The 144179-nt window shown below is 38.9% G+C and overlaps 4 protein-coding genes across 17 annotated transcripts; 2 read left to right on the top strand and 2 right to left on the bottom strand.

Annotated features, from left to right (window-relative positions):
- Positions 1-635: 635 nt before the first annotated feature.
- On the bottom strand, positions 636-18701 carry ABHD17B (abhydrolase domain containing 17B, depalmitoylase). 6 transcript variants are annotated; one of them, XM_085566560.1, is made up of 5 exons: positions 18515-18701; positions 17952-18092; positions 12448-12922; positions 2597-2776; positions 636-2145 (listed from the first exon to the last, which is right to left on the bottom strand). In XM_085566560.1, exons 3-5 carry the CDS (start codon positions 12912-12914, stop codon positions 1926-1928), a joined length of 867 nt encoding a protein of 288 aa, XP_085422686.1. In that variant the 5' UTR covers positions 12915-12922; positions 17952-18092; positions 18515-18701; the 3' UTR covers positions 636-1925. The 6 variants fall into 6 exon arrangements, with proteins under 6 accessions (XP_085422686.1, XP_085422685.1, XP_021397185.1 ...); XM_085566559.1 differs by having other exon boundaries at positions 636-2166; positions 13754-18092; XM_021541510.4 differs by lacking the exon at positions 17952-18092.
- A 107-nt stretch (positions 18702-18808) lies between these two features.
- On the top strand, positions 18809-38714 carry CZH9orf85 (chromosome Z C9orf85 homolog). Of its 8 annotated transcripts, none has more exons than XM_085566562.1 (7): positions 18809-18928; positions 21757-21790; positions 22311-22522; positions 26483-26912; positions 29232-29338; positions 31480-31593; positions 32362-33088. In XM_085566562.1, exons 4-7 carry the CDS (start codon positions 26910-26912, stop codon positions 32537-32539), a joined length of 402 nt encoding a protein of 133 aa, XP_085422688.1. In that variant the 5' UTR covers positions 18809-18928; positions 21757-21790; positions 22311-22522; positions 26483-26909; the 3' UTR covers positions 32540-33088. The 8 variants fall into 8 exon arrangements, with proteins under 8 accessions (XP_085422688.1, XP_085422689.1, XP_085422687.1 ...); XM_085566563.1 differs by having other exon boundaries at positions 22388-22522; XM_085566561.1 differs by lacking the exon at positions 21757-21790.
- A 24904-nt stretch (positions 38715-63618) lies between these two features.
- On the top strand, positions 63619-94382 carry GDA (guanine deaminase). The gene is made up of 14 exons (XM_021541516.4): positions 63619-63861; positions 68824-68912; positions 70600-70771; positions 73231-73318; positions 74564-74669; positions 77449-77476; positions 79554-79661; positions 80141-80248; positions 82322-82419; positions 82917-82984; positions 83464-83610; positions 86191-86309; positions 87142-87169; positions 87903-94382. Exons 1-14 carry the CDS (start codon positions 63634-63636, stop codon positions 87971-87973), a joined length of 1458 nt encoding a protein of 485 aa, XP_021397191.2. The 5' UTR covers positions 63619-63633; the 3' UTR covers positions 87974-94382.
- Positions 94383-108731: 14349 nt separating this feature from the next.
- On the bottom strand, positions 108732-123531 carry ZFAND5 (zinc finger AN1-type containing 5). 2 transcript variants are annotated; one of them, XM_021541519.4, is made up of 7 exons: positions 123318-123531; positions 122159-122506; positions 120660-120817; positions 120133-120244; positions 119682-119779; positions 110740-110865; positions 108732-110486 (listed from the first exon to the last, which is right to left on the bottom strand). In XM_021541519.4, the coding sequence occupies exons 3-7, from the start codon at positions 120808-120810 to the stop codon at positions 110338-110340; spliced, it is 636 nt and encodes a 211-aa protein (XP_021397194.1). In that variant the 5' UTR covers positions 120811-120817; positions 122159-122506; positions 123318-123531; the 3' UTR covers positions 108732-110337. The 2 variants fall into 2 exon arrangements, with proteins under 2 accessions (XP_021397194.1, XP_021397193.1); XM_021541518.4 differs by lacking the exon at positions 122159-122506.
- Positions 123532-144179: the final 20648 nt, after the last annotated feature.

Consider the following 144179-nt stretch of genomic DNA (forward strand, 5'->3'; position numbering starts at 1 on the left):
TGAATCTCAAAACAGGCTTCATTCATCACATTTAAGAAAGCACTTAAGAAAGCACTTAAACATTTAATGGTAATGATTTCCATTGGAGATAGTGGCTAGAAGGTAGTATGAAAAGGAAATCAAACTATGTATTAAATACGATGTAATAAAGCTGAGTTACACACCCGTATCCAAAAGCCTTGAACTAGGATGAAAATTCTTAAGTCTAATGTTGTTGCTTTTGAATATAGTCTGAATTTCAGAACTCACTGAAACATCCTTGATCAAAAAATCAGGCAGGAACCTAGCTGCTTAAGAATAAACTTCTTTCTACTCAATTAACTTAAAGTGCAGAAGTTAATAATTCATTTTAATTTCAAAGAAGGAAATAGTAGAATTCATTACAGAAAAAAAGTTTACAAGCAACTTTGCAGCAGAAAGCCTGTGTGCTGAATGGCAAATTGTAGTAAGGTGAGGCATGGGGGAAAGGAGGGTGATCAAAACAGCTGCTGATAAAAAAAATGTGCTGGCAATTCAGAACAATGAATTATTGCTTTTGATGTCAGATTTCCTTGAATAAATGAAGAGTTGCTATTTTAATACTGCAAGCAACTGCTGCTTTACTTTGAATAAAAAGAAAAAGGAAGAACTGCAAGTTTGTGGAATAATGTTTACTGCTAATCAACACATCTTAACCAAAGTTTTCACAATACTCAAAGCTACACATTTAAGTATACAATAGTCTCAATTGCAAAAAACAAGTAGAACAATTAAACTACATAAGGCCTTAAAAGTACAGTGTGTATTGTTGGAATATTATTTTGTTCACAATTAGGCTACATATAATTAAGTATATTTTTCATAGTTTTATTCACGTAAAATGCAGGGAAAGGTAACTTAAGTTTATTTCATGATAAGTTAATAGAAAAATGTCGATATTATCGTCTTGCCAATCCTCCCACCTCTCCCAGGCCCGATTAGTAAAATTTCCATACAATACTCAAAAACCAGTAAGTTTTTACATGAAACATCCAAAATTAAACCTGATCAGACCAGTGCTAATTTGCAAACTCTTATTACAATGTTGGATAAACTTCAAGCTTCTTCTTAATGACACATTGTGGCTCTAGAAAATCAGTGTTTAAAACTACATGGTTCAAGAAGTCTTCAAGACTTTAAGTCTGGTTTCAAAGAGGTATTTTATGGCCTCAGTAGCAATCATGTGAATGATACTTCCGTTATAACAGTGATAACTTGTGGAATTATTTAGGCAAGATTAGGACTCCTGAGAACATGAGTGGATATATTTTATTATCCTGAAAGCTAAGAGACAATATGAGTACAAAATAAGTAAAGGGAAACTAAGCAAAAAATAAATGAAAAATATGGGAAAAGATATCTATTTTGCCCCCTCTTCCTGTAAAAGGGCATAAGTAATTTCCAGTGACTGTTTATTCTCATTACATACATTAGTATTTGCTCAAATTTCATGGCTATTACATTTTTACAGAACAACAGCTTAGAAGTCAGTTTTTTAATTACACCTGTGCAACAGAGTAAGTCACAGTACACTTTGAGATGTTTAAAAAATATAAGCTTGGTTTTGATATGCTAAAGCACTTGGCAACACTTTTACAGCATTTGGTTTTATATAATTCAATTTTCTTACAGTACTCCTTGTGATTTTTTTTCTTTACATCTAAGGAGAAAAAACCTCACACAAAGAAATATGAACTGCCAAGTCTGACTGCATGATCATGTAATTCCAGTTTATAACGCTGACATTAAAACCTTCATTAATTATGTTGACAAATCATTACCTGTAGATTTAATGAAGGCAACCAAGATGATTTGAAAATACAAGATTCAGGCTTTAAGTTACATATTTATCAAAGTGTGCAGTTCTGCAGTGAAATGAAAAAAAACCTGTAAATACACAATGAAAGTTACAAGTTCACCAGTTCCTGTGACACAAACTGTTTTAATCTTTCAAGGTACTGTCCATAGAGTTCCACATCATTATGGCCCGCTCCTTCTACCCACAGTGGTTCTACAGGTCTCTGGCAACGCTCAAATAATGCTAGGCCATGTGAAAAGTCAATTACTTCATCTTCAGTTCCATGGATTATTAAGACAGGAGATGTTATTTTAGAAATTTTGTCAATGCTGTAAAGAAAAAGATTACATCTATGAAAACAATGGCATAGTTCTGAAATACATGACAGGAATTTTCTTAAGTTCTACTTCGTTTTTCAGCCTTACAGAAACATATTGCAAAGGACTCTGTTCACAGTTATCCAGACTAACAATTCACTGGATAGAGTTACTTGCTAAAACTAGGAATTTATATGTTATGTATAGGAAAATTAATTACTTCTTTACAGATATCCACTAAAATGATTAGAGATGCGAAGTGCCTAGAAGGTTTACAAAGTTTAGTAAACTTCTTCAAATCAAATGTTCCTCTTTGATGTTATTCACTGATTTTTCTCCAATTCTTTTATTAAATCTTTGAAAAAACTTTCAGAGAACATGCCAGACTACTTGTTTCTCTAGTTGAAAACTTCTGTTATAAAGAAAATGCATGCTGAATAAAAAAAAAAATCCTACAACTTACTTTGGGAATGCATCAAAGCAGTACGTCTTCTTTGTATCAGGAAAAGCTACTCGCATTCCTGAGGTCAGTGGAGAATGAAGAATTACAGCAGCACTTTCATACCTAGCAGCAAGATCCACAGATGGTACTGTTCCTATACTCTGGCCATATATAATCACATTTTCAGGGCGAATTCCATACCTAGAAAATTAGACATGTTTAAAAGGTGGCATATAAAGTGAAACAGACAAGACCTACAGAGCAAGGCAAAAAAAGCATTTCTGAAGATGAAAATTTTCAGAAGGGTATCAACTATGAAACAGGACTGGTAGAAGAACAAGCAAGAATGTTCTATAACATTCCTGACTAAACTACACAATTATTTATATACTCTCTATTTCCAGTATTTTTTTTTCCTTATGCCTGTAGGATATTGAAATAATGATTTAATTTTTTAAAATATGGATTGTTAAAAGTCTTTACTATTAGCTTCAGTGGACCTACAACAGAAAACTGATTAGAGCCTTAATAGCTCTTTGGTTATCATCACATAAAGCATAATTCGGGCCTGCAAAAATTTAGTCAGCTTTACTCTTCTGATACTTGACAAAGCCTGCAGGCTGGTAACATTGTTTTTAAATTTAGTGACACTTAAAGCATGCCCATACTGAGAGTGATGTAATAACCAAGAAGCTTGTTCTTATCAACTTAATCCACAAGCAATTGCTACCCAAGTTACATGGGAAAAGCCTCTGAAGAGAACAGTAATGTGGCCAAGAACAGTGCCTGAAAAAGAAGTGAACTGTTGATCCACTGCCCTGTACAAACCAGGTGCTCTTAGGACAGGTCAGACTGCAGCAGTGTATCTGAACTTGGGAAAGGAAATACCTTGAATAGGAAAGGATACTATATTGCAATAATAACAAATCCAAGAAAACCCCATACACAACAAAAACCCAAAACCAACAACAACCAAATCATGGTTCTCATGAATTATTAAAAACTTGTTCAACTTCTTAAGTAAGAACAGCCCAGTGTAATATCACTGTGGAACAGCATGAGGTAGGTTTCCACTTTAACTCTAAAAGTAATGAAAATCAAGTTTAGGAAAGTGCACCTGTTACCTTGTCTACAATAAAGGCATGCATATTTTCTGTCAACATTATATAACAACACCCATAGCCACAAAGAAGTCATCAAATTAGTATATTTTGCATCTCTCCAGTAAAGTCAGGGAAGTAGAAGTACCAAAGAAATTCACAAACATTAGGAAAAAAGGTGTTTAATGTGTGTATTACATTCAACACATTCAAATTACTAACCAACAAAACAGCTCTCCCCAAATCTACAAGTACTTCTTAACAAGCCAGAAAAAATACCCTCTAAGTTGCATCCATATATAATATACAGTTAATAAAAAAATACGTATCTAGGAAGATTACATACTACGTACCAGTAGCAGAACTCATCAGGCATGCCAATAACTTGGTAAATTTGGTAAACTGTTCACATCTAACATTGTCTATTTAATATTCATCTGTTTATTTAGATTAGGTTCTGATAGAGTGAAATGTGAAAGTTTTTAAAGTATTAGCACAGAGGCAGACTCTGCCTGACACAGGAATCTTGCTGCATTATGACTTAATCACTATCAGTGTTTCCTAGAAAGAGTTTTTAGTCATAATGAGATCATTATCAAATTAAGACTTCTAAAACTCTTAAGTCTTCACCATCAGCCTAGAACTACTAGCAGGCCCTTCATATCACAACAATTCTCAAAGAAAAAGCAATTTCAAGCATTAACAAGATTTTCTGAAAATTCCAACACACATAAATAAAATAAATTAAAGTTTTGAAATAAAAGACAAATCTAAGCTCTCTACTATTTCTGAAACTCTTCTGAAACACCTGAGAACATAGCACTTATCCTTTCACAATTCATCTCCCAAGCCACATCACATTTATCCACTATGAAAGTACAGTACAACCTTCCCTCCTTCCAACATAATCTGAACAAAATTTGCATTAGTATGTTGCATCACTAGTATGGCATGAAGCAGCACATTATGATAAAACAGTTTTCAAATAATAAACCTTGCCAACTTCCATTTCCTTGGGTGTTGAGTTTTGCAAGATACAGGCCATTACACAGGAATTTAAAGCACAACTTAAAACCTGTATCTGAAAACATATATTCTCCTCTTTCTCATTATTCTTTCCCCTATTTTTTGATCAAATTCCTTCAGCCTGAAAATAGATAAATGACAGCTACAAAAAAATAAGAAAAGCATTTACAGTATCTGGACTAAAATAATCCTTACTCCATCACAGTCAAAAAGATTGCCTCACAGTGCCCACCAGAAAAGACATGTTTTGCAATCTATAAACTAAAGTAAAGAAGTCAATAACCCAAAGTGGTGGTCCAAAGTACACTTCTGAATATTCCGGCTTGAATAGGATGAACACCTAAATAATCAACCCCCACCTCCCAGATAACAATATCCAAGCAGCTTGGAAAACAGATTACATCCGCTCATTCCAGTCTTCCCTTTTCTCTTGAAAAAGTTTAGTGGGCTAATCCTGGCTAGTGCCAGGCACCCACCAAAGCAGCTCTCACTCCGCTCCACAGCTGGACAGGGGAGAGAAAATTTAATGAAGGCCTCATGGGCTGAGATAAGGACTGGGAGAGATTGCTTATCAAATACCATCATGGTCAAGACCAGCTAGAAGTAATTGAATTTATTACTAACAAAATTATTATTAAATTGAATGATTGTAAATTAAATTATTGTTATTAATTATTTATTATAATTATTAATATTAATAATTGAATTTATTACTAACAAAATCAGAACAGGATAAACACCATCCCCTCATTCCAGCTCTACCGCTCTCCCCCAGAGGTGCAGGGAGACAGGGAATGGGGGTTATGGTCAGTTCATCACATGTTGTTTCTCTTGCTGCTCAGGCAAGGAGTCCTTCAGGGACACTTCTCCATGACCTTCTCTGATGTGAGTCTGTCCCACAGCAACAGTCCCCCTCAAACTGCTGCAGGGTCGGTCATTCTTCCATGAGGTGCAGCTCTTCAAGGACAGGCTGCTCCAGTGTGGGCTCCTCTCTCCACAGGTCTCCCATGGGGTCACAGCCTCCCTTCAGGCATCCCCCTGCCCTGGTGTGGGGTTCCTCTGATGCCTGGAGCACCTCCTGCCCCTCCTTCTCCACTGACCCTGGTGTCTGTAGTGCTGTTCCCATCACATGTTCTCCTTTCACGCTTTTCTGTCTGAAATTACAACTGCACAATTGTAATTTTTTTCCTCTTCTTCTTAAATATGTTATCCCAGAGGCACTACCATAATTTCTAATTGGCCTAGCCTTGGCCAGAGGCACATCCATCTTTGGAGCTGACAGAGATTAGAGAAAGCCTCTGGCAGCTTCACACAGAAGGCACCCTTGTAGCTCTGGCCACCAAAGCTTGGCCATGCAAGCCCAATATAATAGGCTCCTCAAATATTTTGAAAAAAGGAAGAGCCCAACTGCCCCTCTCAAAAGTACCACTAGTACTGCTATCTCTCGAAAGTACCACTTTACAATCTAAAACAGAAAAACTATTGAAATGGTAACTGGTTTTAAATTCCCTATTCATAAAAGTTGTTTACTTCTTTTGACAGACTGATAGCCTGTTAAACTCCAAGAAGTTTTGTGGCAAATTATCAGATGACCAATACCTGGTCTCCCTATGGAGGAATGTCAGATCAAGAGAAAAAGTCGCAGCAACATTATTCTCTTAATCAGTGCCTTTTAAGTACAGGCCATTCTGAGGAAGGGGAACATGACATTTACAGAGCCATATCCTTCAAGTAGCTCCTCTGGTTACAAGAGGTCAAAGACATACTGTAAAGACAGTTGCTATCTTTGAAAGCTCATTATGTTGATAATAGGACTAATGTAAACACTGTTCTCCACTCAAGTAATCTTAGGCAACCTGTGTCAGCACAGACAGGCCTAAAATGTGGGGCTGAAGGTAATGGAGGGTATTTTTAGGTTGGGGGATTTTTTTTTTCTTAAGCCATAATCAACAAAATGGACCTTACAAGAAAACCTTAAAAGTAGCTATGTACAGATGTACCAATGTGCTGATTTTGCAAAGAAAGCACTATTCCTCATGGACAAGGTATTCTGGGCAGAATCTGATACAAAACTTGATTGATAATTTCTGCAGTTTAAAGGCTGACTGCAGCATCTTTCCCAGAACAACTGAGATTTCAATTCCTTTCAACACCCAATTCATTCTTTATGTTCACACACTTAAAGGTTACCTGTCTGGAAAGCAGATGAAATCTAAAGAGCAGTTTTGACATAGAACCTGTGTTCATGTAAGCTTCCTGACAGAATTTCTACTTCATCACCATACTAAAGGCACAGGTTAATGTCACTACAAAGCTAAGCTATTGCTGAACAGAAAAGAACCACTTTCCTGTTTGCAGCTTCAGCCATGTGTTCCCCCTCATTAGGCTTTAACAGTTATGAAAGGAACTAAATAAATCTTGTCTGGGAGTAGTGAAGCAATTGCTTTAGCACTCCTTTGTGCTGTGTTCAGGGACAGGCAGGAAACAGCATGCCACTGCCAGGTGAGGAAGGAGCAAGCCAGTAAGGTGTTGTAACTGTCCCAACTGTTCAAATGCCTGGAACCTGGGCCCAACATAACATTAATGAAGCCAGTATTCTTTTCTGCGTCCCTACATATGCTGACCAGATATAGACGGTCTCCTGTAAAAGAGGCAGATCCTGGCCTGATCTTTTCAGCTTCTGGCAGGAAAAGAACTGCTACACAGAAATGTTCTTTTTTCCCCTTGGTGATGAACTTCATGCGATTTAGCAGAAACTCATTCACTATTTCCTTGATATTTCTGTCTTTGTAGCAAGATCTTTTCTGCACTCTACTAAACACTTTTCTTACTGGTGGCCTACCTTTTCTCCTCCCCTCCATTCTCTTTTTTCTCTTCATGGAATCATAGAACAGTTTAGGTTGGAATGTAATATAGTCCAGTCCCCTGCCATAGTGAGGTAGTATTTCACTGAATCAAGTTGCTCTAAGTGCTTTCTGACCCTTCCTTGAACACTTTAATTGGATGTACACCACTTACATTGGATATTTACCTTATTTGATATTTTCACTGGATATGTATCACATTACCATAATGTGCAATAAGCAAACTACAAAATGTATACCTGGCTCTGACAAGGTAGGTAGAGTTTTTTTGTTTCTTTGGGTTTTTTTGTTTGTTTCTGGTTTTTAACTTCAGTTATTTTTAAGAAGCAAATACCAGCAGAAATTACTATGCTACACTGTCAGGCTCTTAAAAATACCTGCCATTTTGATCTGGATATACATAAGGGAGACAAAGTAATTTATATTTACTTATGAACTATTGCTCTTAATCTATAAGACGTGATCACTTTACAATAATGAAATAAAGTACTGATAAGATCAAGCTTAGAAGTGCACCTTCTCCATAGTACTTCCTTAGGCTTACACTACATGCTCTGGAGAAGCTACAGTTTGTGAAGATATTGCAACACAGACATTTAGAAAACTGACACAGCACTTGCGGCACATGGAAGAAGGAGGAACACACAGAGGGAATTTTCAATGCACATTCAGAATCTTTTGTCATCATGAACAGACATAACACATGAAATTACAGCTGCAATTTGCAGAACATGAAGGGCATGAACCTTATCCACCCTATAACTCTCAACATGACAGGCCACAAATAACATTCAGGAGCATACAGCTCTTCTTCAACTGATATGCCCATTCCCTGTCTCGTGCCTAAAAGATTTTACATTGGGAATAGAAAAAAGGAACTATGTTTTATGACAGGCAAACCCATTGTTCACATTGTAATCAACAAACTGCACCTTCTCTTTCTGTTTGGCTTTTTCTAAACTTTAAAATGCTGCCAATACACTTGTTCTATTGTCAAGATTTCAATTCCATGATAATTGAGCTTCTTTTCCCTATCAATTTAAAGAAAACCTCAATTTCTCTCCAAATGTACAAAGTTACGGTACCTCAACTTCTAGCTGAACTCCCCCTCTTCTAGTTCTGACTGAAAAAAAAAAAAAAGTAGTAGTTTGTGAATTGCCAAACTAACAATTTTGGCCAACATCTGAAGTGACTCAGTATTATTCCTATACCTTGCTGTTAAATTTATTGACATTCTGTCCACTTTGACACATCGTCAATTTTTCAATTATTATGCAGCCCATGATAAGCAACAATGAAAGGGCTGGTTTGCTTCTTACGCGTAAATCTGGTCATGAGGCAACTCTGGCACATCTTCAGAGGCTTCTGAATGAACACCACTTGCCCTGCATTTGCCTGAGGCTGGTTAAACCTTTCCACCCTTGCTAGGGTGTCATCAAAGGCCTTCAGAGACCAGAACAGCAGAAAACAGGCGTATCCCAAAATGACTCCTGGCATTTCAACACTTGCTAGTTATGACAGCTGGAAAAAGAATGTCCTCACTTGTGGCTTTTATATAGACCCATGTACATGAATATGCAACAATGTACAACTTTTCCAAACCTGATGAAGGCAGTGAATCACACCACCTTCTTTCATGGCCATCATTCACATAGGTAGCTACTGCTTCCTATTAACATCCTCAAAGAAGGTAAAGAATGGGGACACAACTCAGCATCTACATCTGCTCTTAACCTGTTCTGATAGGCTGTCAAACTAGTTTTCTGTATTCACTTTCATGAATATTAATATTCACAGCAAAATCTCATCCTCAGTATGACTTCCAGACTATTTCACACCAGATGTCCAGTCCCCACTGGACAGCTGTACTGATTTACAGGTGAGTAACTCTTGTGAGTTTTTGTGCCTTTCCAAGACACAAAACTTAAGATGCTAGCAAGTCTTTACCACAAGCAGTTTTGTTAATTGTAGAATTAAATCCTCATCAGCATTTCAATTACCCTAGAAACACCTTTTAGTGCTGAAATCTACAATTTCATTTTTCAGAACAGGGAATGCAGGGAGCTATGGCTGTGATCAATCTCCAGAGGTAACTTCTCCATTCTTTTCTTCATCACATCACAAACTGAGAGCCAGAGTTTAAAAGTCTTGGGTCCCTTTCTTACCTCATCAACAAGAATTTCCAAGGAGTTACAGCTACACTCACATTTTTTCTGCAAACAATCCATTGAATTACTTTGTTTTTGCAGAATCAGTCATAAATGTTAAAGATGATGCCAGTGTGAAGCTGACAGAACGGGTTATGCAATGAAAATGAATCAAGGCTGCAGCAAATGCTCAAAGGCTCTGTTCTGGTCCAGATATTCATTGAGTATTTTAACACAGCTGAGCTCAAGAGAATATCATAGCTGGAAAACCAAACTGTGAGCCAGTATATCCAAAGTCAAGTGCTGAACTTCCCCTGATACATCCAGCATTCAGATACAAGGATAAGACCAGGTCAGACAATTGGAAAGCTGTTCTAAGTACTACAGGTGTAACTGGTAACACCAACCTCTTTTTCAACAGCAGACAAAATTCAGGTGACGTGTGAAATTCCAAATTGGGCAGACGAATGTACATTTTATACACTCTACAGAATTACCTAATTTCGATAGGAGGTGAAATAATAATAATGAAAAAGGCAGACAAGTAAAAAGGGACTAAGGTCTTGACCATAAGACTATCTTATATATTTAAAGGTCTTCCCAACAATGTCTGCTCATGAAAGAGCACACTTATATGGGATTACAATCATAGAATAGTTTGGGTTGGAATGGACATTTAACAACCCTGTAATTCTACCTTCCCTGCCATGGGCAGGTATACTTTCCACTAGATCAATCTGCTGAAAGTTCCACTCAGCGTGGTCTTGAACACTTCCAGGGATGGGGAAGTTACCCACAATTTCTCTGGACAACCGGTTCTTCTCTTGGCAACCTGTTCCAGTGCTTTATCACCCTCACAGAAAATAAATTCTTTCTTATATCTCAATGTCAATTTACCATCTTTCAGTTTAAAGCCATTAGTCTCTGTCCTACCAATTACAAACAGTCTTATTTGTCTAGAGAAAGTACACTTCATTGCTTAAGAATCGTGGTGAGAATTCAAATTGCAATCCCATTTCCTTGTAGGCTTTATATTCAGACATTTACTATGAGGAAGAAGAAACAATAATTACAGATTAATTTATAAAACAGAGCCTGTAAACTTACAAAGTATTATGTTTCACCATCTAGTTCTCTTCCATTTTCTGTTACATTTAAATAGCTCAGACTGTCTTCCAAATTGTTCACAAACCACATCATGTTTTTGGTAAATGTTACAGGGTATTTCACTGAGTAGCTAATGTCCAGATCACCTACCAGCTACCAACCATAGTCAACATTGCACCTGTTGCAGCTCTTGGCTTATGGAACAGTCATATCTCAACTTTCCACTGTAATAAAAATAAATGCCAAAAGCTAATCTAACGACCGAGTATGAATATTTTTGAATAGATGAAGCTGAAAACCTGTCCCCTGCAGTTGAGTGAGGTTTATGATAGTAAGATTTTCCTCTATTTAATACATGGATAACATATGTTTATTTGAAAAGAAGTATCATACTGTTGTTGTAATGTAAAAGGACTGCCATGTAAAAAGACTAAATGTGTATTTAAAACACTCAGAAGGGGTAATCTGCTCATTAGTATTACACTGATGAAGCTCTAAACTCACTGTGACAATTATCAGGATCCAGGATTTAAAGTCCACATGCCCTTACACTAAGTCATATCCTTGATACTATAATTATTAAACAGGATGCTCAGGTTGCAATGACTGAGCCATAACAACACACTTCAGATTTTTATATCATTTTGGTTTAAAATGCACACTGAGCTAGGATTTTTTGGTGAGCACACTTATGATTGAATACTATTTTAAAAAATAGTTTTTATAATCTAGGTATTTGTAATATGAGAAGACTATTGAGCTAAATGGAAAAAATTATGGTGAAAATTGCTCTCAAATTAGAGAAGCTGCACTTGATGCAGGATTCTCTAGGATTCTCACCTATATCAAGTGAAAGCATTCAGAGTCTTTCACCTTGCTATTTTATGTCCCACAAAACCAGAGGCTTAGGACACAGAAATTGCTGAAATAACATCTTTCCATTTACATTTTTTCTTGTCAACTTTTATTCTGCTTGAATTAACAGTACTGCTCCAAATTCCTCTTGTTTAGTTCCCAGCATAAGGTATTTACACAGATCCATTACAACCTCTCCCACACATTATATTTTGTGAAGATAGCTTTCTATATAAAGCAAAAATATGTTTTCTCTCTTTGGAGATACTGTAGCTGCTAGTCAGAATTCTGAAACAAAGGTGATCTCAACACCATACAGAAATAAGAGTCTCACCAAGTTCTCTTGTACCAGCTTTCACTCTGCCCTTCCTATAAAAAAAGTAGGTGATGGAAATTATCTGAAGAAACAACCTGCATTTTCTCACATCCACGTCACAACAGTGGGTTAATTACTGAGGTATCAATTACTATGGATTTTTCCCAACTTTTTAATTTTTGCAGCTGAGAAGATTTCAAACTATAAGGAAGATCCTCTATTTTTCCAAGACTTAAACCACAACTTATTAAATTTAATTCCACTTCAATTTTTCCAGTATGTAAGCCATATACACTGATCCTGCTTCATACTGACAATGCCTTCAGCACGAGGCACCACCAGTCAGCTTGGATATGAATCCACTAATGCTAAATCACAGCATTGCTGTTTCAACTCCTGATAAATAAAACTGTTTGACAAAAATGCTGTAAAAGAAAAATGGCAGCTAATGTCTTACCTTGTTCTAAGAGCCACCCAAGCGGCATCAATGTCAGCATACAGATTCTTCTCTGTAGGCTTCCCTGAACTTGCACCATATCCAGAATAATCATAGGAGAATATGTTGCAATTAATCCGTGAACCCAGTCCTATATAAAAGCTGCTCATCTGACCCAGGTCAACAGCATTTCCGTGTGAGAAGAGCAAAGTGTACTTGGCGTTAGGTGAGCAACGCACAAACATACAGGCAATCCTGTTGCCTTTACAGGTTCTAGTCATGAAGCACTCAATGGCATCTTTTTCTCTAGAAGAATATTGCCAGTCTGCTCGCTCTGAGAGATGCAAGGTCCAGCGACTACCACTCTCATCACACATCAGTGTGTATGTGGGATCAGGAGGTAAGAATGCCAGCTTAGAGGCAATTTTCCCTGGGCATGGTGGACAACAGAACAGGCAACACAGTTCACTAAAGGAAAGATTATTCATCTTCTAGTCTGAAATGGGAAGAGAGAATAGTATCAGTTTCCAGGTACAATCTGACATTAAAAAAACACAACTTACAAAAAAAAAGAACATAACATCTCTAGAAAATAATGCATAACTTCTGAACATTTAAGAAAACAAATACTTAAATACATATATGTACATTTCCATATAATATTTAATTTTATATTATTAGTTATTTCACAATGAGTATATTATTAAAGAGGAGTGACAACTCTACCAACCATCAAAAGTAAAGCATGATTACCCAGGGAAAGAACAAGCATGAGTTTTGGAATTTCTTTGGAAGAAATTAAGTTCCTCATCTTAAAACATTAAGAAAAGTGTTCTTCCCATTCACAAATACATAAGTGATAACAGTTGAAACATGTTGCAAAGTTGCAGCTGACTAAGGTATGCAGATTTCTGCAGCTAAAAATCACTACAGCATCTCCTAAATACAAAGATTGTATATTGCAATCACAAGGTATGGGCTTCTGCAAGCACTATCAGAAGTATGAAGGGTGCATGAAGGTCAAAACTTAAGACATAACAAGATGATGCTTCTGGATTAGCGAACACTCTAGACCTCTGGTACATGAAAATGTACCCATAAACTTATCTTCTCTCCTTATACTTGCTGACATAAATGTTTTGAAAACCTTCAAAGATGTTTGTAGCTGTATTGCCCATAGGAATTTGGATTGTATAAATTACACAATTGTTTTGTTTTTTTACACATCCCATACTAAAAGCTCTACAGCAATATAATCTATAGGACTAATTCAAAGCATTGGTTTCTACAGTGGTGAGGAGGGGAGAAAAAAAATAAACACACCTACCTAAAGCAAGACAGGTATAGATACAGTTGCCCTTAAAACAGACATTGTGTTCTCTTAATTTAGAGCAGTGAGAAGGGAGTGGGGAAAAATCCTCTGTTGTGGCAATTTTTTCTCAGAGATAAGAAGAGAAATGGAATTTGACAAGTACCATGCTGGAAACCAGCACACCAAAGATAAGCTTTTACTCTACTTTCTGTGTGTTAAGGCATCTGACATTTCATTTTACACAACTTTTTCATACCAAATCTATCCACAGGTCTCAAGTTCATCTCCTGACAATTCCCTGTGAACATAAACACAGTTTCACATACGGACTTTGACTCAAGCTACAAAACAAGCAGATTTCAGTTGTCTACAGTACCATGCTGTTCCAGAACTATTTGGGTCACCCAACAATAAAATCTTACTGCTAACTATGACACCTAGCAGTATTTAGCCATTTCAAATTTTGTCCTTAAATTTGTACAGAAACATAGTTTTCATGTCTAAATTTCTTTTTAACGAAGCTTCCAGGACAGTGCTGCAAAAACACTTTAACATGCATCACAGAACAACTATCTGTATTTTTGGATGTGTGAATGGTCTCTTCCTGGTGATACAGTATGAAAGCATACTGCAAACAATGTTACATGGAGCATACTTTTAGAGCAGCAAAAACAGGCTCAGTGAGACAGTCTGACAAACACATGAGCATTCATGGACTACCACAAAAAAAGAGGCTGCTGCAGCTAAGGGTTTCACCCCAGGTCTCTAGCTTTCTTCAAAACACAGGGAAACCACAGAGGCTTAGACATGGGAGAACACTTCAAAATATAGAGGATATGGTGGGAAGTACTGATCGGCTCCCATAAGAAGGTACTTTAGGCTCTTAAAGAAGATAAAGGACCATATTTCTGCATGCCAAAGTAACAATAATATTGTGTTTCAGCACAATTAGTCTCACAAATTTGGAATAACTCATCCCCATCAGATGAAATTATGTGAGCATCAAATTTCAGTTATACCCACAAGTCAGGATAAATGGAAGGAGTCTATGGAGAAAGTCTATTAGCAAAAGGTTTATATTGTCTTATGTAAAGTGAAAATCCTATTGTTTTGGGGGCAGTGGTGTGTGTTTGTTCCTTCTTCACTTCTCTTGTAAATATGAACACCAAAGAAGCAACTTTTTTCAGCTGCACTTAATGAGTTCATCTTCACAGTCCAGAGAAACTCCTGTGATGCCTCAACATGCTTTTTTCCCAAGCACTTATGACACAATACTCAAAATTACTTCAATTTCTATCAGAAACTATTAAATGGATCTGTTACAAGTGAGTTTTTCTACCTTTACAGAAGCGTTAAAGGTGAAGTTAGATATTATACTTTATTCTAAGGGGGTGATTATTATTTATTTGTGAAAAATTTAAAAGAATTTGCACCTCCAAAAGTGAGATATAAATAGTTTGTTTTGCCCAGGAACAGTGGATTGCACTCTATGCCAGCACACAATGAGAACTACAGAATTCCTTATTTCTTCCAAATCAACTTGTCAGAATAATTAGAACAGGAGTTTACATTACTTGTAAGTATAAACAGCCCATGAACACTACAAATATTATCTCACACAGAAAATATTTGCTATTTGCCAAAGTAATTTTAGAAGACTGGAAACTAGCCTGCAGGATTCACAGAAAGGGCAGTACTGCATTAAACCATAGTGAATTAGCAGACGTGGTGGTACTGTCCTGCAAGATAGCTCAAATGTGCTAAAAAAGGGCTGTCACCACATATGGCAAATAACATGCTGAAGACAACAGATGAAGTATTATTCCTCCCCTGTGCTAGACTAATGCAGGATTTATGTATTGATCTTTTAATCCAATGGAAAATATGCCTACTGAAACAAAATATTCTGATTTCAGAGTAACTCTCCAGCTAATCATGGCTAATCATGGCTAATAATAACTCTCTTTACAACAAACACCTGCTACTTTCTTCCCTTAGAAGACCCAAGACAACCAGCAGGTCACTAACTGAACCAATCTGACACAAAACACCCACTGAACTTCCACAGAAGGATAGCTCCAACTAAATGAAAACAGTGTTTCTATTATACTGGAACTGGTTTGTCATTCACTGTGATGGATTGTATTCATATGAGAGTGCGAATAAGCTGGAGGTGTGCTTTATCTGGATTCTTAAGGAAGCCAAGGCAAAAACAACTCTGACTAGATTACTTTAAGCATATGGTTCCACAAGTACAGATGAGTAACTTTAATGGGACTCGTTTGACGAAGATATGTTGTGAATACCTAAGTTATAGTCTAACACCTTCTGAGTATGCATGATGTAAATCTCTGTGCTCATTACAGCATCATCAGATTCTGAGATCAACACATCCCAACTACACAACTATCTCACCTTCTACTTGACATTTCAGTAGTGATAAAAATGCCAATGCTGTTCTGCAGACACAATTCCTACAGCTGGTAAAATATACTAACAACAAAAAGAATACAGTAAAGAAATATACATCCCCTTTAAAATTATACTGCATTTTTCATAGTAATTAAGTATAAAAATTCAGTGGAAGAAACTGCAGAAAATCTTCTATTGCAGCAATAGAGGCTAAAAATAAAACACACCCAAGCTGTACTACTTACCCCTTCTGAGATAGCTTTTAAAAGGAAAGCCAGAGCATTTTATCAGTTTTATCTCTTTAACTCTCTTATGAATAAAGACCTAATATATAAAATTACAAATATAAAACTGCCCACAGGCAGTAATTTCAATTAATTCTGTGGCAATTAGCCTTCTCATAAAGGCTGACAGAAGGGGGAAAATGTCTATTTAATCTTAAAGAACACCTGAAGTACTCATCTTGCACTTCCTAGAATAACACAAATGTAATTGTTTCATATAAGTAATTATTTCTGTCCTCCTATCTCTGTACATGATAACAACACAGTGGAACCTATTAGTCACATCTTTGAATACTTCACTATGTATCAGTTTCAAAACCAGCAAAACCTTGCAAACACTTATCTAGAAATCTTGTATTTACATTCAATATAAATTATTCTAATTGTTTATTTAAACTAAATTGCCTATTTCATGGGAACTATTCACAGGAACAAAGTCAAATTCATAAATATAACTGCTGGTTTGGAACTTTAAGTGTTGTTCAAACCACAACGGGAACGATATTAAAATTGGTGGGTTTTTTTGTTTTGGTTGCTATTTGTGTGTATTTTGGTTGTGGGTTTGATGTTTGTTTAGGGTTTTCTTTCATCTTTACTGTTCATTGTCTACTGCTAAAAGAAGAAATTCTAAAGTATTTTTCTACCACTTTCATTGAAGACAATATAATGAGAACTTGAGTGCAAGCCACTACTGAAGTACCGATGTGTACTCCAACACCTGTGTAATGTTAAAAATGGAACAGAATGGTATGAACATCCTTTAACTAGTCCAACAGTTAAAACAACAAAATGTTCAGAGAAAAAGAATTAGTGTCTGATTAAGTACCACATAAAAACATTAAGAGACTATTAAGAAAGAATACACAGTAAGTCCAGAAAACAACACAAAGGAAGTATATTCGATTATAAAAACCCTATATTAAGAAATACTGTGAAGTAAATATTTAAGGTAGTTTTCAAGGGACAAAGTAGGTTACATGAAAACAGAGAAGCCTGATGGAACCAAAACTTTACTTTGGTTAATTTGATTCTAAACAAAAAACCACCCCTTCTTGTCTTAGAAACTCTAGCTATTTTAACACATACATAGAGACATTATTTATCCTCTGCTGGTTACTTTGTATATATCAAAACCTAACGGCATAGTCGAAATAAGACAGGGAATACAGGAAACATTAACTAAAAATCCGGCCATTCTTTATCACCCGAAGAACAAATTAAACCTCTAAGGGCTCCAGATACACAGCTGTGGAATTAAGGCGATTACCTAATGCCTCGCATGCTCCAAGCCAAACTCTGCCCCCGGAGCTGCCTGCTGAAGCCACCCGTCCGCCGGCTGCGGCGCGGGAGCCCCGCCGTGCCCCCGCGCGGGGTCTCGGCGCAGCCGGCCGGCCACAGCGCGGAGCTCCGCCCTTAGCACCGCTCTGCCCCAGCTGCTCCCACTGCCATTTCCGCAGCCAGCACCTTTCCAGCTGATTACTGACCAAATACTTTAAATGCTTTTATATAAATAATACCTGAGAGCAGCGTCACTCCCACCCTCAATTGCAGAAGCTGAAGGAATGGACTTAAGCGGGCTGGCGGGAACTAAATTAACTCCTCAGATGTCCGCATCTGAAAAGGGTCCTGCCGAAGTCCTTAGCAGCGACTCAAAGGCACTGTTTGGAGCCGCGAAAAACCAGACTTTAACAATCGTGTCAGCAACCAGTGCGCCTGTTTCCAACAAAGGAGTCTAGGGCAAGACCACGGAGACGGGAGCACCGGGACAGGGCGCCCACAGCAGCTGAGCACCCCGAGGCAGGCGGCACCCCGGAGGCCCCCGAGCCCCGCGACACAGGGACGCGGACAGGAGCGCGGCGGGCCCGGCAGCTCTGCCGCCGGCCCGTGCCGCCCGCCTCTCCGAGGAGACGCCGCCGCGGGCCGCCGCTCCAGGGCCGCCGCACGCCTGCGCCGAGCGGCGCGGGCAGGCCGCGGGGCCGAGCGGGGGAAGCGACCCGGACGGACCCGCCAGGAGGAGACAGCTCGCCCACACGCGGCGGCGGGCACCCGGGCCGCCGCGCCGGGGGAGGACGGCCCCTACCTGCACCTGGCGCTCCGCCCGGCGGCCGCGCTCTGCCGGCCCGGCGGCGCCTGGGGACGCCGGCCGTGCTGAGTAACGGCGCGGCGGGAGGCGCCGTCCGCGCCGGAGAACGCGCGGCCCTGGCAGCGCCGAGCCCGCCCCGCGCAGCCTCCCGAGCGGAGCCGGCCTCGCCTCGCCCGCCGACTGCACCGCGGCGGGGCCGGACGGGGCGGGGCCCGCGGGCCGCAGCGCCAATGGGGCGCAGCCGCGGCGGCGCCGCCCGGCGCGGGCGGGCCCGTGGAGCGGTTCCGGGGCAGGCGGCGCCGGCCCGCGATGAGCTCGGAGCGGGGGAACGTGTCGCGCACGCGGCCGCAGCGCCACCAGAACGCGCGCGCCTTCAGGAACGACAAGTACGACACCAGCGCCCGGCGCAAGGTAGGCGGCGGCGAGCCCCGGGCGGCCCGGGGCACGCGGGGCTGCCCCGGCGCCAGAAGCCGCCTCTGCCGGCCATGCGCCGCCTGGGGCCGGAGCGGCGGGAAGGGTTTCTTGCCGAAAGCGTGGGCAGGTCCCCCTACGGTCTCTGGAGCCGTACCCTGTCCCTGTGAGGTCTGGTGCCAGGTCCGGATAGGCTTCGGAATCACAAAGGAAGTCACGCGACAGTGGATGCCGAGGGACCGGTTTAGGGATGGAGATAGCTCTGGCCCGGGTCCACCCACAGCAGGCACAGTGCTGCTAAGATAGAATCGCAACGAGACATTTCACACAGCTGTCACTGTAAGCAAATGTGTAGTGTGAGATTTATCACATGAAACGACCTAGTTAAGCCAAAGAATTATAAGAGGAAGACTGAAATAAAGCGCTTACATTTGTGCAGTGAGTGCAGCAATTCAATGTTCAATGGCGCATTATCCACATGTTATAAACGAGAGTTTATTTTAGCCAGATTAAAAAATAAAAATAATTTTATTAGCGGTCAAATTCTATCTAGCCAGCCACACAGAAAGGACAGAGCCGAGCCCGGGGTCGACCCTGGGTGTGCAACAAGGAGTCAGCCTCAGCAGAGGTTTTCCCCTATGCCCACACACCTCCATCCTGGCACAGGCGGTTTTTATAGGGAAAATTCTGCCTGAGGCCAAGGTTTTAGCAATCAGTCCTTTCTTCTATTTGGAGTCCATATGTTAGTAAGGATTTCTTTTTGGTGATGAGTAGAAAAATTCAATGTTGGGTGTTTACGGGAAGGCTTCATTCACATGGATCTGTCTGAGTATTTCCATGATATCCATCTTGGACGATCAGCACAGACGATCAGCAAGCAGACAATGGCCCATCTCCCGGCCGAGCCACATCTGTTTACTTGTAAATCAGTTTCCAGTATACACTCAAGTCTCACCTACAAAAAGGGGGAGGAGGGGGGGAGAAACTAATACAACGGGCATGATTTAACACGCATCCAATATTACATATTTCATACAAGGAATGGCGCGAATTATATTTACTATACATAACACACATGACTTGAATGGTGTTCGCTCTTCTCAAGGTTTGTGACTGTGGTCGTAACTCAGAAATCTTGATGTTTTGAGAGCTTCGTTTAAACAACTTTGCCCCATCACATGTAAATACCTAGCTTCAGTCGGCATACTTTTGAGATAACTTTCATGTGTACTTCAATTTCTTTTTTAAAAAAAGGGGCTCTTCTGGTCAGTTAGATAGAAAGGTGTGTTCAGCTAGTGTTTTCAACACTTTTGCTACAAAAGTTATCATCTTCACTCTGTTGTTCCAGAAGACTGTTTTGTCTTTTTTTGTTCTAAGCAGGGAAGGGGAAATGGTCTACAACATATTCTTGAAACAGGCTCTGTGCTTTTAGTTTTGGTAATGTAATATGCAGAAGGGGCTGAAGAACACGCGGTAACACCACCAAAGTAGGGTTTTTCATCTTACAGGCTAAACCAAGAAGGTGACTAGACAGAAACAGAGGATGAATAATCTAGGAGAGTTTATCTGGTGCTATGGCTATCACATCAATGTCCCTTTTTACTGAACCTGCCCGGGTTGTCAAAAAGAGCTGGAGGAGTGGAACAAAGTAGTAAATTAAAGCCTTGATGCCAAAGAGGGAGGTTTGTTTTTTGTGGGCTTGTTTTGATTATTTTTTGAGATTTTTTTTAGGACTGGTTCTGCAAGTTGAACAGGCTGCTTTCCTGGGATTCTAAGCAGTGACAGTATTATCTGTTGTGTGAGTCACTGCATGACCTCTGATAGGAGAATATTTTTCGCTGGGTACAAACATGCACAGAAAAAATGTCATAGAGAGCTGGTCTATTGAAAAGTTTTTAAAGAGAAACTGAATTCTAGTATCAGTTTTGTAACTGAAATAATCACTTCAATACCCACATGACTGTTTTTCTGTTTTTCTTCCCTTTAAAAATAATTGCTATCCTATAGAACTGGCTACACAATGTCATGCACTCACGAATTTTTTTTTTTTTTTTTATGTGGCTGAGGTTTGCTCTGGACATCAACTTGTCTCTTTTTTCTTTCCATTTCAAGCAAATGATTTCTTTTCTCTTTGTGTCTGCTAGTTTATGGAGAGGGCTGACTATGTGGAAGTAGCATCCTATTCTGGGGTTAGATAATGTTTAGTAAGGGGAAAGGATGCATTCCTTTTTCTTAAGGCATCCATCCTGTCAGGTACAAATTCAAGTCCTAAGGTACTGCCGTGTTTTAGGAATTATATTCCCCAGCTTAGTGTTCCAACTGAAACACTCTAAACCATGCACCACTTACTCACTCACTCTTCCCTTTACCTCTCTCCCTGCATAGCCCTGGATAAGAGAATTTGAGGCACAAAAGGCAAAGATCACATGTTCAAATAAGAATAATTTACTGAAAAGAGCAAATGAAATAAGAAAACAGTCACAGCAATAGTGTAGAAGAGATGATTCACATACAAGCATTCACTATGTGGGGACCCCTGGCAGTACCAGACCACACCATACTATGTGACCTGGAAGGGACTGCACCCCCCCCATTCCTGCAAAATGATGTGAGGTGGTACAGAATAGCCTTAGTGTCCTAGCCTGGAAAAATTAACCCAGGATTAGCCAGAAACCGGACAGGGATACACAGGAGTCATTATAATGATGCTAGCCCCATTTTGGTGTTTTAAAGAAGTTAGACTAGCAAAGATGAAGTGGCAATTAATGTCATCATTTAGATATGGACTATGCTGAATGATGACAGTTTTGCATCTTTGTCTTTTGCAGTCCTGGATGATCAGATATGTCATGGATGTTCAAGGTATGATGAGGAAAAGGAAGAAATCGTAGAAATTCTATCACAGGGACTGATAAAGGAGTGGGGCATACTCCTTTCTATCTCTCATTAGCTCAATAGATCAAAAGAATGCTTAAAGCTCCACAAAGAGAATGGATCTCCTGTAATTCACTGTTAAACATGGGGGGGGGGGGGGTTTGTATGTGGCCTGTCTACTGTTGTACACTGTCCAATGCGGTGCTAACTTGAAAAACTGCAAAGTGCTTATCAGCTTAAAATTTGGATCCTGCTGCAATTGTGCACTGCATTAGCAATGTTGAATACTTACTACAATAGCTTCAGGTCCAGTGGGTGGAGTTGAGGTAGTTAATTATTACCGTGTTATGCTATTTCTCATAGTGAAGCAGTATCTGCAGAGGAAATTGATCTAATAATATTTTGACTTTTCTCTGCTGGCAGTCATTATCCAGTTGGTTTTTGGTTTTTTTAAATGTTTTGTGCCCTTTATCTGACAATGACTTTGTCATCCATTTTCTAATCTTAGAGGCTACAGACATGATTACTTGAGAACATGATAGAAGATCCGTCTGTCTTTCCTCTAATGATCAGTCTTTACTACAGCATTGCTCTTGGGACTTGTTGAGGTGAAACATCCTTGCAACAATGTACACTGCCTCTCTATTTGGGAAACAGCCACTACAGTGCTCGAAAAGTTTGTGTCTTAGGATGACCTGAAGAAGCAGTAGCCAGGACAGGGTAAGACACTGTCTTGTTAGTTATTGAATTATGTAAAGTATATTTCATAAGTTATCATGCAAACTGCAGTAGCTCTAGAAATGAAAGCAAATATCATTTAATGAGAACATTTAGAATGCCACTGTAGTAAGATGGTAAACCACAAAGTGATTCATATTTACACTCAAATGCCTGATTTGTTTCTTCATTTCTTTCCTTTCATTAAGATGATAATCCACATTTCCCTAAATTTCAGGGGTTATTACTTCTGAACCTCAGCTTTACCACAGTGTTACTGTCAGTTATTTTTTCAGCCAGGTGCATGGATAAGTCACTTGTTTTAGTGGAAACACTGTTTTAGACTGTGGGAAAGCACTAGGAAGAGAACAGCTGAATGTAAAGCTTAAATGCTGAGTCATTAATCATATTTTGAAACACAGAAGGGAGATAGAGATAAACCAGTGGCCAACTGGAACTGTTAGATAACCATAGTGCAGTTTTTTTAGATAACTTTCTTGCTGCAACGTAGACTGGTTGGTAGACTGAAGTCTTGTCTGGCTTGGTAGACTGAAGTCTACTCTCTAGCCACTCCTGTTACTCTGGGTTCAGAAATACATTCAGTCTTGAGTTGTAGCCTTTCATGTAGGGAGAATAAGAGCAAGTATAACAACTGGTCTGGACTCTAACTCTAACTCTGGAGGTGGGGCAGAGAGTAAGAGAGAGAATATGTGGGTACATGTAGGAGGTGTGTCTGGTGTGTGTGTGTTTATGTGTCTTTGTGTATTTTCCATTCTTTCTGGGGGAGATGGTGAGAATCCTTCCAGTGCTCTCTTCAATGCTATATGCATGTGTTGCTTAAATTTTGAAATACACTTGATGAGAAAATATCTGTAGAAAAAAGAATTTTATGCAATGCTGGTAGAATATATGAGCAAGTGAAGCTGTGTGGGGGACAGTTTCAGCCTGTGTAATGTGCATTGGAACCTGAAGTCTGGCATCTGGTATCTCAGTTTCACCTTTATCAGTCTGCTGCTTTAACTGCTTAGTAGTCATGTGCTGGAGGTCCGGTGGAGTTTTATTTTTTTGAGAAGTTCAGTTGTTCAGAAATACTGCATTCATCCTTGTGTTACATTTGGCCTTGCTGACTGAAGCAGTGCCACCTGTGTTTCTCGCAAGGAAGTTTATGGGTGGTATTAACAATACACTCAGTTACAGCAGAATATACCACTGATATGTGCTCAGTAGAAGGAATCTGCTTTCAGTAGAGGAAATCAAAATACCCATAGGTTTCACACATAATTAGAAGCTTACAAACAGATGTTGAAGCTTCTTTGAAGCCCTGTCATTACATCCTACCTGTGAGCGCTTTAATGGTAGTTTTAGCTGGGGATTATTTTGTGCCACGTTAGTAGGTGCAGGTGCATTTGTTTACTTTAGTACATTCTGAACTGCTTTTGGCAAGTTGTTAGGTGATTTAATATTAGGTTATGTGAGCAGAGGATGTTGATTCGTTAATGTACAACTGAATGTGCTTATAGTGTGCACATGGAATATTTTGTGGCATCATAACTTAAGGCTGCTTAGGTATGTCTGTATTGCATAACTGTAATTTCCCTGGAGAATGTATAGACATACTGTACGCACTGAAGGAGTTGCACCTGTCCTTGGAGCAAAGTATGCTAAAGAAAAGAGAGAGCTATTGACTAAAACAGGGAAATGAGCATTAAGAAAACACCAGAGAAACTGCTGCATAATCTAACGTGTTGGAGTAGTTTTCACACCAAGAAATTAATTTCAAGCACTACCTCTTATTTGTGTGTGAGGCCCTGACTACCTGCATAAAAGCTGGGTAGAAAAGTTGGAAAAGAATAATGAAGTTTACAAGCCTTTTTCAGGGCTTTGTGTAGGCTGTTTGGTTTATTAATATCCTCAAGGCAAAGTGAGCTATTAAATGAGAAAAAGGAAGAAAATATGAATTTGTGAAAGTATACAAAATACACAAATATAATATACAAAATAGATTAAAAAGTAAATATTAATGGGAAAGTAAGCACCAGAGGATTTTATTTGATTTTACTAATGACTTCCCCATTTTGACTGGGAACTCAGAAACAAAAAAAATTGTCTTCAGATTTATTATGGGAACTTCTCTCACATGCTTTTTTAGCATTTTCAAAAATCTGAAAAAACAGACTACTCAAATCTTTCATTAGGGACAGCTTTCTTTACTTCTTCAAGTTTGCATTTCTTTTAAAAGTGGTGTGTTATGGATTATTTTGGTTAGAGGAGATGCTGAATTAAGTGTAAAAACTCACAGTAAATTAACAATTTGTTTTAGTAATGGTAGCATTTAAATATCATGTCTTTTTTTTCTCAGCAGAGTAAATTTAAAAGACAAACACAAGTTAAACTCTCTAATCGCTTTCTTTACAATACAGCATTCTCTATTGACTTTCTAACCAACTGCGTGGTAGGATTGTAAAGTCTTGGTGGCTCTTGTATTCAGATATGCTGAGCCAATAATTAATTACAAAGCCCCATACTTGAGGCATCAAAACTGGGTAAAAAATACAGGAAAATGCTGAAGAGGGGGAAGATGCTCTATGTGTACCCCTTAGAAGGAGGAAGTTAGAACTTAAAGCTGTTGTCTTCCAGTTTGTGACCTTCTGAGCAGATGCAATGTAATTCCTTTATGAGTACCTGTGTAAGATTTATGGTCTTACATGTTGAAAAGTCCAGGCATCTTTATGCCAGTGTCGGGATACTTAAAGTGATTTTTAGCACACATAAATGTGATGATGGAATCATATCATGGTTTGGGTTGAAAGAGACCCTAAAGATTAACTAGTTCCAAACCCACTGTCATGAACAGAGACACCTTCCTCTAGACCAGGTTGCTCAGGGTCCCATCCAGCCTGGCCAAGTGTGAGGCATCCACAGCTTCAGTGGGGGAATCTTTTCCAGTGCCTCACCACTCTCACAATAAAGAATTTTTTCCTAAGATCTGATCCAAACCTACAATCTTTCAGTTTGAAGCCATTCCCCCTTGGCCTGTGACTATATTGTAAAAGTCCTTCTCCAGCCCTCTTGTAGCCCCCTTCTGGTACTGGGAGGTGCTCTAAGGTCTTCCCAGTGCCTTGTCCAGGCTGAACAACCCCAACTCTCAGCCTGCCTTCATATGAGAGGTGCTCTAGTCCTGTGGTCTACTTAGTGGCCCTCCCTTGGACTTGTTCTGACAAGTCCATGTCTTTCTTGTCCCAGATCTGAATGCTTATGTGGTATCTCACAAGAGCAACATAAAAAGGCAGAATCCCCTCCCTTACACTGCTGGCCAGATTTATGGGCTGCAAGTGCATGTTGCCAGCTCATGTTGAGCTTCTCATCCACCAACACCCACAAAGTCCTTTTCCTCAGAGTACTCTTTGTCCATTCTCCACCCACCTTGTATTGGGATTGTGTTTGGGATTGCCACAGTCTGGGTGCAGGACCTTGCACTTGGCCTTCCTGAACGTCGTAAGATTTGTACAGGTTCACGTCTCAGACCTGTCCAGGTCCCTCTATATGGCATCCCTTCCCTCCAGTGTGTTAATCACATCATACAGGTTAGTGTCATTGGCAAACTTGCTGAGGGTACACTCAATCCCACTGACATGCCTTCTCCATGTCCTGGGGAACCATGTCTTCTGTATCCTGTATCCCTTCTGAGAGGATCCACATTTTCCCAAGTCTGTCTTTGATCACTGACATACCTAAAGAATTATTTTTTCTTATCCTTGATTGTCTTTGCCAGATTTATTTCTGCCTGTACTTTAGCTTTTCTAACCATCTCCTTGGCTCATTGGATAATTTCTGTGTGTTCTTCCTCCCAGACTACTTTTCCCAGCTTACACCCTCTGTAAGCTAGCTGTTTAAGTTTCTCCAGGAGTTCTTTGTCCACCCATTCCGGTCTCTCAGTTTTCTTTCTTGATTTCCTCTTTGCAGGGATGCATTGCAATTGAACCTGAAGGATACAACTCTTCATTATCATCCAGCTCTCTTGGGCTGCTTTTCTGTCCATGGTTCTTTCCCATGGCACTCTACTAAGGAGATCCTTGGGGATGCCAAAGTCTGCTCTCTTGTAGTCCAGGGCAGTGACCTTCTTCCCACAGTCCTCACTGCCCTAAGGTCCTCAAAATCCACCAGTTCATGACCACTGCAGCCGAGGCCCACTGGTGCCCCTTCTTTTTGGTGAGAACATTCACTGGTGCCCCACCTTGTCGGTGAGAACAAGGTCCAGCACAGGACCTCTGCTTGTTGGTTCTTCTATCACTTGGAGAAGGCAATTGTCATCAGTGTATGCTGGGAGCCTCCTGGATTGCCTGTGCCCTGCTGTACTGACACTTCATTTTTGGCATCTTCAGCTTTTGGGATGGTCAGTGTTTCAGTTTGATTGGAAAAAGCAAAATAAGAAAAAAGAAATACATCCCTGTGTAATTGTTGTGTATTCTGGAGCCAGGTCGTATTGGGGTGAGGAAGAACTTTATAAAGCTCCATGAACAAATAACTATGCGTATTTTCTTGTTCCATAGCAAATATTTAGCAGAATTTGTAATAGACTGCCTGTTTGATGAACTTTGGATTTGCTTCAGATGAGAGGTTTCTGAAGTAGTTTCTGTTTTGTTCTTCAGGGCAATTCTGAGCACAGGCTCTTGGATTCCAGGAACTTTAGGCTTTGCTGAGCCTGCTCCTGAATCACTCCATGGCATGGCTCCTTACCCCAGCACCAGCCATGATCTGTTAAGGGAAAATAGATGTTTTCCATGCAGGAAGCTAACTGCTTCTTTGGAAGGATAGCCATCTCCCTTCAACTTAAGCTTCTGAAATTTTTTGACGTTCACTGGATTCTGCCTTAGCAAAACTAAAAATATCTGGTAACAATAAATGTATCCCTACCTGGAAAAACAAATTACAGTGTATCTTACTGCCTTCCTGCATTACCAATCAATGCAAGTCATGGGAGTGAGGGGGAGCATTGGGAAGTTCAGGCTAATTTGCAGGTTGTTGGGAGCTTTTGGGCTATAGTGCTTGGAGCCTTACTTTGTGATGGACAAGTGCTGAAAACAAGGCTTGTCTTTGAACTCCATGAATTTGAAAGACTGAACACAGGCACTGCTCACAGCAGTTTGAATTGCAAGATATTGAATTATGAGATATTAAATTGCCTTTAATTGTCTTTCTACTGGGAACTTACTGATAATTTTATTTTCTCAGAAATTTTGCACATTAAGCAGTTGTTGGTGTTTTTTTGAAAATATCTCCATAATGCAGCAGAACCACAGCTTTATGTAGTCAATATTCAGGAAGTATGCAAAACCTTGTTTGGTTGACTTCTTAATATGTCAAGTCTGTATTTGATCACTTAGAAAATAAGTTAATCACACCATAGGAAAACCCATATTGAATGTGTAAGTTTAATGAAAAGTAGACAATGTCTACAAAAAGTAGACACAAGTCCCAGAGTATAGTTTCACTTGAAAGTAGCATCTCTTCTGCGATATAGATTTTTTGGAATAGAATAAGACACTATGTTTTTAAAGCTTGGCTTGTTGTTTTGGTCTTTGTATTGAAGTAGAGCTTTGTGGAGTAAGAAAGTCTTGTGACTCACAAAAGCAGGAAATTACTTCAGAAGATGCTGTATTCAGAGAAATTTTTTTTCCAGTTTATTTCTGAAAGAATAAGATTAATTGTAATCTAGATTATTGGAGAATCACTCCTTTGACGTATGCTAAGAAGTAGATGTGTTTTAAACCATTTTAATAATGCAATGTTGATATGGTACCCATTTTTAAACTATCTTAAACAATAAATTTTTTTATTATATGCATTTTTAACTGTGAAATTTTTATTTCTGAATTACTATGAACACCCATAGGATAGACAACATTAGTGCTGCCATTCCTAAATAGAGAAAAAATAAAATTAGATTGAGTCTACAAGGACATAGCTTCTTATTTAGAGTGTGGTTTGGTACCATTTCCCATCTCAGAATAAGTTCTCTTGTGCAAATATTACTGATCAGTTGCCATTTTATATTTCTGAGAAAGCTAAACACAAAATATTGAGGGAGATATTAAGGTAAATTTTTTATTGTCTTGAAAATATACCATGATTTAAATTGCCATTTAAAAATTTTTATCTTAGGTGCAGAGAGCAAAAATGTTTTCCATGAAGGAAGGCTAGGATTAGAGAGAGATTGAATAATTTGACTGCAAATTCAACTTCATTGTTATCTAAGGAAAAATCCTGAGACTATTTAAACTATGTAGGACAGTGATAGCCTGAGCAAGTTAAGTGCTAAGTCTTGTCTTTTTTGGATGGACAAAAGCTGTGTATTTCAGGGCTTATTTATTCTTTAATTCATTTTGTAAAAATTCTAGAGATGGAAAGAATAAAATACCTACAGTAATCAATTCTCAGCAATATAATAACAAAAAGAAGTACCACTATTAAGATAATTAAAATAATAATAGTGATAATTATAATAATAACCATAATCTAGTCTTTAACCTCAAGGTACCCTTTCCATTCAAGAAAATCTTTGGACAAATTTATATGAAAGGCTTAATGTTAATATCAAGCAAACATGTTTATATTACTGTATCAATCATAAGATGGGTAAAAATGCTTTCTAAGCAAGATTTTACTCTTTACAGCAGGAAGTCATTAATTTTTTTTTTTTTTACTTATTCAGAAAATAAATGCTAAGCTTCATGATGGAGTGTGTCAGCATTGCAAAGGTATCTTGGAGTGGCGAGTAAAATTCAGGAAGTACAAACTACTGACAAAACCTAAAAAATGGTGAGTAAAGATATTTTTCGTTAATTGTCGATCATGTAGTTTGTGAGCTTTTGGAAAATATTCTGGCTTTGGAAACTCAGAATAAGAAGCTGCTATTATGCAACATTTTTAAAATGTGGAGTCTGCAATGACAGCATGTAGGCAATGTTAATTTTCTACTCATAGGTCTTTTATTATAAACTTCTGAAGACACAGAGGAAAAGCAACTGCTTACCTCTTTGCTATTAAAGCTGGTTTAATTGTGGACCTGTAGGTTTCCAAGACCATCAGTGTCCTCCTGAACAAAAAGTCTTTTCTGAATATAGTAACACAGTTTTCTAAGGTCTTGTTTTACATCTGTCTTAGAGCGATCTGCACATCCCTTGACTTGTGTACTTTGCTAACGTTTGCAATACATGCATTTCATTACCTCTTAGCATGTTTTCTCCTTTTCTGTAAGAAAGTATAATCCTATGTAGTAAATGTTGGCATTGTTTGCATAGAGTTCTGTATTGATTGTTTTTGTATAACTGTATAACAATGATGATCTATCACAAACATATAAATTATTTTTGTTTCCTGAAGGAGATGCTCTCTGCTTCCTTCTTATTTGCTCAGTTGCAGAGGTCCTTACCTCCTGTGGTAGCAGACACAGCCAGTGTTTCAGCAATGAAACACAGAACTCAGAGAAACCACAGCTGGGCTGTGGTGCACAATACAGCCAAGTTTGTCACAGTAGTGTGTATTTTGGTATTAGTAACCAGTTTCACTCTTTCATGTAAAAAATAAATGATTAGGTAGTAGGCTTGCTGAATAAAAAAATAAGCATTCTCTGTTCTGTGTACTACAGATGAAGTTGGGTTTTTCACTTTTTCTCAAATAACTTATATGCATCCTGGGTGGTTTTTTTTGTTTTTTTTTGTTTTTTTGTTTTTTTCCCGAAGGGAGGAAAGCAGGCAAAACCTTCATGTAAATCAGGGAAGTATTGGACATAGAAAAATTTTAGAACACCAGCTTATAACAGAATGCATGATATTCTCCCTCATATTTTTGAACAATGTAGTTGTGCCTCAGAGCACTCTAGCTTTACAGGTCATAATTTCTATGCCAGCAGTACAGTGGCTGAACCTTTGTTCTGGAAGGACAAGACTATGAAAATTTTCAGCAGGTGAAGCTTCTGGAAGAAGTAAAAGCGTAATAGACATTAAAAATGTGACAATAAAAAAAAAAAAATTAGTTCTTTATATTGCAAAAGATGGGGATGGAGGACTTCTCTATGCCTCAACTTATTTTTAGTTTTGCAACATCTTTAAAATTGTGAGTGTTAGTACAATCACGAGTATTCCCTACTTTACTTCTGAGTCTTTAATTATTATAACTTAAACTATTAAAAAAATATATATAAATCTGCCTTGCATTGGCAGTGCCTGTGTTTAGTATGACATGTTTGGGAAGAACTTTTGAGGGCACTAAAAATTACTGTCAGGAGATCAGCATTACATGGGGTATATTGTTCTGGTTATGTTCTCCAGATATCCAAGGCTTTTGAAATGTCAGCTGAATGGTAAGCCACAGAATTTTGGAAATTACAGAATCTGCAGAATATTAGCATATTTGAAAAAGAATAGCCCAAGCCCTCTACCTTATTAGGTTGGGTTTGTTGAAAGTACTGTTCCATGCAGGCTTGTGTTTATAGAAAACAAAGTCTAGCACTGACTCAGTTTATACTCTGAGGAGTTAAAGAGCAAGTCATTCAAGTGTTTCAATGGAAAGCTTTTTATTTGTAAAATTAATAAAGCATATGCTGCTTTTATAATTAAAACAGAAGTTATGCAATTTTAAAGTACAATTGCATAACTTCCTACTGAAATGAATGGAAATGTTTATTCTGTCAACTTAAATATAAAATTCTTTATTTAATGTTTCTTTTTCAGTACTTGTTTTAGTAATTTGTCCTGAAAAAAGTAAGGGAGCGGGGTGAACTGCAATGATTTTGATGGTGCTAATGGATAAAACACTGAGTGTTTAATTTGAAACCAGCCTAAAATGTGCTGTTCCTCTTTTGTGAGTGTTTGTTCCTTTTTTGTGTATAGTATTTGAATACTGAATGCTTCCTAAATGTCCACAATATTTTTTTAATCATATTTTCTTTCTCTTCACAGTGTGAAATGCCTCCAGAAGACTGTAAAAGATCCTTATCATATTATTTGTCGACAATGTGCTGGTAAACTAGAAATCTGTGCTAAGTGTGGGAAACAAGAAGAAATAGTGATTCCGTAAGTAGCTCATAGAGTACATAGTTTCAGTCCTGTATTGATAATTCCCCTTGTAATAAACCTTGTTTGGAAACTGACAAGAAACTGTTGTACTTTATCCCACATTCTCAATAATCCCAACATGAATCAGTAGGAGTAATTTTCCTCACTTTCTTCAGATGAAACTGAAGGTAAAATGCTCATTGACATTAGTGAGGATGAGACAAAAAAGTCCTACTTGGATAAGACATTTTAACACCTATGGGTAAATTGTATATCTTCTTAACAAAGCACTTCAAAATGGGTTTTGATGTAGAGCATCATAAAATATGTGCAAGCTACTTTACTGTTTGCATTTTATCTGCCACTTGATGGTTGAGTTGAATCATCAGAATTAACAGAAGAACTAAACAAAGACTGATATTGAGTACAATACATATTGTGCTCAATATCATATACAATATCACAGTACATTTAGTAGGCTTTTGGCTGTTTTACTGGTTGTTCTCTGTTGAGCATGATACATAAAACATTGATTTACTAGTTTGTGTTGACAGTCCAGCAGTTGCTTACTTGGTCAAGCTGTTCGAGTATTTATATGTGTGCACTTTTTTATCCTTCCTATTTAGTGTGAAGTAACTTTAGGGACTTTTATTACCCTTCTTCCCACCTCCTGCCATCTTCCATCCTATATTGGTATGGAATGCCAGGAGGATATTCTATCCTCCATTCCATTCTTGTTTAAATTTCAGAAGTGGGTGGTGATAATATCCCTCTTGCTTTCTACAGGATTGATAAAGGACAAGACAGAGCTGACAGTGACGCTTCTAAAAATGGCCGAGAGAGCAGTAAATTGAAGGATGAGCTGGATTTTGAAACAAATTTCAGTAGTGCAGATAGTGATGAAGGCTCTGATGTGCTTGAAGAACAATTTAAAACTATGAATTTTGAAACAACAGAGATCTAAAAGGTTGTGTTTCTGCAAGAGATTATATGCAATCAAATATGGTAAACCATGCTTGCCCTTAAACTGCTCCAACCTCTGATTAGACATCTAAGGTCCTTGTATGTTAATTTTGGCGTTGTGTATGATGATGCATATGGGGATTTTTATTAATACACATTTTTGTGTATTAAGAACAGAATTTCTCTGAAAATATTCAGAAATTCTATTTGTAAGCATAGTTAGTTAGTTATTTCATACACATAACAACTTCCTGTTTTTATGGAATAAAGCCTCTTTGTGTAATTGTCCAAAATTCAGCATTATGTGACCATTGGAAGTATTACTGCTACATGGAAATCTACCTGAAAGTCTAGAATCTACCTGAAAGTCCAGTCTTTAATAGTTTACTGAAAGAACTTGTAGCATTCTCTCAATGTGTTTCCAAAAGGGGTCTTACCCTTAAACCTGGTGGTTTTTGTTTGATTTTTTTCCCTGCAAAAAAGAACCAAGTGTGTAAATGCCATCACCCATACAGTTCATGAACAATTAAAGCTTATTTACTATGTGTAAGTGTGCATTACAGATTTGTGACCTTGTTGTAAATATTTTGTAAAGAAAAAAACTGCAAACTGTAGAAATTCTCATCACACTTTCTTTTCATTTTCAGAATTCAGAGATTCATCTGGATCTTTTGTGGTTTTCTCTGATACGAAAAGACATAGTGGAGTGATGCTTATAGAGTAACTCCCTTCTCAGTTTATCTTCCACTGTTTATTAATCTGTACAAAGAACGTAACTGAAGTTGCCGTAACTGTCTTTACAGGATTTAGGATGGTTTGATTTCTTTTGTACTGTCTTCTTGGTCTTTACATTTAACTAACAGTGTATATATGTACATTAACCTATGACAATATGCTGTGCCACATCTGCTTTGGTGCTTTGCCTGATTTGCAATAGTGAGCATAGAAAAACTTGATTATCAAACTACATTTTTCAAATGCTGTTTGAGGCAATTCAGCTCTGAGGTTGTTTCCCATCCCTGCCTTGGAATGAAGGAAATACACAAACTTAATCCTTTGGGTGCAGATAGGCGCCCAATGTCTGTCCTGTCAAGCTGGAAAACACCAAAAGTTCAGTGGCAGAAAATGAGGTTGTCAGGTATGTTCAGAAGTATTGGATCTGAAGGTTATCTGAAGGTTTCACTGGCAGATAAATCCTCCCAACAGGACAGTAATGACATCTGACTTAATGTCACATCTGTTGTCCTGCCAGTTGTTGTCAATAAGGGCAGAGTAAACAAGGAATATCCCATGCACACACTGCAGATGACCAGGTAGGAGGGTGCATAGAAGGAAGTTAATAAGTAATCTGGATTTAGCTTCAGAAAGGGTCTCTCTGAAGGGGGAACCAAAAGTGAACTTGGCTTTTGAAAGTGCCATACGTATGGGAAAAGTTCTTCCACTTGGAAAAAAATTTAATGGCCTTGTTCTTTGTTGAAAGGTGAGAGGAAATCCTGGAAGGACAGGAAAACATGTGATGGAACTGGTAAAAGCTGTATAATGAGAAAATAAGGGGAAGAATTCTCTTATAGTAGTAACACAACCTGTCAGTACCAGGAGTGAGCAGAGTGACAGCGATAAACAATGTGTTGCAACACAGTGCAAAAATGTTTGTACAAAGGGAAAGTCCTCTAAAGTCTTCACATCACACTCCTGGTGCTCTGTTCAGAGCTGGTACTGTAACGTGAGAGAGGGAGCGACAGGGAGAGAGACAGAGAGAGAGAGAGAGAGAGAGAGACAGAGAGAGAGAGAGAGAGAGTGGGAGCAGGAGAGGATGCCAAGAGCAAGTCTGGTCCCTGGGCACACCTGATCAGGGGCCTTCAGAATGGGCAGGGAATAAGACTTGGGCCAAAAGGACTTCAGATACCTGATGCTTCAGGGGAGGGTTACAGATGTGGGATAGACCATACATTTTATGGGGTGAGACAAAACATTCCATTTGACCCTTGGACCTGTCTGTAGGTAGAGGGCATTGTTCAGTCAAAGGGGTGATTGCCTTCAACTGGCTCTACTATTGTTTTCTAGTTGTTTAGTAACTAAGGTTTGGTATCTCAAATCTTGTTCTCATTTCAATCTCACTTATAGTTTCTGTATTTTCCAAATCTTTTGCCAGGCAATCATATTTATAAGGCTTTCCTATTTCATCTTCCCCAGCAGAAACCGTTTTGACAATTCTTTCACAAATATTAATGAACTTGTGTCTCAAAACAAGAGGAAATAAAAATACCACAGTGCCTGCAGGGTATTGACATGCAGTTTAAACAGTATGACTGATCGGAAGTTTCAGGATTTGTCTGAACCTTGCAGTGCCTCACCAAATACATTACTGAAGAAGGAAATGATAGATGTTAATTATTCATCTGAAGAATATTGGTGCATCACTGGTGATGTAGTGATGTCGCTGACAGTTGAGTTCCTATTACCAGGTTGCCCTTAGGAGTGTCATTTGGCATGACTCAACACTGAAGTAATTAATTAGGTAGTGGACTGCCAGTATGTGTGAGGCAGGCATGCCAGATGATTCTTACTCCACAAGGGGAAATGCTCATCATAGCTGGAGCTGCCAGAACTCGACATGCTTGACTTATACATTTCTGGGAATCAAATTCCTATGTCAAGGATTGCTTGAGACAACCTGGATTCATTGCAGTATGAGGAGAGCCTGATGTGGACACAGTGCTACCTCCTAGCATAATTCCTTTACAATCTTCTCTGTCAAAGTTCACAGGCATCTCTGAGACATCCTATCATCAAATGTTTTGAAGGATCAGGTAATGCAAAAAACATTGCCCCATTATTTACTTCCAGTTTTGCATGGGCTGTGCTCTTCTATTCTTCTTTTGGCTACTGATTAATGTGTATTCCTCCAAAATACTGTAGTAATACTAGCCTCTGAAGGTTTATAGAACTACCAGTTAATTAAGAAAAGTACAGCTTGCTTTCTCCCTATAATGGGCATGTGCTTGGATGTTGAGATGTAAATCATAGCATTAGCAAGGAAAATACAAGAAAATATAGCAGGTCATCAAATGTGAGCCATCTTGTAAACCTCTAGCTCTATAATTATGTATGTTTTCTTTGTTTAGGAGTTCTCATAAGTAAATGAATGCTGGTAGAAAATGCAAAACTAAGTGCTTATTGGAAGCATCACCCTGACTTGCAGAGTTAATGAGGAAAGCTTAGTAAGTGACATGGAGAGATGCTTTTCTTTATCAGATGTTTAGGGAGCTGCTCATGCAAACTACTGGCTCACTTAATTCTCCTGCCTACCTTTCATCTTAAAGCTAATACAATTCAAAACTCGTGGTGAAAAAGAAGGTATGAACTCTGCATACATACTCATCACATACAGTGAGTTTGTAAGTAGGATTCCTAATCTTTGAAACAGTTGAAGTGAAATCTTTCTGTAGCTTAACAATACATTTGTAGACAAATTACCTCTAACAGACTAGAAAGAAAATATTTTACTTATTTGAAGTAGCAGACTTTTCTGCTGGAGCCCCTAAAAATAGTTAAGATGAAATCACATTAAAATTATCTCTTTTTTTTTTTTTCTGAAGTCAATAAGAATATATATTTGTAGTAATAGGGGTAATACTTATAATTCAGTCACCAATAATAATTTGAGGACATGAAAACAGGAGCCAAAGGCATTAAGATTTTACCTGAAAAATCTCTCCTTGCATTTTTCCTCTGACATAACTTCAGAAACCCAAATTGAAAGGATCACATGAATTCTTATAAATGCTTTGAAAACACTACCAAATAGTTTAATAATTTGCTTTTAAACTGCAACAGAGAAGATCATGTTTTTATACAAAAACAAAACAAAAAAAGATTTATGCCTGTTACCGAATGGCAGCACTCACTTGAAATCTCTCTTTTAAGGACATCTTGCATTTTTGGGCCTCAAGATTGTAGTATCTCTTTTATTTGCCCTTGACTTGCAGTTTATCTAATCTTATATGTTTTGACACAATGTGACAAAACTATGAAAAGTATCCATAGTTTAATTATTTCTAAACATACCAACAGTGAAACTTGTAGCATTTTTTGAATTATATGTAGTGGCAAAGCTACGTGTGTAACAGATCTGTTTTTCTTTCTAGGATCTCCTGACTACTATGTTCCTTTTAGGGTTATTTCATATTCTCTTCTCTCAGCCCTTGCACTGTGGAAGTGCTATCTGGCAGGAGAGATGTACAGCCCCTGACTCTCAGCAACAATGTATTACTCCGGGTAATTCCCAGTAAGAAGGAACAGAATTTATGCCAGAACAGTAAAACAAAGTGCTCTGCTTTGTGGGTCCACCTTGGAGATGCACTGTGTGGGCTTCATCAGACACAGGGGAAGATGGTTAGATCAGCTTCTCAGAAAGACTAACCCTGTAGTACCCACACTACTCAAACCTTGCTGTGCAAACCCAATACAAAATACACTTGTGAGGGGTATGTGAAGTGAAATAAAGCAGTGGGTCTTGCCAGGAAAATATTAAAAGGCACTACAGTATTTTTTATAGTATTGGAAAAATGCAGAATAATCCCAAACCCTCCATATCCAAGGAAAAATAAGCCACATAAAACCAGACAACTTCTATTCTTTTAAGCAACATCAGATTTACTATTATTTACATGACAAATATTTTTAAAGTCTCTCTAGAAATGGCTAATATCTCATTCTCCAAAGAAAATAACTCTTCAGTAGCAGCTTAGTCTTTCTAACAATAACTTAGTGATGGAACCTTCCAAAGTGGAACAAGGTTTACCTGCATTACTTAGAGAAAAGTCATAATACAATCTTTATGCTATAAAACTAACCTTGTGTTTTAAAAAGATCACAAGGAATTTGCATAGAAAATACCTAGAGAGACTCAAGTTGTAATGCCATAATCTTCCCCTTCTAGGAAATGGTTACCTTAAGGTTTAAAGCATACCAAAACTATGCAGTGGCCAGAACCTCAGAGCTATGGTTTTCACTGTGTTTCAGCAGGAAGTTTTCCTTTATTTCCAGTTTTTGTACTATCCTGAGTTGCATTTGGATTTTAATAATTCTGACATTATGAACTATCCTTTCAAGAAAGAATTGCATTTTGGATCACTACACCTAACTAGTTGCTTCTTTCTCATTCTCATTACTGCACCTGAGGTCTACAGAGACCAAGTACAGGTACTGGCTATCTATGTTAATTCAAAAAATCACATTAGTAGCTGGCTGGTTTTAAACAATCCACCCCACCCCCCTCCCCCACAAAAGAACAAAACCAAACCAAAAAACCCACAAAAATAATTATACTCAAAAACAAAATGAAGAATCCAAACAAAAACAATAACAAACAAAACAATCACAACACTATCCCCCTCTCTCATCCTATAGCACTTACCCAGGACACTCAGAATGAGTCCTGTTGGGCATTCTTGTCCCTTGCCACTAACGTGTGCCATTAATGAGGACAGTGTGTGGTTCTAAAGGAAGGGTAATGCATATGCTTTAGTCTTTAAATGGAGAGAAGGGCCTCTGTCAAATACCTGATGGTGTCAAGCAGGGTTGTCCAGCCATGTTTGTCCAAAATGGCATTAAGAGGCAGAGGGTGGGGGGAAAGCGGGAAGAAAGGGAAGATGGTGTGGCAGGAAACAACTAGTGAGTATGGAAGTACAGAAGTTCATGTAGCCTGTACCTGCGTCTCTTAATCTCTGCGATCTTCAGCTGTCACTGTAGTGTGCATGGAAATAAGTCCAAATAATACACCTAAAGCTTTATTGCAATTAGCTGACAAGTTGCTGTTGTCTCGCAGCCTGTCAGCTGAGGTTTTTGCAGGTTTCAAGGAATGAAATACATTGTTACTGTTTGAGACAGCTTAACTTTTGTTGAAATCAAAGCCATTTAAAGGAGACATTACAAAGGACAGTAATTACTGTTTGGTACTTCTCCTGGGGCCTGAATGGAAATGATTCCGATTAAGAATCCCACTCATAGAACTGAAGCTAGACCTTCACAGTGACAAAGCACAGTTATCACTACTTTACCTTTGTAATTTGAGAAGCCTGTCAGTGAGATTTTGTTTGGTTTTTTGTTTGAGATTTTTTTGAAGGGTGTGGGGGTTGTTTGGTATTCTTAACATTAAAGCATTTTACCATTAGTGATCGTGTTGAGTGTAGATCTTTTCTTTAAAGAGCTACTGCTTAAATAGCTCTGAGTTTTGTTTGTCTGCAAATGGGGAATGTGTTATGACTCAGCTTGAGCCAGCAGTCAAGCCCCAGGTAGCTGCTTACTCACTGCCCTACCCACAGGACTGGGGAGAGAATCAAAAGGGGAAAAATTAGAGAACTCGCTCATGGGTTGAGATACAGGCAATTTGATAGGAAAGCAAAATTCACATACAGAAACAAAGTCAAGTAAGGAATTAATTGACTGCTCCCCACAAGCAGGCAGGCCTTCAGCCATCTCCAGGAGAGCAGAGCCTCATTACACATGATGGTGACTTGGAAGACAAATGCCATCACTCCAAGTGTCCCCCCTTTCTCCTTCTCTTCATTTTATATACTGAGGATGATGATCTGGAATATCCCTTTGGTCAGTTTGGGTCACCTGTTCTGACTGTTTCTTCCCAGTCCCCCACATACCCCTACCCTACCACTGCGGCTGCATGAAGAGTAGAAAGGGCTTTGGCTCTGTGTAACCTGTGCTCAGAAACAACAACCATCTCTATATAATGAATCTTCTGTTCAGCACAAGCACCATACAGCCCCATGACAGCCAGTGTAAAGAAAATTACCCCAGCTGAAATGAGGACAGAATGTTGTGCTCCTTGAAGGTAAGTGATGTTACAAGGAAGCTTGATTTACTGGCCTTGAGTAAACTATAGTGGTAGTTAAATATGTCTTCCCTAATTGATTTGACATCAAGATAGCCCTGTGGTCTTGATTTTTGACATACTTTAATGAAGAATTGGGTTAGAGTTTTTTCATTTATATTTAGATAACTGCTTTGCTGTCTCATTGTAGAGAAGGTTTCCAAATCTGTGAGACAGTTGTTGCTCCAGAGTACAAAGCGTATATAAATCATCTAGAGTAGATGCACAAAGTCACAGAGATTCCTTTTTTTTTTTTTTCCCCACTTAGTAAGTGTGGAATGAAGAAAGTGGAGCTGAAAAAACCCTGTGTTTACAAATTGGAATATTTGTTTGTCAGTGCCAAAGTACAAGCCTTTGTGTTGCTGCTTTTACCAACGTCCTCAGGTGTCTCTCTCGAAAAAGCTACTTTGCAACACCAGGTGTCACTGTAACAAAGTGAAAAGGTTTGCTTGCAAGTTAGCTTCGTGCTGCTCGGTGATACACCAGGCTGGGTATCTCTGGGGGCTTTGTTTTCATTCCTCAAAGCTAGCTGGCCAGCTTTTATCTCACAGGGATGCGGCTCCCCTTGATCTGTGCGCTGAGCTGTGACCCAGACCATCTACACTTCTAACAAGCTTCCAACGGGAGGAGGTCGGGATCAAGGGCAGACGCCTGAGCCGCAAATTCTGCTTTTAGTGTGAAGATTTTTAGTAGGGAAAGCTTAAAAGGCTGTACTTTCCAGCCTGGCTAACCCACCTGCAGCTGCAGTAGCACAAATAGACAAGTGCTGAGTTTCCAAAAGTCAGAGCATACCGACCTGTATGTTGGCCTCCTGTAATGTGAATATTTAATTAATTAGAACATACACATAAAAATAAAACCCAGACCAACCAACCAATCAAGTGAATGCTGCACAAACACAATAAGTTACACAAATAAAAGGATTACACATAATTAGATTTAGCTCGGCTCATTAATTTCCCCAGAAATCTTGGAGAACCTGGTGTAGAGTTGTTGAAAGAAGCCTGAAAATGAAAACGTACTGCCAGTAGATCACATTTAACCAAGAACTCTCAGTTTCCACAGAAGCTTCTCAGGAGCAGCCCTGAGTTGCTAGTTCAGAGGACATGGAGCTATGTGTCAGGACCAACATAATTTTTAGTTTACTATTAAGTTAGGAAAAAAAATTTTAAAAAAATTTAAAAAAAGGAGGAAAAAAGCGTAGGTAGAAACAAGTTAGTCTGCCTTCCTGTTATGAATTCCTTCTCAAAAATCACCTGCTTATTTACCATGGTGGGCCAGCCATAACTGAGAGCCAAATGCTCACACAACTCCTTCCTAGCTTGGTTCTCTGCAACATGGGAAAAGGTAGAAGAAATGAGAGGAGACTTGTGAGATAGTTACAGCTTAATAGAGATAGCAAATTGAGACCCAACCCTAACCCAATCCTGACTCTGAAAGTAAAATAGAAGTCAACAATGGAAGTTGGGGCAGTGCAAATCAAAAAGAGAAATTCACTTTCCACTTCCAAGACCTGTTTAGTTGTTAGCAGAAGAGCAGGGCTTTGCCATGAGTTACATTTGTGGGCTGCTGTGGAGAAAGTCAGCTCCATGTCAGCCAGACCCAATACTTTCATGTACTGAATGTGCTTTCTGAATTGTTTCAGTGTCACAGCAAACTCAGCTCTGAGTGCCAAAAATATAAATTATTGTAAAACTTTCAGTGCAGACCTTTGCTAACATACACTGAACAAATTTGTAAGAAACTATATCAGCATACGGCTGGGGATCCATATATACCAATCTAATTAAATGTTTGCCTCTCGTTAAAAGTATGTCCCTGTGTTCACTATGCATGATAAGCAGTTCTTTCCTTGAAAGAAATATTTAAACCTGTATTTTAAAAATAATTAATGTCTTATTCATTAGTCAGCAATTGGAAGACTGTCAACAAAAAATACAACAAATAATAAGGTGCTAAATATTTAGGACAGGGTTATTTGGAATAATTTGAGTTTGAAAGCAGCAGCAGCATTTGAGTTTGTAGTTTGTCTTTTTCTCTTTTGGAGGTTCCTCAATCCCTTTACTTCATGAATGTGTGTGTGTGTGTGTGTGTGTGTGTCTGTGTATCTGTGTGTGTTCTGGAGAACACTGAGTTTGAGTGGTCATGAGAGGGACAAAGTACAAGTGCTTAGGAATAGAGACCTGAAAACTATTTATGGGCCACTCCTCCTCAGAGGTTTTCAGAGCTCCTTCTTATTTCTTCCACAATTAATTTCAGACTTTGAGTGGTGATCTCTAGCAGATAATCATGTGCATAAGAGCATTCAAATCCATGCCAGCATGTTGTTTTATTTAGTATTAAAGGTCTGCATTACTATAGAGCAGCTTTACAGAACAGCACTGCATTTGGCTTTTCTGAAGAAATACTAAAGGACTTTCTGAGACATACCAAATTGTTAATTTATCTCAGGTATCCTATTATTTTGGCTGGATTAATGTTAGTTTTCTTCCTAGTAGTTGGTACAGTGCAGTGGTTTTGATATATGTTTTTGAAAGAAAGAAATGTTTAAAGGGTTTAACACCAACCAGCAACTAAGTTCTAAACAGCCACTGGCTCATTCTGGTCTTTCCACTTCTCCTCTTTCCTCCTCACTTTCTGGTGAGATAAGGGAGAAAATCAGAGTTAAAAAGAAAAAGCATGGGTAGAGATAAAGGCAGTGTAAAATGTACAGCAAAAGGTAAAGCAAAAGCCACACACACACACGCAAAGAAAAACAATGAATTACCAGCAATTCTTCTGTTTTTCTAGACTTTTCTCAGGTAGAGGTAAAGATTTCAAACATCCCTCCTCTGCTAACTTGTCTGTTTTTTGACTCTGAGGGTATTTTGTGCATTGAGAACAAAATAGATGAAATTTAACAGCATCTATTGAATCTTCCCTAGATTCCTCCATAATTTTTGTTGCAAACTTAAATGATTTCTATGGTAACAGCAGAAGAGTGTTTCTAAATTTATAACATCACATTGTGGGTGGGCATCAGTGCTCTTCTCTTCTAAAAGATATTTGCAATTGAACCATTATAGGTAAAGTCTAAGATTTGCTTAAAACAAACAATGTATTTTTATTGTTTTATTTTTTAGGGCTGATACAATAGGCAAAAAGTTTATTTTTCTTCACAATTCAGCTCATGAATCACTTGCTTTGGCTGCAGTAAATGTGGTGACTGGATTAGCTGCACCAGCAGAATTCAGGTGTCAAGAACTCTTACTTTATAACGTTAATCATAAAAGTGTCAAAATCAAATGTCTGGTCACAGTCATAATTGATGACTTCATCGTGGTTTACAATGTGAACATTTATAATTAAAGACCAAATCAAGAGCATGAAATGAAAACACATATCCCTAGTGCTTTTTGAAATGGATAAGATAGTGACTAGGTCTCTATTAAAAGTTGAAAGTAGTTTCTTTTTCTGGGGAATATTTTAATTCGATCCACAGTACTTCCTGAATTGCAAAAGACTCTGCAGTAAAAGGTAAAGGCCATCATGTCAGTAAATTGTATATGGAACAAAGTAAAGTGCATGGATATGGAACATAATATGTTTTTTAAAGAGATGCAATATAACATTTTAGGAGTTGGAGGTTACATTGAAAAATATCTTTCTGAAAGCTCTTCCTATTGTACATAAAGTAACATCAAAACATAGAATGATTTGGATTGGAAGGACCATAAAAATCATCTAGTTAAACCCTCCTAGCATGGGCAGGGACACCTTCCTCTCCCAGAACTACCAGCACTTTTCCCTCCTAATTAGGAGTGAGTGGATAAGAGTTTGAGCAAATGGACAAGAAGAGAGAAATCTTGACCTTTCTTTAGCCAGTAGATAGAAATTAATAAGCAAAAATACTGTTTTCAATAACATTTTCCTAATCATATTTTTTCAGACACTGCCTTCCTTACTAGCAATTTATTTCCTGATGCGAAAACAGCTACAAGGTCTAACACATCAATGCATAAGGCCTATAAAATATTCAATGTACCACAAAACACTTGCTTTAAGAGCTAAAATAATCCTCATGGCCTTGTGCTGGCAAACAACTGGAGTCTTAATTCACCTTCTGAAAAATATCAAATCTATTTTTGTGCCACCTTAAAAAAACCACAACAAACCCACTTCGACTCTGACTTGGTCAGTTCATTTTTTACAATTGCTGTTTGCAGAGTGCAGGAATTGATTACTCTGATTAATGCCTATGGTATTTCATATCAAATGCAGGCACGTTTCTTTTGAACAGTTTTTACTGAAGTGGATCCAACTCAGAACACAATATAGTTTCAATTAGGCAGGTCAGTTTAAAGATATAAATTATACATTCCCTCCCTTTTTCTGGCTTAGAAGCAAGTTACCATGGTGACTGGAAAATCTTATCTTCTTCACATATTCTGAGATTGTCACCTTTCACAGATTTATTCCCTTCTTAACCCCCCAAAAAAATTACCTTGCCAAAATAACTTCATAACTTCATAAAGTGATGCCAATAGAAAATCTTCTTGCCATTCAGCCTAACTCCAAACTGCTGTTGTATCACACAACAGGTTATTTCTAAACTCATATCTGCAAGGCACTTCTGATGACAAACTTGAAAAAAAAAATGCTGACCAAACAAGTCCAAAGGATATTCTCCCTGTGAAAGATTAGACTTTCAAAAACACCCCTGTGCCTGGGGAGCCTGGTCTATGCTCACTCCTTGACACAGGAGATTTACTGCTGTGCCCCGTGCAGCTCACACAGCTGGTAAAGGGTCAGCCAGTGCTTGACAGGCTTGTACCCAACCTGAGAAGTGTCTCCAGGATCAGCAGCATGCTGGGAAGTCCAGCATGGAAAGGCCAGGAGGGAGTCAATGCCCAGAGGGAGGCAGAATGGGGGCTGATGTGGTGAAAGGAGTCCCTTGCCCCCAGCCCTATTGAGCTGTGACACTGCCACCACCAACAGCCACCCCGGGCAGGCCCTGCCCAGCAAGGGCCTGCCCATCTTGCTTCATTTGGGGCTGCACAGTGGGGTTTCTCGACCAGTGAGCTACCATCCTAACCCTAACAACTATTCACACAAAATCTTCTGTAGGACTGATGTTTAGAGCATGTACATCAACCTGGATTGCGCATGGTCATGCCACAAAGAATCATGGACTGATCTCCGTATCTTTTGCCTCATTATAAATGCATAAAAATATCTCGTCAGTATGCATAAAATGAAAATGTCCATAAATGCATATGCCCATCCTTGAATTGCATATGTCCATAAATGATTCTTACCATACAGGGATGCCTGCTTGTGAGGTGCTCTGTTTACAAGAAGTGCACTCAGAGATGTCACTTCTTGGGGCTCTGTCGGACAAAACTGGAGCAGCAACAGTTCCACCTGATTAGCTAGTCTAGGATCATTATGATGGCTGAGATCATCTTCCAATAAAGTATCTTCCTTTATTTTTTCCTTGCTTCTATATATGGTGTACTTTTTGGAAGACAGCACTTTGGCATGTCTTTAAACTCAATACCATACATTCTCTTAGTTCTTCAGTTTCACTTGGCTAATCTGAAAATATTTCTTATCTTATAAAGCCTTGTTAAAAAGAAGCTCAAATATCAAGATAGACAGGGCACGATTTTCCAAAATCACTTTGCAAAGAAACCTCTAGATCTTTAACTGCATTTGGTATACCAGGTATACAACTATTCTGAAAAAATTAGAAAAGACTTGACGCAATGTTGGAACAAAGATGCCATAGTAATTGTCTTGGTTTGACAAGACAGGAGTCTGTGAAGGAGGGCAAAAGCCTCCTGTGCAATGGAGAAGGTAAACCCCCTCCCTCCGAATTACCAGGATTTTTAAATTAAAAGGCTCTCAGGCAAAAATATGGGAATGGGAGTAACAATTCTTTACTAAGAGAAAACTAGATAACAATTTAAACAGGCAAATGCAATCGGTACAAACAAAACTAGTGATAAAGTCCACAACCTGAGGATTCGGGGTGTTAGTAGCAGTCCTGTTGGGATTATTGATCCTCTTGCAGTGGCTGATGAATTGCAGCTGCAGTGGTGATCTTTAGAAGGGTATAGTTTTCCTCTGAAGATCTGGTGGCAGTGGGGCTGGTCTTCCTCTGCGCCGGGGTTGCCTCCGAGCTCCGCCGCCGTCGCCTCAGCGCGCTCCGGCTGCTTCTCTGCGAGTGCCGCCGAAGAGAGCTGCTTCTCCGGGAATCCCGCAAAAAGAGAGCTGCTCTCTCTCCCAAAAGGTACCACTTTATACCATAAAAGAGTGCTTGGCTTCCCCCTCTGGGTGGAGGATCTCACAATGGGATGGTGTTGTGTTACCAGCCCTGCAGTGAATCAGTCAATGGCCCATTAACAAACCATTACCTCTTTGGAGCAAACCATCGCTCTTGGAAGAGATAACAAACCTGCCCAACCTCCAACAGATGGCAAATAGAATACAAGCTTATCTTACAAACCAGGACAGTAATTCTGTTGTGTATCTATATAATGCATTTCTTTGAACTGTTTCAGTACAGCTCTTTTTAGAAAGAGCAAAAGTTCACTCAAGTATACTTCATGGAACAAGATCTCAGCTGAGGAGAAAACTTGCATTTTAAGTGTGTGATCGACCATGACTGCAAAATGGATATTGAAGCTGCTTATTCCTGTAACCCAGATCAAGTTTTAAAACTGAAAGTGCTCACCTATGTAGGGCTGTGACTGTATTAACACCAGAGCTGGACATAGTGCCAGATTAGTGCATTTTGATCTAGAGTGAGAAACTGAAGAATGCTGCTGCTAGCTGTAAGATCTTTTCCTGAAAGTACCATAAATCACACCCACAGTATTACAGGGATTCTCTGGACTGATGATAAAAATTGTATTTTGTTGTTCTAGTAACAGGAACGTATTAAATTTTCCTTCCTTCCTAGCTGGCAAATATAAACTGAATTTTGTAACAGAAAGAAATAATAGTAAGAAAAAGTGGTGGGGGAGCTCAATGTGATTTTGAGGGATCCAAGTCAGTATCCAATCAGGATAAAGAAGATTTTGGGGTCTAGTCAGGATAAAGATTTCTTTCTTCCCATTATGTGTTTTGAGTAGAGTGCTGGTCTGGAGGGACAGAGTGATGACCACCTGTCCCTGTCTACACCCAAAACTGGTGTAGAGTAAAACTGGGGGATGCATGAGCATCCCCTTCTAAAAATAAGGGATATAAACTGAAGTTTCATTCTTTTTGGAGTATGTCAAACCTTTATCAGCCCCAAGCTAGGACTATCTCTGGAAATATTTGCTGCTGCCTGGTGGTTCACTTCTTGACTTTGGCTAAGCTGTTCCCTGACACCATCATCACTGATCTTTCCCAGAAGTTAAATTACCACATGAAACAGACCATCTATCTGAAAATCCTTATTTTTTTTTTTTTCTATTTATAGTGCAAACTTCTTTGGAGATTAAAGTGTTGTTTTAATCCTTGCAGTTCACAAATGCAATGCAAGACATGACATACATACCCTTCAGCATTCTGTGGTGTGATACCCAACTCAAACAATACTTGGAATTTAAAAAAAGCCAAATAAAAGTACTCATAATTTTAAACCCTCTAGTCTATAGGTGTTCCAGATATTTTCTGTGGAAACTAAAGACTGATATCTTCCATTTAAACAGAGCTGAAGTAATTCTTGAGATGTATAAGACCTTTTTCAAAGAACTAGAAACCTTTTTGTTTTCTTTATAGTCACTGATCTATAATCAAGAAAAACTGCACCCCAAAAATGTGAAATAATTATATTGGTCTTTGAATTAATGATGTTATTGTTTTCTCTACCAAAAGTGCATGGATGAATTTGATTAATGAAAAGGGATTTAAAGGGATGAGTCAGAGAACAAAATATATGAACACAGAAAACCTGTTCTGAGGACATGTTTCATGTTTCAGTTCTGCCCAAGGTTTCACCAAACTCTTCTGAAGTTGGAGTGTGAGAGATTGTGAGGGGAAGTATTTGGTGGAAGAGAGGATTTCTGTTCTTTCTCTTTCTGTGGAATTTCTTGACCATCAAATCAGACAGAGCTGTATCTTTTCTGAGGTTTGATCTGGACTACCTTGAAATTCTTTCAAGCCATGGTGTTGCTGCAGACAAATCCTGTGCATTGCTTACAATGCCTTATTTAATGAAATTAAAATTAGTGCCTCTTACCTTCTCTTACCTACCTCAGCCATCAGACCTGTTAGTGACTTTGTTCTGTGTGCATGGAAGCCACACATACTGAAAGACTGACTGATGTCAGAAGCTACAGATTTTATAAGGTTTGTCTGGTACAGTTGCATAAAACCAGTACAACTAAAACAATGATATCCAGTGTACAACTGTTAAAAGGACAACAGTCACCTAACAGGTTACACTGTTCTAGAAAATCAGTAGCACGTCTGGAAGGACCACAATAGATTGGTTTTCACCTACAAAAGGAGGAAATAATACTTTGGGCCAAACCTGCCAAATTTGTTTCTCTTTTATCACAGTGATCCTGAGCCTGGCCATCCTGACCTCAGAGAACTAAAGTCAGCCAACCTTGTGAATATCAAGAGCCAGAAGGGAGTATCAGACATGTGGTATGATATACATAAGGCCTGACTAATGATTAACTTTTAGTTGCTAAGCATTTGCTGAATCTTTGAACATAAGTAAAAACAGTCTGGAAGTTTTGAGGTTAGCCTGCTCCCATCACAGCAATCCACAGATGCTTAACAAAAACAGCTGCAACACCACCAAAATTCACTGCTGTTTGTGTCACCACAATGGTCTTTATGCTTTAATACATTAGGAGCACAAGACAAACAGTACCACAGGGAACACCTGAGGAGAAAATTTTTCTCACAAATAATGTATTTTACAAGCATGCATTAGCTGCACTGACAAATCTATTCTACAGTGTTATGCATGCTAATATTAAAATCCTTCACACACCTCAGATAATATAAATGCTATTGTGAGAACATTGGTTACACTATTATCACAATTTAACCTTGCAGATGGCTTTGAAAAACTCTAGTTTCAAAAACCAGTTTCAAAACTGGTTTTAGCAGAGCAGGTAAGCTGTCTATGAAGTCTAACTGTACCATTTTCTGATTAATTGGACTGTATCTATATCTCAGCCTTGTATGGTATACAACCTGATTTAGCTTTTTCTGACTGTGCTTTCAAAAACTAGAAAAGATCAAAATTTACTTTGCGACTAACAGAAGGCTGATGATGTCTGGTGATTTTTCTCTCTCACCACTGTTGGTCAGTTGGGCATGGACCACACCACCATCATCATAGCACAGCCTTCAGCAAAGACTCTAGGCCCTGCTGCACCCCTGCTGCAGACAGCATCCTGTCCCTCTGAGATGGCTTCGTTCCTTATTACGCAGCTGTTGCAGCATTATACTCAAAATCCTCCTTATGGAATAGAGCAATTATAACTTACATACCAGAAAAGTCAGAAATGTATTGTTAGAATGATGGAAATCCTAAAAGACTAACTCATGAATCTTTAATCATCTCTTGGATATCAGGGAAGGTGACCTGGCTGTGAGATCTGATATGCCACTGATTGTATGGGTTGATCTGACTGATCTGGCTAGCTTAGGCAGGTGTTCTCTTTCTTCCTTGACATTCCGTGTGTGTTCCTCTTAATGATGTGTGCTTGGTTAATGAGTAGAGCCTCCCCAACAGACATGGTATTGTTCATTGGTCAAAGAGGTGTGGTAGTGGTGCTCCCCTGTTGGAAGCTCTAAGTAAGCTCAAGGTCCAGATAAATGTAAGGTAATCAAGCATCCAATATTGAAGACACATCCAAATGAGAAGCTGCATGCACCAGTCTGCCGCTGGCTTTTTTTAAAAATAAAAATTTCTCAAAACAACAAAGCTGGGGAAGGGTCTAGAGAGTAAGTCATATGAGGAGTGGCTGAGGGAGCCGAGGTTGTTTAGTCAGGAGAAAAGGATGTTCAGAGGGACCTTCTCACTCTCTACAGCTACATGAAATGAGGTTGATCTCTTCTCCCAGGCATTGAGCAACAGAACAAAAGGAAATAGCCTTAAGTTGAGCTGGGGAGGCTCAGGCTGGACAACAGGAAGAATTTTTTTACTAAAAGGGTTGTCAAGCTCTGAACAGGCTGCTCACTGAAAGTGTTCAAGAAATGACTGGACATGGCACTTGGTGCTATGGTCTAGTTGATATGGTGGTGTTCAGTCAAAGGTTGAGCTCAGTGATCTTTGAGGTCTTTTCTAATCTTAATGATTCTATGATTCTGTGATCTAGATCTAATTATTACAGAATATGAATCAATAGAATTTCAGTCAAATCTCTTCTGTATTGAAAAGTCTTGGTAATAATAAAATTAAAATTTAAACATCCCCATTCTATAGTTTTTATCCCCCTTTTCCTACAGCTCATCTTTCCACTGTTCCCCTGCATCTTGAAGTCAACAGATTTGGGCCCCTAGAGAGGGCAGTGTCAGAAGCTGTCAGTCTCATGAATCATTAAGGAGGGAAAAGATACTGATATCACTGGTTTCTTCTTTCTGTCTCCAAGAGCCACTTGAGGCCACTTGTACACATTTTTTTTACATATTTCTTTTTCTTCAGTGGTATGTAACATCATACTATATCCAAATTTACTATGTATGGTGCTCTCTACAAATGGCATATTTATTTGTTCTCTTTGTTATCTTCAAAACCAGTTCTGGTCAGCTTTGGGTCCACATTTCTTAAACTCATCACAGGAGAGTTATTTATAGATGCAGAGTCTCTCTCCAGTGCCAACCTTGTTCCCCACTTTTTATCACCCCATGCCTGTACTCCTCTGCATCATATTGTGCATCTCTGCTTTTCAAGGTCACTGCTGTTGCATCAGACCTGGGTTTCTCTGCTTTATGCATTGTGTCAGAGGTATAATTATCCCATTCTGCATAGAATGGCTGCTTATTACTGTTATCTGTAAAAAAAAAAGAGTGGTTTGTACTATACACAAGTAAAACAGATTCATCATCAGCTCTTGCTCAATTAGAGGAGTTTCTTTCACAGCTGAGACAATAAGAAGAAAGCTATAGATGAACAAAAATTCAGCCAGAGCAAGACTGACAAGCTTCAGACCCAAGGTCTTGCAAATTCAATAAAAAGAGTAAGTGTGACAGGTCTGAGCTCCTGTTAGCTGCTCTGAGCTGCTGTTGAAATGGAGAAAGATACCATTACTGCCATTTCTACCCTAAAAAAGCTAACTGCCAAGTGTTTTAGGAACATGCTTATTCTGAAACTCTTGACAGTAAGGAGAGAGGGAGCTGTCACTCATAGGTATTTAATGGAAAAAGGATTTATAAAAAAGAGATATTAAGTTGTTAGAGAGTGTCCAAAGGAGGACTACAAAGACAGTGAAGGGCTTGAGGGGAAGCCTTGTGAGGAGTGGCTGAGATACCTTGGTCTATTCAGCTTCGAGAAGAGAAGACTGAGGGGAGACTTCATCACAGACTTCAACATCTTCATGAGGGACAGACACTGATCTCTTCTCTGCAGTGAAAGGACCCAAGAAAATGGGCTGAAGTTGTGTCAGGAGAGGTTTAGGCTGGATATTAGGAAAAGTTTCTTCACCCAGGTAAGAAATTGAGCACTGGACCAGGTTCCCCAGGGAAGTGGTCACAGCACCAAGCTTGACAGAGTTGAAGAAGCATTTGGCAAGTACTCTGAGGCACCTGGTGTGTCTCTGGAATGGTGCTGCTCAGGGCCAAGAATTGGACTCAATGATCCCTGTGGATCCTTTCCAACTCATCACAGTTTGTGATTCTGTCACCTGGATGAAGGGATCAAATGCAACCTCAGCAAGTTTGCTCATGTTACTGGGTGGGATGGCTGATCCACCTATGGGCTGTGCTGACATTCATCAGGACCTTCATAGGCTACAGATTTGGGTGGAGAGAATCCCAGTGAGGTTAAACAAGGGCAAGTGTAGGGTGTTGCACCTGGCAAGGAATAACCCCAAGAACCAGCACAGGTCAGGGGTGACCTGCTGGAGACCAGCTGTCAGAGAAGACCAGGGAATCTTTGTGGATGACAAACATGTTGAACAGAAGAGAACTTTTTTTGCATATATGGGAAGGCGATCACAGAATGTTATGGGGTTGCTTTATCCCTATTGAGTGCTGTAGCCTCATCCTAGAAGATCACCAAATTTGTCAGGCATGATTTCCCCTTTGTAAAGGCATATTGTCTGTTACCAATCACCTCTTCATTTTCCATGTGCCATAGCAAAGATTCCAGCAGAATTTGTTTGATGGTCTTGTCTGGCACTAAAGTAAGACTGACTGGTCTTTATTTCCCTGGGTCTTTTTTACTCTTTTAAAAAATGCATGTTATATTTCCTTTTTCCCCAGTCATTAGGGACTTCACCTGACTGCCATGATTTCTCAAAAATTATGGATAGTGGTTTAGCAGCTTCATCTGCCAGCTCCCTTAGGACCTATGGCAGAATCTCATTGGGTTCCATGGACTTGTACACACTCAGGTTCCTTAGGTGGTGCTGAAAGTGATCATCCTCTATGGTGGACCTAGGGATTTTATTCTCCTGATTCCTCAATTTTCTGTTCTGGACTTGGGAAGCATGGTTGGAGAACATAATCAGAGAACAGACCTCGTACTCCAAGCACAAAAACTTGGCCTTTTTCAGAGAACTTGCAGGTGGGATCTCATATGAGGTATCTCTGAAGTGGAAAGGATTCCAGCAAAGCTTATTGGCCTTCAGGGACAGCATTCTCCAAGTACAAGAATGATCTATCCTCATGGAAACAAGGAGATGTATCAGGAGGCCAGCTTGATGAAGAAAGCAAGTTGTGACACATTTTCAACAAAAAAATGCAAATACAGATGGAGTACAGGGGCAGGATCCAGAGAAGGAAAAAACAAAATTTGCCAAGGCATGTAGAGGCAGAATAAGGAAAGCCAAAATTCCTGCACTGGCTTGCAATAAATGTCAGGAGCAGTGGATTGTTTTACTACATTAGTCACAGGAGGCTGAACATTGCAGGATGGGGTAGGTGATTCAGTGACAGCAGGCTTGGATAAGGCAGGTCTTCACCACCTTGCCTTTTGTCACCAGCAGAATCTGCCAGGCCTCTGCACTCAGTGAAGGAGGAGAGGAGCTACCAGCCTAGCTTAAAGGTCAAGTCAGGGATCATGCAGGAGCACTTAACACCCACACATGTCCTGGGACCTGTCCTGCTGCACCACAGGGTACTGAGGGAGGTAGCTGGTGTCCTTATACTACCATTTTCCATCAGCTTTCCAAGGCTGTAGATACCAGGGAGCACTCCAACAACTGGAGAAAGAGAAGCGTCAGAGCTACCTTCAAAAAAAGGGAAAAGCCACCTTGATATGCCTGTTGGCTGGCCATCGGTCTGGGGTAAAATCAAGGAGGGAGACATCCTGGAGCCTGCATTTGGATACCCGAGAGAGAAGACAGTGATAGGGAACAGCTGACAAGAATTTACCAAGGGTATTTGCTGCTGCTGGAGAAAGATTCTCTGCAGTAAAACTGTTAATCCAAAGAATTTACATTTGCAGAAATAAATGAGCATGAATAAATGTTCATCTGAAGTAAACACAAATTGAGCTACATTATGTTTACTTCAACTGTGAAATGTTTACTTTTTTAGAGGGTGGTTGGGTGGAAGGTGGGAGTCAGCGCCAAATTCTTTTTACTCCCAGGACTAGATGGAAGATCACCTGATGTTGTATTTATTCAACAGAAAAAATATTATATTATTATTATATTTATATCTGTTTTGCATCCTCCACATTGAAACTGCCTCTTTGAAATTTTTTATACCTCAGTTAGAGATCTGTTAAGCAGAATAAGCTCTTTTATGGCTGTGCAAGCAAGCACCCAGTGGAGATTGGACAGTCACAACAGAAAGAGCTGCTGCTAAGTGAAACATAAATTCAGAAGCTTAAGTCAGAAAAAAAGGAGAAAAGGCCCAGAAGCACTGATTAGCTTGCACATACAAGCTTATCTGTACCCCTGTGAAATAGATACTGTCTTAGCAGGCACACCTTCACTGCAAAGGCATATAATATGTAACCAGTCTTAAAAAAACCCTAATGACTATCTTTAATCAGGCGCATCTGAGCATGATTTAAAAGAATGAGTTATGAACAAAGTGGGTGGTTGCATGTGGGAAGTGAATGAAGTTATTCAGCAGTCAGGAGTTAACGATTCTGGTTGGCGTTGCTATTTTTGTTTGAGGCACACTGAGTTGCTGAAGTATTAATACAACCTTCAACTACTCAGTGGCTTAGTCTTTAACCATTATAAGGTATTAAAAAAGTTATCTTCCTTGTCCCAAAACTAGTTCAATTAAGTTGCCTGGAAAATGAGCTACAATCTAGCTTTTCTGATCAACTACTTCACTGGACAAATTTGTTTCACAATATAAACATTTCTTCTTCCTAGAGAAAGAAATCAGTCCCTATCAGTAATAAAATAAGATTTTAATGTACACAAAATCTTGTATTTCTGCTGTACTATACTGCCAAAAATATAGACAAGTATAAACCCCAGTTTTGTTTTGTGATGTAAAATGCAATTGCCCACTTTTTCTTTTGTTATTTGACTGTGTCAAAATAGCCTGGCTTCTTCAGTTCAAACTTAACTGCTCAGCTGAGGAGTGAAAGATTCAAATGAGACTTCCTCTGCAGATCAGCCTTCCTTATGTTATAGATACATATTATAATACTGGCTTTTCACAAATGTTAAAATGGATTTTATATGTGTAAAGTAACTTTGTTATAAATATATAGTTTTTATTTCTGTTGTTAATTAAGCTTAGACATAGTAGTGAAATAGCTATGGTTGTGTTAAAATGCCTGCTTGGATGGAATAACATCCAATGAACACAGGACGAGGACACCTCTACAGATGTGCCAGCTATCAGCACTCGTGGTCTGAAGACAGTGTGGCCCAAGGCCCAGACTGGAAGTGCTGAGAAAGAGCCAAAGCTGCAGCCGAGAAACACGCGTGCTCTAAACAGGCAGACCTGAAAAGGGGCTGTGTAAAACAGTTCCTGGAAAATGTAAGCTAGTTTATGGATATGCATTATGACTATGAATATGCGACAGGTTGATACAAGCAAAAAGGTATTTAAGGAGTGAGTGTGTTCCTGGCTGACTGCCAAGACACACCTGGCAGTAATAACCTTTGATCTATGGTCCTTGTCTCCTTTATTAAGGACAATTAAACTTTTATTAAAACTTTTTACATTTTCACAGGAGAGTGAATATGTTTTTCACACTTATAATTTGATATTTTTTATAAATAAATTTTGCGATTCTATAGATGAAGTGAAATCAGGAAGTCTAACAGCAACCATTTAAAAATAATTGCTCATTATTTCAGTTCAGCCAGTTCAAGATTCCTAAACATAAATGGGATTTAAGTTTTGCAACAGCAGAACATACTTTGAGTCAGTGTTTGAGGAGCATCACCACTCATAGCAAGAAATCAGCAGGGGCAACTGAGAGGTCCATGACATTTTGCAGTCAGAAACTTGCTTGGATATTTTACATTTCTGCATGATTTCTCTGATGTGATGCACCAGACCTGGCACCACTGAAACATGGTTAATTATTGTTTAAAATTGTCTAAATTTTGCTAGCACACAGCTCTGGAACAGCCCAGGCACATCCAGCTTTGTTAGTTTCCCGGTGTTCCCTGGCCACTTGCTGTGCTGTGCAAAATGCCTCTGGAGCAACCATGTGCTGCCAGGCATTCCCACACCTCACTTGTATCCAGACCACCATCTAACTGATCATAGTTTGGAATTGTGCCTGGGTGTTGGCAATCCCCTTCTGTGCAGTGAAGAGGGCCTCCTCTCCTGGTAGTCGTTACTGGAGTACTGGATACCAATGATATGACAGTTTCAAAATCTGTCTTTATCATGGAATCTATCTACCCAGAGCCTCCACTGAAGAATGGCATACATGCATGACCTCTAATCTTACAGGCTTGGGAGGTCTGTAGTTGCTGCAAATACAGCTATAAACTCATTGACTAGCACTTAGACTTTTAAGAAGGCAATGTTTTATCTAAATCTCTTGGGGAAAAAAGCATTTTAAAAGAAAAAAAAAATAAAGTGAAGCATTTTCTATAACATCCATTTCTGAGAATAAAATTAGAAATCAGTGTTGTTACCGTGGGAGTTACAGAACTTGTCCTGGGTATGTATGGGAGTTTCTTTTCTTTCTCCTCAGCCCAGCAGGTGTTTCTGCATGCATTCGTCTTGGAAGCTGTAGGGTTGGCACACAGCAAAACTTGTGTAGGGTCACAGAGTATAAGTTCTCTTTCTTAAATGACACATCCAGAGCAGAAAGAGTATTTTTGGCTGGTACCTGGGTGTCCAGCCGTCCATTCCTCTCTCACTTGACAGAGCAATGGGATAAACTCCTATACTGTGAAGGATTCACTGAGAAACTGTGTCAGGTCCCAGCTGTTTTTCTGCAGCTCTGCATGGAGGACTGAGAAAAAGGAACCTATTTGATTTGCATAAATTAACTGCCTCTTACAAAGGTTTAGTCGTGGCTTTTTTTTTTTTTTTATCCCTGTTGTATCTAATTGAAAAAAATCCCAAATCACAGGGTTTTAATACTGCTAGTGTGTGAATGAGTGTGACTTATCAGGGACCAAGATTCTCAAAGCAGACAATCCACTTTGCCTTCTCTTTCTGTCGTGTACTATTTAAAGCATCATACTTGCATACCAAAAGAGCCTGTAAGGCACGACAGAACTTCTGAATCACAAAAATCCGTGCTTATGCCATGGATGAAAAAAAATATCTTCACTGTGAATGCTAGCAGGCAGCAGATAATTGAATACCTGTGTGTTTGTGAGTAGATGTCCAAAGCAGAACTTCTGCACTCCGAGGAAGCAGCCTTAATTGTTGCAAGGGTTGTAGGGTGGATTTATAAATACTGATAATACCTGGTTTAAATACAGATGGCATGTCCTGCCATTTTCCCATTCTGAAAGGGATGTGAGAAACCACTTAAGAGGATGATGACACAACACACGGACTATTTATTCAGGTTAGGAAAGCTGGAAAAGGGTGGGTAAGAAAAAAAATAAGACAATTCCTTGGAAGTGAAGGGAGACTCTGGAGACCAGAGGGCTGAGAGAAGATGAGTGCCAGGAGATGCCCAGCATTCTTAGCCAGCAAAACACAAGTGAGATATCTGCCAAAAGTGACATTGCAGGATGTGACATTCTGCCTGACAGCACTGGGTCAGCAGTGACCTCTCTGCTGCAGACTGAGGTAGACAATTGGGACCCTAGTGCTGAGGGAAGTGAGGGCATAAGTGTAAGTGCATAGCTCAGTCCCCAGATCTTTGATGAGCTGTCATTCAACATGTCTCATCTGGAAAACCTTGACAAGTTGTGTCATATTTTTAATTTAATGATTTCTAACTAATTTCAGAGCAAAGATTTACTAATGTGTACCAACTGATGCACACAGATGCTTTGGATTAGAGATATTGCTGCTCTTTCCCACAAGCACTAAAAGAAATTATGAAAGGAAAAAAACACAGGAAGTATTTACCTCAATGATTTTGAGTGCTTTTTTCTCTTTAATGAGATTTTTCTGCTATAGTGGAGTGATAAAATTCTAAAAAACTTAAAATTTTAAAAAACTTCACATTGAGTATTTAGCTAATCTGTTTTATCAGAAATAACACAAGATGGGGTACCATACACAGTCTAATTTTGACCATCCCATTAACTCATAGGAGAGTGAAAGGCCTCTAGCCACACTATTCATGTGAGAATATATTATGGTATCTCCACTAGAATTGTGCTGATCCTGATGATGTGCTCCAAATTCTTCTTACTAGCCATTTAAAAAATAAAAATTTTTACTGTTACACAAATAGGATGAGTAGCAAATAATAGAATCCACTTCTTTGATCTGGACATCTTGACTGCTTTGTCTGTAAACAAATTGTGCATACACAGACAGAAACAAATATAAGGTGTATGCTCATGAGTGACTAATGTATATTGTATTGATTCTGTAGCTAACTGAAGAATGGGATTAATTGTGGTCTATAAGGCAGTATGACTTGTCAGTGCAATAGCACAAGCAAAATGGCAAACATGCTGGTTTTAGTTGTATAAATAGGGACATTACATAACCTCTGCATTTAGCTTTACTGTGATTGTTTCTAGCATATGGCATTCCGTTCTCAATGTCCGTGACAGACACAGAAATCAGGCAGAATCATAAAAAGACATAAGGAACATTTAACCTGGGAAAGTAGGCTGTATCTTGAAGGACAAAAAACACAATCCATTTAGCTTGTCAAGCAGAGAGTAAAGGGATCTGCTTGATACCAGTGAAAGCACAACTTTCATAAAGAGTTTTCCTAATCAATAAAAAAATATTCTTTGTTTGGGAATCCAATGTGAACAAATTCAAACTACAAATAAGGTAATAAAGTGTCTTTGTGTGGTTTTTTTGGGTTTTTTGAGGTTTTTTTTCTGGTTTGGTTTTTTTTTTTTTTTTTTGCCAGGAGAGGTAGTTATCAATGAGAATAATGTGGCACATCTTGTTGATCATAATGATTTCTCTACTATTGGGAAATTATTAATCAAGGTCTTCCAAGAGATATTTAAATAAACATACACAACCTCTTGTGTTGCTAGTGGCTCATATTACATATATAATCAGCTATAGGATCACTGTTGTCTCTTATTAATACAAAATTCAGCTACATATATGAATGAAGGGAAAAGCCATGGAACACATCACAGTTTAACAGACTTGCATTTAGTGACTCAGCTTAAAACTTGAATGGAAAAAGACATCTCTTCATGTCACCAATGTGAAAAACTGAAAAGCACATTTAAAAAAATTACTGGAGGTTTTAAGGAAGTCTGAAGAAAACTTGTGTAAACCATAACAATCCTTGAATACAGCAAGGAAACAAAACATATCTGAGAACAAACTTAAATGCGATAGTATTCAAGAGAACAGAACCTCAAGCTGCACCATGGCTGCACCATTGGGCATCAGGAAGAATTTATTCATAGAAAGGGTTATTAAACATTGGAACAGACTACCCAGGGAGACGGAGGAGTCACCAGCCCTGGCAGTGTTCAAGAAACAACTGGATGTTTCTGACAATGGCTGTCAGTACTGTGGTCTAGTGTTGTGCAGTCAAAGGTTGGACTCAATGATCTTAGAGGTATTTTCCAGCCTAAAATCTTCTGTGTGTAATATGCAGGAGAAAGACTACAGCATAAAGAGGAGTCGCAGAAAAACAGGACTGAAAAAATGCTGTTAGTTACAATCTAGTCAATAAATTGAGGTGAGGAAGTAAAGAACACCAATCATAACAAAAAAAATATTATTGGAAACTCTTGGCTAAAAAGGACAAAAGTAATCCAATGCTTCTTAACATTGATTCATGTCCTCTGCAACATTTCTTTATGTCTTGGTGTTCTGCTTTGTAGTAGTATGTTGTTTATCTATGTGTTCATAGTGTTTCAGTCAGTAAAGTTTGTCCAGATGCATTTCCAGCAGAACAATTTTGCTTTTGGGAGTAGCTCTGTGATTAGTTTGAGAATTCTGTCAGGATTCTCTTCTGGAGGTGTCAACAAGAGCATGGGTATGTGACTCGGTATGTATCCCTCATGTTCTTGAGATTCAAGAAGAGCACTCCATAAAATTGTGAGCACCATTATTACCTTTGGGGAAAAAAAAGACAGGTATCTTCCGAAGAAGGAAGTTACCTAGAATCACAAAATGGTTTAGGGTTTTTTGACATTTAAATTCATCTAGACCAAATCCTATATCACAAGCAGGGACACCTTCCACTATTCAAAACCCCATCCAACCTGGTCTTGAAAGCCTCCAGAGATGGAGCATCCACAACTTCTTTGGGAATGTGTTCCACTCACATTGAAGCTGAAAGTAGTACAAGTATGTGTCACCTGGATACCAAATAAATATGTTTATGCTGGCAGTTTGAGCAGATTGAACTGCAAATTCAAATTTCTTTTCCATGTTTTGTTCCCATAAATCTCTGTTAACAGCAGCAGACACCCAAATTCTATTGCATTCTCTTTTAACATGATCAGAGGTAAAGTACACCAAGCACATTGATTCATCTTTTGTGTCTTGTGGAAAACACAACAAATTTGTCAACAAAATATTTTGACATATTTCATCTATTCATGCTTGTACTTCTAATGAGAGATGAGTTTTACTGATATTTGTGTAGCATTTGCTGTCTCTCTTTAAGAACATTTCTGGCTTAGTTAATACAATTCCTGTTGTGAACAAGCCTTGGCAGTAAAACAGAAAAACTTTATGAGTGTAAGAGCTAACATCAGCCAACCTGTACTTCAGTTAATCATGTATCTGTGAGCAAGCAGAAAATGTCATTTTTAAGTTCTAATGGTGGGATATTTTATGACAGTACTATGCCTGTACTGGCCTCTTTAGGAGATAGGAAGCATCAGAAAGTAACTCTAGCATCCCCTGGCAGTGTCTCAACCTTGGATTCCCAAGGCTGTGTAGACTTAGATATCAAAGGCAGAAAGCTCCAGCTGGGACCTGCAGAGTGAATACTCATGGTGACAAATGACAAAGACGTTGTTTTTATTGTCATTTCCTCATATTCTTTTGGAATGTGGTAATTTTCACTTTTAGGTGAAGTTGGAAAAGTTAAGTAATATAACATATTCTGATTATATAAATTTTTGTGGGAAAATAAGGTGTGTGTAGTAGCCTATGCTGGATTAAAACCTAGCTCCCAATTTAATTTCTCACTTGAGAGTAGGTATTTCTCATGCTTCACTCCTTTGGGGTTTTTTTTAAATAATCCAAAGGATTCAGTAGCTGCATAATCAGCTCTTCCTTATCCAGGAAAAAAGTCAATTATTGGCAGATAAATCAACTGTATTTTTTTTCCTCTCCTCTTACCTAGTTGCTATGCTGCGAATTACAGACAAGGTCAATTTTGATCATAAATGCTACAATAACATTCATTGCCAGATCAGAGTAACAGTTCTTGTATCCCAGCACTCAGGCTGCACAGGCACTGACCTCAACAGGCTCATGACAGAGGAGTTTCTTGTTGGTGGCAAATAACCCATCAACTACTTTTTGAGAGCAGTGGGGAGGAGGTTTCTTTTTCTTATACTTCTCAGATGTTGCAGGATCAACTTAGGTACTCTGAGAGTTTGAATCAAGTAATTGAATTCTTCCTTGGCACAGTGTGACAAGTGAAGAAAAGATCAGAAAGTGAAAGTGTCAAGGAGAATAAAGGCACTCTTATTCTGTTAAAATCTGTCCTTGTGCTCTTAGAGATACATTGACTGATTATTCTAATCCTGAATATGGACTCACCTAAAGACTCAATTCAATAATATCCTAGAAATCGATAATTTAGAAGACACAGAGAGTCTGATAAGCTACTGAATAACAAGACAGACTTTTTTAAAAAAAAAACTGTATTAGATCAAATTACACACTATTATTTATTACATATATTAACACATATATGATAATATTAAATTCTACTAAAAGAATACTCATTGCATGATTTATAAAATGATAAATGTCTCTCTCCAGACCATTAACTATTTTGAAGAAAGAGGGAAAAAAAAAGCTACCCTTAAAATAATTACTATATAACAGTCACAACAGAGCATTACACTTCTATTCCAGATGGTGAAATGCCAAGCCCAGTTTATCCCTGAAAAATCTAAGCATGGTTCTGTCTTACAACATTTTGGAACAATGACTCGGTTTTTCATAGTTGGCCAAGATCTCACCTTGACTCATGTAAGTATCCAGGGCATGCATATGTAACTGGTTGTAAATTAAAATTAAAATAATCCTGGGAGGAGGGGAAAGGTGTTAACCATTCTTAAGTTAAAAAAAAAAAAAAAAAAAAAAAAGCAGTGTTTGTTGTTGACGTTCCTCCTTAAAAGTACTAATGAATCTGATTGTCCATATTTTTGGTTTTCTTCTCTTACATAAATACTATCTGGATTACATCTAGCTCAAATCACTGCACTTCTTTCTTTAAGGAAGCTGGAGGCAATCCCTGAGATTTTTAATGGAAAACTAGGGTTGAAGCAGACAGAGCTTCTCAGGAGCAGCCCCCTTCCACACCAAACACAACCAAGAGGTTTCTCAGAAACACTGAGCTCTGTTGAATATTATTTTTAACAGCAGAGTAAATGAGTTCGGTAGCAGCAGCTCCCTCGGTTTACCTCTCCAGCATGCTGTCCTGGACAACTGTGTGCTTCATTTAATGCAAATCAGGCTAATACAGCTCTTGGTACCAACCCTCGAGCTCTTGTGCTGCCTGCTGCCGCCAGGGCAAAGGCAAGTCGTGTGGAGCAGCAGCTGCTGCTGCTGGGAAAACTGTTTTCCTGTTTTCACTCCTCTCTTCACAGGAGGATCGAGTGAATTTACCGCTGCAGGGCTTGGTCCCTTCACCCTGTTTCTCCTTTCACCTTATTACTCAGTAGCAAAACCAGCCTTTCTCCTACTCTTTATCCCTTCTGCCGCAAAAGACAATTTTCCTTGTCTGGAGTAATAGCTTGGAAAACAGCTCATTTCAGCTGTAGCCTTGACGACCACAACTGCAACACCCTTTGCTGTGAAAGAAACAACTTTGGAAAAGGGTTTTTGCTAGTCCTAATTGAGAAAACTTTTGGTGCTATTTTTGAAAAATGTATTACTCTGCATTTCAAAGAAACAGTGTTTTTGTGTTTTAAACATACTAAACTGCATGAAGGATTTTTCTGCCAGTTTCTTCTCCAAACTGGATTAATCTGCAAGACTTCTGATTTGTTTTGTGTGCTATTTTCTCGTGTCAAAGATGTTAGAAATACAATAAAAAACTGCAATGTGTCTTAAACAACAATTTTATGTCATTGTGAGTTTTATTAAAATGCAAGACTTCTCATACAAGTAAGTAAAAGTCACTTTCACGTCTGTTTTTTCTTTTTTTCGAACACTCTATTGCCTGCCTAAGCTGATCTCAAAATCCATATATGAACATCTCACTGATATCAATGCAATCAATATTTTTTAAACTTCATTCTCAGTAACATAACACATTCTTATGCAAAGGAGGCAAGATAGAGGCTGATGACTTGCCCATAGCAGACTAAAATTAAATTTATTCTGCACTTTCCTGCTGTATTTCCTCTTTCCTCCCACCATTATCTGGAGGGTTTGCAGGAAAGATAATCTGTCATGCATTTATATAGTGTCAGCACAACGGGGAGTGCAAAGGTCTTTTATGATAAACCATGTAATGACAAACTTTGCAATGCAGCCTTGAAAATAATAGTGTCAGTGCCCTCGGTGACAAGCTCATTTGTCAGTTGATAATAAAGTTGAAGAATAAAGGTCACTTCAAACATTAATTCAGAGGACATTCATGGTGTTAACCTTGATTCACACAATTCTGCCTTTGTGAAGTCTTAGTCCAACAATCTCAATAGTGATCCTCTTAGGGTGTGTTCATCATGTACTTTGACTTAACTTGTTGGAGCAAAATGTCATTCTGGGGACACATTTCTCTGAGTTAACAAAATTAATTTTTCTCTGCCTTTCATCCTCTTGAGGTTGTTTTTTTCTGTAGACCTCCGTTGAATGAGGCTGCCTACTTCTGGAAGTTCTGATACCTCAGCTGGCATCTGTTCTCTACTCCTAATGTCTATTCTAATGTCCGACACAGAGGACTGACCAGACAGGCATTTGAAGGTCTTAAAGGTCTTTTCCAAACTACAAATTCTACTGTAAATTAAATTTCTGGGAGTGGTTACAACCCGCAGGTTGGTTGCAAAGCCGAGCTGCCGGACACTCGTAAAACACTACCAGACACATTACCGAATCTCTCACGGCTTCCCGGGAAGAAACCGGGACCCCAAAACCCACCGGGCGTCTCTCCCGTCGTTCGTGTCTCTTGCACGGAGGAGAGCGCATCCCTGGGATGAGGGCATCAGCGGCGGGAAGGGCGCGGGTCGGGGGCACCCCGCGCACCGCCCGGGCACCCCGCGGGAAGGCACAGGGTGCGGGCAGCCTCCCGCCCTCTCTGCGGCCAACCACTCCCGGCGAAGAAAGTCCCACCAGGGGGTGGGGAAATGGCAGCTCCAGGAAGTCGCCCGCGGCTCCGAGAGACGCCGAGGGAAGGCAGCCCGCGGGGTGGCAGCTCCCAGCCCGCGCCCGTCGAGCCCGCCGCCGCCGCGATGAGCTCCCCGCAGCGCCCGCCGCTCGCCCACGTCTTCAAGGGGACCTTCGTGCACTCCAGCGCCTCCGCCCCCATGGAGATCCTCCACGGACACCTTCTGGGGGTGGACGATAACGGGACAGTGAGTGCGGGCTCGGGCGGGGTGTCGCGGGTGCGGCGCGGCGCGGGCGGCGGGGGCGATGCCGGCGGCGGCGGCGGTCCCCGGGAGCCCCGGGGCTGCAGGTCCGCCGGAGGCGGTGACAATGACCCTCCCGGCCCCGAGCCCTCGTCCGGGGGTGGCGAGAGGCAGGGCCGGCTCCCCCGGTCTGTGAGAGAAAGCGGAACATTTTCGCACTACTGTCTTCCGGGGCAGGCGCCGGGATGGAGGGTCCCTTCGGCACGAGTCTGCTGTTGGCATAAATCTGCTGTTGAACTGGGCTGAGTATTCCCGGAACAGCAGCGTGCATAGACCTGGCATTCTTTCAGATTCTCTTGTTTTCTTTCTGTTTCACAAGCTGTTTTTTTTTTTTTTTTGGTTTTTTTTTTTTTTTTTGTTTTTTTTTTTTATTCTCAGGGTTTCTAAACAGCGATGGTGAAAATAGCTGTCTACCCATTGCACAGCCATCTAAATGAGGCTCTTTTTGTCTTCTTGTCACAAAAATACCCCCCATGGCGTATACCCATCAAGAGTTAGAAAGATGATGCTGTTGGGCATTTCAGTGGTATGAACCAAGCTTAAAACAAGTGTTGCACTTACTGATAATGGAGGAGATAGTCTAGCTGAAAAGCAATGTAATTTCCTTAACCCTTATCACACTTGAAACTCAGTTTCATAGTGTAGGTTGTGCAAGTAGACTGGTGATTTCTTGTACACTCAGTAACATATGGTCACCCTACGTAAAATCTAAAAAAGTAGTTTTCTTTCTTGTGGCTAAATAAAGGCTTCAGTGTGTCAGGATTCAGTAACATTTGAAATATGTGCAAAACAATTTGAGCCCTAACAGAGTGCATTTTCTCTATTCATACGGGTCCATGAGGGCCTGTTTCAAGACAGTCCTTTTATGACTTGTCCTTTCAAGACAGAGGGGAGTAAACACCTGCATAGTTATGTATTGGCTGGTTCACCAAAAGAATAGAATAGAATGAAACCTTTTGTTTGGCTGGAGTAACTCAGGTGCACAAGGCAGAAATTCATATCCCATCCCATTCTCCTTAATGTCAATTTATGGAAAAGTGTCTACACAGCATCCATATGAAATCAAGATTTTTTAGTGATTTTCTTGAAAAAGAGGTATCTTAGTAAGCTACACCTAGGGATCTGTGCTCTCACTTACTCTCTCCTTTTCCTAGGGAACAAGGATTCACAGTATACTGTTTTCCTTGCATAAATTGGCAGAAGTTTTTTTTTTTTTTAATTTTTGATCCATTAAAACACTATCTTCCTAAAATGAAATTCCTACCAGAATACAATGACGAGCACTTCTATTTCATTCTCTTTTTATTACATATTCTGACATTTTAATATTCCAGGGGCTGATACGGTGAGTATCCCATATGGTCTCTTTTCTCCCTATTATTCATAATGTAACCTCATGCAGAACAACCACTGGAATCACAGAAGAGTTGGCTTTTCAAGAAAGACATAGTGGTTAGAAAATTACTTACCTTTATTTTTCAAATTTACACCAAAATTGCTTCTGTTTTCCTCCCAAAGATGTAAATTTAACTAAACAGGTATCCTTCTTTTGCCTCATGTTGCTGACTCCAACATGGAAAAATTTTGCATGGTCTCTGACACTGTGTGTCAAGGCTTGTATGAGCAACCGGGTTCTGTTTTGCAGTGTGAGTCCCTGCATGTCCTCCAAGGGATGTAAAATGTCATCTCTCTGCTTTGCCCCAGAAGAAAATTATGTTTTATGAAGAAAAGCATTGCTTTTGGATATAAAATCCAAATTTATCATCAAGTTAGCGAAGTAAGGACCATGTTTAACTGAGTGTTTTGCAAAGCAGTGTAGAGTCTCCCTTGAGGAAAAGCAAAGAGAAAGACCAGCATTCCTCAGGGTGAAGAAAAGAGACATAGGTGCAAAATACGAGTTGTTATTGAAATGTTGGTGTAATTATCCTAGGTGAGTAGAATATTAAGTAAGTAGAAAAAAAAAATTAAGCTAGAAGCCCTTGTGCAAGTCACGAAAAGAGCAAGAGTTGTGAAATACGATTTTAAGCATAAGGTTTGATTTAAGCCAGTTGGGACAGTGAGTAGACGTGTCAGCTGTACAAGGAGGAAGGACTCCATCCATCTGGAGTTCATTGCTTCCCCTTTCTCAGCAGGCTGGGCAGTTCCTTTAGCAGCTGCATCTACCAAGTGTTACCTCTCATTTAGCTTCCAGTTTTGGGAACTAGACAAATAATAGACATCATGTCTTGAATTGCAAAAGTCATTTAATAACTGTGGGAACAGGGAGGGAGGAGAATATGTGTGAGGGGAAAGAGGGATAGACTCCTTCTCAAGTTCTCCTCTGAATGTCATAGCCAGGCACTGTTGGATACAAACAAACCATGTTCCTTCAGCCAGTATCATTCACTTTCCATTTTCTTGTTAGTGAAATATTTGTGCTGTGGTGCTTGAAGTCACTGGGGGTTTGCTACATCAGGGTTGATGCAGTTTAGTTGACCAGCTATGCTTCAATGGAAGAGCTTTGGGATCACTTGGTATACAAAACCCCTGATCTTTGGATGTTTAGCCCCATTACATGAATAAAACATGAGAATTTATGGAAGTGTTTGTACAATGGGGTTAGCAGCCAGTAATTCTGGGTTTTGTGATATACCTTTCCCAAGGTGTCAGTTATTCTTCTCGACTTCTTTAAAGCTGAAGTTCTTAGTCTTGTGCATTTCTCTTGACTCTGTAGTGACTCTGCTGTGGAGTTTCTTCTTGCTTCTACAGCATTAAGGTGCAGAACAAATTTAAAGAGCTGGGCACCCAGTTGGTTCCCTTGAGTGCACAAGCAAATACTGGAACAAATATCCAAGCATAGGATCGACAAGAGCTTAAAGCATTCAGCAATAGAAATGCATCCTAAAGCAATGGGGAGCAACTCTTGGCTGACTAAGGAATTCAATTGGGAAGTTTGTTTGAAAAAAATGTAGATGTCTTGTTGATTTACCCATAGTCTAATTCAATCATAATAGACCAGGTGTCAAGTTGAGAATTGATTTCATGTATCCAGCTTCCTTGAAACATATTTTCTTCATTTTTCCATGATTTAGGTGTTTTATTTTTCTGCACCCTAAGAGTACATAACAGCCACTGCTTTTCCATGGCAACGCCTCTTTCCAGAATTTGTCATCTGGTGTTTCATGCTTTTCTCTCTCTCTGTTTCCCTCCCTCTTCATCCTGCTCCCCCTGAGCAGCTCCAACATTGCTCATTCTGCATGCATTTTTACTTCAATATCTGAATGACATTTTCATTATTGCACATCAGATATTTCAGTAGGTCTGTATTCCAAGCCTTCTGCAGTTAAGTTGGATGTATTCCTCTTTGGATGAAGAACAATACTGTTTCTGTCAACTATTAATACTGAAATCTTACAATTTTTGCTAGTGTGGTATTAAAATTTGCTAGTGTGGTATTAAAATAATATTAAAATATTATTTTAAAATTTTTTCTGACTGAAAATGTAAAACATTTGCTCTTTTAACAATATGAATCATACCAGCCATTATTAATTTAAATGACTAGGTAGCCGATAACTTTTTGTCTACAGTTTAGCAGCATTTACAGTTTAGCAGCTTTGCTTATTTTTGTCTATGGAAAAAACAGAAAGTGGTACATTTCTATGCAAAAGAAGCATACACATTAAAAAGGCATACAAATAAGTGCTAAACAATGCTTTTTCTCAGTCCTCTTGCTCTTCCTCCTAAGTTCTTCCTATTCCCATTTTACAAGTACTAAGTCTTGCCTTTTTAAATGTGGTTTTGTTTTTCTTTTTAACTGATGCCCTAGAAACTGCTGTCATGAGGGTGATACAGGCCCTCAGTGTGGACATCATCCCAGGAGCAGAAGGATAGTGGTAGCAGGAAGAATATTCCCTTGAATTTAGGGGAACAAACTCTTACACCAAGGGCGTTAGAAGATGATTAATTAGTTTCTGGCAGAGGATGTGGTTAGAGGCAGGAATTTCTGTAAGCTCAGATAGGCAGCCTTTGGCCAGGGGAGACTTTCAAGTCCTCTAAATTGTCAAGTGTTGAGAAAACTTGGATCCCACATGGATGTCTAGTGGGCATTGCAGTTCCTAGGCTCCACAGTCTCTTTTCCTGGGGAGGTGTCATACCTATTAGTGATAGACCTGAGAATCAAAGAGTTGAGAGTCATCTTGTAGATTAAAATACCATGGAATTTAAAAATAAATAGGAAATGTACTAAAATTCTGACTAGGCAACAGCAACTCATCATAAGTAGAGTTATTGTTCTCTAGGAGTCAAATGGGGTTGCTTTTGGCTCCAGATTGTAGGGTTTGATTTTGAAATAAACAAAGATCTCAGCATTCTTTTGGTCCATTCTGTAAAATGAAAATATTATCTACATTTTCCCCATCAATTTATTTTCTCATTGTAGGCATTGAAAAAAATTAAAAAGCCCAACACAAGCAGAAAATTAGGAAATACTTAGCTTGATGTCAGTCAGTCATAGGCAAAGCAGGTAATTTGAGCCCTCTGATTGTGAATACTCTACCTGCATTCCTGTAAGGCTGTTATACACCTCTTCACAAGTGACTGTACTGCTAGCATGATATTACATTACGGGACACTAAGGTCTATGTTGTTCTGCCTGTGTGTTACCTGAGAAGGAATTAATTGTTTTATGACAAATTACAAGGTGGGTGCAGTTATTCACTGGATTATGAGAAGGTATTTCAAAATCATGCTTGATAGTCAGGAAGAACAAGTGTCTCAATGCAAACCTAACATCTCTGTAGCAAGTGTGTAAAATTGGTTTTAAGATATAACTTGTTTTGCCTTCACCTAAAGCTGAGGTGAAATACTTAACTGTGTTTTCTTAACTAGTTAAGGTACTTAACTATGTTTTCTTTTTTTTTTTTTTAGATTGTGTTTGTGGAACAAATGGATCAGCTAGAGCAACTGGCCAAGACATGGGGGTTCAAAACATCTGACATAAGACAACTGAGTAAACAGTATGTGTTTTGTTAAGATTAGCTACAGCAAACGCAGTTTATTCTTTGAGTGAAGTAAAGTGAGTTTTTGGAATACATTTTGATAGGGAGCACATTAAACCTATGATGCCTTTACATTTAATGGCCAAAATTCCATTTTAGAGCAGTGAGAGCTCTTTACCCAAAGGTGCCTGTGTTTTGGATGCAACTCAGAGGATGGGTAGTCCATGTTCTTTTTGCATTCCTTGGTTTGGGATTGCAGATATGGCTGGATTGTGCTGGCTGATGTATGCTGCACAGAACAAAATGCCATATTTAATTTTCAGGCATGATCATTTCCGTACTCACAGAACTAAGTGCCATTCTTTCTTGAGATTACATTTTATATCCATTTTGTTAGCCGTGGGCTGTGCCTAACATGTAAGTTTAGATGTACTAAATGTAGGTAACACTGATACTGCAGATATGAAACTCGTTTGCTTGGACTTTGACCCATTGCATAATAAAAATCAATACAATTAGACTTAAACCCTCTAAACATAGAGCTTTTGATTTCTCACTATACTGCAGCTAGAGCATTTCCTTTGTCTTCATCCAGTGAAATCCTCCAACTTTATGGTGAAGTGAAAAAGTTTTGGACTATGCATGTAGTAGTAGCAAACTGTAAATGATTTGTGGCTTATAATTGAGAACTGCAACTACCCTCTAGTAATCAATTGTTAAAAAACTTTTATGCTTTTATGAAAGGCTAATCATACAGTATATATGAGTAATCAGATATTTTCTTCACTTGAAATAGCCTGAGGAAATTGGAAGGTGCTGTGAATATGAATCAGACTGAAGAAGATTTTCAGCATTTATAGTCTGAAAGAAAACAGAAAGAAGGGGAGTTAAAAAGAGACAAAATTCAGTTCATTCAGTAGTCAGGGAGACGGGAAGAGGAGTGAGAGAAATGTTATGCAGTAAAGAGTTTCAGCACAAAACAAAATAGCCATAGCAACTTTCTAGTAATGTTGATATATTCATTCCTGTTATTGCATGAACATTACATGACAACATATAGTTTTACAATTACATTGTAAATATGCCTTTCCTGTCAAGATATTGAGCAGAGCTTTTTTCACCAGTGTCGGTGTTTGCATTTTCAGACACTGTCTGTTCTTCCACTAAGCCTTGAAATTAATTGATTTTATATATCTATATAGACATATAAATAATGTAGAAGAAAACTAGAAAGTCACATATAAAAAGTCACATTTTGTAAATATAATGGTCTGGAAGCTAGAGGCATTCCATATATCTTCATAGTAGAAAACAAGACTGTGTACAAATCTCTTTTTCAGGTGGATTCTATAGTGGAGTAATTTTAGTTACTGTGAAATCAGTTCCCTTTGTTTGTTGGTTGGCATTTAGGATGGGTCAATATTAGAGAAAATTAGATCAATCATGCTCTTATACTGTTTTCCTCACAGTTAAATATATGTATTTTGCAGTGTAAATGATATTACTCATCTGCTTCATACCAAAATATGGGTATGGGTAGAGGTACAGCAGGAATTAATAGCCTGATGCTGGAAAAGACAGATTAATCTGTACTTGTCATTTATTCTGGTGGATTTTAATCAAGTATACTCTTTAAAACAAAACTAATTACTGTGGATAATTTTGAGGCATTTTGGATTATTGCAATTTTATTTTCTTTCCTTAGTGAATTCTTCATGCCAGGATTGGTTGATACACATATTCATGCTCCTCAGTATTCATTTACTGGTACAAGAGTAGACCTGACTCTTTTGCAGTGGTTGACTGCCTATACATTCCCAACAGAAGCCAAGTACCAGGACAGTGGTTTTGCAGAAGAAGTGTACACCAGAGTTGTTGTAAGTCCTGCATTGACATTTGCCTACTTGACGATATTAATTTTGTGTAATATAGGCATGTTCTCAGAAGGTCAGCAGAAACAGTAGAGAATGTTTTACTGTCATGGAAACCAGATAAAGCGAAGATAGCCACTGTTGCTAGTCAAGATTTTCTGTTACTAGTTACAGTCTTGTTCTGTTGCTGCCGGCAATAGAATTGATTTAATCACAAGGTTAACAGTGAACTGTTTATCACCTTTTCTGAATATAGTGACCAACTACTAATCTACAACAACTAATTTACTCTCAGAATTAGTACAGCCAGCAGGTGCAGACAACTTCAATGCAGCAATAACCAAGTATAGTGAATAAAAAAATCAGGAGATATTTCCTTTCTTGCACAAAAATACTCTTTTATAAACTCACCATCGGCAAAAACCACATGAAAGAGAAAATACTTTTGATAGATGACAAATCTGGCATGTTTCTGGTGTAGTAAAGGAAGAGATTGCTACTTCTGAGGTTTTTATAGTGAGAATGTCTTTCACTGCAGGGTCTTTAGAAGGAGTCTCTCAGTGGTATTGTGGGTCAAAGAAAGACTGTGTTTGAGCTAGATGGTTCTGAGCATTATAAAGTCTTTAAAATCCACTGGATGAGCAACAAGCAGCTAGGTCATATTGCAGTGTACTAGTTCTGTCCCATAACAAATTTAGCCTTTAATATGTGGACTGAAATATCTTCAACAGATTAAATTATTTGGCCTGTGCAATTTGCCTTCCATTTGTCTATTACCCTGACAGCATCTGTTGTCAGCATAATAACATAACAAATCTGAAATAAATAGTTATGCTGTTCCTTGACACACAAATTTTAAAAGAAATTATTTTCTGCCATCTGCCATGATAAAAGCATGCAGGAGCAACTTGGTCTTAAGCTCTAGTGACAAGCACACATGCCTTCAAGTGCTTAAAACTTAGAGGTGAGCTCACATTTGAGGTGTGTGCCCAACACAGTGCAGTTACAGTGCAGGCTGCATGACCCCGGCACATCTAGAGACCTCACCCTGCAAGGTGTGTCACAGCATCATCTGGAAAAGAGCTGCCAGAGAGAGGTGGAAGTTAGTTGTCAGAGCCTGGACACCCCAGTTAGGCTCTCCCCATGTGAAAAAGTCAAGAAAAATGTCTTCACCCACAAAAGATACAGAATACCAGTCACTCTGCAGTGTTTGATGGGGCCAATTATAACCTTCATCTGTTAGAAACAGAACTAAACTTTCATGGAGCAGTTATTTTTTATAAGTATCATTGTGCTTATGAAGTTGTAATGAAAAAACAGTGGATTTTTTCAAATCAAAATCCTTTTTCCAACAAACACCTTCTATACACAGCAAAAGAAACAATTTAGTTGAAATTTTCCTGGTTTTAGCTGGAACCTCCTCTTCATGCTGATGATTTGGAAACAGGATGTTTTTAGATTTACTTTAACAATGTTGTTAGGATTTCAGAAGTAGAAAATTCTGAATTTTAAAAGCTAGGAAAGACAAAGTAACTTGTCTCTGTAATGACATTGCTATTTTTGAGACATTTTTGGAACCTAAAAAAATTTTCATTTGAGTATCGTAAGGAAAACACAGAGCTTGGCTTCATGTTTGTCAAATAATTAACTCTAGCCTTCCTCCAAACATTGTGTGGGATGTACCACCTTTTATCTCATTAAAAAAAAAAAAAAATCTCAAATAACTAGACAACCAGAACCCAAAAATATAGTGAAGGCCTATATGTCGGATAAGTGGTCAACATAGTTTGCATCAGTCCCAAGGACAAGAGAAGCTACAAATTTCATCATGAATTAATGTAACTAAAATACCTGGTAATTTACTATTAGGTTCCCCAAAAGTAATGTAGGGATTTCCTTTCAAATTGTATATTAGAGAAATAATTATCTCATAGTCTGAGCAGTTTTGCTCAGTTTACTTTTACAGTTAAGTTTGATATTTGGTATTTGGGGACAACAAAGGTTTTTGATACATGAAAACATGACTTGTTTTTCCAGCTAGATCGGGTTGCTAAAAGAAAACCACCATGTTCCCCAAAAGCCTTGCTTTGCTGACACTGGAAAAACAGTACTTCACCATGACAATTTGAGAACATTTCATAACTAGGAAATAATAAAAAATTACTAGTTGTTTGTATTTCTAAATATAAGTTGGAACATTTCTAGTTTGGGGAAAGGAATAGAGACTGGTTTCTATGGGTTTAGCCATTGCAAAAATTTTGTGAGGAGTTTTTTGTATTTATTAACCCTCAGACTTAAAAAAGCTTTTATGAAATTAAAAATCTATATTTTTATCTTACCACTTCACTGCAAAATTTCACAATAACTAAATGTTCTTGCAGCTTGAAATGAGACTTCCTGTTCTGCATTTTGCCAGATTTACTGTTTTTTTTTCCCAGACAGTTGAAACTTATTTCTTTTTTTAGAGACGAACACTAAAGAATGGTACAACTACAGCTTGCTACTTTGCAACAATTCACACAGATACTGCCCTTCTTCTTGCTGAAATTATAGGTAAGTCTAACAGTGAATTTTGAAGGATTGTGTGGGCTGTTAGTTGAAGGAAACAATGGTTAGGAGTTTAGGCTAGCTAGGGATCTGTGTTTCTCCTAATTTGTTTTTTATTCATTGTACCTGTCACACTGTGTCCCCAAACCCCACCTGTTACCCATGTTCACTTAATAGCTCTATCCTAAATTGTTGCTACTCCTTCTCTCCTCATTCTCAAATCTACTGCTGGCTGAGCTTGAATTAAGTCTGTTGGACTTGTTCTTCAGCTGCAGCTCTCTGCTTTTTCTAACCTTTTGTTTTCTGAGTTTTAAAAGAACTGAATGACAGGAGGACCAGTCAGTGCATTAATTTCCTGATACACTGAGATTTCATCTGATAATCAATATAAAAAAACCTCACACACCCTCTGAAATCAGAGAAGTGGAAGCTGTATCAGAATCTTATCCTTCTCTTCTGTTCATAGCTGCAAATGCCTGCTGTTTGAAATTATTGTTGTTCTTGCAGGATTTCTCAAGGCTCAGACAGCTCATAATGCAGAGAAATTTAATAAGAACCTCAAATTTAATCAAAAATTAGCTAGTCTTTCTGATTTATTAGGAAAATTTTGAAGCCATTACGTTAAACCACTCACACAGTTAAAGAAGACAAAGAGATCTGAATTAAAAACACATTTGACACCCTAGAATTGGATATTATACACGTTTTACACATGAATCCTGATTTATTAATCTAGCATGGATAAATCTCAAGAAAGAGGCTAAAATAGTTCTGGAAATTTCTCCCTCTACCTGCATGTGGGGAGGCCTGTGAGCAATCTTTGCCTGTTAGCAAAAGGAGAGATGGTTTGCTGAGATCTTTATGCCTCTCATCTTCAGGTAGCCATCTACTACAGCTACTGTACTTTGATGAATATTTCTCATCTTTTATGTCACAGCTGTCTTCATAGACTACCAAGAATTCTGGTTATAGTTAAACTATAGTAATCTAGTTCTTATCTGTAAGGATGAGCATTATTGTGGAAGACAGCTCCTATTTAATGTTGTTTGTTTCCTTATTTCATCTTTTCTTTTTATCCTTAAAAGTCACATGAATGATCATAACTTAGAGACAAGACAGAAACATACATTCTGATCATTCTAAATGGAGCTGGGTGGGGTGGACTTCATTCTTTTTATTTCAGTACAAGCTTTGGTAATTGTTACTGAGAACCAGTGATTTTGAGATTTATATTCTAATGCATCTCAACAGATAAATTTGGTCAACGAGCATTTGTTGGGAAAGTCTGCATGGATGTGAATGACAGTGTGCCACAATACAGAGAGATTACTGCTGACTCTGTCCAAGAGACAGAAAGGTAAAATGATAAAATTGATGGCATAACCTTTTAAAATAAGATTTTTCATACATCTGAAAAGTGAATGTGAATCTGTCTAAAAGCTTACAGGTGTGAATTTATTAGCAACAGTTTTTTTCTTCCAACAATATTGTCCCCTACAGTCCTGGCAATTCCTGCAAATCCTGGAAATTCCTGCAAAAGTTGCTGCACAGCCCAAGTAGCATCTCTCTGGCTTTTCCAAAGAGAGGGAGAAACCACAGATTTAGGGTTTGGGAGGATATGTGTGTTTTCTGCTGCCTCTTTTCCCTTTCAAAGCTGTGTGTGTGGAGGTCATGGGACCTGACATACAGTGGTGAGGTGGCAGCCAGTTCCTTTGTCCCCATTAACTTCTAAGTTATTTCCTTCCACCATTTAGGCTAAGGCTTTATTCAAGCTGTAGAACTCAGCTTTCTTATACCCCATTTTAAGCATCTCTTTTCCATCATATCACCAGTCAAAATACCCCAACATGAAGCTGAAAGAGCAAAGGAGAATCAAATGAAGGCAATGTTTGTAGCAGAGGAGAGCCAAAACTGGATTATGGCAGCTTACTATCATGTTTCTCTTGTGTTTCACACCCATGCTCAGAAAACAGTTAAGCAGACTGTTCTCATGGGACTATCTATTTACTTACCTAAATTTTTCAGATATCATGCTGAAAGAGAAAACCCCTAAGAGTAATATAAATATCTTTTGGCACTTGTGTGAGGTTGATACCTTGTTTTTTACAAATCAGCCTAAAGGTGTGACAATAAAAGTTAGAAATGGTCATGTATTTCTAATGGTGTTTATGTTTAAAGAAATTTATAAAACATGCCGTATTAGTTAACCTTCACTCTTCTAACATTTGTTTCCTTCTGTGTAAATCCCCAGCTTCCATATTATGGTGCAAGTCCTGCCAAATGGGCCTGAAAGAAGGAGAACTTCCAGTTCTGATGGTTTTAAAAGCTTCAGAAGGACCTAAATAGCTTTATTTTAAATACATATCTTGTGCCTCCAACTCATTCCTTTTTGATTGTGTAATAAGAAATATTTCTCAACTTTGGATGAGAGGTTGCCACAAGTACTCAAGCTGTCTAGGGAATAAGGCTGTGAACTTGGCATGAATCTGGAGTACTTACCTGAATCACAGCAATACAATTGCTGTTTCATGAAGAGGGTAACATTATTTGGGTTTTTGTTGCTTAAAAACCCAACATGTTCTGTTGGTTTTTTAAGAATCTAAGAAATGTGATCCATCACACTGTCAGAAAATGGACTACACTCATTTCAGTTACTTAGAACTAACATTCAGAAATATTTATATTGTAGGCATGGAAATATGATACAGTTCCAAGTACTTCATAGATTAGATTTAAATTTGTCAAGAATTTGAATCTATTGTTCTTTGTCAAAGAGGATTTAATAAAAAGTTAGGGAATTGAACTCTAGATTACCATTTATGGTACTATTAGTTATAGTCAGCTGCAAAGATGAGAACCTATGTTCAAGTCTGTTCTGCCTCAGAAGACAGTGATTTGTAGTTGAGTTTCTTTCCTCATAGAGAAGTGAGTTGGCTATATTTGCAAAACATATTTCATCACATTTCATCAGTTTTGAAACATCTCATGCAGTTCAAAGAATGTGAAAAAGAATGAAAACAGCCACATTGAAATTTTGTCTTGTCAGCTGGGCATTGCATTTCATTTCAAGTGCATATTTTATTATATCAGGTAAGAGAGAAACAGGCAGATGATAGCTAATTCACCTGGCATTTTAGCTCTCCATGTTAGACAATGGTGGCTCAAACTCCTTTGGTCATTGCTTAAGTCAAACTCAGGCTTCTCATTTCCATCTGGTGATCTAGTGTGAGCTTCAGAACTGTGAATGTAGCCTCTAGCATAATTTTCTTTTCCCTCTGAAGACATTTGAAAAAATTGATACAACATGTGTTTTTAGCAAAATTATACAGTTCTCTTACTATGAACTATGACATAAAAATGCACAGAGATCCTATACAGAATGCATCTCAAACTGTAATTCACATGTCACTTACATTGAACAAATGGGCTTTCAAAGAATTCCCTCCTTCCAAAGTGGGAGAAAGTTTACTTTGTTCATCTACATTATTTGTAGTGACGGCCTGGGTTTTTTTGTAGAGGTCTGAAGTAGCATTTTAGTTAACAGAAGAAGTTAACATTTATTTTCCGGAAAGTAGATTGTCTATACGCTAACATTAATATAAGCATTTCCAAAAAATCAAGGGTTCTTTAAGTGAATGAGGACATAAGCAACTACTGTAAGATAAAAAATATTGCTGAATCTTTTAAAATTTGAATTTGAAAAGGTTTAAACAGTGCAACTTGAATTCATGGACAAACACATTTAAGTTTGGTTTGTTTTTTCTTCAATATTGCATCTGTAGGTTATAATGTTATAATAGGTTATAAATTGCATCTGTAGGTTATAAGTTTGCAATTCATTTAATGTAGCATGTGTTTGGTTTTCATGGAGAATTCAGAATAATTACTGCTTGTCTTATGCAAAGTATTGCAATGAAAAAACAATAGTCTGCATGTTCAGCATAATTTGGTGTCACTCTGCTGACTTCATTGTGTTCCCTTTTTTTATTTCATCTGAAAATCTGGCTCAACATTTTGTGAAAAAATTGATCTGTGTGAAATGTTTAACAGGGTATCCAGCATATATTTTTTATATTTTTCAGAATTTATAACATAGAGAACAGATTTATAGCAACTTTATTCCTACCCTTTTTCAGGTTTGTTAGAGAACTACTGGAAAAGAAAGTAAGTAGTGTTCTTTATTGAATTCACTTCTGTATTCAGAAGATGCTGCTTGAGCACATGAAAAATTACTCCTACTATCCAAATCTGTTGTCTTAGTGACAAATCAATAAATATACATATTTGTGTGTAATAGATATATATAATCACTTTGGAAAATGTTCTTCTAGTCATGTTGAGAAATGTACTAACAGTCTAAAATCAGTGTTCTGTGCTGAGAGCAGAGCAATGTTCTGTGTTTCTCTACAGAGTTTGAAGAGCCTGGCTTCCTAGAAAGGACAATTTCTTGTTAAGACAGGTGGAATTCAATTTATCATTTTGTAGTATAGAAGTAGACAGATTAATGTTGCGGTTAGCCTTTGTGCTACCCGAACTTTCAGTTTTATCTGGGCTCTCTGGTAATGGTTTCCAAATCCCTCCCTATGTTCCGAGTTGGTTTCTCCCTAGGTTGTATCCACCCTGCTATAAACCACACCCCTTTCTCCTCCCCTTTGCTCTCATTGGAGCTGGTTCTGTAAACAACACTGATTTCTCCTCCCCTTTGCTCTCATTGGAGCTGGCTCTGAAAACCACACCCCTTTCTCCTCCCCTTTGCTCTCATTGGAGCTGGTTCTGTAAACCACACCTATTTCTCCTCCCCTTTGCTCTCATTGGAGCTGGTGCTGTAAACCATACTCCTTGCTCCTCCCCTAAGGTTATCCCATTGGCTGCCTGTTTGTGCCCACCCACCAGTTTTGGGGTGTCTATAAACCCCTGGAGACAGGGTTTGGTTCTCTTTCACTTCTAAATCCCTGGAATGAAGGGCTGTTGGTAGATGAGATAGAGAACATCCTTTAACTCTTTTACTTTTCTCCCCGATGCTGGTAAAGTTAACTCCACTGTAGAGCTGCAGCTCTGAAGTTCAGCTGTTGGTGAATTAATCCTGGAGTTGTTCTGTACACCTCCTGTTGCTGGTGTTCTGAAAGAGCTAGCAAAAGACTCCAGTGGCTAGCATCAGACTAATTGAAGGAATTCTCACCAGCAGAAATCATTGTTTTTTTCAGTAAAGTCACTAATCCACTATAAAATTAGTGGTTTGGGTGCATGTCTTAAAGTGTGTTTCTAAAGATATTCATGCTTACACTCCTGTGGTGAAGATAGAAGTTTAGACTCCAAAATTATACACAGTTGTATTTTTCTTATCAGCCTTTGGTTTTCAGTGGCTTCTTTTGACATCCCCCTTCAAAATATTCTAGAGCAGCTGCCTGGAGTTTAATGCCTAAACCATATGTATCACTAGAATAATGGCTTAACTATGTGTGACTTGAGTAAGCTGGCTAATTTGCAAAGACCTGAGTTCCTTTTTCTGGGAGATAATACAAGGAACTACAGTCCAAGTTATCACTTACTGGCTTGTGCTAAATGCTTGCCTCTGACTGGTGACAGAATTGTAATCCTGCTGACTATTTTTTTAGGAAAATTTTGTTCTAGAGACTCAAGGTGTAAACCTCTGTAGTTCTTAGTGTCTTCTCCACTGTTTCCTGCAGTATAGCATGTCTGATTATACAACTATTCTTCCTATCTAAGGAGTTTAGGGGTTTGTCACTGATATGAATAAAGAGATTGAACAAGAAAATGGCTTTGGTTTTATAGAAGCTTGCAGTTTTGCTTCATTATATCTTCAATGGTCACACAAGTGTGTCTGAAAAAAATCTGGTCATTCAACTGACTTATTTCTCATTATGCATTTAGACTGTCAGCAAATAGGAAAAAGTATCCAGTGCTACTGAAGACTGGTAAAATTACAGTTACTTGATGAAAGTTCTAAAAAAACCAATTTCTTTAATAAATATCATTAAAATTGTAAGAAACCCCCACTTTCCTTCTCTGTTTCTGCAATGAGATGTCTAATGGAAGCAAGGAAATGACCATACAGCTTAATTTGAGTTGGCAAGGCTGCAGTAAGCAATGAAGACAAAATGTAATTGCCATGTAAATGCTAACCTTAATTATGTTTACTGAAATTGCCATGTAAATGCTAGCCTTAGTTATGGTTATTGAAATATATATGTAGAATACAAACCCCATCTTCTGTTTTCAGTATCCCAGGGTACAGCCTATAATAACCCCCCGCTTTGGCCCCTCCTGCACAGAGGACTTGCTGAATGCTCTCGGGGATTTAGCATTAGCCCATGATCTCCACGTGCAGGTAAGCTCTGAGAGCTCTGTGTGCCATTTTAGTGGTGTGGACAGACAGCATAGTGAGCATCTAATGATACCTTTGGGAGGAGATACATATCTGCTGCCCTGATCTCAGCATCCACTCTGTTGTAGTCTTGTTCTCTCTTTCACCTCACAATAACATCGTGTATTATTTTATCTATTATTTTAACATCTTCCTAAAACTGGAATTGGGTCCATTGTGTCACCACATTACTGGGATGGATATATGTACTACTTCATATCACTTTGTTCCTTTAAGGAACAAATGAAGCTACTTCTTTAGGTCCTAGAAAAGCATATTCAGGTTTGATGAAAAAAAGAGATGCAGGGACTAGATCGAACTATAGGCTTTACTAGCATTATTTTTTATGAATATTTATTTAGGACTAGTGGATTGCTCAGAAAGTCATAATTGCAGTTTCAATGCTGTTTAAAGGACTCACTCTATGCATTTTCTTGTTGCAGAGTCACATAAGTGAGACTGAGGAAGAAATCAAAGTTGTGGAGAACATGTTTCCTGCCTACCAGAATTACACTGAACTGTATGATAAAAACAAGCTTCTAAACAGCAAGGTAGCCACATAAAAACTTCCCAAATATAATTTATATTAATCCATGTAGCAATTGTGATGCTTTCTATTGTTCTGTCATTGTCAGTGATATCTGGGGAAAAGTAAATTTGTTTTATGTCCTCTGTTGAGGTGTTGGATCTCTAAACACGGCCACATTGTTCCTAAGTATTTTAGAGGAGGTGAAATATAAACATACGTTATGCTCCCTGATTTATTTTCTAAAGGCTCCAAAGAGAATTAGGGCAGTGGGATTAGAAGGAACCTAGATAAAATTGGTATTGTAGGAACTGGTAATTCTTGGACAGTACTTAGTTATCCTTATATTCTAAGGATGTTATCCAGTTTTGCAGTTTGCCTGAAGACTTCTTCTGTGGTGTTATGTTAGGATCAGCTTCATTTCTTCCTATGGAGAAGCAGCACTTTAGAAGTTGAATTCTAAACATCAACCTCTCTTGCAGACAGGTGCACTTTACTGCTCTGACTATCCAAAAGCACTGTCACCTCTTTTACCAGCTTATTTTACCAAGCTTTGAGAGGCACACCAGCCCAAAGAACTGAAATTCATTACAGCTTTATGCTGTTGAGATAAATGTAATATACCTGCCCACAGTAATTACAGGCTGGAGATCCAGGGCACAGCTAATTAGACAGTGGACTGCCAATGCAAAAGTGAATATGAACAACCCAACTACAGAGTCATCAGTCAAGTTAATCTAAAAATTTGTGAGAGAATTTTCAGATGCACAAGGGGCAGGTGTAAACTCCCTAGAAATTAGCTGTTGAGCTCTCATTTCTGTGTTTGAAATTTTATCCCAGTAAATTACTCGTTGTTTACTGTCTTTTTTGCTGAGAAACCAATATAGACTACAGAAGTATATACACAGAATTAACCTTTGTTTTCTTACATGGTCTTTTGTTGATTTGGTGTGCAAGTGTTCTAAAGAGCATATTTGTGCTGCAAAAGCACAGGTCTTAATTCTGTGACTTGTATGCACACAAGTGGAAAAATGGTTATGAAAAATCATGATTACTGGAGTCTTCTGGATATATGGGAAAGGATTCTATTAAATGCAAGCATAGCAGCAGAACCTCAGAGATTGTCTCCCCATTAACTCAAACTATGACACCAAATCAATTTTTTTAAAGTGTTTTAAAAACAGGGATTTTTTTTTAGAGCTACTGCTGAAATATTTCTTTCCTTTTAAAAACAGTACAGATTGGCAGGGATATGCTTCAGTAGCTACCATATGTAGGTCCTTATCTGAAGATGTGGCTATTCTCCTTTTGTTTTCAGCTACAGTGAGCCTGATGAGTAGAGATGGGAGGGGTACAGTGCCATTAGGAGATGCTCAGTGGAAGCAGTCTCTGTGCCATACTTAATTCTATGTGCAGATTGCAAGATCTAACAGAGCTCTTGCTCCTCTCTTTCACTGGGCATTTGGCATATGAGGTAACACCAGTTAGATCTGTATGGGAATAATTGGTTTATTCATTATTAGATTATCCTATCATATACTTCTATGTTTTTCTTGTGAACTTATTTTTAAAGTCAGTTATGTCAGATAAAAAGTAAAAATAATTTATCAGTTGCATTAAAAATTAGATTATATTTTACATAAAGAATATTTAATCTCTCTTTCCCTGGTGCAAACCTTTAGATAGCTAATAGGAAACATGCTAAGAGTACATACATTTTCCATTTTATCTGATGTATTCCTAGCTCCAGTACTTAATCTCTGTGTTAACTACAAAATATAAATTATAAGCTTACTACATTGCTAGGACAACTGGGAAGTTCTCGCTTTTGTCTTTGTTCACAGCAGTCACTGCAATCACTGCAAGTACCCTGTATTCTTATACTTAAAAAATGCAAAAAAGCTGAAGGAATGATATGTCATGCACACTGACATTAATCAGTTTTTCCCTTGTGGGTTTTAAGAGCTTAATTCAAGAAGTGCATTAATTTCTTTAAATGGTAAAGTGTCCTTTTTGACTATTTAAAGCAGTGCATCAAACCCCACAGCCACAAAAGTAAATTAAATGTTGAGTAAATCGTGATTCTCTTTTTCTTTAGACTGTGATGGCACATGGCTGTCATCTTTCTGAAGAAGAGCTGAAAATTTTTAGTCTTCGTGGAGCTGCAATTTCACATTGCCCCAATTCTAACTTTTCGTAAGTTAAAAATAAAAAGGAATAGCGTATAATTAAATAAAGGTGTGGTTTATGTAGTACCCTGAGTTGATGTTACCATTGCAAAGCTATGCTATAGTCATTGCACCATAAATGACATATTGGATTGAACATGACCATTCATTATCCACTTCTGCCTAGAATGCTCTGAACCGATTTGTGGTCCTTCAGTTTAGTTATTGCATCTATATCTATATCTATATAAATATTTATTTTCTAAAAAATTATTTTTTGACTGTTCTGTCAGTGGCATCTCCCTTCTCCCTGAAGTCTGCTAATGTTTTGGGGAAATGGACTATAAAGTCTTCTTTCTATTGAGCAGACATGAGATACTGTGTGGCATACAGACAGAATAAGTAAAAAAACAAATCTTGTACACATTAAGGGAGAGTCTTTGTCATATAATGGCTCCACAGCCCTGCTTTTTCTGAACTTCTTCTGCATGTAGCACACAGAATGTGTTTCTTCTTCCAATCCAGGATGCGCAGTGGTGTCTTAAATGTGCAAAAGGTTCTCAAACACAATGTGAAGCTTGGTCTTGGCACAGGTTAGTAGTTTGCTCTGAAAGTGATTTCTTCTGGAAACCTTTGGGAGATACATTCACCTGTTCATATTTAAAAATCACCATGTCTCCAATTTTTAATCCTCCTTCGTTTTCTCCACCTGAGTAAGGAAGTCTAGAGTATTGAAATCTAGGGTTGGTCCAAAACTGTTTTAAAACAAATTTTAAAAACTAGTGAAGACTTTTTGTTGCTGTTGTGACCTTAAACAGGGCTTGAACATCACCTTTTCAGGTTTCTGTTTTTGTGTTGTGTTCTATTCACCTGACTGTATGAATAAGGCACGGTCTCTGAAGGCATAAATCCCACCTTTATTGGGATTTATGCTTTCAGAGACAGCGCTTAGCTGTTGAGCTTGTTGGGTTTACCATGTATGTTGCTTCATAACTTTGAATTGAAACTTAAAGAAATTTTACATAGAGAATTATACCCAAAGCTTATACTCTAAGGCTATGATCCCTTCTAGATGTTGCAGGTGGATATTCAGCTTCTATGCTTGATGCTATAAGGAAAACAATGGTGGCATCTAATAGCCTTCAGATCAATAAAGTGAATGAAACAGGACTAACTATTGAAGAAGCCTTTCAGCTAGCCACTCTGGGAGGAAGCCAAGGTAAGAAGAAAATTCTTTAGTGTGCACACAGAGAGCTGCAACTCTCTTTGATTATATGTCTCCCTATCTTCATGGGAGATTCCTGGATTTTCTGGTGCCAGAGTGAAATCTAAGTGTTAGGCAGGGATAATCCTTCAGTTTCTCATAGTCATACTAGGCTTTTCAGAGAAGAATACTCTATTAATGCTGAGAGTTTAATAACAAAATCTTAATTGTTTTCAGAGTTGTATATTTGCTTTGCAAAGATCCTCAGACTTCTTAGTCATAAGGCTGTAAATGCTTGTCTATTTATTGTACCAGCTGGAAATTTGTTTTCTCAGCAGCCATCATCTAGAAGAAAAACTGCAATTACTGTAAAATCATGCATTCTATTTGTCATCAGTTTCTAATTTTGCTTGTGCTTTTTGAGCTGTCAGTGAGGCAGTTTGTTGCAAATCAAAACATCATGCAAATCACTTCTCAGGGAAAAGCAGAAAAACAGGCTTTCCACTATGGTTGTTCAAAACACAGTTACATTTGCAGAATTCAATCATATAGTATATGGGCTAGCCAGTTGTGGAGAACCAATTTTACTTTAAGCAGTGTGCACATAAAAATAGATACAATTTAAAACATTGTAGTACTACTGTAGAAGTGTGTCCCCTGTTGATGGAGTAAACAAGTTACCCTTTGTCCCCTTAAAAAGTAAAAAAACCAGAAGTTTCTCTCCTCAATTTGGTTAAAAGACACCTCATACGACCTTGGAGACTTCACCTCAAACTTAAAGATAGCTAATTGGACAGGAGCCAAAAAGTCCCGCACAAGCAATTCCCTAGAATCAGTTTTCCCTGACTCAGTTTTTCTCAGTAAAGAGCTTTTTTATTTTGCCTTTTATTAAAACTTTTTGTTTCCAACACTGTCACAAGAGCCATCCTGCTTATTTTATGCCACCTGAGTAGCTGAGCTTGCTAGTAGGGTATAATACTTATCTCTGAGAGCTTATGAGAGACTCAGCTTGAAGAAACCAAGTATTATGGAACTGGTATGATTTGGCAGAGAGGAAATCCACGTGTAAGTGAAAACGTATTATTGTTTCAGTTAGCAGAAATGAGCTCACTACCTTCTAAAGCACGGGTCCCAAATCTTCTCAGTGTAACCTGTCTGTAGTGCTAAAAAGCTCCATTGGATATTATTAATGGAAGCTTAAAAGATGTAGTGAAAATGCCATAAATCATGTCTTCTCAGAACTCTGTTTGAATTCCTCGAGAGTGTAATGGGGGAAATAGAGAAGATGAGCAGGGAACAAATAGTATTCTTTTTCCTGCAATATATATTTTTCCACAAAGTGTGAGAATAAATTAGCTGAGACATAGAAAGGAAGACTTATAAAAATCCCAAACTCATGTGGTTTCCCTTCCCAGCTACTCTTGTGCTTTTTCTATATTAGATTTCCTTAGCAAAGTGTTAATTTTTTATATTGATTTTAAACTCCTTTATCCTTACTGAATCACTTTTAAGTGTAGAATGTAAATCACTTCTACAAGCTTCCAGTAGCCTGGATACTGAAAGGGAAAATTTTAGGAGCAGAAATTTAAATGAGTGATTTCTTTCTTTTTATAGTTTGCTTTGTTAAGGCTCCTAAACACTTATCACCCTCTTGTGTTTAATCTAAAAATTGCATTATGCTCAAAAACCTGAAGGAACATGAGATCATTTTAGTTGAACTAGTAGATAATCAAAATATTTCAGAATTTATGGGAGTTTAAATGTTTTTAAGATATTGTGATTTTCTTCCACTCACAAACTTCAAAGACTTCTTAAACTTCAATACTGAATTTCCTTTATCAGTGCAATCTGAAAAGAAATAAATTATTTGCAGGTGTTATGCTCTGTGATGACTTCATTTCAGAGTATTGGAAAAAATATTAATTCACAGATACTTTCCATAACTTTAAATGATCCTAATTTATTTCTAAAGGGGCAAAAAGGTTTCTCTTTAGGTATTCTAAGCACTTGCAAGCACCCAGTCCCTGGAGATGAATTTGTAGGTTTTCAGGGCATGCAGTTTCATGCACAATGAAACTTTGAAAAAATAGAGCTGAATAATAGACCACAAGGCAAGCCATACAGGTAGGTATGAGACCTTCAGACTGGCTATGATTATTTTTCCACACCATATTATTCTTTGATCCTGCTAATTACTCACTGGATACCTCTTTTATTATCATATTACTATATATTACTATTGCATTATGTCTATATAACCTTTCAAAATTGCTTAAACTTTTTTTAAAAATTCAGTCTAATACTGCCTTAGCAAGGTGAGTGTTATTATATGCTTTACTGTTTCTCTGACTTAACTTCATTGCCCCATTTGGAGTTTGAATGTTTTTGGAATATAACCTATTGTTTCTTAAGTCTCTTAAGAGCTCAGGTGCCAACATACTATTCAATTTGTTTTTGGTTTTTGTATTTGTTTTTTGTTTTGGGTCTAAATTTTTGTTTGTCTTATGAATATTTCAAGTAAGTTGCCAGGTACTTCTACATGGTGGAAGGAGGCTGGTCCTGAAGATGAGTTTATGAGCTTATTTTCTTCCTCAGCTCTAGGACTGGATAATGTCATTGGAAACTTTGAGGTGGGAAAAGAATTTGATGCACTGCTAATCAACACGAAGGCTTCAGATAGCCCTTTTGACTTGTTCTCTGCTGATGAATTTGAGGTAATCAGAATAGGCTTGATGATCAAAACATTAATGGAAGTGATGTGGGGAAGGCTGATGATACAGACAGAAAAGGTCTCTTGAGAGTCATTCCGGTGACAGGAACTGGGTGTACAAACACCTCTGCTGTATGTGCTTCAGCCTAGGTGTTCCATGTTTTTTTTCTTCAGAATCTTGCTGACCCCAGTGACAGTGCCATAACACCATGAGCAAAAATGCTTGTAATATTTTTAATGCATGTTTTATTCGCCCAAGGTGACAATTACAGTTATGTATTTGCAGTGACAAATGGCAACCAAGAATAAGCAATTTATTTTTAGTCAACAGAGTTCAGACTGAAAAATGACAGCCTTTTCCCAGAGAAAGGTTAGGTTGCCTTTTCTACATTGCTGTTACAAAACGAAGCAAGCACTTAAGATGGCTAATTTGAATTAAAGTAAAGTTTTTATATTAACATTAAAGCAGTGTTGGTTTTATGGTATGGAAACACCTTCTCATTCAAATACCTTCTCTGACTAAAAAAGATGGTTAAGAGCAGTTACTTGAATTTATAGATGTGGTCAGACTGCCTGGAAACAATTCCAGTTCTGTAAAGAGAATAATTTTTAAGTTTACATCTAAACTTTTTAAGCTAAGTTATTGGTTCTTAGCACTTTACAAAAGTTTAAATTTTGCCTTGTTTTCAAAAAGTAAATTATGTATGTTGAGTTTTGATTTCAATGTTACTAGGAATATTTAGAAGTATTTTTATCAGTTCTTTCAAGCTTCAAATGATTATGATCTGGAACAGCACTTATTGCTTTCTGAATTTGTTTTCTCCCATTTTTTAAAGGACACTCTCCAGAAGTTCCTGTATCTAGGTATGTTTTGATTTTCAGCTCAAGTTGAATTCTCATTTCTTACATCAAATGTCTAAATTAATATTGGGGTTAATAATAAATATATTTTTACATAAGTAAGTATACATTTGTTTGCAGTAATTAAATATGTTCATTTGAATATTATATGAACATTAACATGTCCCAAATAATTAGCATTAATATTTGACATTAATAAATATAAACTGGTGTATAATTATCTGTAAGTGTGTCCAGGCAGTGTCCAGACTGGAGCTGCGCTGCTGCTGTGTTGTGACGTTGAGGTGCCTGGTGCCAGCTGTGGCCATGGCTCTGTCATGCTGCAATGAGATTTTGCCTTTCTGAGGAGCTGTCTGGGTCACAACAGCTTTCCTGATGGCTGGTTCCCAAGCCAGTTCACATACTGTGCATCAAATAATTTTCTGTACAGATACATAGTGTTTTTGGGGTTTGGATCTACTGAATATACAGAAAATCTATGACACTATTGCAGCAGCTGAATGCTATGTTTTTGGGTTTTTTTTAAACACATGGGTTGCTAAAATAGTTAATTTTTAATATTTAAATTTTGTGGTAGCTTTGACTATTTCTCTCCAAATGGACTTTCTAAGTTCTAGGAAAATGGTTGCTCCAAGCAATGTGTTCCAAAACTGGTTTTATAGACTGCATAATTGTCATTAATTAAATCAGTGTTTGCATTTATATGCAAATCTCAATTTTGACCATGTTATTTCAGGTGATGATCGGAATATTTCTGAAGTGTATGTGGCTGGAAAGCAAGTGGTTCCTTTTTCAAGCTCTGTATAAATCCATTTCTGTTTGCAAAATACTCTGCTGATCATTCTGCATCTAAGTTGGAAAAGATTGATTAAACACAGTGTCTAATCATCAGGAATGACACCTCACTTTTGGATAATGTTAAAAACTTGCATACATTGAAAATTTTGTTAGACCTTTCAAGAATTACTGAGAATTACTACTGAAATTTTCACAGTTCTAGAGGGAATGGCTATTTAAATTACTTTGTAAAAATAGCTTTTGTGCATTGATAGGGGATTTGATAAATACCTTGTTTAAAGAAGGCACCTGCTGATCTGTTTAATAATAGTAGAGGAAGCACTATGTGGAACAATGAGATGCTGATTTTCTGTAGGAATTTAAAAAAAAAAACCAGTGCTTGAAAATTGATTTTGCAGGTAATGAATATCATGGAAGAATGCAATTTCCATAATATTATTATAAGTATGGAAAAAATCAGTGCCCTCTTGGAGAATGTAGTTTTTAATTTTTCCTATGAGGTTTAAAAAAAAAATTACAACACTTTTTTAAGATGAGTTAAGTCAGAAGTGTGTGTTTATAAATAAACACACACCTAAGTCCTCGCTTAAGAGTTTAGAATTGTCATTTGTAGTCAGACATACTATTGAATTACCTTGATCTTAGTCATGGCTGAATGAAACTTCCGTTAAATTAGAGGCTGGCACTAAGATATCTCTGCAGGCTACATAAAGGCAAACAAATTAAGAGGGTTTTCTAGACTAGAGGGAGTGCTTCATTTAATTCAGCATCCTGCAGAATCTTCCCAAACTCATTTGCTCCTGACTGTTCAGACAGGATGATAGCAAGATGTCCCTTCTCCTTTCTGTAAGGGAAGTGAGTGCATTTAAAAATTTCCAAGAGAAATGGTCTCTTTCTGGCCATTACCACTTTTGACTTGAGGTGAAAATCATCACTGAAAAAAGCAGCTCAACTTTACTATGCTTTTTATGTTTTTCAATGTGGCATAATTCTAGCCCTGTACAATTCCAGGATTCAGGTAAAAAAAAAATGCCCTTTTTTTTTTTTTATTTTTATTTTTATTTTTTCAAAATCTGTGCGACTTTCTACTTCCTTTCCTAAAATGCCTGCTTTTTTTTTTTTTTTTTTTTTTTTAAGATTTGTTTGATGAGGATATTTCTTCTTGTTTCTGTATTATGTTTTTGCAACACAAAGAATGTAAGCTTTAATTTCAGGGTCATTAGAGACCAATATTGTATTTTGATACTGTAAACATTTCTTGAATAACGTTTTAAGGCCTACTTCAAACTTCTTTGATTTCACTAAGCCTTGTTTTGCACTTTTATCTCACTGCCTGGGGATATAGGACTTACCCCTGTTTACAAAACAAGGGAGGTCACTGCACCAAAGTTTCACTTCATGTCTACTTCAGAGGGAGTGCTTGGCCAATGCCACTCATAATGTTCTGATTTTAAAAGAATTTTCAGAGCTTATGTATTGTTATGATTATGCCTACATGAGACAGCATAGCATCAAGGGGAAGTGTAACAGCTAATTTGGGCACTTGAGGCAGTACAGTGTGTTCAATGTGGTTTTCTTGCCAAAGCTGAGGGGCCGTACCAAACAGCAGGGAATAACCAGGAGGTCTTGCTGAAATCACCTGGATGCAGCCACTCATTAGAGCTGGCTCAGGTGTCTTCCTGGCTGCTGCACCATGCCGAGGTACAGCCTTCCTACCTGCTCTGTTCCAAGACTTCTAAGGCTTTAGGAGTCCAGATCTAAGGATTAAGACTTACACATTCCATCAGAGTGTCTTCTCAACCATTGTGTTTTTCATGTGTCACAATCACCTGCACAGTAGCACACTTGTTCAGCAAATAACAACCTTCAGCTCTTTAACTTGCTTTCCTGATTCAGGGACATTTTTCTCATGAATTTTGACATGAATCTAATTGACCAAATTTCACATTTCAAAACCAAAGAACTGTGAGACACATGTTTTAATCCTCCCAGTTAATGTTTGAAACTATTTTTAGGGAATTACATGGTTTTCAGCTTTGGCTTTCCTGTGGTGAAGAAAGATCACACAGCCTTGTGTACAATGTATGCTAGTGCCCTACTTCTTTGCCTTCAGAGCTATGAATTAAATCAATGCTTTTTATTTTAGTGGTAGTCTTAACTGTCTCTGACTTAATTGTTTTCCCATTATTATTTTGTGGCACTTTTAAGAAAAGGATTCAGCATTTCTTAAAATACTTTTGGGAGTAGACAGGTTGCTTATTTGCCATATGAGAAACACTTTAGAACTTTAACAAGTTCAGGACTACGCTGCTGGCCCAATTACAAAGGTACTCTCTAGAATAGCTGCTGTATCTGAATTTTTATTGGGTCATGAGAGTTTGACTCTTGTTTAATAAAGGGACAAGGTATGAACTTCTCTTTCGATTATAGCTTTTCTAATGTCTAGTATCCAGAAATTTCCCAGACATAGCAATGGAAAATCAGTTTTTTAAGAATCTCAGCTGGGGGAGGAACTCTGTGCTGTCTGCAGCACTCTGCAATGCCCAAGACCAGAAGGTCCAAGATAGATAGTGTTACGTTAAATGCTGAGGTGTTTAGCAGTAAAGGAAAGAAGTCTGAATTTGATGTTTGAGGAGGCCAGTGGAGGAGTTAATATAAAAAATAAACTGAGGGTCTTTTGACAGCAACATTTAAATAGCTCTGAATGGAGAAAAAATGTGCCACCAGAGAAGCTAAGTGGGGTCATCTGAGGCAGTCCCAAAAGCTTGTTCAGTGGAAGATGGCATATGTACAAAAATTTAAAGGTTTTAGGTCATACAAAGAGTGTAGTAGTCAGAATTCTCTGAAGTAATTTAGGCAAAATTACTCACTAAGAATCACTAACAATCCCACTGTGAAGTCTTGGTCCTTGAGACTCTATGCCTGTGTGTAGTTTGCCAAGATATTTGTTTTGGTGGGGAAGGATCAGTGGATAAAAGCAGTGGATACCACTGAGACTTACACATGTACACTATATACACCTCAAGACTATATATATTCTGCTTCCTTGGATAGATGTCCCTACTGCATATGCACTTTGAAGCAGGCCAAGTGATGTGTTCAGATTCTTAGTGTCTCTAAAAGAGACTGGAGTATATTTGGAAGACAGCTGAGCATCCAGTGCAGTTTTCTCCAAAATAAGCTTCATTCTTATACACCAAATCCACCCTTGCAGACTGAACCAAGGTTCAACAAGGGACAATGATTGGGAATTTAGAAGAACACTATTGTCTCAAACCAAAATGCTAATAGAGGCTAGAACTTGAACTATTCCCTGTCTGTTCTCATCCCATCACAGAACTTAGTAGATGAATATAAATTGAAGCAACTCTCTTCTACCTTCCTACCTTTTCCCCAACACCAGCCCCTCCCCCCCCCCCAAAAAAAAAACCAAAAAAAAAAGTCAAATGAAACAACTGGGCATTAAGGGGATATGAGTATGTGGAAGAAAATAATGGAATAATTTTCAGTCAGCATGAATTGAAAAATATGACATTATAAATTGATTGATAAAACCTCTGGAAAAATGTACATGCAGCAGATTCCAGATGTCTCTCCCCACAGGTTTTCTTACCAGATGGTACATGAGATATTTCTTTCTTAATATGTCTTTATGTTCAATGGTAGCACGCCATTCAGACAAAGGGGGAAAAAAGGGTATTTGTGTAGAGCTTGCTTGTTGGGACAATGTGCTTACTATGTTCTATGGTCAGATGAGCACTTATTAATTATAAATAGAATGCATTTGAATTACTGTTATATGTTTATCTCATTGTGTCACTTTAGGTTTTGAAATACTAATAAGAATGCTATGCATTATGCAGCATTATTTGAATTATTCATGTGTGACAAGTGGAGTTCTGCACTTTAAAATGTTGCCTTGGCCTAATGTTCATATTTATGCTGTATTTTTGTGTAATCCTAAGGTTTTGTAAGGGAAAAAAGGTGTATTTTTTCACTGTACTGAAATTTTTAGTAAGTTTGCTTTCTTTTAGAAAAGAGAACTTTAAAATTTTTCTGTCTAAGATTCTGTGCCTGATTATACACTCATGAATGAAAAAAATATAATGGTTTTATGAACTTGAATACTAACATTTAATGTAAAAATAAGTTCAGATAAATAGATTTTTTTTCAAATATAATTATGATAATGCAATGCAACTTCGCAAGAGGCATTACTGTTGAATAGCTACAGTTAAATTGAGCAAAAAAGAACATAGTGATTCTTGATTATTCATTTAAAAATAATACTTAGGATGAAGTTCTTTCAAAGAATATCCTGATTTTAAAAGGAGAAGATATTAATGTCATTACTCAGACAAGCTGTTTAAAAATACTGTTTTAAGCATTTGCAGGAACAATCCGTAACAGATGATAAGGTGGACATATTTTAAAATTCTGGATTTTCATTATTATGCTGCTTTATTTGAAGCCTGGTATGTGTTAGGAATCCACTCACCTGTAAAATGATAGTGTATAGTCACAGAATAAACTAAACTGGAAGGGATCCTCAAGGATCATTGTGTCCAACTCCTGGCCCTACATGGCAGCATTCCCAAGGACAGGTAAACAATTAATTTCAGAAGACATTTGAAAATAGTGGTAGCAGAATACAAAGTACTGCAAAGTAGAAAGGAGATTGATCTAGGAACTCATAAAAAGATGACAGGTCAGTGAAATTTTAGGCATGAAATGCGCAGAAAAAAAGATTCTTTCCCGGGTAATGTTCCATTAGACCATGGATGTCATTCCTTCTAAAAGTCATGGAGGTCCAAAACCTGACTAAGTTCCCAAAGCAGTTGCTTACACACTTAATAATAGAAGCCCAAATACCTGCTTATGGGATAATTATGTAACTCTTCACAACTTCTAGAGCTTGGCTCCTAGATTTAAATCAAAATTATCTGTAATGGCTCCAGAGGAAACAATGTAAGGGCATATTATGCTTTATCTATACCTTCCCTGTGAAACATTTAGCACTGGCCAGAACAGAGGCTGAATTAGTCTGGTCCCAGTGAAGAATTTCTGTTCATACATATCCCAGACATCATTCCCTGATAACTGAGTTCAGCACAAACAGTCTGGTGTGACTGAAATGTCTGAATACAAACTGTTTTAAATATCAGATTGTTTAGAAATTAAGCTCATTGCTGAGAACAATAAATACATTTTAAGTCACACAATCATCTATCTAGTACTGAACTTCTAGATACTAGGACACTGGCTTAAATCTGTGGGGGTTTTAAGCACTATATGTGTAGCAACTCATGCTTCTCTTAACAGAGAAACTAGCAAATGACATCTCCTAGGTATGAAAAAGAGTAACAAAATCTAATAGAACTGTTAGTTTATGGGGAAAGTCTGAGCAATGTTTTCGGAAGACAGTTTCCTGGAAACTTCAGTGGAAAATCTTTATTAGAAAATGGCCAGAATCAGTGTGCTCCAACCAAAAGGTCCTTTGTGGCTTCTGCAGAGCCAGTCACTTCTGCAGAAGTTAATGCATTAGACATGCCTAGACCCTCACTTCTTTACCCTGTCATGACTCGTAAGTGTGTACTAGCTTTAATTCTGGTATTGGCTTGTGGCTTCTCATAGACTGAGTCTTAGTTTGAAAATAACTATGCTAAAGAGCAGAGCTGGGAGAAGGATGAGGATAAAGGGCAATCTTATACCAGTCCTCCTAATGCTTCAACACAAAATATTTGTCCCACCAGGTAGATGTTGTTACGTTTCAGCAGCTCTTAGACTCAATGATTGGCTTAATGACTTGAATCAACTAGTAACAATTCAACTCAGTCAAGGCTAGGATATAATCTAGATGTTTTACTGTGATCTGCATTTAAACCATGAGCAGCTTTCCTTGGCCAAGGGCTCCTAGGAATATTTAGGTACAACAAACTGGAGGTTAGCCTGCTGGAGAAGGGGCCAGTTTTGGTGACAGCTGAAGGCTGTAAACTGCATCCTGTCTGGCCTTGTGGCTTTGAAGCTGGGTTGTGTACGCCTCTAACAGCTTTTAGTGATGAAACTTTTAGAAAACATTAACATGTGCTCCTTAACTGAGGATGTTTACATCCCTTGCTTCAAGACAAATTTTCGTTCCCCAAAGGAGAGTTCACATCTTGCTGGAGTAAGTTTTTCTGATGCTGATTTGTCTGCTCGTCACCTGTTGTGCATAAGCTCTGGTTCATGTGAAAATGCCTAACTGGAGTTAATGTTGTTGAATTTATCCTTCCTTTTGTACTTGTGCAGTTTCAAGGAAGAACTGTGTATTAGGATAAATGGTATATGCAATTTCCACTGTTCTGCTTGGTTTTGATCACGCTAAATAGGAAGTCATGTACTGTTGAAACAAAATAAAGAGGCCTTGTATTTATGCCAACCCTTGTCTCTTTCTGTATTTGACTTTTGAGAAGAGAGAGAAAGCTGACAAGCTGACTAATAAACAATGAAGGCCAAAATACACAGCAACATACCCTGTTCTCTGAGGAACCTGGGCAAACCCCCATCACAGGAATTTGCAAACTCTGCTTCATATGTACAATGTTATTTTAGGGGATCCTTTTTCAGATTCAAAGCTCTTACAGATTTTGATATGTCTTTATTACCAGATTTGTTGGCTTCATCAATCAAAGCCAGTGGTTCAGTAGCCACTTTATAATTTCTTTGTGTTGAAGTATACTGAAATGCTTGCTTTTTCTGCTTAACCAAATAGTCACATCTCCTTTGAAGTGTTTCTTCACTTTCTTACTTTTCACAGCCTAGGCATAAAAATTTCCCCAGTTTTAGCAGCTCTGAAATTCACCAGAAGTGGGTTTTCTTAAAACAAAAACTGCCACAAGAGGACCACTAATTACACATTGAGGAATTGTATACTGAAATGTTGAGAATTAAGTGCAAGCTGTTATCAACCTGCTCAAAATTTTGTGCATAAGAAATAAAACTGTTCTCTATTTTTATCAACCAGCAGAGAATAGAAAGTGAAAGAAAACTTCTTCATAGACTACTTTCCTTACTAGGAGGGTCCATTTAGACTTTCAGCGTGGGAATTTTGCTACTTGACAGTTAACTTTTGAAAAATATCATTTCGCTGTATTTCGCTGGAGTACTCTGTTGAGACTTACCTGTTTAAAGTAGTGTGAGCCCCAGATGCAAGCAGAATTCTTATGGTGTAGAGGCTTTCCAAGTAAATTTGAAAATTGGATAGCCTTTGGTTAGGTCTCAGTAAATCTCAGTGTAGAATTATCTGTTTCACTACAATGAGTTGATGCAGGCACAGTTTGTACAAGAGAAAATACTCTGCAATCTCCTGAAAAAGCCACTGAATAATCTTGAATACTTCATCAACGTAAATTTATCAATCTTCTCCCATGACTGTAAAGCAGAAAACAAAAATTCTCTTGGTTTGAGATAAGATACTGGATCATTTATATTTCAGCTTAATAAGTTTGCAGTTTATGACTTAAGAGCACAGTTAAAATGCAAAATGCAGGTTGCTTGCCCTATGTTTGTAATCTGTAATCAGCTGTCTTCCTTTCAAAGCATGTGACTGAATTCTTGCATTATTTTTAATTAAATATGGCCTTTAGGAATTTCCTTAAAAATATGGCATAAAGGCCATGAAATCAAGCTGAAATATGAGCAATGCTTCTTCCTTTCATAATTGGTGTCAGTTGTAACATTTCAAAATATTGAAGTATTTTTCTTCTTAGAAACTGAAAGTATTAAGGAATAGTACATTTTTATCTCAGTCCCTGCTTGAACCAATCTCACCTCCAAGCACACTAGTGAAAGTTTACAGCTGTCAGAAACCCAAGTTCTCTGATAATTCATATGGGATATCAACTCCAGCTAGCTAAGGGCAGCATTAATACTCACTCTCGGTGCTCTAAAAATTATTCCGTGGCCTCTTATTTTAAGAAGGAATCCCCATTGTTGTATTTTTATGACTTGTGAAGCAGCAAACAGGTGTGCCACATGAGATCAGCACTGCCTTGCAGGACACAGCAGCCAGTGCTGAGCAATCCTCCCTACCCCAGTCAAGGGGCTGCCTCTGGACATTTCCAGCATTGTTATACAAAATTCACTTGCTTGAGGGGTAACAGGAAGAAGAGTTTGAACTTTGTGCAGCAGATGCTGTTATAGGAAGAGAGATTCACAGCTTTTGTTACAGTAAACCTAAAAATTGAGGAGTTGCAACCCTCTGCTCTGACGTTTCCAGGTGAGAGGGGTGGCTGAGGCACCCGTGAGGCCATGGCTCCTGTCTTCATCATGTACCCACCCTAGGGGCTGAATGTCCTGGTGAGACACACACAGAGTGCATTTGAGTGACCAGGATTAGAGTTGTTTCAGGCACAGAATTTACATACTGAGCAACATAACACTGTGTACGTGCTAAACACCCAATATCTCAGCTTACTATTGGTCTTTCTCCCTCAAGTGTAGTGCTGTGATGAACCCCGTGCTGATGGTCTGGAAGGTTGCTTGACACCCCGTTGCTCAGCCAGCCTACAGAAGCCATCCAGACTCTCTCTGGAGGCCTGTTGGAGAGCAGGGAGATTCCACCACTAGGGCATCCTCATCTTAATGACACCACAAAATGTCAAATTAAATTCAAATTGCTGCATTTGCACTTCTTCTGATATAAAAGCCATCTTAATGCAGTTTATGCACACAGACAGCTCTCTGCTGCACCCCTGCCTGTTCTGGGAGCTGCTGCTGTCCCGGAGTGGCTGCAACTTCTGGCTGTAAGTGCTGAAGTGGAATTGAGGCCAGGTGAGGCACCATGGGGTGGTGTCATGAGCTACCTTCATAAACTCCTGCACTTCAGTTTTTCCTCTCTTTAAAATGAACACAGCTTGGCAGAAAAACTCCTTTGTAAAACCCTGTGAGGATTTAAAGGGGAAAGAAAATAAATGAAAATAAGAGAAAAAGGAAAGAAGGAGCAAAAGGAATAATGAGAAGAATAGCAGGAGGGGAAAAAAGCATTTTTTCTTGCACTGTTTCCTAGGTTTGATCTTACAGAGGTATTTTATAGTGGAAGCAGCCCAAGGAGGTGGGTGAAGGGCAGTACCTGCCTGTGCTGCTCTTCCCTATCCCTGCACAGGCTTTCTCTCCTCCTGGAGGCTCCTCAAGGCTGGCTGGCAGGACGTCTGTAGTCATCCTAATCCCCTGGTTAACCACAGCCTCTGAGAATGCCCCTTCAAAGTAGCATGTTTCATCACTTTTTGTGAGCCCTTCATACATGTGAAACACTGTCCATCATCTAGAGAAGCAGCTGCTTACATGCAATTTGCAGTTATTGCCCTACAATGTCTGCCACCATTTCATACTTTTGCTTCCAAAGCCATATAAGCCTTCCATTAAAAAAGACCTCCAGGCTTCTTGTAGTACTGAAATCTGCAGTGGAGAAGAGGACATGTCCTGACCAAAGAAACACCTTGTTGTTTAGGCCATGAAAATTGCATTTATAAAATCACTGCAAAGGTATTTAAAAAGCAATTTTAATATAAATTTCCAGAAGCACAGCTTAACAAACTTCAGTGGCAAGATTCTTTGCATTACATACTATATGTATGAAATATATAAAATAAAATCAGATAAGAATTGATTTAGAATTATTTACTAGGAGACATATAAAAGGTAAGGATGCAAAAAGGGAGACCATCCTTCTGAGTCATGAGATTTGGGATGGACCCCCTCATTTTCTAAACTACCAGTAGATATCTGTTGAAATCCCCTATGAGTGCAAGGGTGGCACTTGTAAGATTTCTCCCAGCCCCCTGTAGAATGAATAATCTGCCTTTTCATCCTGGCTAGGTGGTCTGTAACAGACTCCTAACAGGACATCGACTCTGCTGACATTCCCCTGATCTTTACCCACTCAACCTGTCATCATCATCATCGGTTTCAATCTAATCTAAACAGTCCCTCACAAACAATGCTATCCCACTGCCTCTCCTGCTTCACTTATCTCTTCTAAAGTTCTTAAAGCCACCCAAGAAAGAAAGTAAAATTGCGCCTATTGCAAAAAACTACCCTATTTTCTCCTGGCAAATGTTATCTGTAAATTCTGCTCAGAATATTAAATTGTTGTGGGACTAAATAGCCATCAAGCTGGCCTGAGAAATTATTTTTCCTATATAATACCCATCGTGTGGATTCAAAGAAGCCTTCAGCTACCCCACTGATGATCCTAGCCCTTACATCTTCAAATAAAAATAACCCATAACTTTCTGATGTATTAAAAACTATTGATTTGGGGAAAACAATGCAGCAAAGGGAGTGGGCACAAGAACACCAGAGTTGTTAACAGTATTATATTCTTCACATGGACAGCAGGTACATCTCTATGGCACACCACCCTCTCCTCACTCTGTGTCCTCTGCAGGGATAGCTGCACTATTCATTACCATTCAATGATGTGAAAAGCTTGAGCTGGGTCAGACCAAAGGTCTATTTAGCAAAACTGTCATGGTTCTAGTAAGGCTGATTAATAATAAGGATGTGCAGGAGGAAAACAGGACACAGAACAAGCCTTCCCTTGCAGACTCCCCTGCTTTCAGCCAGTAAATTGTATATGTTTAAGTCAACACTACATTAGAAAAGTTCATTTTAGCTCTTTAGTTTGTTTAGCCCCTTTATGCTACGTTCATATTTTTGCTTTTTGAAAAATCCAGCAAATATGAATCTCATCTGTTAATTTTTTGTTGGGTGGCACAGTCCTTTCTTCTGTTTGTTTTCCTGGCTGCCTAAACACATACCTGCTTCCTAGAGTGCAAGCTCAAGTGAATAGTATAGTGTCATCTTTTCAACTAGTATCACTGTCTGTAAAAATTATTTCAAAGAAGACTGTTTTCTGCTTCTTATACTTTTGGTTCAATTTATCAAATGGGTGTGTTCATGTATTCTTTTGTAATTCAGTTTGACACAGAAAAAATAGGGCTGAACTGTAAATTACACGTGTAGACTGGACTAGTTTCTCAGAAAACAAGGAGAAGCTATCAATACTGCCTATCTCCCAGACAAAACAGGCTATTTCATAGATCTGGAAGCAGCAGAACATTTTACATGTTTTGCAAGGGCAAAACCGGCTGGCATTCGCCTCAAGGCATTAAAAGATCTTGTTTCTCCCTGTTAAGGCTGATAGACATTCTAAGCTGGGAATTGCTGGAAGATGGTGTCAGATTCAGGGTTCATCAGACTTAAAAAAAGTGTTGTGCAGCTAACATCCTTCGCTTGATCCAAGACTGATTTACACCATCAAACGTCCACCTTTTCCTCCTTCCTGTACAAGTATGAGAGCCACTGTGAAGGGGATAACAGAAACAGGGCATAGAAGAAGGGGAGAGAAGGAAGAGAAGGGTATTTCCTTCTCCCCACTGGCTCTTGTGTATGTGAAAACTAATTTTTTAAATCAATCCTTTCTAACATAAATGGAGTACAATCAGAATATGGAATGTTGCACTTCTATTAAGGACATGAGAGGAAAGGCAGTAGAGCTGCTGGTGGTGTCACCCTGGGCGTGCCATCTCCTTTTGGAGATGTTTTGTGTGTTCCTGATAATGTGCATTCTGTAAGCACTACCAGAACTTTATGTTCTGGGACAAGTTTAAAAATTTGCATCCAACTACAGACATACTTGAGGACTGACCTCAATGAATTTAAAGCTTGACAGCAACAGTATGCACAAAGTACAAAATACCGCTTTGGATCATGATTCACATTAACTTCTGTTATTCACATGAGCTCTCAGAACCATTTTTTTTTTTTTAATTGTTCTGATAAAATTCAGATACTGTGGTGACAAATGTGGGATGGATGGATGGATGGATGGATGGATGGATGGATGGATGGATGGATGGATGGACTACATAATATTACTAATAGGAAGGATAAGAATTTGTAAGTTGTTTCCTAAACCTAAGATTACCATGTAACTCCAACATCCTCATAGATGCAAAAACCATGAAAATTACAGCTGGCTTTCTTGTGGAATAATGTCACAAACCCAGCGTATTAGACATTACCAAAAATTACTTCATAATAACCACAACAGCCTTTTAAAAACACTTACTCATCCTTTCACTCTAGAGGACAAGAACAACAGCATGGCCCCTCTGCTGTTAATGTCTTTGGCAGAGCCCAGGAGAGACTGCTGGACACTGTGGCTTCTCTACCAAGATAGGGGGCAAAGAAACCCCTCCCTTGGCCTGGAGAATTCACCTGCCAGCTCTGCCCCTCTCTGGAGCAAAGAAAGCCAATGCTGACTGCTTGCAAAGGTCTAAGCAACTTGCTCTGATCAACATTTAAAGACTGCTCCCCTCTGTAATATTTGTGCTGCTTTGGAAGAGTTAAACCTTTCTACAGGCATAATTTAACCAACCATTTCTAGTCTCAACAACGTGTGAAGATTTTTATAAGGAGGATTCTTGCCTGTTCAGTAAACACTACACTTTGCTTACTAAAAATGTCTATATAATTTTTTTTTGGTGATTCTGTTACTTAGGCAGGCTTCTGAAGTGTTAATTGTGATATTAGTGCTAAATGCACTTGTCTTTTGCATTTACTGGAATTGTGACTCACTGAGTTGACTAAATTGCTACATGTTTAACTTCAGAACAAGGCAGAGCTAATGTATTTCAAAGTGGTATTTGATAAGCAGATTATTCCACTGCCTACAAAAATCCATACTAATAATTAGACGAAATTAAGTAAGAGAATGAATTGTGTGGTGTCTCTTGTTAACACAAATAGCTCCCACATTCCTCTCTGCATTTTGCTTGGTCTATTCACCATGGAGGATGTGAGCACTTTGAAGCAACCACAGCCTCAATATTATACACTGGACTTTGAGACTCTTATTTTGACATATATCATCATAAAAACAGAACAAACACTCTTATCTCATATTACAGTCATTTGCATGACAATCACCTAAATATGACATAAAATTATTTGTTGCAAATCTCCATAAAATCATAAAACAGAATAAAAGTACTCCCAATTTTTTCAAGAATCAGATCAGATATAGACAAAATTCACGTGGAGGCCCTACAAAGAACAATCATACAAGCATTAAATCTTCCTTGTTATTAAAAGAAAAGTGTTTGAAAATCAAAAAAGGGACCTGAAGCACAAAATACCCTCCTGGATGATCCACATGCGGGTCTTTGTGCAAGCTTTTCTGAGCATAGGTAAAGTGATGTCAGTGTGCCTTGGTGAAACTCAGTCTTCCCTGATATTTGCAAAGAATGTGGGGGTATGAGACTGCTCATGCTGGAGCAATGGTGACAGAGGAGGTGCTGTTCTCCCCTCTTGCAGACTCAGCTCTGCCTGGTGACTTGGAGCATTTTTACCATCTGATAGCCTCTTGTCCCAGCATCTTGGGGACCAGCAGAGGCAATATGGTGGGTATAAATGCTCACCCCCTCCACGGTGCCCTTGGCAGGGCCTGGCTGCTGACTGCATCCACATAGTGCTGAAACTCTGGATCCATCATCACAGTGGTGGAGGGGCATAGACAGCCCCAGGGCACCATGCCCTGCCCTTTTGGCCCATTCAAAGTCCTTCTGTGCTCTGGTGCTTAGCTTATGGTCAAAGTGACCTGATTGTGCCATAGCTTGGCACTATCAGCAGAGATAAAACAAACACACCTGCCTAAAATATTTACTTGTTCCTGGAACTTTGTTCTGGGACTAGCCAGTGTGACTGGCAACTTCATTAATTGAAAAAATGGGGCTGTTTTACCCTTAGTTTTTAGGCTTGAGAAAGGGAACATTAAGACACCAGTTAGTTTATTTTATTTTAGTATTTTTCTACAAGCAGTTTCCTTATAATGAAATTCTTTGTAAGTACTTAGGGAGGAGAAAAAAAAAAGACTGTTATTCAGCTGCTGAGTCACTAATGGGGAAGGTTTGTGGTGGTGAGAGGATGCATTGCTGGGATGATGTGAGCTGGGCTTGGCACTGCAGCAGGCACTGCTGGGACCCCCAGAGCCCTGCCAGCCAGCCTGGGACTGCTGCAGGGACACAGGAGGCCTGAACTGGGACATGAGAGGCGTGACAACTGGGACTCCTGCTCACATGGGGATGGCAGCATCAGGGCTCAACCCACAGCAGGAAGACTCTGATGGACTGACTGTCCTGGACACCCTTTCTCCACAGCTGATTTTTGTGAATCTCTTTCTGATGTGCCAGAGGGAAACTGAGGCACAGTGAAGACTGTAGTTAGCCACTGGTTATACTAAGCTGAATCAAAATCCTGAGCTTGCTGTGTTTCTACATTTGTGGGCTGATAATGGCTCTTTTCTCAAAGTAGGAAAGCACAAAGCTATAAAGTGTGCTCAAGTCTGTAAATCCTGCACACACAAAGGGTTTTGAAACACAAAAGCATATATCTGATGTCTGAACACAAGGCTTTGCTTCGCTACACAAAGCTTTCAGATGATTGAGAAAGGAGAGTGAGGGGCAGGGGTTTTCAGATGCAGCTCTCACCTAGAACAGAACTGGGCAGCAAGTAGGTGTGTTTGAACAACAGACTTTTAAAAAATACTATGAGCAGGTTTGCAAAAACAGAGATTTCAAACAGTATTCTTTGTCTATACTCCACCTAACTAAATTGTGTTTAGTTAAAAGCAACCCAAACATAAGTTAGCAACTTAACTGATGTTAGTAAAACATTCCCTAAAAAAAAGCATATTTAGCAGAAAGAGAAGGGGAAGTGGAAGTTACCCTAACTGCTTAGGACTTGCAGTGCATAGAGAAATTCTTGCTTTTAGCTTTTCTAAAAACAGTTCCACATTTGTAAACCAAACCAGCATACTACTTATACTGCAGGCTATGCAGATATGAACTTACTTTCTTCAATACTAATAAGGTCTGCAAAGATACATTCTCAGATATGTTTTTAACCTTTTACCACAGTTAAAAAACAACACATACACATACACAGAGGTCATGTTTTCAAATTATGTCTGCCTTAAGAAAATCAGACATGTTTACTTCAGGGTGTTAAAGTGCTATCACAAGTGGGGATGAAGTGAAAGAGAAAAGGCCAGTCAAAGCTTGTGTAGGGGTTAAGTTACAGAGCAAGGGTAAGGCAGCAGAATTGTATGGATATTCCTGCATATTGGTGTTTTCCTTCTTTGGCATTGGTGTGACACAATTGATTCCTGAGATGAAGTGCCAGTGATTGATGAATTTTAATAGCCTGAAGAGGACCAAGTTGGTGTTGGTGGATTTAAGCCTCTAGAGAAGCATACTGGAGTTCACAGATCTTTCAGGGCAGTACTTGCTGTAAGGTGTTACAGAATTTCTGAGAGAGAGAGGGCATGATTTATGTCTGGAGGGAGAGTTGAGCTACCCACTCAGGCTGGGCCCCTGATGGGTGGCCTTGGTGGGGCCTCGAAGCCTTTGATGCAGTAAGAACTCAGTTGTGGCACAGTTAGAAATTATGTTAAGGTAACTACAAAGTAATCAGCTATCCGAGTGTGAAGTAAAGCAGAACTACAGTGTGAAAAGTCTGACCACCTTAAGGCAAAGGTAATCAATGTTAGCTTGCTAATCAGAGTGCCTTTGTAAACTGTAAACTATATGGAAGTGTATATAAACTGCCATCTTCCCACTAATAAGGGGGAGAACATTGCATTAATCATATTGGTTGGATGTACGTTCTGTCCTGTCCAGCCTTCCCGTTTTATGAGGTCTCTGGCTTTGGTAAGGTAAATGTAGAAATGACAACTAGGCCTCATCTATTTTTGCCCACCAACGTGATATGGTGTAGTGCCAGTTCAGGGCCCAGCCAAGGGCTCCTCCCTGCCCTCCTTGATACCACTCTGGAGCTTGGGGAAAGCAGATATGCCACAGCAACACTCAAAGAAGCAAGGAGAGCTGGGCCCAGAACATGGCACTGCTGCTTTTCCTGGCCAGGGGCAGTTTAGAACTCAGATGTTTTACTACTCTTACTGAAAATGGTGTTAGTCAGCACTTGCAGTATTCCTAGATGTTGTACCTCTGCTTCTGGTAGCATAACTTACCCACCCTCTCTGAGATCTGTGATGTTGCTCTTTAAAATGTGGCCTTTTAACTTGGATCACTTCACCAAAAACCAAATCAGGGAGTAATTGCACAAGTTAGGGTAAAACTAATGCTGTAAGACAGTCAAGCAACTGGCAGCAGTAGTCTGGTAGTATGGTACAGCTGGGGACTGTGTCCTCACTGACCCCTTCCATGCTTTGTGCTCCCCTCTGTGCACTGAGGACACCAACCCTTACCCACCAGCACGAGGGGCTCTGGGAATCAGGCAGAGTCAGTAAACGTCCTCATATTACTGTTCACTGATAGAACCTTTGGCCTCAGCAGCTATTTGCAGAGTGAGTGTTACATGCTTCTATTTACCGAAGGCTGGCCAACAATGAGAAATTTCTCTCTGCTGAACCGTGATTTTGCCTCAGCGGATGACAAACACAACCACCCCTCCTTAGGTGAAAAGAGGAGTAAATTAACTAGGATCTCTAGGCTATTTCCTAACATAGTATAATTTCCAAACTCTAGCTTAGAAAATGTTGCTGAGAAGCCAGTGAACTGCTGGTACTGTCAGACCTTTATCTATTGGCAGGTCTAGACATGTAGTTACTAATTAGTTTCAGTGTAAGAATACCCTTAAATGTAAAGCTGTCTCCACAACCTGCAGGTTTCTGGCTCACACTCAGCTAGCAAACCTTAAAGTTGCAATGGCAAATGCTAATCTTTGCATCACTGCTATGCTTGAAGCTAACAAACCGTTTCAGCACAGGGACTGAAACTGCAACTCCTCAGCAGTGTGTGCAGATCCGTGTGTAGCAGTCTCACCTCTCCTGCCTGCCTGTGCATCATCCTCACTAGACCAGTCCTCAGTGAACTTCCCTCAAGTTGCTACATTCAAGACTTTGGTCACACAAGGTCAGTCAGGAATTCTAACAGAAATACACAAATCAGTAAGGGTACTATACATCATATGAATCCAGCAATCAAAGGAACCAGCTCAATCTCACTCTGAAGACTGAAACAAGACTGAGAGGGATCAAGATTTTTCCAGAGTCATAAATCTACTTTCCCCTCATCAATCCCGTACTACTTAAAATACAACTAAGGAATATCTAATTTAGCCTAATCCTGTTTAAACCAAATCTGACCTGGTCTCCCAGAAGCATTACTGAAGTCAAATAGTCCCGTGCATAAACTGTTTCACAGGCTTTCTTGGGAACTCAGGGTACAGTCGTCATGCCCCCAACTTCTCACTAAAAAAAATTCAATCACATCTAAAGATGTTTTCCACTCAAGGAAAACACTAATCAAAAAATGACACAGGGTGTGTGGGTTTTAAACAATATATATGTGCACTATGCTAAGGAGTATATGAATAAGAATGAGGGATAGTGAATTAAATTGAATTTTTTCTTCAGATTTGTGCTATAATCTCAATGATACTACCAAGTAAAGATTCACAGTGGGACTTCATTCTCTTTTGCTATATTTGAAAATATATTAAACGGACAAAAATATTAGACACAGGTATTGTAGGTCTCCAATAGTGAAAAGTCAGGGCTGTTGGTAGCATTTCTTTACCTCCATGCTTGCCATGAAATAGCTTGACAAATGTTTTCTGCTTCTAACATCTCTCACAAGATAATGCCAACAACGTAACTAAAGTTCTTAGTATCATTGTCTGATTTATCTTTTGTTTTCCTTCCATAGTGAATAAACCTCAGATTGTGATAAGCAGGCTTACTGCTGCTTGGAAGTAAATGTTGGTGAACTGGTTGTAGATACAGAGAGAAAAGAAAGAGCACCACAAAGGGATTTAATGAAGACAAATATATCTCACTTAGGTGTTTGGAGCCAAAGTAGCACTCACCTGAGAAGCCCATCTTCCAACACTGCTACAATTCTTGCCATGAGCTTACAACAGAAACACACACAGTGAAATGAAAAAGGCATTAAAAAATAATTTGTCATCTGCATCTTACCACCTAGTACAAAAGACATGTACAAGACAGCTTCTTCAGGAAGCTATGACACTAATAATTTCAATTATTAACTTTTTTTTTTTTTTAATAGTAGATTCTACCTATGCAAATAAAAGAGTTAAGCCAGTGTTTTTGGTTACTATTGTAGGTGTTGATTCTTGCATTTATTTCAGTAGTCCCATCTTTACCTCTATTTTAATTTACATCAAATCACTGCTGATATTTCGCTAATTTCTGATATTCGGATATTCTGCAGACTGCTGATATTCTGCTAATTTGCATCCTACAGAACTTAATTCTTCATACCATGAATGAGCCAGTCTTTGGTTCTGCTTTATTAGGCCGATGTGCCCTTTCAAGCAAAAATGGCCTCTGTACTTCCTTTAGTGAAAAAAACTCCAAACTCCAAACCTGCTTCTTTGGCCATCACTAAATTACTTATAAAAGAGGCAACTTAAACGCTGAAGCACTTTCTGCTAAGTGTTTACAATAGATAAGTAACAACTCAGGTTTGCAAAATGACATTTAAAACTCTCTGTGGTGATACCTCTAACTGCACTCACAGACAGAACTTTGTTACTGCACTGTATTTCAATATATAGTTACTCATTATTTTTACAGCTTAAGTTTTCTAACTATTCAGTTATTCTCTAACTATTCATGTTTGTTATATGCCAATTCCAATGCCATCCAGGTACTTTCAGGTATACTGCCAAAGCTCTTTGTGTCCTAAATCAGAAAGCAGTCCATCAAACATCCTGGGTGTTTAATTACAGAAAAAGATCAAGGGAGTCAGTAATACATTATTTGTGAAAAAAGCACGTTCTTATTTCTGGCTGATGGAGAAACTAATGAAAGAAGCAGAAAAATCACACCTCTATACAAAAAGCAAAGTTCCATTTGTCACTGAGTTACTTAACACACCTGGATACCTTAAATAAACCAATTCCTTATTTGCTGTACATTTCCTCCCTCAAGCAGATGCATCAGGTAATACTGTAGAGCAGCTTAAGAAAAATGGCATGCATTTTGATTGATCAGGGACACCAGACCTGAGTCAAACCCTTAAGTACCCTTTCAGTGACTAGAAGAATCTAAGACATTCTGTTACACTTGTGAATAATGACCTCCCAAAGGAGAGTCACTGATGATCAATAGCATGGTTTCAACAATCTTAAGTGCCATGAAAATAGTCAGGGGTTCTTGACCCCACGGCATCATTATGCATCACAACCAACAACCAAAGCATCTGGCAGCTCATCAGCACTGGAACCACCACAGGAAGGGCATCCTTACATTCCAAGTTTCAGGTTTAACAGGAGTAAGTGTCAGTACGTTTAACCAGAATCCCGTTGAACACAGCAGTGCACAGCCATAACACTTGGGGCAAGTATTTCACAGATTGCAGATTATGAAATGATGACCTAGTGTTTTCATTTATTCACGTTTACACGGCCCTTTCTGCTTTCTAACCAAAAAGTCACCATCATCTAGTACCATTGTTTAATACAGAATAAGACTTTTTCCAGAACTTGAGTTTATGCCCGAGTTAAAAGGACCTCAGTCTAACAGAAAATGTTAAAGGAGGATCAGTGACACATGAAGCCATTATGTTTCTTTTTTGGAAAATGTACCAGTGTTTGCACTTAAGTCTAAACAGTATCCCCATCTACATACTTTGTCAATACCTGCTCTTTTCAAACAATCTTCCCCTCCTTTGTTTAGTAAGCCTCAACAGAAGCAGAGCTCAGGACATACACTATTGAAAGAACAAAGTACTGGCCAACTTGCAGACTTGAGGACAGGCTCATAACCCACTTAAGTGTAATTTACATGATACAATCCATTTTACAGGAAAAAGGTATTTTTCATTCCATACTTTCCTGTACAATGTACCAACATCAAATATTTCAACAAGTGTTCACAAGTACAACCTTTGTACAGAAAAAAATCAGACTGACATTGAGACCACTGTAATCATTAACAAAAAACATCAGTACTAGTACCAGTCCTAAACCATTCTAGCCAAGAAAGTATTAAAATGAGACAATTCCTTAAACACCCAGCTACAGGGCATTCTCAGGTTGAAAAAAAACAAAAACAAAAAAAACCACCAAAAAAACCACCCCAATGGCTTTTATGCTGAAGAGCAGTTGCAGATGTTGCTTTAATACAAGAGGTACAAATACTGTAATTCTGGTGCTTTAAAGCAGTTCCATGGTGAACTCCTAGAGCATGCCTGTGTTCCCTTACTGGAGGTACATACAATGGCTGGAGTATTAACTAAGCAGGTTGACTATCAGCTGACTGGTGGAATACAAAGTATCCATTTCTGATATAAGAAATTTTAATGGATCATCCAGTATTGAAGATATCTTTCTCCACTGCAACATGTGCTGTGTACTGTATCCTTTTCCTTCCCACTGGAAAGGATAAACCAGGTATATTTATCACTTATATTTGGTTGCTGACACTGATAGTAACTGACAAGGTCTGCCGGTGAAGATGTGGACAGAGTAGTCAGTGTACTGGCTCTATCATGACACATCCACTGGAAGTAAATCAGACATTCATTGCTAATACTTTTTTTTTCCTCCCTGTAATGCACATTGTTATTTGCTGGCATTTTTGTCAGGTCATCAGGTAGTTACCTCTACCCCAGCAGCTCATGCAATTTGTCTCAAAAAAGATGGTACATCCAAATAAGGACAGAGGCACAAGACAGTATCTGTACAAACTATATTAAACTTGGCACTTCATCTTCTACAAAGTCACATTCTCATTACAGCAAGAACTAAAACAAATGAACTACCATAAAAAGAAGTATTTCCTTCTGTACATTATTTTTATTATTTACATAATACAATATAGCATAGATGCTGGGTAGCTTATGTGCAATACATAAATATGAACTATCTGTACATGTTTGCATATCTAATAACTCAGAAGAACAAAGCAAAAAATCTGACACTTTTAATAGTGTAGTAAAAACCAAGACTGAACACTGGCAACAAAAATCAGGTAGGAGTAGTGCCTTGTGTACGTATGTAACTATTTACAGATGAGAACAGGCATTACCACAACACTAGTCTAAACCGTTATTTGTTTATATAAAAAACACAAGTTTCATACATCACAAAAACCCCTTCCATTATAACACAGAAGTGATATATATTACCAGACAAGCATCAGTGAAGAATACTGCCTTTTCTAGAGTTGTTATTATACAATGCCGTAGATAACGCAGCCCATGCAATACACCCAAGAACACTACAGTCCTATACCCAAGTACAATTAAAAATGATAAAGCAGCCCTCCAAGAGTGGTTCCAGCTACCATTTAAGTCTACAGCAGCCATGTTAGGTATGGTTTTCCATGCAGAACAGTGCAGCTGTTACATTTAAAACTAGAAAAAATAATTCCTAATATTCTTTTGAACTTGGAACACACAGAACATAAGTAGTACGTGAATAATAAACTTTTAGTATTTCAGCAACTTATTCAGACCCATGTTGCTTGATAGAGATGCTGTGATATGTCTAGAAACATTTGTAACTGTGTTTTGAAAACCAATCTTACAATATTGTGCTACACAACATTTTTAGCTAGGCAAGGAAAAGCGGACAACTCTGTTGCAGGCCAGTTCTTAAACTCCTAACAGGACATTTCCTTTGGGAACTTTTTTCCAAGATTCTGAAGATAATGTAATCTTTTACAAAACAATTTTCTTCTCATACATATCTGATCTGATATTTTCCGTTTTTCTCAGTGCAGTTGTTAAGTGACTTAAATATTGCAAAGATGTTCATCTTACTGTGATGGTAGACCCCTTTACACAGCTCACATTCTGCTGGAAACTAAAAAGGGAGTGTGGCAACTAAAAGTAGAATGAGATTTTAAATGATAGAAGTAGACTGCCAACTGTTTTGACGTATCCTTCTCCAAAACAGGCATATAACATTAGCCGAACATTAAATACCTCATGCATATCTCAAAAGGCAGAGCTGCTGCACACATGCAGATTGCATACATCTGTCTGGCATATGTGAACTAGAGTCTGTCCTCTGTGCATGTGTATTCCTGTGCAGGTTTCTGATCATCCATCTATTCTGGGGAGGGCATATACATTTTCAAGGGCTGTATCTATCCAATTCTGCCTGTAACAAACACCCAAACATTTGAAGTATCATTTAGACAGACAGGACTAGAAGTAAAACTCTTGAAAACAAAGGAAAATGACCATGCACCTGCTCTTTTCATGGTTTTTAGGATGTATTGGGAAGAAAAAGCCCCACAAAAAGTCAGTCAGTCTTTTCACAAGTACATTAATTTATATTCTCTGAATTTTTTCAGCCACTACAACTGGATTCTCTTTTCTTATTTTTGCTGCAGCTTCTGCTTTGTAATCATACGGGCAGTTATGCTTGTCAGAATAACGGTGAAGTCCACAAAATAGGTTTCCACATCGGCAGTCAAATCCTGTACACAGGAAAGGAAGAAACATTACTAGGAATTAGGTTTTAATTAAGGTGTTAATTCAGGGTGCAGTCACTACAAAGGGGATATGCTTGTCTACTACAACATATAGACTAAGAAAAATAAATGGATTTACTAAGTTGTGTGGATTGTGAAGAAGCTGATAAATTTAACAGAACACAAATTCTGTGAAGTTTAATCTACCAAGAGGTAACTAATCATGCAAATTTGTTTAAAATTGACAGCATTCTCATACCTGTAAGGCCAACCTTCTTCCTGCACATGAAACATCTGTTCTTCTTTGGTTTCGGCAGTTCAGCAGCTCTCTCCTCACTCTCTGAAGTACCAGGCTGAGAAACTGATGGACTTGGTTGAGTAACAACTGTTAAAAGCATGTAAAGGAACAAAGAGTCAAATTTGCTTTTCTTGACTTCATAAGGTATCCAGTAGTATGCATACATTAAGGATTAATTCACCCACTAAAACCCTGACATCTATTGCCTACAGTACTATATTGACTAGTCTAAACACGTGAAACAGAAATAAGGATTTTTAGGTACTTTATCCATCCCTTCTGACTCTACTTGAGACACTCAGATTTTTCCCCACATTTCAACCAGCTAGAAAATATATGGCACTTACATGTATCTATACAGGCTTGAAAAGTATGACAGAAAATCCATGTACACATTTTATATTTAAATAAATCATACAGTCAAGTAACACTTAATCTAAAACAGCAACAATACTGTCACAGCTAAAGTTGCTGAATACAGATACCTCGGTAGGAAACACAATTAACAGAGCCATATTTCAGAAAAAAAACCCGAAATTCAGTAATGTGTTCTTGCTATAGTACTGGGTTGTTTTGCCACTTGTGCTGTAAAGTCAGGTATGTAAAGCAGTTCACCAAGACAGCAGCTAGGAAACTGTTAATTCTGTGACAGATCCAGAACACAGCTACAAAATACACAGTTCTAAAGAGCCCTCATTAAAATAACAAAGTGCAGATTAGCATTGCATATCTGTACTTTTTGAAGTTAATTTAGTTTCAGTGTTCAAGCAGGTATAATCAAAATGAATACTTTCTTAATTGCCTCTTTAGACATTTTAGACATGACTGTATTATTGAAAAAAGTGTTTTATCCCAAAAAATTATTTTTTAAAAATTGATATCCTCTTCATAGCCAAAACTGGAACTAAGGAAAGCTCAGAGATGCACCAAGGGAAAGACAGCTTAGTAGATCACTCTACCACAAAAATAAAGCCTCTGACAACAAATTAATCTATGGAAAATATTACCAATTACTACAAGTATACTTCTATCTTTGCATTGAGAAACTGCAACAAATGCAGCCCATAATGTGTAAAGTGATAAAAGTGATTCTAAGAAACTGCAGCAGCACACTCCCTGAAAGGGCTGCTGAACACAATCCTTTCCCCACAACTAAGACATCTTCCACGGAGGAAAAGCAGTATATAACATGCAGAAATGGTCACTAAAAGGTAGCAAGACAAAAGGAGACATAAAATGTTCCATTTATTACTCTCCAAGAATAAAGGACTCTGCTATTATTTTATACCAGCAGACTTTAGTCTGATTGTTTTTATGATGTTAAATGTTCATAAATGTCTTTCTGAGTAATGGCGAGGACAGATGAAAAAGCTGCCCACCCTGTCCGCTAAAGCTCAGAACAAAATTCCTTTTTCATCAACCTGTAGATGAAAAATATTGAAAACTGCAGTTGTTCTGCCATGACATCAGGAGCCTATCTAAATCAAAACACTGTTCTTACAGTTGCTTGTCACAAAAAGCTTCCTTTAACATAAAAGACAATCCAACTGGGCAAGTACAATTACAGTTCTCAAGATATCAACTTCATGCCAAAAATCATAGTGTTAATCAAAGTGCTCTAAATTATTTATGTATCACCACAGAACATGTAGCTGAAAAAGTGCCAAAAGCTGCAAAATAGTGGCTACTGCTACCTGTCAACCCTGCTTCCTCAGTAACAGTGTTCAGATGAAGCAAACTCCTCACCACTAAAACTTCTCACCACTGTAACAGCTCTTATTGGCATGCATGCACTTTTTCACCCTCATCGCCAAACTGAAAAAATACAGATTTGAAGGATGGACTATGTAGTGGATAAGGAATTAACTGGATGGACACAGCCAGAGAGGTGTGGTCAATGGCTCTATTTCCAGATGGAGACTGGTGATGAGTGGCATCCCTTCAGGGCTTTGTCTTGGGACCCCTGCTCTTGAATATCTTAATTCCACAGAGAGTGGGATTAAATGCACACTCAGCGTGAAGGAGGGAATGCCAGACAGGGAGATCTGGACAAACTTGAGAAATGGGCTCAAGACCTGTCCATCTATTCTGTTACTGTACACCCCACTTGGAGTGCTGAATCCAGCTCTGGGATCCTCAGCACAGGAAAGATGGGAATCTGCTGGGTTAACACCAGAGGAGGGCCACAAAGATGATCAGGGGGCTGAAGTGTCTCTCCTATGAAGTCAAACTGAGAGAGATGGGGTTGTTCAGCATGGAGATGGCAAGGCTCTAGGAATACCTTACTGAAACCTTTCCAAGCTTAGAGGGCTTATAAAAAAGGTGATGGGACCAGTGATAGTGATAGAACCAGGGGAAACACTTTTCAATTACAAGAGAGAATTGTATTAGATGTTAGGCAGAAATTCTTTATTCCAAGAGTAGTGATGCACAGGAACAGTGGGCTTGGAACTAGATGATTTATAGAGCTGTTTCCAACCCAAATGGTACTATGGTTCTGTGCAGCCCTCTCTATCACCTTGGTCATGTCCCTTCCTGTCTCTGGCTCAAGACCTGCAAAAACTTATTTCACTTGAACTTTACCAGATCAATTCTCCTAGTACAATGCCAAAATCTTTAGGGACAACTGATTTTCAGAACTGGGTAGGCTTTTATTAACACTATTTTGTTTTTAAATATATAGTGCCTGTAGGCACTATAAATATGCATTACCATCATGGCCAACAATGACTATTATACTAGCAAATTAATGATAAAGACTATACTGGAGGTGGGTGTCTGAGAAAGTCTACACAAATACAGGTATTTCATCACAAATTTTGGAAAATTTCCTTCAAATGTAGCTTAAAGATGCATCTTTAGAAGAGGAGCAGCAAGGCCACTGATGGAACTAGTCAGCCACAGGATAAAGTACAACAGGTAGTCAATCTGCATGCAAGGAAGTTCTACAAACTGAAGAATGAAGTTCTTCTTAGACTCACTGGAGTGGCATTCAAAATTAAAAACCACTCTAAGAAAAGAATGTTCAAACCTGTTTTACACTGTTTTATATAAGAAAGCTGTCAGTAGCTTTCTTACATAAAACAGTGTGGCTACCTCAAAAAAAAGCATGTATCACTATTACAGAGATTTACCCTGGAAAGGAATTAATCCAATACTTTGGTTGAAGAAAAGATGTTGAAAATAAATCAGTACTATTTTCTAACATTCCCCATATCTAAAGTGACCAGAAAGGGATACAAAAGTTAACAGAATAAGATTTTTAGAAGCTTCTCTGACTAAAGAAAATTCACCAGAATAAAATCTAAACACCTTAAACTTCAAGGGTGGCACAAATTCTTGAAAGTGCAGGGAAAAAGATTGTTTAAAGGACTGTGACTTGATGAAGCTAACTGCCAACTCCCACCATTAAAGAAACAGAAAAAACAAAAAAACAAAACAAGAGAAAAGGTCTAGTAAGAAGTTATCCAAAAGATATTAGATGCATTTCTGCACTTCTGGAGCTGAAACAATAGTAGTAGTAGTAGTAGAAGTACTAGAAACAATACAATTCTTATGCAGCATACAAGCACAATTGTCCTGGTTTCAGTTGGGATAGTTATTTTACTCTCAGTATCTGGTACAGTGCTGTGTTTTGGATTCAGTATGAGAACAATACTGATAATATTAATAAAACTAGTGTTTTAAATGTTACTAAATAGTGCTTTTACTTTAAAACAAAGACTTCTCAGTTTCACGTGCTCTGCAAACAAACAAGTGCACAAAAAGCCAGGAGGGAGCATTGCTGGGACAGCTGACCTGAATGAACTAGCCAAAGGAATGTTCCACACAACAGAACACCCTTCCCAATATATAAATGGGGGTATTGACTGGGAGCTGCCAATCACTGCGGAACTGAGCTGGGCATCAGTCAGCAGGTGGTGACCAAATGTAGTATGCATCACTTGTGAAGTTTCATTTTATTCCTTTTTCTCCTCTTTTCATTACAATTATATTGTCATTACCATCAACACTGCTTATCTTACTTCATTTTAATTGTTAAACTGTTTTTATCTTAACCCATGGGGTTTAGTTTTATCCACAACTGTCCTTGCCACTGGGGAGCAAGAACTGAGTGAATGGCTGCATAGCACTTAGGTGCCTTAGATAAACTCCAGCTGGCACCCAAGTGCTTGTACATAAAATTTCAGTCTTGAAGGATGGGGGTACCTATTATGCCTATCAAACTTTTGCTGAGGAACTACAACTTCTATGCCAACCTAGGTGCCTGTGATGAATAGCTGCAGAACAAACCTCCATCTTGCTTACTTTCATGTTGAAGAGTGGGAATATAAAGCCACTCACTTTCTGCATGCCCAACGCTACTGTCTACTTGTGTATTTAATACCTTAATTTAATGTGTCCCAATCATACAACAACAGAATGTGTTTTAGTTTCAGTATCACACAGAAACACAGTTTAATTTGGTTATCATAAAGATTTGATGTGTGTGGTGTATCACTATTAGAATAATAACGCACAGCATCAACAGTTAGGTCCTCAGTGCTTTTCTATGCAGTGGACAGCTTCAGCACTTACAAGAGATTTAATTTCTGAAATTTTTTATCAGGAGTGTTTACCAAAGCTATAGCAGACATGGGAAACATGAAGATAATCTAATTACTCTAAATACAATACAGTTACTAATACAACAGAACTGTTTACAGCAAGCAACATGGTGAAACTGCTACAGCCACGTGTGAAAACAAACCAGAACAAACAAGGCACTCATTACAATCAGATTTAAGGAACATCATGTACTTGCATCTTGATCTTATCAAGATCTCATAAGCTACCTGACTTACATCTTACTCACAATATTACCTGCAACACACTGGCTCTACCTACAACATAGCAAGGGTAAGCCATTACAGGATCTCTCAACCTGAATGCTGAACAGCTGTAAAAGAGCTTTAACCCTAACAGCTTGATAGGAAGTGAAGACACATGCCAACTACCATCTCCTGCTGTCTTCTAACACTGCTGCTGCTGAATGAGAGGATAAGTTACAGCACGGATAGAAGTTAACAGTATTTGGGTATTTTTAAAATATGTAACTTACACAATACCATCATCAATTTGATTTTGGTTTACTTTTTTATATGCAATACTACTTGCATGTAACACTACTCCCTAAATCAGAGCATTGCATTAAAAAACCCAACCCAACCAAAAAACCTCTAAATAGCAACAAAAAAAACCAACCACAACTACACCCTTGAGCAAGTGTTGATACTGTGTCTGGAAACACGGACACACCTGACTAGAGGCTGATCATTTAGCAATCACCTACGAAAGTCTAAGAAAATGCTAGAAATACGTTGTGCATTAAAACAATATGATTGTTTACATAAACTTGTTTTCAAAACCATTTATTTTTTGTGGTGTATTCGTTTTGCATGGCCTGGTTTTGACAGTGGGAGGCTACAGAGGCAGCTTCTATCAGAAATGGTAAAAGCTTGGTTCTTCCATGTTTGGCAGAGCAAATCCCTGGTAGCTCCAAAGTGGGATGTGCTGCTTTGTGGCCAATCAGAAATGGTGGTATCACCTCTGTGGTAACATGTTTAAGAAGACAGAAAAATGGAAGTTGTTGCACAGTTGTAATCTCAGCCAGAGATGAGTGGAGTGAGAACATGTGAGAAGAACAACTCTGCAGACACCTAAGTCAGTGAAGGAGGGGCAGGAGGTGCTCCAGGCCTTGGAGCTGAGATTCCCCTCAGCCTGTGGTGCAGACCATGGTGAAGCAGCAGTGCCCCTGCAGCCTTGGAGGTTCACAAGGATGCAGAGATCCACCTGCAGCCCAGGGATGAGCCCAGTAGAGCACAGGGATGCCTGAAGGGAGGCTGTGACCTCATGTGAAGAGAGGGGCTCTGCTCCTATGCTGGAGCAGTCTGTCCTTGAAAAACTGAACTCCATAGAAAAGTGATCCACCCTACAGCATTTTGAGGGGTGCCATTGCCCATGGGATGAACCCATATTGCAGCAGTTGTCAGGGACCTGCTGCTTGTGACACAAACTCATGCTGGAGAAATTCATAGAGAGCTCTCTTCAGTGGGAGGGACCCCACAGCACAGCAAGACAATGATTCCAATGAGCCTTGAGTGATGAATTGACCATAACCCTGGCTCCTGGCACCACTGGGGTAGGAGGCACAGAGGATGTGGGAGGTGTGTAAAGAGGAGGTGGGGGGAAAGTGGTTTTAATGTCTGTTTTTACTTATTATCCTCATCTGATCTTGTTAATGATAAACTCTAAGTCAAGTCTGTTTTTCCTGTGACAGGTATTTGGAGAGTGATCTCTCCCCATCCTTATCTCAACCCATTAGCCCCTCCTTTTATTTTCTCTCTCCTGTCCAGCTGTGGAGGGGAGTGAGAGAGAGGCTTTGACGGGTGCCCAGAATCCAGCCAAGACTCAGAGCACTTCAACAAGTTACAAGAAAACAAGCATGTGAATTACAACGGATTTACATTCACCATGCCTTTCTTCAGATGTTAAGGTACAATTAATTGTCTTAGCACCAGATTTGCTCTGAAGTTGAGTCTAGGTTGCAACCTCAACCTGAGCAAAGAAAAAACCCAAAATCAAGAAAAACAGCTTGTCAAACTTCATAGTTTATTTTTTTTCAGCTTCTCCACTTTCTAGTCAGTTGTTTCAATTCCAAAAGCAAAAAATATATAATTTTATGCTAGAAGACTGCAAAAAAATTAGTTTACCAGATGTAATCCTTCTTTTAAACCTTCTGATTCGTAAGGGAAGTATACAAAATTTCTTTTGCAGAAGAATCTCTTTAGCAGAAGAGAATGTGACTTCATACTGTTGAAGATACAGTTCTTGATCTAACACATTCTGATTATGAAATTGTCCCTAGCATCAGACTGTGCTTACAGCTACACAGTACTTCATTAACAACTCTATCACTGCATTATTTTAGAGAATCATATCTCAAAGAAAGTATTAGCTTTTGTTACTATTAGGTGATGCAAATTATTTACCATTTTCCAGTTTGTCTTTGAGAGACCAACACATAAAGGAAGCTACTGGAAAAAAGGAATATAAAAAATCTGCCTAGTCCAGACACATCAGGAATTTTAAATAAAAAGTCTAGGCCAGTTTCTCTTGCCTGCAAGACAGAGTAATGCATCACTAAAACCAGCCAACACTGTTAAATTAAGATGTCAAACAAGCCCTAAGAATAGAACATAAGGACATTATCTTATGCTGTCTATGATCTGTGCCAAACAATAATACTTAAAAGGGAACTTGGGCACCACAGCAGCTGAGGGGCTGCCTCATGAATTTACAGGTATGCTCTCTCAAGAGGTAGTACTTTCCAGTTTTCAAGTTTTTTTGCAGAGGCATTTAAGTTCTCTGGTAGTATTTTCAATTATCTCTACACAAGCTTGTGACAGCTTTTACTGGTTTTAACCTGTGATATCATTCACTACAACTCCTAAGTACCTTTGAGCTGCTTTGGATTTTTCCTCCCCGTTCTAATCAATAGTGAGCTGTGTGACCTATCATACAGCTGACCAACAGTACTTGTGAAAAACAGGTTATGTATCTACCATAACTAAAGACTTTCTTTGCAGCTGGCAAAATGATAAATAAGAAAAGTAACATCACCTATTATTTCTGCATTACTACCATTTTATGTATTCCTACTTCCTTCTTGACACCTTGCAGTGGGATTTCATAACACAGCACAATGGGTTAATGAATACTGGTGCAAAATTTAAATTACTTTTCAGTCACATCATGAAGCCTCTTCATATGGTATCAGCTACATAAATTTAATAATTACAAAAATTCCTTCATAGTCCATACATAATGAAAAAACAAAATATATTGTATAACTGTACTTTGTGTCACAGAACCTTGACTTAGCACAACTTATGAAAATTGATTTAATACCTCTGTACAAATACTGAGCAAATTAATCTCTCTTGGCAAAGATATAACTAGATAAAACCTACTTTGATACAGTGCTTAGTAGCATCTGATGTCATCTTCATCTCAGTGACTTCAAAACTGAAGAAACAGATTCTACCTTCAGCTTGAGTAAACAGCTTTCCTACTACACATCAGCTTTTATTTTTAAAACCGTTTCAGAGCTGGTAAATTAAATAAAGTCTGGATTTGTTAAAGAACAAAACAAGTGCATTAAGATATCCATTTGAACAAACTGGAACAAATTCAGTTGTTCACTAGTTAGGTTAAGCAAGCTGCCTTCCCTGTCTGCCTCCTCCAAGAAATACTTTAGACACTGAAGTTCTACTACTCCAGCTACAACTAACCAGGACGAGAATAAAACAGACAATTCACACACAGCAATTAAAGCTGCAACTACCCTACATCCCTGAAACAATGCACTGATTATATCTACAGATTACTCCATTAGTTCAAGAACCCTAAGCAACTTCTGTTAAAAGTTTCTAAACCACATATTCTCCCTTTGCCCACAGCTTCACTTCTCTGTAGAACCGAATTTATTAAGCATCCTTCTCCAAATACAACAAAGCCATTTTGACTGCCATGAGTCAGCTGGAACTGTTCTGCTAGATAACATACCAAAGAATCCCAACAGTTCACATCTTGCCATGATTTTAGAGTGCTCACTTTCAAAAACAAATGTTGGGGATCTAAAAACACTTTCATAAGTGTAAATTCTTTTACTAATAATTAACATAAATTTTAAAGCTGTTCTGGAACTAATAATTTCTCTTGATTCTGAGGAGACAGTACTCAAAAGCAACCTAAACACATTTCTTAAGACCACCACCATAACAGGAGATAGCTACTCAAAGTAAACAAACCCTGCACTCATGTTAAGACACTGGATGTGTCCAGTGTCACTCAGAACATACCTGGCTCAGTCACTGTTTTCGGTGTTAATTCTTCCTCTCTTGAAATGCTCATTTCTGTCATTTGCTGTGTTACAGGCAAAGAGGCAACAGGCACGTTTCTGTTTAAGCACAGTGAAACATATTTACATTAATAAAAAAAGCTTGAACTGTTCAGACCCATTAATGAACTACTGGTTCAGCCACTATTGATATATTTTCCTGATCTATGCTCCTACTATCTTCAGTATACACTTCTTTATTATGTTTTCGTTTCTTTAGAAGAGAACAGGCAAGCCTGTAATAAATTAGTTCTTTAGATTAACAAAACCACTCCTTTTACTGCAGGACTACAATACCAAATATCTGAATGATTTTTCAATTTACAAGGATTCATAGGGCCCTGTCAGGTTGCTGCAGACCTCCCAGCACACTCACAGCTCATTCCACCATCACAGTACAACCTTAATTTTACCTTGTTTTATCAGATGTGCTGCCAGCAGCACCTTCACAGTTGTTTAAGCTAGTGTCTGCTCTCTGTACAGATGCAGAGTCTGAGGTAGGACTGTTTGAACCACTGGTTGTTCCTATGTAACAAGAAATTGACAAGTTATGAACAAATTGAAGAAAACACATGAATCCAAATAGTCTCCTACACAGCTATGAACTTCCTGCACATAACTTTCAATGCTACTGGTTATTACTTTTTACTTAAAGACACATTTACTTAATAACCAAAATGCAGATTGCATAAGAAAATGCTAACAGAAGTAGTTAAGTAGGAAAGCAAGGTATGATTGAATGCCAAGAAAACCAGAACACATTACACAGAAATTATTTTTATCTTTACTGTGCTTTAAGTAGTATTTTCTTTGAATATTCATTCTTTCAGTTCAGCTTTCAGAAGTTCTCCAACAAAATGTTCTAATATTCTTTGTAATCCCCTGCATATTTTATTTCTAAAGAAATATAGAAACATCCAAGAATCTCCCACACCCTTACCCATTGGGCTGATTCTACCGCTATTCTGCTGTCGCTGAAGATGTTCTTTGTAGCAAACTGAGCACATCCCATTTGTCCTAGGATTTCCATAAAATCCACATCCTGTGCTACACAGCATAGGCCCTGGGGTCTGGTTTGTCTCCTGAGTCATCTCGATGCTGTAAATAAAATCAAAAACTGCATTAGGACCTGGCATATCACCAAAATAAATTACAGGGTTAAAGGTATAAAGAATTAAAATAATTATGTCTGCTCACATGCCACACCACGTGATGTCACCATTCTTAAAGAGGGTTATATGAACATTAATATACCATTCAAGACTCCAATTTATTGCTAAGTAACATCATTATGAACCTCTAAGACAAGACAAAGTGTCATCATACTAATACTGAGAAATCATCTACTTGCTGAGCACTGAACTGCATATGCAGGTTAATTCAATTTGACAGCCAAAAAAACCTCCTTAAGTACTAGCTTCTGAGCACTAATTGGGATGTGCAGAATAAGTAAGACTAAGTTCATACCCACAAAACAGTTCTTAATAACATAACATAAATAACATAATTTATTTTTCTGGACTCCAACAGAGCCAGGAGACTCCAGCAGAAAAACCCTGCTTTTTCAATGCTGAGGCTAATTCCACAATTACTCTCACAACACTCTTCCAAGGGAGATAACAACTCCAAACTATTGTGTATGTTCTATTACACAGCTTACACATTTACAAAAGGAAAAAAAGCCCTTCTCTAATTAGGTTGTGTCAAGACTTCTAAGTCCCCCAGAGCCAGTCACTGCTAAGCATGTTAGAAATAATGTCTTCACCTTCACTGCCCGTTAACCTCTGAAAAGCAAGGTTAGTAGAAAACTGCATAGCAGCCAAATCCTTGACTCCCAAGAGCAATAAAACTGGAACACAGTAATCATGCATCTGCTACAAACTGAGGACATATAATAATATTGCACTAAAATTTAAATTTAGCAGAAGCTGGGCATATGGCATCTGAAGACATTTTAGTATAAATGTTGCATTGCTGTTTTTCTATTCAGAAGCTGTCACAGCAAGAGGTATTTGACAGCTGAGACTTGCTAGAAGTCAAAAATGTCAAAAGTGAATTGATTACAGTATAAAGAAAAATGCTTCTAATTAAGAGAGCTCACAGACCGAGCAGTAAACTTATGTTTCCCTAGTACAACTGCAACTGACAGGTGCCTTTAGCTAAACTAAACTTCTGGGATGACAGTAACCAAAACCAGGAGAAAGTAAACAAGTAAAGTTCATCCTATCTGCTGGTAGTCATAGGATCTAATTTTCCAGGTATAAATAGCTGTACTATTTATAGCTGTATAACACCTTCCAGGTATAAACAGTGTACTTTATGGCTACAACAAGACTTCACACTTATTCTGATACTGTTTTACAGCCAAACAAAACAAACAGCTAAAACAAAATAAAACAAGCCAAACAGTCAAGGGAGCTAGAAAAAAGCCTGACCCACCTAGAGGAAACCTAATAGAGGAAATCTAAAAAATGCCGCTGCGGTCGGTCACATGGGCGGACGAGCGCCTGCACTTCCGCCTGTCAGGCGGCGCCGCGACGGGCCCGGGCCGCCTGCTGAAGTCAGCGCCTATTTATATCTCCCGCAGGCCGCCGGCTCCGACGTGAGGAGGCGCCGGCGAAATCCGACTGCCCTTCCCTTCCAGGGGGGAGCGGGAAGAGCGGGTGCCGATCTGCACCTCGAAAATGCGGCGTCCGCCTGCCGCGATCGGCGCCCCAGGGCAGCCTTCGCTCCAGCGGTGCGCCCCGCAACGCGGGGCCGGTAGGGTTACACCCAGCCGCTCCTCTTCTAGGGGAGGGAAAAAGGTGATTGAAGAAGGTTTCCTTCCACCAGCCCTCCCGCCGTCACCAGCCCAGCTCGGAGGCAGGGAAGGGCTCGGCCCCGCACCTCAGTCGCCCTTGCGTCCCCGCGGCCATGGCCGGGCTGGCGCCATCCCGCCCGGCGATCTCACCCCGGCGGCGCAACGACAAAAACGAGGCGCCAACGCGCGCAGAAACCAGCCCGAAAACACGGGCTCTGCGTTAGCAACGGGCGCACTGACCGAACCACAGCACGGCCTCCACGTCCTCCTTCCCAAGGGGGATCACGGCAAACACCAGAAACACAGGAACAAAAGAAGGATGCACAAAGGCTGCACGGGTCCCTCACCGCTCACTCGCGCCGAGGCGGAACGGGGGAGCCGACCCGGCACAGGCGCTCCCCAGGCGGGCGCATCCAGCGGCACGCTCGGACAAAGCGCGGGGCCCTGCCAAGCGCCCGCAGTGCCGCGCGTCTTAACCGCGTCTCCCACCGCCTCCGCCTCCTCCGGCAGCCGGACGCGAAACACCCGCGAGCCTGCCGGGCTGCGGAGCGGCGGCAGCGGACGAGGGTGTCCGGCCGGGCCGCTTCTCGCAACCGCCTGAGTCACGGTCGGCCCCGCCGCCGGCAGGCCGCACGCCGCCCTCAGACACAGGAGCCTCATTGTCTCGCCGCCTGCGCTGCCCCGCACCGGCCCCGCCGAAGGCCGAACGCAACGAGGCCGCCCAAGAGGACGCCGGGGCACACCCCGCCGCGCTGAGGGCTCCGCGGAGCCGAGCCCAGCCTGCCGCCCCTCACCCACCTGTTCCCGGCGGGGGCCACAAACCCCGCGGCGGGCGCCGGAGAATACGCCGCGGATAGCTCCGTGCGGCTGCGGAGAGAGCGGGGATTGCCGGGCTGGCGGCCGCGCCGCCGCCGCTTCGCTCCTTTGTTCCCGCAGCGGCAGCGGCGGCCGTGTCGGCAGCGGCGCGAGGCGGGACCCGCCGTGCGTGGAAGGCAGGCGGCGGGAAAGCGCCGGAGGCGGGCGGGCGGGGAGGGGGAAGAAGACGGTGAGGAGGAGGAGCAGGAGGAGGAGGAGGAGGAGGAGGGAGAGGGAGAGGGAGGAGCCCAGCCCGCCCGGCGGACGCGGCGCCTGGCTCTGCCCGCCCTCCGGGACATGCGTGCTGCCCTCCGCGCTCCGTCCGTTGCCGCTCTGGGCGGGGCGGGCCGGTCCCGGTGCCGCCGTTCTCCCGGCGCGCGTCGCCGGGCGCGGGAACCGCGGGTCGGAAGGCGCTGCGCTGGCGGGGCGCTGCTGGCCGCTGGGTGTCCCAGGGACGGGCTGCCTCTGCGCCGGCACACTGCGGCACGTCGAGTCTTAAAGAACTAAAAATAGTTTAAAAATATATATGGTTTTATTGGGGGTTTCTTTCTTTTTATTTGACCTGAATTTGCCTAGAAGATACAGGCGTCATGTGAGATGGAAAGTAAAAATGCAGGAACGCTGCCACGAAAGGGAAGAGAACGTCCAATTTAAATTGCTGATTATAAATTTATTTGCCAGTTGTCTGAAAACATTGTTCTTTCACTGCTCTGAAGAGCAGAGCTTCACAGAACAGAAAGAATAAGGAAATAACTGCACATTTTTCTTAATCCAATGACGATGAGCTAGTTCTACATGCCATTTTGCACAGAATCTTATCCTTTAAGAGGTTAGTACCTTAAAAAATACCATGAGATTCACGAAAAACTGCCATGGAGACCCTTTGTAACCTGAGATATTTGGAATGTCAGGGACCCACTGAAGGAGGACACTCCCAGGGGTAACCCTGTGATTTTATCACAAGGTCCAAAAGAATATGTGCATGGTGATTTTGGACCTCCTGTTGTTTGCTTAGCAGGATCACAAACAAGCTGCCTTCTGAGCAAATGGTTGACTGGTTTGAGGGACACACTTTTAAAGAAGTCTTGTCTGATTAACATATTCATTGTAAAGCAGAAGCATACTGCTTCCATTGTCTTAGAGGTGTTGTTTCTGGTTGCACATTGTGAAGTCCTCAAGAACGTGGGTACTCAGAACTTGGCAGATGAGGCAAGCAGGAAATAAGTGGTTTGGGAATCTGAGCAGGGTTCCAGAAACTCCTTTGAAGGAGGTGTCCTGATGAAGGGCACCTGCCCTCTGAAGAGGCTTGAGGTGTAGCATTTCTGAAATGCTTTCTTGGAGATACATTGCTCTTAGACATATATGGAGTGCAGTCCAACAGGAGACAGAGTGACCATCTTTCCCACCAATTCTTCTCTAAATTACCTTGGACTACTTTATGGCATATAATTTTAGGCTTTCACCTAAAAAGGACAGTAAAAGTCTGCCAGTACTTTCTCCCTGCTACTTTCTTCTGTAGTGCTGACATTTTAGTATCTCGCCTCCGTTGTAGGGACCAAAAGAGATGTAGAGGATGACTAGACTACAGGGTCTTCATGTGCTTTTTCTGTGTGCTACTGAAAAGATTGTGAACTTCTGTTCCAAGATACAAGATAATAGTTTATTATTATATTATATTATATTATATTATATTATATTATATTATATTATATTATACATATTATAATAGAATTATTGTTACTATTGTGTAATTTAAGGTATGCTGAGTTGTGAATCTCTGTGACTGTGATAAGTGCCTCAGTGAAGCTGGCTACATTGATCCTGGCCAGTGCTTTTAAATTTCCTTTCCTTGTTGTGCCAGTGACACACCAGTCTTGTCCAGACTCATTTCTATCTTCAGAGTTTACTGTGCTCCCAAAAGTCATGTCAGTTCATGGACTATTCTGCATAGTATTTTCTTTGTGCAAATCCTCGCATTCTGCTCTCATAGCTCTCATTTTCAACTCTCGAGATCTCTTTTTAGATGTATAAAAATATATACTTTAGTACTTTTGTACCTTGTTTTCTGATGGTGCTTTATATAGTTTTTCATCAATAGATTACCCAGTGGCTGGCTCAACTACTAGTTTAATTTCTCTAATGACTGCATTACTTTAAAACTGAAATTGATGTGCAGAATATAATCCGTGGTTTGATAGTCTTAGTTGTGACTAGAAAACTATATCTGATCATAGGTATTAGAGATTTCTCTATCCAATTCTTTTCTGCAACATTGCAAGGAAGAAGCCACGTTTGGATGTTTCTGTCTTCTAAAGCACTACAGTTGTATAAGGTACTTAGATGATCTAAATCAGTGGTGTCCAAAGTGGGCCCACATGAGATGATTTAATGGGGTGCAGGAAGGAAATACTAGAACTTCATTAATCTATGTATGCAACTGATAAAATAAGTATATGTACACTAGCCATGTGTGCTCAGAAATGCTTTACTAATAGGGATGCACAAAAAAAAGTGAAGTTGTAGGAATCATTTTATGTCACACAGAAATCTAAGTAATTGCTGTGCCCTGACAAATTTATCAGTGGAGACCACTGATCTAAATAATGCTAAGTTTTTTGTTGCTTTTTGTTGGTGTTGTGGTTGGTTTTTTTTAATACAAGAAGAAGATAGATTATTTGCTTTACTTGGCCATGTATCTTCCTCTCAATTATTTTCCTGAGAAAAATTGCTATAGTGTATATCTACTTCTCTAGATAATCCTGATCTTTTTTTTTTTTCTTTTTTTTTTTTTTCCTTCCTACGTATAAATAGGAGTCAGATAGGGTCATTCAGACTTCAGGGAATATCTGCCCAGTCTAGTACTTTATTTTTTGTATCTAACAATTAAAAGCTTGCTTTAATTTGCCTTGTTGGATTTCTCTGTATTTTTGAGCATCTTCTAAGCAAAGCCCAGTCTGTACTTATGTTGTCATATGACCACAGAGCCTGATAGAGGAGTCTGAAAAGTGACCAGTTAGTCTTGGAGAATCAACAAGTGTGTTTTAAATTTTTGCAAAAGAGAGGAGTATTTGGAGGTGGATGTTGTAGCTGTTGTGTTGATTGGTAAAGAGGTTGGAGGGTGAGGTAGCAGAGAAACTGCAACATGAAAGCAGGTGAATCTGCAGCACCTATTTTTACAATACAGGTGAGCAGTGTGCTTGTTCACATAATGCTCATGGTGGTGTGCCGCGCTCCTCAGCCCCAAATGCCCACTGATGTTCCGCTCGACCCCGGCTAGCTCTGCACCTGGGGTGAGGACGGGCAATGAGGTACCTCTCGCAGCTCCCTATCGGGGTTAGAGAGGTGTCCCCGTGAGTCCTGAATTACGCTAGCGACCCTACGGCGATGAAGAAAAGCCGGGACCAGCTTGGGATGAAACCTTCTTTAATCCAGGGCCAACGTGGCCAACGCAAAGAAGGGACAGCGACAACCTGGAACCCCCAAGCTGGAACCCCGAGTGGGGTTCGATACAGACATTTATAGGGTTTGGGAGGGGAATGGGAGTGGAAATCAGGGAAAGGAAACCAATGGGGAACAGGGAAGGGAGTGGCTCCAAGGTGGGGTGATTCCGCCTGGTCCAATGGTAAAGGGACACGGGAGTGGCCCCAGGCCCTCGTCCAATCACTCGGTGCCCTGAGGAGAAGTTTCTGGATAGGGGGGAAGGAACACCGAGTGACAGACAAGGCACCTGGGAGGGGACAGAGGAATGACTTAGCAGTTTTGGGGATGACGGACAGGTACTGGGAAGGCGGGAAAGGAGGACCAGGCGGGAAAACAGAACAAAAGAATGTACCAACACAGCAAAATAGGGGGAAACAGGGACAAACCATTGGGGAAATACAAATTCTTAAAACCGTACATAAAATAAATAAAAACGCACCACCACAGTGGTGGCAACATTCTTTTTTCTGTGTAGCTGTACAGACCCTGTTAAGCTACCCAGCTCTACCTGTGAACAGAGTGTGCCTTTCTTAATATCTTTCCTTATGACTGATGCATTTGTCAACTAGGCTTTTTTGACCAATACTAGGACATGTGTCATACAAAAGATAAATTCATCAGGCCATAGCAATCACTTAGATTTCTGTGTGACATAAAAGCATTCTTATGACTTCACTTGGAACACTTCACCTTTCTGTGTTTTCAAAGTGGGATTCATTTGAGCAAATTTGGATCTGTAGATTATAATTTTCTTACCACAGATATGTAAATATTTGGCAGCATATTACAATAGTTGCTTATGAATGCCTTCATTAGGTGTAAGGAAGAACACCCATCCCCTTCACCATCCCGTCAAAACAATCTAAGTTTAACTGTCTCCTCACAGAAGTTTTCAGGACAATACTATTTTTGTTTTCAGTTTCCTCAGAAAAATGTCTTATCTCCCTTCCCTGTACCCCAACACTTTCATATGGTGTTCTATGGGAACCCCATAAATATTAGAGTATTGGGTCAAAACCAACCTATAGTAAATTTCCTCAGAGAATGAAAATTATGAATATGAATTGGTGTAACCATGAAAGAAATTTATCTTTTTAAGCTGCTTAGATCCTTCATAAAAAAGAGCCCAAGGAATTCTTATGCCTTGGAGCTAAGACTGGATCAGGGACATAGAAAGGAATAAACTTCACATCTGCTGCAATATGGAGATTTATACAGTATAAGCAACATTGTAATGAATAGGTTTACAGGGTATTGGATGTAAAGAAGCCAAAATAATTTTATGACAAGTATGGAACATTTTAAAGGATGGAATTTTAAAGGCATAACTGAAACTTACATATCAGGACAAAAGAACAGGTATAAATCAGAGTACTGCCAACTTCAGAAGACTAGAGTTGATATGAGGTATTTCTCAGAGTTACTGGTCTTTGAACATTTGCTTCTGTTTACATGTTCAATAGGTCTTAACTGAGTAGTAGGGATTATGCTAATTTTTCACTGAAAGATGCCTTTTGTGGGAAAACTGATTGATAGCCCCTGATTCTGATAGTTATTTATATTATTGATTGTTTTATAGCATTACTTATATTGTGTATTATATGTTATTTAAAGTTTATTTGGACTTCATGTCTATGTATGGATACATAACTGTCCATTTCCTATAGTTGTGACTACAGGAAATAGTAATCATTATTAAAAGAAGACTATTAAATACAGTTTGATTTGAAAGGAAAAGAAACACATTACAAGAAGTATGTTCAGATGCTTTAGATGGACGTACATTTAAATAGAAGGGCAGATTTTCCATTCTAATGCACCCTTTGTCTATTTTACATCTTTGCACTGAGGAAAGACTACCTCTGAGTACTGGAAGCTTAAAAAGCAAATTGTTTGGACTTTGAGTCAGTTCTCCGGGGTGTCCACAAATACATGCATGCCTGCAAAACTGGATAAAAAGGGATCAGTAGACAAATAATTTCTTTCTGCAAATTTAGGGGGTTTTATATTAAAATGTTCTTCTGGGACAATAAGGACTGACTGAAAATTTGGTCTATATTATGTAAAGCATATTACCTTCAGACAGCACAAGTTATTTGATGAAGCATCCAGACTCTCCGTCTAACTAAAATTCTAACATGCTTCTGAGGTCTTTCTTATTTTCTGGATTTTTTAGATGTTCAGTGGCCTGTGGAAGATGGAGTTAGGATATTTCAGTGTGCTGTAGTGCATCCATGTCCATGAATGAGCATCGTGGCAGCATCTGCAATTTAACATAAAGACACTTCTCTGTAACCACAGGTACTCATTAGCAGAATTTCATTAACTGATAATGCCAAATTTGTAGGGATCACTCGATTTACAAGCACACCAGAAATCTCAAATGTCTCCATTGTATCCCCTAGTAACTTTGCTGTAGCTCACAGAGAGGTTAAAACAAAGCCAGCTGTCTGATGCATAGACAGATCGAGACAGTCTTTAAAGAACTTGCTTTGGCAAAGTTCCTGAACAGAAGCCTGACAGAAGTCCTCTAAGGTGTCCATGTTACAACACCTAGAGATCCATTTACATAAGTTTCTAAAAATATTTTGAGCATCTTGATTTAAGTGACTTTTGAGAGGTATGTAGCAACTCAAGAAAACAAGATGCCCATTACTCTGATATCCATAATGACTTGTTTCATGTAGTGGCCAGTGTGTGCTTCTGCAAAGGGATTAATTGCATGCCAAGCCAGTGTTCTTACTGTGGCAGCCTTAGATGATGTTTCCTCAATTTGTCAATGTAAAAACATTCACAAAGAACTTTCTCTCATAAGCCATTTGCATCAGATTATTTTTAGAACAATCCATGTTCTTGTTTTGGCAAGTCTTTAAATTCTCTATAACAGTGTACTTTTAAAGCCTTGTAAATGTAAACAAATGCAGGTAATTTTGATTAAGATAGTAGTATTCATGTTTCATATCCAGCAGTAAGATACGTTTGGAAAAAACATGCTGCCAGTGCTGAGAATGCAGTTTGAAATGTAAAGAATATGCAGAATTAACAACTCTGAGAAAGCATTTTCTTCATGGCCTTCCAAAGTCACCACCAGCCTTTATGTTACCTGCTTATTCATTTCTCAGCACTTGAAGATTTGTCTGTGCGTTCCTGACCCATTTCCATATACCCGATGGCACGAGTTTCTACAGTTTCTAGCTTTGCTTGCCCCTTTGATAGTCTTACTGGAAAAAAAAAAGAAAGAGAGAGAGAGAGAATTAATTTATAAAAGAATAAGGGTAGTGTTTACCTAGAATATAGGATAATGGTGATACAGAAGGGAATGCAGATGGCAGCAAGGAGAACTGTCTATACAGGTGCACTTGCCAGAGTGTCTTGTCATTTTGGGTAATGTTACATTCTCCCTTGCATTTTAACCTAAATTAAAATGCAAAAAAATACGATTGCAACATTGATCTATAATATTGTTACATAAAATATGTTGCATTTTTCCTGCTGATGATCTCATTACATTTGCTGCTTCTTTTATAAAGCCCCCACTCTTAGCAGAAGATGCATTTCTTTCCTGGGATGAAGAGAGCTGGCTGTACTGGGATCAAAGTGGGAATTACACCAAACCTTTCTGGAAATCAGGTCAATTACCAAGTGTGGATTTATGTACTAACTTTCTAACATACTTATCTAATAGACTGGGACAAAAGCATGTGTGGTGTCAGTGGGAGACTCGAAGGATCCTTGGTGCCTTGCCATTTGTTTAATCCTTTGGAGACTACATCAGTGCTCACAGTACTCTCCTTGTTAAATATTAGCCCAGCCAGCCAAGCTAGTTCACAGACTCAGTTAAACCTGTTTCTAGACCTACAGCCTAACAAGCAAATTTACTGATATGAATGTCTTTGCATGGCATCAGATTACTTTTTCTACTGTGCTGGTAGGTGGGATTGGCCAGTTTAGTTTGTTTTCTTCATAATCTGGAGTCTGAAGGCTGCAGAGGCAGGGGGAATCTCCACTGAGAGCTGGCACTCGGTATGAAAGTATTAAGGGAGATTTCCAGGCCTATCATGAGCAATATCAGGAGATACCTTCCTAGACACTTTGGCTTCATTTATTGAGACTCACCAGTGGTCTTGCAAACTCAGTCACCCACCATAGGCCTGAAAATCCCTATAATAGTCCTTTGATAAAATATGCATTCAAAAAATACAATACTATACAATATGATACAACACAATACGATGCAACACAATACAATACAACACAATGCAATACATACAATAAAATAATGTTATAAACATTTCTTAATCTGGGAAAATATATAAATTATCAGAATTCTAAGGAAGTAGAATGTTCTTTGGACATTCATTGTCTTTTCTTACTTCTTTTTCCAGTATGTCTAAGCATACTGTGTATCTTATATATCTTCTCATTCTGTTAGATTTTCAGAACCTGGGCTTTATTTATTTATTTTAAACACTTTTTAATTTTTAGCATTATCCTTTCTGATTGGTTTCTGTTGATAACCTTTCTATTATCCTCTGGTTTCAACATCACAGTTTTTCTTAAATCTCACAGTTTATGACTAAGGCAGATTTTAAATTAGGTAGCCATGGGGGAGTTTGCTGAAAATGTTCATATTGGACTGAATTCTTGGAGGTTTGGATTCTCAGTTCACTGGAATTTGAAGTCCTTTCTTGTCCATCAAATTCTGTGTCCTCATGGTCACAGTAGTGGTAGTTCCAGAACATTTATGGTATTTTTTCAAAAGATGTTGTCTCTGTCATCAGAATCCCATCAGAAAGAAGCTGTGCAAGGTTCTTTTTGTACATGTTGAAGAAAGCCATCTTTACAGTGTATTTCAAAGATTCACACATTTTTTTTCCCAAAAAGAAGTGCAGTGGCCAGCAGATACCTTTTTTAAGTGGTCAGTTTTTAAGAAGAAATTGAATATCACCTTGTTAGCCTGGTCTTGTCCCTTTTTTTTTAAGAGTCAGATTGTGATAGATGAGTAATGCAATGGTTGACTCTCACAATTAAAAGGTAAATATCATTTATATATATGCTGAGAGAAGATTTATAGACTTAGAGTTAAGTTTTACCCCCCTTGCACTGTTACCAGGGGGTGGCCTGGGTTCGGGACATTTGACAGGGTTGGTTTGTTACTATGGCAATACACGACCTTCAATCAAGGTTGAAGGAAGTAAACTCTGCCCTGGACAGTGAAGAAGGAGTTGATGGACAGAATTTTGGGAGGGGCTAAAGGATTAAAAGGTGAAACTTCCATTTTGTGGATGAGCACACTGGGAAAAATCCTCTGCTGTCAGTGCCGTAATATTTTCTCTATTTTTAGTAAGGTTTTAATAAACCCTTTAATTTTTTTTAAGTGAGTAGCATTTCTCACAAAACTATTTATTGAAGGAGGTGTGGGTTTTGGTTTAAGACAAGTCAAGGATATGTACAGTCTAAAATGAATTACCTTCCCTGTAGTTTAGCTGATCCCTTTCCACCAATAAGGAGAAGCAAATATGAGTAGATGTAAGTGAAAAAAATCCCAGAACAGCAAGAGGTGAAAAACATCAGTAACCATCAGTAAGATGCTGAAATCTCAGTGACCCCAGGCACAGGCTGAAACTCCAGCTGGCAGTGACCCCCACGATGGTGGCCCCATTGCCCACCGCTGTGGGCACAAAGGAAGCAGGGTAGCCCTGCCCTCCCCATCCGTCTCTCCAGCTCTGTCTGCGAGTGCAGCCGGCAGCTCTGGCGGCTGGTACTCGCTCAGGGCCTGGTAATTCGTCAGCGGCTGGAACTCCTGGAGGGATGATGTTCTGCTGTAGGCAGCAGAGAGCAAGCAGCCGACTTGGGCAAGTCAGAATCTGCTGTCTCGCCTCCTCCTCCTGTGCTCCATAGCTGTCAATTCTGCTGTTCACATGGGTGTGCTGCAGGGGCAAAACAAGCACTGAAAATGCTATCATCTGGCTGCTACTGATGCAAAATTCACTCTGAAAAAGTTTTTGATTGTGAAATGCAGATTCTTGGGTAGCTACTGTTGCCACTAGAGCCAAGAGGTAAGAAGCAAGAGAGAGACTGAGTCAAGCCAACAAACAGAACAGCTTTGGTGACTCTGACTTGTGAAAGGGACCAGCCCCCCCCACCCCCTCCACTGCCCTGTGGTTTCATTTCTGGCTGCAGGGTCTTGAAGAGACAAATTTGAGCACAGATAGATTAGGAATACAATAACAGTTTGGGTTACCCATTTTGGGTAACCCAAATAGGGGTTTATTTCTCCCCTATTTTTCAAATTCACTTTATTTATCACTTCAACATTTGAAAAGCACAGCAGAGCATAATTAAACCTTATGAAAACATTTCTTTCCTTTGTTCCAAAGAACTAGCCTTTGCAAGACAGAAGCAATATGCCTGTGAGCAGTGTTTTTACAAAAATTATTACTACAGCTTATAAAACACAAAACTAAGATATAGCGTATGGGAGAGTTTAATGAAGTCTGATTTCCCTGGTCAAAAAAATAAAAAGGTAAATCTGAAATATAACTAATAATTTGAATTTATATTTGTCTAATCTTTGGTTTTATTTTATTTTTCCTTTTAACTGGTAGCTATATATTTGGGAAATTTTCACTCTTCCAGTCCACAAGTCATACAAACAACTGGTGGGTATTTAGGTGGATAGTCTGTTAATAATAAGGTACAACTGCTAATTTTGAGATCTCATTTCTTGGCTGCCTCAAATTAGGAATTAGGTAATTATGGTGCAAGTTTATGCAACAGATGCATTTTGATGATATCTCTTACTAATTCTGTGCTACAGACTCTTCTGGTTCGCACAACTTTTAATGCCAAAACTATGTTTTGTACCTGTGACTTTGTTCATCTGTAGGAAAAATAGGAAAGCAGATTTCTTTTACTAATACCAGAGATATTTTGGTGGAACAGGAGTGATTTTTCAGTACAATATAACAGACTTCCTATATTATACTTTTTTACCTGGCAAAGACAGAGATACCGGTTTGCAGACTTAACTGTAGCAATGGCATCTTGTAATCTGTTTTGATTCACTTGGCAGTATCAAACTTCTTCCTGTGTCCTCTGAAAATTAAGAAAACATTTGAGATCAAAAATGCTTTTTTAATGTCAATGAAAAAAATGCAATCTTCGACAAAAAAAGAGAGTCAAGGGTGGATATATAGGATGGGGTCACCAGGGAGAAGGGACATCATACAGGGAACCTAGGCACCCGTGTGCTACAGAGGCAGTGTCATGCATAAACGCAGACTGGGAATCTGTCAGTAAATGCACTAATTAAACACCTCTGTTTGCCTAAATTCCAGCTAACAGGTCACCCTTTCCACTTTCGGTTTCTTTCACAGGTCTGCTTGTCAAGTACAAACTGGGACAGTGCTGAGGTCTGGGATTCAATTTGGCATTCCACGTCACTTGAGGATGTACATAGCCCAGTTAGTTAGCTATACTCAGCAACATTGGAGCCATATTGAGGAAAGTGGAATTGAAGCCAATTCTTGATAGAATCAAAGCCAGAGGTGAGGAAATTGGCTGTCATTCAAGGAGCAAAAAGAAACATAACTGTGATTGTCACCAGTCTCAAAATGATGACCTCAAAGTAGTTAAAATTATGTAGCTGAGAATAGGGAATAGTTATAAAAGGTGACAAGAAACAGAGGGGCACAATTAGCCCAAATATTTTATAACATATGTTACTCATATTCTTTTGTAATTGATTGTGAAACTCTAACTGTCTGTAATAGAGCAAAATGGAAACACTATAAGCATTACATACTTGCAATTAGGACAACAGAATACGACCGAAGATAGAAAACTGTAGTAGTTACTAAGCCTAACCAGAACCTCGTAGAAGTATCTGTGGATGATACCAAATACCAGTTGTGGGAAAGCTATTAATGATTATCTATTTATGGCAAATAGATAATCATGATGAATATTTCTTCCCAAGGAGGGTACCAATGATGCAGAGGTGGCAGAGCATAGAAAATGACAATAACAGGGTATCAAGACAACTGAACCATGAAGAGATTATAATTTGCATTTTTCCATTCTCTGTTTCTCTTTGCTATTCTTTGGGAAAAAATAACAGTGTTTTGTTAATATAGAAAACAGTGCGCTTACCCTCTAGACTTGAGGCTGTCTATCCCAGAATAATTTAGATGTAGTCTAAGTGTCATTACTGATAAAATTCCAAAATAATATAAAGTAATAAAACTGGTAATGAAAGGAAAATATAAAAATCTATGCAAATACTGTCTACAGAATTTTCTTGTATCTCTTGCTTGTAGTTTCAGCCTCTCACAGGAATTCACCTGGAAAACATTGATGACTTTTTGGTCATGATACCTCATCATGTCCTGCAAACAGATACTTAGAAAGTTTTGTGTATGAGCACTGGGCATTAATTCCTTCCCTCTGCATGGCAAAATTACCCTATGTGTTATGTGCAATTTTTTTGACTTCTACTACTAAATCAGGTTCTGTGACTTTGCCCTGTAGCAGAAAGACATAAGAGAGTGGCCAGACCTTTCACTGGGTGCAGGTAAGCCTGGATGTCAGCCAGGGCATGAGCAGGAGGGTGCCTGTGGATGGTTAAACTGTGGGTTATGCAATTCAGAGCAGCCTTTTGGTGACTACTTGCTGGATATCTGATTTACACTACCAGCAAGACAATATTATAGGAGCAGGAGGGTAGTTCTTGAACTTTTCTTCCTCTGTGCTTAGTTGGCTTTGTTTCAGTTTAAACATCAGTGGTCTTTCAAAGGTACTAAATTGTACTGACGGAGCTACACTGACTGGAAAATAATCTTGTTTTAGGTTTCTAGCCTGGGCCTAGACTTTGTAAGTCTAGTGCATAGGCAGTAGCAATGGGGTAAGTTAGGAGAAGTTTTAAAGATTACACCAGTGGTATTGCTGTGGAGATCCTGACAATGGCACAAGTGGCTTGTGACCTCTCTATTTGTGAGTATACCAGAAGTTTTTCATTGATGTTTTATCATGGGATTTTCTAAGATGTCTCTCCTATAAACTTTACTGAAAACAGGATCATGGAAAGGCAGCTGTGATGTACAGCATGGGTCTGTTGTCTGCTTTCACATGGTGGCTGGGGTCTGCCTAGGATTCTTTCCGACTAGCATGTGGTGACCAGAGCATTGCTTTCCCATTTTCTTCCTTCCTCATCCTCCAGCAAATGATGCAATCTTCCACAGTAAAGGGTCATGATGATTCTGTCCCTGTACCCCTCCTGTGATACAGAAATCACAACAACCCTGCCATTGAATCCACATATTTCATTAATGTCAATAGGAAGGCTCTCTATTTGGGCTTTAGAGCAGCTATTAGAAAATATATTGGAAAAAATTTTTAAAAGCCCCACGAGAAAGATGTCATAGCTTACCCCTTGAAACTCAGCCTGGCACATCCACTCTTTAACTGATTTATTTTACCATTCTCTTTATAAAGAGAGAACCAGCACACACTCAAGTCCACCTCTGATTTTTGCTTTTCTCCAATTGCCTTGATGCTGCCTTTAAATATCCAGGAATAAGTGAACATTTCTAGCTTGACTTCTGGCTGAGTGGATGAATGTTAGTGTGCTGATTTTTGATTTCCAGCTTGCAGCTGTCTTGTAGCAGTGCTAGTGTGTGCTCTAGGAAAAAAAAGCAAAGAACTGGCTTGTCTGCTTACCACTGTCTTGTGTCCAGATTTGGGCAGGAGGGTGGTGGAAGGGTTTCCACACTTTTGGCTCTCATCTTTCCTTTGTGCAAGGATGTTTTGCATTTTGACATTCTTGTAAGTGCTTGTGCAAACCAATGTGTTAGTGACTTTAGGGAGGTTACAGTCATGAACCCTGTCTTTTATTAAAGGATTTGAATGGATTGCTGGCTGCTTACAGGCTCAAAACTGCAGAGAATAGGTATGCAGAGCCCATGGGATGTATATGTATACTTTTGTGTGGTGTCTTACCTGGTGCCAGTGTCTGTACATTCTGCATGCTCTTTATCCTCTCAAAATTATGGTGTAGGCAGTGGATTTTATTTTTTTTTTTGATTAATTTTCCTGCCCACATTTTAACCACAGTTTATACTTTGGAAGAGAGAAGTAATTAATTTCTTTCAGGTCTAAAATACCCTTTGGGAAGACTTTTTGTGATCCCTTCCTTTTCTGTCCTTTAGCTAAGGATGTCAAGCCCCATCCACTATAGTACAATTAATTATTTCTTCTTTTAACTCTGGCATGTAAAAATTCCTCTCTCTTTTCCTTCCTGTGGTCAGGGTAGTGTGAAATTACATCACATTAGCAGGGTATCAAAGTGCATAGGAGGAGCACAAGGGATGCCTACCTGTTGATAAGGTAGTTAAGGTCTGACAAAATGTCCAAGTCAAGCTGGGGTCACACCTTATCAATTTAAGGGGTTACCTGGCAGCTCACAGGAACTGGTGGTAGAAATAATCCTGTGGACCATTTTTTCTAGAAAACACAGCATAATAAAAATGTACATTTAACTGAGTCCCCAAAAGGTGAAATGATAAGAACAAAACAGCTGCAAAGGTTTATATTAATCTTTGATGTACTGTCTTATTACAACATGTGGAATATGTAAGAGTTTTCTTAAAGAATGGATGTTCTTTTATGTTTGATTTTTGTATATTTTCAAGCCTAATCAACAAGAAGGGAGATTTAATCTGTGAAACAGATAGCAGCTAACTAGCAAACTCTAAATGATGCCCATGTATCAGAAAAATAAATCCTCATTTAAATTTAGGGCTTGTCATGCTTCAGTGATCTCAGATCTAGGGGGAGGTTTAACAAGGCTTGGGAAGAAAGGATGTTCACAGATATTGGACACAAAGAATGCAGAATTTATGTGACATCTGGTAGAACTCCCAAGATAAGGGAGAAACTAATAAAGCTAGCTCAGCAACTGTGCTGAAATTAGCTCTGACTGGGTAAAAAGTAATTCCTGCAGGGGAATCTGAGACCACCAATTCACAGACCACAAACCCAAGAAGCCCACTGACTCAAAAGAAGAGCAAGACTGAGCATGCAGACTAATTAGCATGGGAAGCAAGAGAATAATTAACCACTAGAAGATAGGACACATTAATAAGAACTATGTAACAAATATGTGTAATTTTGGCAAATTAACACTAATTCCTTTGTTTGCTAAAATGTATAAATAGTAAAAAGATTTAACAGTTGAGATGCCTTATTTGTGGAATTCCACCAGGCATCCTGGCTTGTACAACCTTGAAATAAACAATCAATGCCTCTCTAGAGTGAGTAATTATTGGCTTGTTGCACACAAGGTAATGAATCTTTTTCATGCACACAGCAATCTGTTAGTAAATAGTCTGTCATCACTGAGTCACTGTACATGACTGCATCTCTAACAATGACTTTTTCTTCCTCTTTTGAAAAAAATGTTTATATTAGTGATTTTCAGTATATGGTACTGCTTACATTACTGAATTAAAATTTTAGCTGAAGTCTTACAGCATGCTGTAACTTTAGGGATTACAAGACCATTAATTCACACATAATTATCACATGTCTGATAAAAGATGAATCCTTACTGGGTAATAAACAGGAACTGTCTGTTAGAGTTTATCATCCACTGAAGAATCTTAGCATCTGCTAATAGCAACTTTGATTTTTCTGAATATTACCTGTGCACCATCTTCCTCATTGTCCCTTTGCTCAGGACCTCCTGTGTTACAGAGATTTTTTTCATCTGCTTTTTTTAAGGTCCCATGAGCACTTCCTAATTTTCACACTGTTTCAGTTCCCGTTGATGGTGAAACAAGAGCTGGAGATATGCCCATGAGTATACGTTTAGATGGTGTGTCACAAAGAATCACCCATCTTTAGGTTAGAAGATTCCTTTTGCTGAGCCGTGTGCATGCTGAGCTTTTCAGAAGAGAGAAAAGCATTGTGAGGAGCTTCTGCTGTTGTTGAGTTGTAGTGGCTTCATTCATCAGCTCAGCAGAATTTTGCAAGATGAGGCAAGAGGTCACAGGAGACATTCTGGTACTGAAAATGCTGTGGTTTCCAAGTAGCAATGATTATCAGTGGTTGGGTTTTCAACTTAAGGGCAGAGAATTAAGATGTAGTTTTTCTGGAAAGAAGGTTTTGCGGTTATTTTAAGACTTTCAAATGTGAGATCTAATTAGTGTAACTTTCCATGGTCACTGTAACAATCACACTTTACTCATCTTTAGAAACAGAGAAACTTCATTGAACCTTGAACTTTGCAGAATCATGTCAGTTTTTGTTTTCTTTAATTTTTTTTTTGCTTTTCCCCCACTAAAATAATTTAGAATAAGAAAAAAAGAATATTTTTTTGGATTGTCTTTGAAGCCTAGGTTTTATAAAAATTTATGCTTTCCATAGAACCAGAAACTAGGCTTTCCATAAAGCCTTACATAGATACTTTCTTGCCCAGAAACTTCTGAGAAAGTAACATCAACATTGTGAAATGTAATGTTTGAAAGTCAAAGTTACCAGGGCAGACATATTTCAGGCCCTTTGAGATTAGGCATTACTCTACCAGCTTTAATTACATTGCTGCATACATTTTTTGCTACTTAAAATTTCGTCTACTGTCATTCTAATTTTAATAAACCTTCCACTGTTTGATTTTAATGGTCCCTTACCCTCCAAGTCTGGCTGCTGTATATCCCACGAATTCTTTTTGGGCCTCCACCTTTATTGATGGGCCATAAGATCCCTCTGAGCTCATCAGAGACAGTATTCCTTAGAAATTCTGCTGTCTAACCAACTGCTGTTTCCTAACGCCTTGTTATTTATCTGTACTATTTGCCTGCATGAAACAATATCGTATTTACTGGATTTTTGAGGAGAATTCCATCCCAGGTTATGACCAGGAGGAAGGCTGACAGACAACTACATCTAGCCCTAAGCAGCAGTCCTGGATGAGGCTCTTGGAGCTGTGCTGGGCCACCTCCCACCCATTGCAGCGCCTCTTGGAATTCAATTTTGTGGTGTACAACACTCGGGCCACCAAAACCTGGCATTAGGGTTGGGGCTTGATACTTCCTTCATCAAAGCTTAATCCTCACCTGTTGAGAGGCGCAAAGACAGCTAACATGAGTATCTTACTGAACTTGAGGTGAATTTTTAACAGGTATATACCTCTGTACATACTTCTTCATGCATGCATGAATCAATTTAAATATTATTTTCCTTTGTATGCTTCATTCATGTAATAGGTAATACAGTGAACCTTACATTGAACTTTGCTAAAGTTTTTGGAAATTTATATTAAACCTTTTTAAAAAAAACCCAAAAAACTGTGATAGTGATTCTTTAAGTGACATAAACACTCATGCATGACAGATGTGGAGAAAGCTGGAAAGGTGGGGACATAATTTCTTGGGATTTGTAAAAAGGAAGCCACCCCTTAAACGAAATAATTGTCTTCTCAAGATCTTCTGGCCACCTTGCACATGAGTCTTTAACAGAGATAAGGAGTCCTGACATTTTTCTCATTATTTGAATTAAAGGAATGGCTGCTGATGGTAGAAGCTCAATTGACTTGAGCTTGCTAAAACATTAAACAACAAAACCACAGACATGTAATGCAGCTTGGGCTGCTGGCCTCTCTTCCTTGATGACATACAGCATTCTCCTTTTCCTCTTCTTTTCTAGTCTGAGAGTCTGAGTATTAAACATGAGGGTGCTCTGAGAAGAATGAAAATCACAGGCCTGTAGTACTGTATTATTTTAGTTTGTTCTGCCAACAAACATGGGCTTTGTTCTAGCAGCAGCTATTCATCTACTTTTAAGATGAATGGGAATTGCAATCAGCCTTTTCCTAGTTCTCTCTCAGTGCTGTTTGAGGGATGCTGTCTTGGACCTCCCTTATGAGGAACTAAGCACTCACACTTTTCAGGAGCTTCTCAATTTCTCAGAGGACACAGACCATGTAGCAAATGACAGAGTATTTTTCTAATGAAAAGAATATGTTAGAGGAGAAAATAAATTACTACTTAAACAAAGCCTTTGAGATTGTTCTTAGAGAAACACAGCCACTGGAAAAGAGGAACAATAAGAACATATTTTTTAAATCAAAATCTCATGGAAAAAGATCTTTGTGGTTGAGGGGATGGAATACAGACTCCAGTTTCACCAGCTGTAATTAAAACCATAGTATTCTGTTGTGATCTGATTAAAGAAAATATCCAGAAATCCTTATGGAAGTCATTATTCAACCTTCTGGTGCACCACTGAAAGAGAGAAGAAAGCTCCAGTGTCACAAGTTACTCCACAAGGGCAAACTCCTTTACCTTTCATGAGTTCCACTAATTTTACTAATTGGTTGGGTAATGTTGTTGTCTCATATGTCAGTTCATTACCTGATGCACAGCACCAATTCACATACTGAGGTGAGATATTTCTATCTTTTATTCTAAATTTTATTCTAAGTAGGGAGCTTGGTGGTAACCTATGAAATGCTGGCTCACAGATCATTAAAACTTTGCACTATTCATACATTTTAACAATGTATAAATCAATGTTCATTGGTTACAATGAGATAACTTTTCATTTCTTAATACTCAAGCCCCTATTTATTAGTTAGATGTCTCATTTCCTATGCTTTTTATTCTGCAGGTGTAGTTGCTCCCTTCATCTAAGTCTGGGGTCTGTTTTGAATAGGTGGACACTGAGTTAGTGCCTAGGATGGCTCACTGCTGGAATTACCTTTCCCCCAGTTACTGCTCAGTTCTGCTGACTTAACCCTGGTGGCTGTCATCCAGACACCCCATTCACCTTGGGATTGCCATCAATTTCCCTTAAAAGAAAAGATTAGCCAAGCATACAATATTCACAGTGCAATTGCTTAATCCTAACTGTCTAGCTATAGCTACTGATTAACAAATAAAAGTTTGGTTCAAATTTTGAGATGCTTAAATCTTGCCAGACTTTATATCAAGGTCTTAAAGGGACGTAACTGGCAGCTTTGGGGAGCTTGGCTCGGTGTCTGCTTTTTAGTTTTATCAACATGGATACATTGGCAGGATGATGGCAGCAGCACTAGGATGGGCTGATGAGTCAAGCAGACGGAGGAGCTTTGCCCGGCTCAGTGCCTGCAGTGTGTTGCTGTAGTGATCTGCTCTGTGCCTCACTCTGACACTGTGCAACATGGCTGTGTGGGCTTTGCCACACATTCAGGGATCTGACGAGTGCTGGCTCTGCTCCCCAGAACTGTGTTTCAGCACAGCAGGGTCCTGGGTCTGCATCAGCCCATCTGCCATCCCCACCCAAGGTGTGTCTGCCCATCCTACTGCAGAGACTTGCAGCATGAAGGCCTCAAATATACAGTGTCAAACCACGAGTAGCTGCAGAGATTTCCCAGCATTTATAAAAGGATGTCTAAATATAATCAATAAGAATCTGCCCTTTGAACTTTCCATCTGTGTAGGTAAGAGATGTGTTAAGAAAGGTATCCTTTTGGACCATTTTAACTTTAATAATCTCTTATTTAGCCTTCTCTTTTTTTAAAATACGTAGGCAGTCATTGTCTCAGGAAAGAGAGAGACCAAGAGCAAAAGATGTCCAGTGAAAGGGGTTTTATTTTCTTAACTTTCAGTCCATGAAAGGGTTAATTTTTCTACCTCGACAGTCATTGCTGCTTGTAAAGAAAAGAGCAAATTACTGAGTGCAAGCAGAGGAAAAGAATGATGAACAGGGGGTTTCATCATGATAAGAACAAGACAGATAAGAAATTAGTTGATTTGTGATCAATGGCTGATGTTATATTTTAATGTTCCAGTAGTGGCTGTGCTGTCTCTGATGCCTTTTGGAACTGTTTGTACTTTGATTTAATAGAGAATTAAAGCTTTAAAACAGATTCAGTAAGTTCCTGAGGAGAAAAGCTACTTGTCAACTGTGATTACATTTAATTAGTGCAAGAGTGAAGTTTTGAAGTGCCATTTTCCCCCTTAATCTTAGCTCACCAAACCCTATCGAGTCTCTTTGGAGTTTCATATTCCCTTTCAGTTCTCTGGGTTCTGAGTCACGCTATACTGCCATGTTTCTGATGTGAAGTTTTGTAACAATCCTTGTTGACACAGAAGAAGATATAAACCTAGCCAATATTAAAATTCATGTTGTGTGACCAGGCCATAGCAGAATGGGCAATATAATAAGGAAAAATTTACTTTGTAGATGAATATTAATTGTATCTGGTACTTCTGTGCATGTTGAATTTACTTAGTAGTAATCCAAACTACATTGATATAGAGATCTATATCTGGTAGTGTATTTCTCCAGCAGCTATTCTGCTGGGGTCTTTTGTGCTTGGCTGTGCTATTACAAAGTCTGAATGACGAGGATCAGAAAATTCACATTCAAAGTGCACCAGAGCTTTCCTGGAACGCTGCTGCTGAACATTACACAATATCTGCAAACATGTGTGATAACCTATGTGAGTACAATGAAATGGAAGGGAGAGGCTTGTCTTTGGAGGAGAACATGGAGAACAACCAGCAAAGTAGCAGGCCAAGCAGACAAAACCTGAGAATCGCTGAAGAGGAGAAATTGATATATTCACAGAACTGAAAAGGTATTGCAGAAGCAGATCTTATGGTTAAGTGAACTAACAAAGCATGTTTTCATGCTGCTCTTCTACTTCTTCCACTTTGGTGTCTGACTGCCTGTACATTAACTTGAAGTCACATCAGTGACAGGCCCTGTGCATGAGGAACAGCTGCCTATAAGAATCTGTGACTCAAAAACTCCAATAACGCTGCCTCAAAGGGAAGAAAAATTCAGGGCTGTATATAGACAGTCTTCATGGAGCTGGGCACTAGGAAGTGTCCAGCAAATTGACGGTCTGGAGAGGAATTTCCTGCTGCTCTGCAAAGGGCTAGTGCTGCTGGGCAGACAATTTCCTTTTGACAGGAATGAATTATTCTGCCTCCTCCCAGAGTCATGCCTTGAAGTGTCATAACTGTTCAGCTGGTGATTCTTCTTTTAATGAAAAGTGACTCATGTAAACTGAGTTGCTTTGATTTTTCTGGAGGTGAAAGTGATGCTTCACTAACTCCTCAGCCTCTGGAGTTCCCAAGGGTGTTCCAAGAGGTGAGAAAACTTGAATCCAAAGATTAAGATTTTCAAACCAAGATCTTTCTGATACTACAGAGCCTGCAGTGTTTGTACAACATGTAAGCAGTTGCAGTTTAAGAGAGCTATTGTTTATGCAAATGTAATTTAAGCCCATTATACCAAATACTACTGCCCAGAAACAGCTGGAAAGTACCATTTTAC

Source organism: Lonchura striata, chromosome Z, assembly GCF_050655825.1.
Source record: "Lonchura striata isolate lonStrDom1 chromosome Z, ASM5065582v1, whole genome shotgun sequence".
NCBI classification, from domain to species: Eukaryota; Metazoa; Chordata; class Aves; order Passeriformes; family Estrildidae; genus Lonchura; species Lonchura striata.

Excerpts from the sequence above, each read along its gene's own strand:
- ABHD17B (XM_085566558.1), bottom strand. The coding sequence starts at position 12,914 with ATGAATAATCTTTCCTTTAGTGAACTGTGTTGCCTGTTCTGTTGTCCA. Across the intron at positions 2,777-12,447 it reads TGGGTGGCTCTTAGAACAAG|GTATGGAATTCGCCCTGAAA; the intron begins GTAAGACATTAG and ends CTAATTTTCTAG. Across the intron at positions 2,167-2,596 it reads TGCTTTGATGCATTCCCAAA|ATGTAATCTTTTTCTTTACA; the intron begins GTAAGTTGTAGG and ends TTGTTTTCATAG.
- ZFAND5 (XM_021541518.4), bottom strand. The coding sequence starts at position 120,810 with ATGACTCAGGAGACAAACCAGACCCCAGGGCCTATGCTGTGTAGCACA. Across the intron at positions 120,245-120,659 it reads CGGTAGAATCAGCCCAATGG|GAACAACCAGTGGTTCAAAC; the intron begins GTAAGGGTGTGG and ends CTTGTTACATAG. Across the intron at positions 119,780-120,132 it reads AGCACATCTGATAAAACAAG|AAACGTGCCTGTTGCCTCTT; the intron begins GTAAAATTAAGG and ends GTGCTTAAACAG.
- GDA (XM_021541516.4), top strand. The coding sequence starts at position 63,634 with ATGGCAGCTCCAGGAAGTCGCCCGCGGCTCCGAGAGACGCCGAGGGAA. Across the intron at positions 70,772-73,230 it reads AAGTGTACACCAGAGTTGTT|AGACGAACACTAAAGAATGG; the intron begins GTAAGTCCTGCA and ends TTCTTTTTTTAG. Across the intron at positions 74,670-77,448 it reads TCTGTCCAAGAGACAGAAAG|GTTTGTTAGAGAACTACTGG; the intron begins GTAAAATGATAA and ends ACCCTTTTTCAG.
- CZH9orf85 (XM_021541515.4), top strand. The coding sequence starts at position 18,827 with ATGAGCTCGGAGCGGGGGAACGTGTCGCGCACGCGGCCGCAGCGCCAC. Across the intron at positions 18,929-29,231 it reads ACACCAGCGCCCGGCGCAAG|AAAATAAATGCTAAGCTTCA; the intron begins GTAGGCGGCGGC and ends TTACTTATTCAG. Across the intron at positions 31,594-32,361 it reads CAAGAAGAAATAGTGATTCC|GATTGATAAAGGACAAGACA; the intron begins GTAAGTAGCTCA and ends TGCTTTCTACAG.